The sequence below is a fragment of the Salmo trutta genome, unplaced genomic scaffold, assembly GCF_901001165.1.
Source record: "Salmo trutta unplaced genomic scaffold, fSalTru1.1, whole genome shotgun sequence".
Classification (NCBI taxonomy): Eukaryota; Metazoa; Chordata; class Actinopteri; order Salmoniformes; family Salmonidae; genus Salmo; species Salmo trutta.
Genome location: NW_021822911.1, coordinates 6,629,743 through 6,754,301, shown reverse-complemented (window position 1 = coordinate 6,754,301; position 124,559 = coordinate 6,629,743). Strand labels below are relative to the sequence as shown.

The following is a 124,559-nucleotide window of genomic DNA, read 5'->3' as shown; positions in this document are numbered from 1 at the left end:
CTAGTCATGCTGGTGTAGTCTATAGCTGAGCTGGTTAAACTGTAGTAGGGTCCACATAGATACTAGTCATGCTGGTGTAGTCTATAGCTGAGCTGGTTAAACTGTAGTAGGGTCCACATAGATACTAGTCATGCTGGTGTAGTCTATAGCTGAGCTGGTTAAACTGTAGTAGGGTCCACATAGATACTAGTCATGCTGGTGTAGTCTATAGCTGAGCTGGTTAAACTGTAGTAGGGTCCACATAGATACTAGTCATGCTGGTGTAGTCTATAGCTGAGCTGGTTAAACTGTAGTAGGGTCCACATAGATACTAGTCATGCTGGTGTAGTCTATATCTGAGCTGGTTAAACTGTAGTAGGGTCCACATAGATACTAGTCATGCTGGTGTAGTCTATAGCTGAGCTGGTTAAACTGTAGTAGGGTCCACATAGATACTAGTCATGCTGGTGTAGTCTATAGCTGAGCTGGTTAAACTGTAGTAGGGTCCACATAGATACTAGTCATGCTGGTGTAGTCTATAGCTGAGCTGGTTAAACTGTAGTAGGGTCCACATAGATACTAGTCACGCTGGTGTAGTCTATAGCTGAGCTGGTTAAACTGTAGTAGGGTCCACATAGATACTAGTCATGCTGGTGTAGTCTATAGCTGAGCTGGTTAAACTGTAGTAGGGTCCACATAGATACTAGTCATGCTGGTGTAGTCTATAGCTGAGATGGTTAAACTGTAGTAGGGTCCACATAGATACTAGTCATGCTGGTGTAGTCTATAGCTGAGCTGGTTAAACTGTAGTAGGGTCCACATAGATACTAGTCATGCTGGTGTAGTCTATAGCTGAGCTGGTTAAACTGTAGTAGGGTCCACATAGATACTAGTCATGCTGGTGTAGTCTATAGCTGAGCTGGTTAAACTGTAGTAGGGTCCACATAGATACTAGTCATGCTGGTGTAGTCTATAGCTGAGCTGGTTAAACTGTAGTAGGGTCCACATAGATACTAGTCACGCTGGTGTAGTCTATAGCTGAGCTGGTTAAACTGTAGTAGGGTCCACATAGATACTAGTCACGCTGGTGTAGTCTATAGCTGAGCTGGTTAAACTGTAGTAGGTTCCACATAGATACTAGTCACGCTGGTGTAGTCTATAGCTGAGCTGGTTAAACTGTAGTAGGGTCCACATAGATACTAGTCACGCTGGTGTAGTCTATAGCTGAGCTGGTTAAACTGTAGTAGGGTCCACATAGATACTAGTCATGCTGGTGTAGTCTATAGCTGAGCTGGTTAAACTGTAGTAGGGTCCACATAGATACTAGTCACGCTGGTGTAGTCTATAACTGAGCTGGTTAAACTGTAGTAGGGTCCACATAGATACTAGTCACGCTGGTGTAGTCTATAGCTGAGCTGGTTAAACTGTAGTAGGGTCCACATAGATACTAGTCACGCTGGTGTAGTCTATAGCTGAGCTGGTTAATTAAACTGTAGTAGGGTCCACATAGATACTAGTCACGCTGGTGTAGTCTATAGCTGAGCTGGTTAAACTGTAGTAGGGTCCACATAGATACTAGTCACGCTGGTGTAGTCTATAGCTGAGCTGGTTAAACTGTAGTAGGGTCCACATAGATACTAGTCACGCTGGTGTAGTCTATAGCTGAGCTGGTTAAACTGTAGTAGGGTCCACATAGATACTAGTCACGCTGGTGTAGTCTATAGCTGAGCTGGTTAAACTGTAGTAGGGTCCACATAGATACTAGTCATGCTGGTGTAGTCTATAGCTGAGCTGGTTAAACTGTAGTAGGGTCCACATAGATACTAGTCATGCTGGTGTAGTCTATAGCTGAGCTGGTTAATCTGTAGTAGGGTCCACATAGATACTAGTCATGCTGGTGTAGTCTGTAGCTGAGCTGGTTAAACTGTAGTAGGGTCCACATAGATACTAGTCATGCTGGTGTAGTCTATAGTTGAGCTGGTTAAACTGTAGTAGGGTCCACATATATACTAGTTATGCTGGTGGTGATGGTCCCCAGATGTGATGATTTATTCTGCTCTGTTTTATGTACAATCCTTATTTTCTGACTGATTTGAATTTGAAGAGATTTAAGGTTTTCATATTTGATCAAATACAATGTCCATTTCCATGAATCATGATGTCTGGTGTTGATGTATATTGGTTGTCATTCAGAACCATTGATATGTTTTCTCAGTTGGTTCTCTGTCTCTATGTAATTCTCCTCAGTATCATTGATCAGCTCGGCCCTAATTGATGTGTTCTCTGTCACCTGGAGCTGCATGGAAAATGGTCCAGGAACAAAAGGACAATTCAGGACTAGTCAGCCCACTACAAGCTGGAATCACTTACTTTCTACTAAAGTATATGGACTGGTTTCCCAGACACAGATTAATCCTAGTCCTGGACTAAAAATCGTGTTCAATGTAGATGTCCAGGAAACCGTCCCTAAATGTGTCATCTTTCATCCTCCCATACTGCTCAGTCCAGCAACATTAAACCTGTCCAGCAGGAGGTGCTATTGACCAAACAATAAAACCAGCAGATATCTGGACTTGCCACTCAGTATATCAGTAATGTTCAGAATAGTACTTTAATATCATTGGAGATTGATGGTCTTTTTAATCCACTATCCAGAGTCAGGAACAGATGAAGTTAGGTCTGCTACTGTTCAGTGATTAAATATGATTAATGGTGATGGGAAATAAAAAAAATCCAACACTAAACTTCATCTAGTAATAGTTTTCCTTTGTTATTTATTCCAAGGTGTGTCTTTAACTTGTAAATGGATTGTGTGGAGGTGAGCTGGTGGTGTGGCTGATAGAAGAGAATGAAAAGGGAGGAAGAGGAAGAGGGGAGGAGTGAAGGGCTGTTCAAGAAACCAGATGAGGAAGAGAAAGATATTCAGGGGAATAACTGGTCTCTGTTCCAAATGGTTCCCTATTCCCTACGTAGTGCACTACGGTGCTTCTGACCAGGTCTAAAGTAGTGTTCTACGTAGGGAATAGGGTGTAGATTTATTAGAATATCATGCTTTAGTGTTTGGCACAAAACATCTGTCATTAACCTGGTTTCAGAGTCTAATACACACCATCTGTTATTAACCTGGTTTCAGAGTCTAATACACACCATCTGTCATTAACCTGGTTTCATGAGTCTAATACACACCATTAACCTGGTTTCAGAGTCTAATACACACCATCTGTTATTAACCTGGTTTCAGAGTCTAATACACACCATTAACCTGGTTTCAGAGTCTAATACACACCATTAACCTGGTTTCAGAGTCTAATACACACCATTAACCTGGTTTCAGAGTCTAATACACACCATCTGTCATTAACCTGGTTACAGAGTCTAATACACACCATTAACCTGGTTTCAGAGTCTAATACACACCATAAACCTGGTTTCAGAGTCTAATACACACCATCTGTTATTAACCTGGTTTCAGAGTCTAATACACACCATAAACCTGGTTTCAGAGTCTAATACACACCACCTGTCATTAACCTGGTTACAGAGTCTAATACACACCATTAACCTGGTTTCAGAGTCTAATACACACCATAAACCTGGTTTCAGAGTCTAATACACACCATCTGTCATTAACCTGGTTTCAGCGTCTAATACACACCATCTGTCAATAACCTGGTTTCAGAGTCTAATACACACCATTAACCTGGTTTCAGAGTCTAATACACACCATAAACCTGGTTTCAGAGTCTAATACACACCATCTGTCATTAACCTGGTTTCAGCGTCTAATACACACCATCTGTCATTAACCTGGTTTCAGAGTCTAATACACACCATCTGTCATTAACCTGGTTTCAGAGTCTAATACACACCATCTGTTATTAACCTGGTTTCAGAGTCTAATACACACCATCTGTTATTAACCTGGTTTCAGAGTCTAATACACACCATCTGTCATTAACCTGGTTTCAGAGTCTAATACACACCATCTGCCATTAACCTGGTTTCAGAGTCTAATACACACCATCTGTTATTAACCTGGTTTCAGAGTCTAATACACACCATTAACCTGGTTTCAGAGTCTAATACACACCATTAACCTGGTTTCAGAGTCTAATACACACCATTAACCTGGTTTCAGAGTCTAATACACACCATTAACCTGGTTTCAGAGTCTAATACACACCATCTGTCATTAACCTGGTTTCAGAGTCTTATACACACCATCTGTTATTAACCTGGTTTCAGAGTCTAATACACACCATTAACCTGGTTTCAGAGTCTAATACACACCATTAACCTGGTTTCAGAGTCTAATACACACCATTAACCTGGTTTCAGAGTCTAATACACACCATTAACCTGGTTTCAGAGTCTAATACACACCATCTGTCATTAACCTGGTTTCAGAGTCTAATAGGGCTGGGCGATATATCGATATAAAAAATATATCGATATATATTTTAAATGTGATATGAAATTAGACCATTTCGCATATATCGATATAGTTTGCGCTTTGATCCTTGCTCCAAGCAAGCTGCAGACCCGGAGCTCTCTGCGCTGCTCCCCGCGCCTCCTCTTTCATGCACAGAGGGCGGAGGGGCAGGAACAGACACTTCAACAAACATGGAGGAAGCAACAGCGTCTGCGGAGCGTTTTGACGAGGAATTGGTTAGTAAAAGAAAAAGCATTGGCTCAGTCATTTGGAGATGGTTCGGATTCAAAGTATCAGATGAGCAACAAAATCACGTTATATGTAGGCAGTGCCATAAAAAAAGTTCCAGCACTACAAATCTTTTTCACCACCTAAAACAGTGGCACAAACTGCAATACGAAGAGTGTGTGAAACTGCGCGCTGCAGAAGCCCCAGCCGCAAGCCGTCGACAACCCGAAAAAGCTCCAGCCCCGAAACAAAGCTCACTGCAAACTTCATTTTCCCGCAGTGTGGTGCCTAATGAAAAGAAAATTGGCAAGTGGTGTATTAAAATATTAGTTTTTCATTATTTTCCTTTGTGTCTTGTCTGCAACTTTTTTTGTTTTATGCTGCTGTCTTGGCCAAAAATTGATTAATAAAACACAAAACATAAAGTGGTAAAAGTAAAATCACTTACAATACAGGATGGTAGATTTCAGAACAATATTTATTAGGTTATTGGATAAGAATTAGTGATGCATTGATGTGTTTACCACTTTAATGTTACAGCTGGTAAAGGTGAGGTAATTATGACTTTAAAATGCTGGTTAGCCTGTTGATATCATCAAGGTAACATATTTAGTTATTATGATAGACTATAGTTTTTTCTCTGGATTGAAAGAGCCAACTGCAAAGTAACTAGAAACTAATGTTGACACGTAGGTAGGCCTAAACATTGTGGAGTTTTTAGTGGAGTAGAAATATGAAGTAGCATTAAATACTAAGCATAACAACAAGAACGAAACATGAGTAAATGTACATACAGTATAGTCATCATTTATAAATTATACAAAAATAATAATACATAAAAATCACTTACAGGATTCAAATTCAGAAAATAAATGAATATAATATTTGATATTTATGATTAGGACTGGCGTTGATTAAAAAAATAAACTATGAAACAAGAAAATATTAATGTAGAATATTTCTAAAGCTTGATTTTGGAAAGCACTTAGTTGTATGAGTGTGTTAAAGTGAAAACAGAGTCAAATTTCTCGCATAAGCACATTTGTTTAATAGTTTTTTTATGATTCTGACAGGACATGGCAATTGTAAGCTGTTTTTCGTACAGCTGGAAGAAAAGGAGACATCTTGCTGAAGTCCAGATTCAGCTGGGTCTGCCAAGTCACCAACTCATAACCGAGTCTGCCACACGCTGGGGATCAAGGCAGCAGATGATAGAGAGAGTCCTGGAGCAGGAAGGAGCACTGGCCAAAGTCCTGTCTAATGACAAAAAGACCAGGCACCTTGTCCCTACCTGGCAGGACTTAGAGGTCCTAGAAGCAGTCCAAAAGGTCCTGAAACCTCTCCAGGACTTTACCGATGCTTTGTCAGGTGAGGAGTACGTCACTCTATCATATGTAAAACCTGTGCTGCACCTTTTTAACGACAGTCTCCTGGCATGTGAAGAGGGTGATAGCGAGCTTTGCAAATCGATCAAGACCAGCATTGTTGAGTACCTCAACCACAAGTATTCTGACCCAGCCACTACTGACCTATTGGAGATGGCTTCATTTGTGGATCCACGCTTCAGGGCCACCTATATCCCAAGTGAAAAAGTTGATGCATTGAAGCACAGAGCTGTCTTGGAGGTGGAGACGCTACTGGCTGATCAGAGCAGCTGTCAACCATCTCACCTACATGTGCCAACTGTGCCTGAGCCTGCAGATGGAGAATCAGCAGTGGCACCAAAAGCTAAGACACTGGCAAGCTTCTTCAAGCAGCGCACAGCCACCACCACTGCGCCACCAACCAAGAGGGAGGCTATTGAAAATGAACTGTCAAGTTACTTGCAGTCAGCAAGTGTGGAGAGTGACACTGATCCCCTCAAGTGGTGGAAGGATCATGAAGTTGTCTTTCCAGCTCTGAGCCACCTGGCAAAAAAGTATCTCTTGGTACCAGCTACCAGTTCACCCTCCGAAAGGGTTTTCAGCTGCAGTGGCAATATCGTGACCTGCCACAGAGCATCTCTGAAGCCGGATGTCGTTGGCAGGCTGGTGTTTCTCGCACAAAATCTTTAAACGAAGGAGGACACGCTTGTCTTCTAATCAAATCAAATCAAATGTATTTATATAGCCCTTCGTACATCAGCTGAAATCTCAAAGTGCTGTACAGAAACCCAGCCTAAAACCCCAAACAGCAAGCAATGCATGTGAAAGAAGCACGGTGGCTAGGAAAAACTCCCTAGGAAAAACTCCCTAGAAAGGCCAAAAACCTAGGAAGAAACCTAGAGAGGAACCAGGCTATGAGGGGTGGCCAGTCCTCTTCTGGCTGTGCCGGGTGGATATTATAACAGAACATGGTCAAGATGTTAAAATGTTCGTAAATGACCAGCATGGTCAAATAATAATAATAGTAGTTGTCGAGGGTGCAACAAGCACGTCCGGTGAACAGGTCAGGGTTCCGTAGCCGCAGGCAGAACAGTTGAAACTGGAGCAGCAGCTCCAGCTTCAATGACCCAGACAAGGCCCTAGTTGCTGACTACTTGGCCCATACAACTGCTACAGTTGACAAGCATTACCGCTTGAAGACAACAGTCAATGTCTGCATGGGAATGAAGCTGATCTCCAAAATAGCCATGTCCAGTGACTCTGAGTAAGTATTTACACAAATTATATCAATTACACTTTACAATGTCTTGTAAATGCTGCTACATATAGATACAAATGTTTTGCTCTTTTCTCTTTTTCAAGTAGTGAGACTGCAGGCCCCTCTTGTGCAAGCACAAGGAGAAAAGGAGCATTGTCCAGCAGCAGAAAGTTGGATGAGGCACAGACCTTGACACTCTTCTATCACCACTTCCCTGTCACGATTGATGGACAATCAATCAAGAAGAAGGACAGACGACTGATTGCAGGAACGCATGAGAGATACTGCCATGGCAAAGAGGGTGGGGTTATATACTGCCTGTCCGAGGGTATAAAATATTCTATGTTCACGCCCACTTTTTTTGCACTATGTTTGAAGGCTGTCAACTTCTTGTCAGGAGGAGAATCACTTAGCCTTTCAACTAATTTTCAAATGATAGGATGCCTATTTAAAAACACTTTCTCTACATTTCAAGATAGCAGTTAGTTAATTTTGAGCATATCAAAGACAGCTGCAACTTTATTTTATTTATTTTCAATGTTTTTTTTTTTACCCAAAATGATTCTAAGTCCACAGTCTCTGTCATTGAACTATGTTGAGCCGTGTGCCTGGTGATTGAACAGGTTACCAGGTGTGTTTTTGAATATAGTTCTTAATGGCTTCAGTGGTGTGCTGGGGTCCATTGCTTGCTAAGGGGGAACCTCCCACCCGGGTTCAGCCAACAGGGGGCGCACCCAACCCCTCTAGTAAAACTGAATGTCTCTCTCTCTCTCTCTCTCTCTCTCTCTCTCTCAGGCTATGAAAAAAGCCCCACCTCCTCTCGCTCAGCCATTCTAACAGTGGAAGCCAGGATCTGTGAGAAACTATGATAATAAACTGTGAACAATAATGAAGCCATGTTTGTCTTTGTGAGTGAGGATTTATTATTTAATTGTGTGATAACTTTAATTATGTGATCCATCCTCTGTTTCCTAACTGAATAAACATTTTAAGATAGCAGTTGGTTCAGTCTGATCATCTCATGTACTGTTGGAACTTTATTTGAATCCTTTTTCACAATTTTTATTTTTATTTTTTTTATGACAAATTCCAGAGCCTCTGTATACATTTGTACACATTTTTTCCCCACTCTCTACTTTGTACAATGACAGAGAAAGTGGGACTCTGTCGTTTTTTCTGACAAGTTCTCTCATTGATCTCAGGTTCAGCCACCAAGGGGGTCACCCACCCTCCATGAAAACTTTCATAGGCTCTCTTTCACTCAGTAATCATGTAACAAGTGGACAGGCTCCCAGAGGCAGGGCAATCAAAGGCTCCAAGTCACTGAAGTGCCCATCAGCCCAGCCATTGTTATTATTCCTGTAAAAAAACCTGGGTTTAAAGTTGTGTTAAATTGATCATTCAGGAGATGAGATTAACACCTTGCATTGATTGTCCATCCAAGGTGGTTGCCTACGTCATTGTTATGTTGAGGTCAGAGGATCATCAGGGTGATTCATTTCAGGGCTGGGCTCTCTTTCATTCAGTAATACAGAGGCAGGGCAATCAAAGGCTCCAACTCACTGAACTGCTCATCAGCCCAGCCATTGTTATTATTCATACTTTTCAGAACCTCTCAGACTAGAAAATATAAATAAAATTTACTATAGTGTTTTAAATTGTTTGCATCTGTGACAACTTTCAACTTTCTCTCTCTCTCTCTCTCTCTCTCTCTCTCTCTCTCTCTCTCTCTCTCTCTCTCTCTCTCTCTCTCTCTCTCTCTCTCTCTCTCTCTCTCTCTCTGAAAAAAGACAACAGACATGACATTGACTCCTGAGTGATGAACTGTTGCCCACTCTATAGTCACCCTGGTTATTATATTTCCATGCAAGGTTGTTGCCTAGGTGATTGAAGTTGGACACTCATCAGAGTCATTACAGTTTTTCTCAATTGCTAAAACACAATTTCTGAAACCTTGCTCCATTTCCTGAAAACATTAAACACAAAACCTCATCTTCAAGCACTATTTATATAACCTCTGACTCCTCTCCTCTCCTCATCTTCAAGCACTATTTACATAAACTCTAACTCCTCTCGCAAAATGAAACATTCACCTCAAAACAGTTTTACCTGTGTTCAAAATCAAACACTGCTCTCAAATCATAAACAAAGTGATCAAAATGATATACACTCTCAAGCAGTCAGTAAACAATACACCGAAAAATAGAAAACACATTGTTCAAAACATACAAAATTCTCAGGGAGAAGTACATTTTTAATCTAAAAAAAATTCATATTTTTCCGTCATTGTCTTTTGATGAACGAAAACATGTTCTATCATAGTAGCTCAAAATTGATCAGAAATATTGTCCCTCCTGAGGCAACGGGGGAAGAAGCCTCTTGTGTGCCCTATCCAGCCCTGACATGATTCCTCACCTATATCACCACAGGATAAATCCATGGCTTGCAGCAGATTTACTCTGGTGGAGGGTTGTCTATCATACACTGTCCATCTCCAAGAGGAGAAAAAACTCCTCAATTGGATTCAGGAAAGGCGAGTATGGAGGGAGGTACAAGTTCATAAACTGCCCATTGATGTTAAACCAATTCCCTTACCTGAGCAGCTCGCTGGAAACTGACATAGTGTGGGACAATCACATAGGTGGGGATGGGATTCTCATTTAGCTCTAGACCCTGCTGCTCTTGAACCTGCTGCTCAAATAAAATATATCTTAGATTGGCCATAAATGTTAGAAGGTGCTGGGTGTTATATGGCCCGAGTGTAACATGGTGATGTAGAACACCATGGTTGCTGATAGCAGCACAGATTGTGACATTGCCACCTCGTTGACCAGGGACTTCAACAATGGCCCCGCTGTCCAATCATGACAGATTTTGACTCATATTGAGTGATAAGACTGAGCTATTTAGAAAATCCCTTAGCCTTTCGACTAATTTTGGGTTAGTTGGACTAATTTTGGGTTAGTTCTCTCAAGAAGAACTAACCAATCTCAACATGACAGAAAGTAAGACAGGGAAACCAATCTCAACATGACAGAAAGTAAGACAGGAGAACCTATTTCAACATGACGGAGATTAAAGTCAGTCAGGAGTCCCTGACCTTATCTTCTCTCAAGAAGATGTCTGGTAGGCCCATTTAAATACCTTTTTTGGACATTTCAAGATAGCAGATGTTTGAGTTGGGTCTATTAACACAGCTGTGAGTTGTTAATTTTTTCATTTTTTCATTTTTGACAAAATGAGCACTCCTGGAAGTGACAGATTTTGACTCATATTGAGTGATAAGACTGAGCTATTTAGAAAATCCCTTAGCCTTTCGACTAATTTTGGGTTAGTTGGACTACTTTTGGGTTAGTTCTCTCAAGAAGAACTAACCAATCTCAACATGACAGAAAGTAAGACAGGGAAACCAATCTCAACATGACAGAAAGTAAGACAGGAGAACCTATTTCAACATGACAGAGAGTCAGTCAGGAGTCCCTGACCTTATCTTCTCTCAAGAAGATGTCTGGTAGGCCCATTTAAATACCTTTTTTGGACATTTCAAGATAGCAGATGTTTGAGTTGGGTCTATTAACACAGCTGTGAGTTGTTAATTTTTTCATTTTTTCATTTTTGACAAAATGAGCAGTCCTGGAAGTGACAGATTTTGACTCATATTGAGTGATAAGATTGAGCTATTTAAAAACACTTTTTCAACATTTCAAGGTAGCAGTTAGTTCAGTTTGATCTTATTCTCTTGACGTTACCCTAGGATAGGGGGCGCCACAGCGCATTTTGAAAAAAAATCGTTCCCATTTTCAACGGCCTACTAATCAAAGTCCGAAGCTAGGACATGCATATACTTATTTTATATGGATAGAAAACACCCTAAATTTTCTAAAACTGTTTGAATGGTGTCTGTGAGTATAACAGAACTCGTATGGCAGTCAAAACCCCGATACCGATTGAACCAGGAAGTGGGAATCTGAATTGTCGACTCGACTTCACAGCCTTACCTATAATTCACAACGTGAAAAAATGATAATTGAGCACTTTCCAGTGCTTCCACTAGATGTCCCCAGTCTTTACAAAGTGTTTTGAGGGTTCTGCGGTCGAAACTCAGTGAAAGAGACGATGTGGCAATTGGTCACTGTAGTAGGGCCATCAGCATTGTGACGTCGGCGGCCGTGTCTGCCCCCACCTTTGGAAACCTTTTGAAACACAATGAAATCGTCCCACTCGAATCTGATTGGCTCTCTCTCTTGTTGAAACAGGCCCTGACGAGTATTTTATACAACGTTTGACATGTTTGAACGAACCTAACTAATAGCAAACAGTCATTTTGCGTTAGCCAGGTGCCGCGCACGGATCAACATTTGATTACAGCCTTAGGACGCGCTAACAACAGGAAGCTAATGGAACATAAAGCATGGACTTTTTCGACCGAAAATACATTTGTCATGGACCTGGGATATCGGGAAGTGCTTTCTGATGAAGACAACTAAAGGTGAGGGATTATTGGCGATATTATACAATATCAGATGTGATTTGCAATTGTTCAAAGATGGCGCCGAGCTAGGCTTTCTAGCTCGTTTTCTGGGTATCGCATCCCCGTTGATCTCAAAGTGTGATTACCCTGTAAATTTCATTTAAAATCTGTTATGACAGGTGTATTCAAGAGATGTTCATCTATAAATCTTAGATTGACAATATAAAAAAAATAAATGGTTTTCGAATAGTAATTTATAAAATTGTAGCACTGTTTCCCGGGACGCATTTTATGGGAAAATAGTTAGTCAACGGCAGGTGCCGATGTAAAATGCTGTTTTTATATAGAAATATGACCTTTATTGAACAAAAGATTGCATGCTGTGTGTAACATGATGTCCTAGGTGTGTCATCTGATGAAGTTTGTAAAAGGTTAGTGCTGCATTTAGCTGTTTTTTGGTTATATGTGATGCATGTGCTTGGTTGGAAAATTCATATGATGCAATTTTTACAAAGTACTCCTCTAACATAATCTAATATTGTGCTTTTCCTGTAAAACCTTTTTGAAATCGGACAACGAGGGTCGATTCAAGAGAGGTGTATCTATAAAACGATATGAGACAGCCTTATATTTGAAAAAAAAAAATATTTAATTTCGTTATGCTAATGTCGCTAGGAGTATGCGCAAGAGGTTTTAAAGACAGCTGTATCATTTTTTTATTCATTTTGACGTATTGTTTTTTGGACCACTTTTTTTGCTATGTTTGAAGGCTGTCAGCTTCTTCTCAGGAGGAGAATCACTTAGCCTTTCAACTAATTTTCAAATGATAGGATGCCTATTTAAAAACACTTTTTCAACATTTCAAGATAGCAGTTAGTTCAGTTTGATCTTATTAAAGACAAATGAATCCACTGTGTCTGCCTTTCCACTGTGAAGACAGGTTCTACTGCCCCCTGCTGTCTGTTGATGGTACTACTACTAGACACAGCGGCAGAATAAATTAAACTAGACATTTGTTTTCATCTCAAAACCAGAGAGCAACCGCTGTCCGGTGAAGTCCACACAAAGCTTATTGCATGTAACCAAACAGTTAGGTGACCTGCAGCACGGTCAAAGCAAAATATATGTTTCAGACATTTTAGGGACGACAAAACGACTATTGCTTTAAAACGACACAGAGAGTTCAGCACCTACAGTTACGATCTGTCTTTAATTTTGCCCTTTTTTAAAACCATAAATTTGGATTAGCACAGCTAACACAGCTAGCACAGCTAACACAGCTAGCACAGCTAGCACAGCTAGCACAGCTAGCACAGCTAACGCAGCTAGCACAGCTAACACAGCTAGCACAGCTAACACAGCTAACACAGCTAGCACAGCCAACACAGCTAGCACAGCCAACACAGCTAGCACAGCCAACACAATCAAAGGAAGCCAAATGCTCACTGGCTTCCCTTGCCTTCAACGCTACGGGCAGCAACAATGTTATACTCTTTATGTCCAGACAGCATCAGACAGGACTGAGACAGACTGTTTCACTGTCTATACAGCATCAGACAGGACTGAGACAGACTGTTTCACTGACCGGACAGCATCAGACAGGACTGAGACAGACTGTTTCACTGACCGGACAGCATCAGACAGGACTGAGACAGACTGTTTCACTGGCCAGACAGCATCAGACAGGACTGAGACTACCCCAAAGACAACGTGTGTGAAGCAAGAGCTTCCTGTGACAACCGGAAGTTGTTAAAAACAGCCTAGAGCTATTGTCATATGGCCACCTGCAGATAGTGAAAATTACGCAACTCAACCATGTGTCATTCAGTCAATTATTAAGGTAGAGACTTCTTATTCAGGATTCTGTTTATGTCTACCCCAAAGACAACGTGTGTTGAGTAAGAACTTCCTGTGACAACCGGAAGTGGTTAAAAACAGCCTAGAGCTTTTGTCATATTTCAACATGACGGAGAGTAAAGTCAGTCAGGAGTCCCTGACCTTGTCTTCTCTCAAGATGTCTGGTAGGCCCATTTAAATACCTTTTTTGGACATTTCAAGATAGCAGATGTTTGAGTTGGGTCTATTAACACAGCTGTGAGCTGTTATTTTTTTCATTTTTTCATTTTTGACAAAATGAGCAGTCCTGGAAGTGACAGATTTTGACTCATATTGAGTGATAAGACTGAGCTATTTAGAAAATCCCTTAGCCTTTCGACTAATTTTGGTTTAGTTGGACTAATTTTGGGTTAGTTCTCTCAAGAAGAACTAACCAATCTCAACATGACAGAAAGTAAGACAGGGAAACCAATCTCAACATGACAGAAAGTAAGACAGGAGAACCTATTTCAACATGACAGAGAGTCAGTCAGGAGTCCCTGACCTTATCTTCTCTCAAGAAGATGTCTGGTAGGCCCATTTAAATACCTTTTTTGGACATTTCAAGATAGCAGATGTTTGAGTTGGGTCTATTAACACAGCTGTGAGTTGTTAATTTTTTAATTTTTTAATTTTTGACAAAATGAGCACTCTTGGAAGTGACAGATTTTGACTCATATTGAGTGATAAGACTGAGCTATTTAAAAACACTTTTTCAACATTTCAAGATAGCAGTTAATTCAAGTGAGATCTTATTAAAGACAGCTGTATATTATTTTATTTGACCCAAAAATATTCTATGTTCACGCCCACTTTTTTTGCACTATGTTTGAAGGCTGTCAGCTTCTTCTCAGGAGGAGAATCACTTAGCCTTTCAACAAATTTTCAAATGATAGGATGCCTATTTAAAAACACTTTTTCAACATTTCAAGATAGCAGTTAGTTCAGTTTGATCTTATTAAAGACAGCTGTATCATTTTTTTATCTTATTAAAGACAGCTGTATCATTTTTTTATTCATTTTGACATATTGTTTGGGACCACTTTTTTTGCTCTGTTTGAAGACTGTCAGCTTCTTGTCAGGAGGAGAATCACTTAGCCTTTCAACTAATTTTCAAATGATAGGATGCCTATTTTAAAACACTTTTTCAACATTTCAAGATAGCAGTTAGTTCAGTTTGATCTTATTAAAGACAGCTGTATCATTTTTTTATTCATTTTGACATATTTTTTTTTCTCTGTCATTGAACCATGTTGAGCCGTGTGCCTGGTGATTGAACAGGTTTCCAGGTGTGTTTTTGAATATAGTTATTAATGGCTTCAGTGGTGTGCTGGGGTCCATTGCTTGCTAAGGGGGAACCTCCCACCCGGGTTCAGCCAACAGGGGGCGCACCCAGCCCCTCTAGTTAAACTGAATGTCTCTCTCTCTCTCTCAGGCTATGAAAAAAGCCCCACCTCCTCTCGCTCAGCCATTCTAACAGTGGAAGCCAGGATCTGTGAGAAACTATGATAATAAACTGTGAACAATAATGAAGCCATGTTTGTCTTTGTGAGTGAGGATTTATTATTTAATTGTGTGATAACTTTAATTATGTGATCCATCCTCTGTTTCCTAACTGAATAAACATTTTAAGATAGCAGTTGGTTCAGTCTGATCATCTCATGTACTGTTGGAACTTTATTTGAATCCTTTTTCACAATTTTTATTTTTATTTTTTTTATGACAAATTCCAGAGCCTCTGTATACATTTTTACACATTTTTCCCCCACTCTCTACTTTGTACAATGACAGAGAAAGTGGGACTCTGTCGTTTTTTCTGACAAGTTCTCTCATTGATCTCAGGTTCAGCCACCAAGGGGGTCACCCACCCTCCATGAAAACTTTCATAGGCTCTCTTTCACTCAGTAATCATGTAACAAGTGGACAGGCTCCCAGAGGCAGGGCAATCAAAGGCTCCAAGTCACTGAAGTGCCCATCAGCCCAGCCATTGTTATTATTCCTACCAGCCGTTCTACAGTCCCTGAAGCGGGTTGATTAGTAGGTTGGAACCCCGTTACAACAGACACTTTACAATGACGCAACAATCAGCGTTTGAGCTGGACACACTCATTTAGAACGCTCATTTAGAACACTATTTTAGAACGCTCTTTTATAAAGCTCGTTTAGAACGCTCGTTTAGAACGCTTGTTTAGAACGCTCATTTAGAACACTGTTTTAGAACGCTCTTTTATAAAGCTCGTTTAGAACGCTCGTTTAGAACACTATTTTAGAACGCTCGTTTAGAAAGCTCGTTTAGAACGCTCGTTTAGAACCCTCTTTAAAACGGACAGTTACCAATGACGCAACAATCAGCGTTTGAGCTGGACACACTTCTTTTCAGAAACTATTTACACAAAACACACAGTCCTTACAAAGTTTATCTCCAGAATGTGAGCAGTTTATTTTTGGATGCAAATGGTTCAGATATTCACAGAAGTATATCTATATATATATATATAGCACAACACAATCATCCTAACCAGAAAAAATGTAGGCTACATTTGTCGTAGCGCTAACTGAGGAAAGATTGACTGCAGTAGGAGGGGGTTGTGGGTAGTGTAGTCCTACCTCCTCCTGGATGTACTGCAGTAGGAGGGGGTTGTGGGTAGTGTAGTCCTACCTCCTCCTGGATGTACTGCAGTAGGAGGGGGTTGTGGGTAGTGTAGTCCTACCTCCTCTTGGATGTACTGCAGTAGAAGGGGGTTGTGGGTAGTGTAGTCCTACCTCCTCCTCTGTACTGCAGTAGGAGGGGGTTGTGGGTAGTGTAGTCCTACCTCCTCCTCTGTACTGCAGTAGGAGGGGGTTGTGGGTATGTACTGCAGTAGGAAGGGAGAAGCTCTCAGGTTGTCCACTGGGATGTTGAAGAAGCCCTGAATCTCTTTCTGATGAAGATCCACGGTGATGAGATGGGTCAGACCTACACACACACACACACACACACACACACACACGTCAGACCTAACACAGTGTAGATGACCCGTTATCTCCAACCTAACACAGTGTAGATGACCTGTTATCTCCAACCTAACACAGTGTAGATGACCTGTTATCTCCAACCTAACACAGTGTAGATGACCTGTTATCTCCAACCTAACACAGTGTAGATGACCCTGTTATCTCCAACCTAACACAGTGTAGATGACCCGTTATCTCCAACCTAACACAGTGTAGATGACCCGTTATCTCCAACCTAACACAGTGTAGGTGATCCGTTACCTCCAACCTAACACAGTGTAGATGACCCGTTATCTCCAACCTAACACAGTGTAGATGACCCATTATCTCCAACCTAACACAGTGTAGATGACCCTGTTATCTCCAACCTAACACAGTGTAGATGACCCGTTATCTCCAACCTAACACAGTGTAGATGACCTGTTATCTCCAACCTAACACAGTGTAGATGACCCGTTATCTCCAACCTAACACAGTGTAGATGACCTGTTATCTCCAACCTAACACAGTGTAGATGACCTGTTATCTCCAACCTAACACAGTGTAGATGACCCGTTATCTCCAACCTAACACAGTGTAGATGACCTGTTATCTCCAACCTAACACAGTGTAGATGACCTGTTATCTCCAACCTAACACAGTGTAGATGGACCATGTTATCTCCAACCTAACACAGTGTAGATGGACCATGTTATCTCCAACCTAACACAGTGTAGATGACCCGTTATCTCCAACCTAACACAGTGTAGATGACCCGTTATCTCCAACCTAACACAGTGTAGATGACCCGTTATCTCCAACCTAACACAGTGTAGATGACCCGTTATCTCCAACCTAACACAGTGTAGATGACCCGTTATCTCCAACCTAACACAGTGTAGATGACCCATTATCTCCAACCTAACACAGTGTAGATGACCCGTTATCTCCAACCTAACACAGTGTAGATGACCCGTTATCTCCAACCTAACACAGTGTAGATGACCCGTTATCTCCAACCTAACACAGTGTAGATGACCCGTTATCTCCAACCTAACACAGTGTTGATGACCCGTTATCTCCAACCTAACACAGTGTAGATGACCCGTTATCTCCAACCTAACACAGTGTAGATGACCTGTTATCTCCAACCTAACACAGTGTAGATGACCCGTTATCTCCAACCTAACACAGTGTAGATGACCCGTTATCTCCAACCTAACACAGTGTAGATGACCCGTTATCTCCAACCTAACACAGTGTAGATGACCTGTTATCTCCAACCTAACACAGTGTAGATGACCTGTTATCTCCAACCTAACACAGTGTAGATGACCCGTTATCTCCAACCTAACACAGTGTAGAAGACCCGTTATCTCCAACCGAACACAGTGTAGATGATCTGTTATCTCCAACCTAACACAGTGTAGATGACCCGTTATCTCCAACCTAACACAGTGTAGATGAACCTGTTATCTCCAACCTAACACAGTGTAGATGACCTGTTATCTCCAACCTAACACAGTGTAGATGACCCGTTATCTCCAACCTAACACAGTGTAGATGACCCGTTATCTCCAACCTAACACAGTGTAGGTGATCCGTTATCTCCAACCTAACACAGTGTAGATGACCCGTTATCTCCAACCTAACACAGTGTAGATGACCCGTTATCTCCAACCTAACACAGTGTAGATGACCCGTTATCTCCAACCTAACACAGTGTAGATGACCCTGTTATCTCCAACCTAACACAGTGTAGATGACCCGTTATCTCCAACCTAACACAGTGTAGATGACCCGTTATCTCCAACCTAACACAGTGTAGATGACCTGTTATCTCCAACCTAACACAGTGTAGATGACCCGTTATCTCCAACCTAACACAGTGTAGAAGACCCGTTATCTCCAACCGAACACAGTGTAGATGATCTGTTATCTCCAACCTAACACAGTGTAGATGACCCGTTATCTCCAACCTAACACAGTGTAGATGAACCTGTTATCTCCAACCTAACACAGTGTAGATGACCTGTTATCTCCAACCTAACACAGTGTAGATGACCCGTTATCTCCAACCTAACACAGTGTAGATGACCCGTTATCTCCAACCTAACACAGTGTAGGTGATCCGTTATCTCCAACCTAACACAGTGTAGATGACCCGTTATCTCCAACCTAACACAGTGTAGATGACCCGTTATCTCCAACCTAACACAGTGTAGATGACCCGTTATCTCCAACCTAACACAGTGTAGATGACCCTGTTATCTCCAACCTAACACAGTGTAGATGACCCGTTATCTCCAACCTAACACAGTGTAGATGACCCGTTATCTCCAACCTAACACAGTGTAGATGACCCTTTATCTCCAACCTAACACAGTGTAGATGACCCGTTATCTCCAACCTAACACAGTGTAGATGACCTGTTATCTCCAACCTAACACAGTGTAGATGACCCGTTATCTCCAACCTAACACAGTGTAGATGACCCGTTATCTCCAACCTAACACAGTGTAGATGACCAGTTATCTCCAACCTAACACAGTGTAGATGACCTGTTATCTCCAACCTAACACAGTGTAGATGGACCATGTTATCTCCAACCTAACACAGTGTAGATGGACCATGTTATCTCCAACCTAACACAGTGTAGATGACCCGTTATCTCCAACCTAACACAGTGTAGATGACCCGTTATCTCCAACCTAACACAGTGTAGATGACCCGTTATCTCCAACCTAACACAGTGTAGATGACCCGTTATCTCCAACCTAACACAGTGTAGATGACCCGTTATCTCCAACCTAACACAGTGTAGATGACCTGTTATCTCCAACCTAACACAGTGTAGATGACCTGTTATCTCCAACCTAACACAGTGTAGATGACCCGTTATCTCCAACCTAACACAGTGTAGAAGACCCGTTATCTCCAACCGAACACAGTGTAGATGATCTGTTATCTCCAACCTAACACAGTGTAGATGACCCGTTATCTCCAACCTAACACAGTGTAGATGACCTGTTATCTCCAACCTAACACAGTGTAGATGACCTGTTATCTCCAACCTAACACAGTGTAGATGGACCATGTTATCTCCAACCTAACACAGTGTAGATGGACCATGTTATCTCCAACCTAACACAGTGTAGATGACCCGTTATCTCCAACCTAACACAGTGTAGATGACCTGTTATCTCCAACCTAACACAGTGTAGATGACCCGTTATCTCCAACCTAACACAGTGTAGATGACCCGTTATCTCCAACCTAACACAGTGTAGATGACCCGTTATCTCCAACCTAACACAGTGTAGATGACCTGTTATCTCCAACCTAACACAGTGTAGATGACCCGTTATCTCCAACCTAACACAGTGTAGAAACCCGTTATCTCCAACCGAACACAGTGTAGATGATCTGTTATCTCCAACCTAACACAGTGTAGATGACCCGTTATCTCCAACCTAACACAGTGTAGATGAACCTGTTATCTCCAACCTAACACAGTGTAGATGACCCGTTATCTCCAACCTAACACAGTGTAGATGACCCGTTATCTCCAACCTAACACAGTGTAGGTGATCCGTTATCTCCAACCTAACACAGTGTAGATGACCCGTTATCTCCAACCTAACACAGTGTAGATGACCCGTTATCTCCAACCTAACACAGTGTAGATGACCCTGTTATCTCCAACCTAACACAGTGTAGATGACCCGTTATCTCCAACCTAACACAGTGTAGATGACCCGTTATCTCCAACCTAACACAGTGTAGATGACCCGTTATCTCCAACCTAACACAGTGTAGATGACCCGTTATCTCCAACCTAACACAGTGTAGATGACCCGTTATCTCCAACCTAACACAGTGTAGATGACCCGTTATCTCCAACCTAACACAGTGTAGATGACCCGTTATCTCCAACCTAACACAGTGTAGATGATCCGTTATCTCCAACCTAACACAGTGTAGATGACCCGTTATCTCCAACCTAACACAGTGTTGATGACCCGTTATCTCCAACCTAACACAGTGTAGATGACCCGTTATCTCCAACCTAACACAGTGTAGATGACCTGTTATCTCCAACCTAACACAGTGTAGATGACCCGTTATCTCCAACCTAACACAGTGTAGATGACCCGTTATCTCCAACCTAACACAGTGTAGATGACCCGTTATCTCCAACCTAACACAGTGTAGATGACCTGTTATCTCCAACCTAACACAGTGTAGATTACCCGTTATCTCCAACCTAACACAGTGTAGAAGACCCGTTATCTCCAACCAAACACAGTGTAGATGATCTGTTATCTCCAACCTAACACAGTGTAGATGACCCGTTATCTCCAACCTAACACAGTGTAGATGAACCTGTTATCTCCAACCTAACACAGTGTAGATGACCTGTTATCTCCAACCTAACACAGTGTAGATGACCCGTTATCTCCAACCTAACACAGTGTAGATGACCCGTTATCTCCAACCTAACACAGTGTAGATGACCTGTTATCTCAGACCTAACACAGTGTAGATGACCTGTTATCTCCAACCTAACACAGTGTAGATGACCCGTTATCTCCAACCTAACACAGTGTAGATGACCTGTTATCTCCAACCTAACACAGTGTAGATGACCCGTTATCTCCAACCTAACACAGTGTAGATGACCCGTTATCTCCAACCTAACACAGTGTAGATGACCCGTTATCTCCAACCTAACACAGTGTAGATGACCCGTTATCTCCAACCTAACACAGTGTAGATGACCCGTTATCTCCAACCTAACACAGTGTAGATGACCTGTTATCTCCAACCTAACACAGTGTAGATGACCCATTATCTCCAACCTAACACAGTGTAGAGGACCCGTTATCTCCAACCTAACACAGTGTAGATGACCCGTTATCTCCAACCTAACACAGTGTAGATGACCTGTTATCTCCAACCTAACACAGTGTAGATGACCCGTTATCTCCGTTGTCTCACCTGCCCGACACATCAGAGAGGCGATCAGCTTCCAGACGACGGATCCCCGCTTCCTCATCTTCCACTGTTTACTGTAGGGTAGGAACGGCAGGACGCCGCACACACTCCTCGCACACGCCGTCACGCACCCGTACGCCATCACGCAGAACTCCATCAGGCACCGGTTCACATCCCTGGAGGGAGGGAGGGAGGGAGGGAGAGAGGGAGAGAGAGAGGGAGGGAGGGAGGGAGGGAGTTTACTGCTACTGGAAAACTAATATAAACATATAACAAATATACACAGTTTACTGTTACAGGGATACTATTACAGTCGAGGGAGAGAGGGAGGAGGGATAGAGAGACATTAATCAGATCCCAATAGAACTCTACAGTGGTGGCCAAAAAGTTTTGAGAATGACACAAATATTAATTTTCACAAAGTCCGCCGCCTCAGTTTGTATGATGGCAATTTTTTTCCAGAATGTTATGCAGAGTGGATCAGATGAATAATTCATTGCAAAGTCCCTCTTTGCCATGCAAATGAACTGAATCCCCCAAAAAACATTTCCACTGCACAGCAGCAGCAAATGGTGTACACCCGGTGTATCCAGTATAAACTAAACGGTGTACGCCCGGTGTATCCAGTATAACTAACCGTGTACACCAGGTGTATACAGTATAAACTAACAGTGTACACCCGGTGTACCCAGTATAAACTAAACGGTGTACACCCGGTGTATCCAATATAATAAACGGTGTACACCAGGTGTATCCAGTATAAACTAACAGTGTACACCCGGTGTACCCAGAATAAACTAAACGGTGTACACCCGGTGTATCCAGTATAAACTAAACAGTGTACACCCGGTGTATTCCAGTATAACTAACGGTGTACACCCGGTGTAACCAGTATAAACTAAACGGTGTACACCCGGTGTATCCAGTATAAACTAAACAGTGTACACCCGGTGTATTCCAGTATAACTAACGGTGTACACCCGGTGTATCCAGTATAAACTAAACGGTGTACATCCGGTGTATCCAGTATAAACTAAATGGTGTACATCCGGTGTATCCAGTATAAACATCTCTCCCTCTGACCGACTCCTGGATCTGGATACGCGTTTCTATGGAGACAAGTGGTCAGGTCAGGGGTCACACAGAACCATCACTACCACCATCATCATCCTCCTCCTCTTCCTCACCTCCATTAGAATCCTGGTAGACGTCAGTCTCCCCCAGATCTACTCCCAGTCTCCTACAGACAGACAGGTTAGGGTTAGGAGGTGTTACTGAACAGACAGACAGACAGACAGACAGACAGACAGACAGACAGACAGACAGACAGACAGACAGACAGACAGACAGACAGACAGACAGACAGACAGACAGACAGACAGACAGACGTAACATCCTAATTCAACTGCAGGGTTTAGCTCCGTCCCTGCTCTAACTCAACCACGGTCCCGGTGAAGAGTATCTGAACCAGGCGTGTTAAAGCAGGGCAGGAGGAGAAGCCTTCCCAGCGGGTAGTTCAGAGAACCCTGGGAGGGGGATGCGTTCAGCAGGACAAAACGTTTTAGAAACGTTCAGATATAAAATATGGAACGTAGAACAAACATGTCTATCTGAGAGGGGAATCGTGTGTTTCTATCAGGGCAACAGCCCTGGCTGTAACCTGGAACGGCCTATCGACTTCACCCTGCGATCCTATTGGCCAGCTCCATACAAGAGGGGGAGGAGTTAGCGGAGAACAGGACCAATCGGTCCGTTAGTTTGTCTACATGGGTCTTAGCCCCTCCTTCTGGGTTCGTGGCCAAACCCTGTCTGGGTTGCCACACTTCATTGAGACCGTCCTGGAAAAAAACACACAAAACATTATTACCAAACAAATCAAATTTAAATTTGTCACATGTGCCAAATACAACAGGTGACCTTACTGTCAAATGCTAACTTACAAGCTTTTAAACCAACAATACAGTTAAGAGTTAAAACAGGGTGCAGCCTTGACCTCTAAATCTCTTCCAATAGGAATACATTGCCTGCTGCCCTAATTCCAACCTTCCTAAGTCTGGCAGAACTACTAACAACATTTTTATTAACAGCAAGACAATTACAGTAATATATATATTGAATGAATAAAGAGATATCTTACCTTGAACCAGTAGCAGATGCCATCTTGCTCCAAGTAATTTCTCAACGAAATGTTTTCAGAATACAGCAAAGGTAACAATCCAAAATCAGCTCCTTGGAAGTGTGTTCTCTCTCAGTATAAAGTTCTATTGAGAATGACTTCTCTGGAGAAGGCCATTATATACACACTCAGATAGGCACAACCCTTTTCAACATTTAAATATCGAAACAAGAAAAAACCCTGTGTTTAAAGTTGTGTTAAATTGATCATTCAGGAGATGAGATTAACACCTTGCATTGATTGTCCATCCAAGGTGGTTGCCTACGTCATTGTTATGTTGAGGTTAGAAGATCATCAGGGTGATTCATTTCAGGGCTGGGCTCTCTTTCATTCAGTAATACAGAGGCAGGGCAATCAAAGGCTCCAACTCACTGAACTGCCCATCAGCCCAGCCATTGTTATTATTCATACTGTTTGGAAACAGGTTCTATTCAGAACCTCTCAGACTAGAAAATATAAATAATTTTTACTATAGTGTTTTAAATTGTTTGCATGTAGAACGGCTGGTAGGAATAATAACAATGGCTGGGCTGATGGGCACTTCAGTGACTTGGAGCCTTTGATTGCCCTGCCTCTGGGAGCCTGTCCACTTGTTACATGATTACTGAGTGAAAGAGAGCCTATGAAAGTTTTCATGGAGGGTGGGTGACCCCCTTGGTGGCTGAACCTGAGATCAATGAGAGAACTTGTCAGAAAAAACGACAGAGTCCCACTTTCTCTGTCATTGTACAAAGTAGAGAGTGGGGGAAAAATGTGTACAAATGTATACAGAGGCTCTGGAATTTGTCATAAAAAAAATAAAAATAAAAATTGTGAAAAAGGATTCAAATAAAGTTCCAACAGTACATGAGATGATCAGACTGAACCAACTGCTATCTTAAAATGTTTATTCAGTTAGGAAACAGAGGATGTATTACATAAAGTTATCACAGAATTAAATAATAAATCCTCACTCACAAAGACAAACATGGCTTCATTATTGTTCACAGTTTATTATCATAGTTTCTCACAGATCCTGGCTTCCACTGTTAGAATGGCTGAGCGAGAGGAGGTGGGGCTTTTTTCATAGCCTGAGAGAGAGAGAGAGAGAGACATTCAGTTTAACTAGAGGGGCTGGGTGCGCCCCCTGTTGGCTGAACCCGGGTGGGAGGTTCCCCCTTAGCAAGCAATGGACCCCAGCACACCACTGAAGCCATTAATAACTATATTCAAAAACACACCTGGTAACCTGTTCAATCACCAGGCACACGGCTCAACATGGTTCAATGACAGAGAAAAAAAAATATGTCAAAATGAATAAAAAAATGATACAGCTGTCTTTAATAAGATCAAACTGAACTAACTGCTATCTTGAAATGTTGAAAAAGTGTTTTTAAATAGGCATCCTATCATTTGAAAATTTGTTGAAAGGCTAAGTGATTCTCCTCCTGAGAAGAAGCTGACAGTCTTCAAACAGAGCAAAAAAAGTGGTCCCAAACAATATGTCAAAATGAATAAAAAAATGATACAGCTGTCTTTAATAAGATCAAACTGAACTAACTGCTATCTTGAAATGTTGAACAAGTGTTTTTAAATAGGCATCCTATCATTTGAAAATTTGTTGAAAGGCTAAGTGATTCTCCTCCTGAGAAGAAGCTGACAGTCTTCAAACAGAGCAAAAAAAGTGGTCCCAAACAATATGTCAAAATGAATAAAAAAATGATACAGCTGTCTTTAATAAGATCAAACTGAACTAACTGCTATCTTGAAATGTTGAAAAAGTGTTTTTAAATAGGCATCCTATCATTTGAAAATTAGTTGAAAGGCTAAGTGATTCTCCTCCTGACAAGAAGTTGACAGCCTTCAAACATAGTGCAAAAAAAGTGGGCGTGAACATAGAATATTTTTGGGTCAAAAAAAAGAATATACAGCTGTCTTTAATAAGATCAAACTGAACTAACTGCTATCTTGAAATGTTGAAAAAGTGTTTTTAAATAGCTCAGTCTTATCACTCAATATGAGTCAAAATCTGTCACTTCCAAGAGTGCTCATTTTGTCAAAAATTAAAAAATTAACAACTCACAGCTGTGTTAATAGACCCAACTCAAACATCTGCTATCTTGAAATGTCCAAAAAAGGTATTTAAATGGGCCTACCAGACATCTTCTTGAGAGAAGATAAGGTCAGGGACTCCTGACTGACTCTCTGTCATGTTGAAATAGGTTCTCCTGTCTTACTTTCTGTCATGTTGAGATTGGTTTCCCTGTCTTACTTTCTGTCATGTTGAGATTGGTTAGTTCTTCTTGAGAGAACTAACCCAAAATTAGTCCAACTAAACCAAAATTAGTCGAAAGCCTAGGGGATTTTCTAAATAGCTCAGTCTTATCACTCAATATGAGTCAAAATCTGTCACTTCCAGGACTGCTCATTTTGTCAAAAATGAAAAAATGAAAGAAATAACAGCTCACAGCTGTGTTAATAGACCCAACTCAAACATCTGCTATCTTGAAATGTCCAAAAAAGGTATTTAAATGGGCCTACCAGACATCTTGAGAGAAGACAAGGTCAGGGACTCCTGACTGACTTTACTCTCCGTCATGTTGAAATATGACAAAAGCTCTAGGCTGTTTTTAACCACTTCCGGTTGTCACAGGAAGTTCTTACTCAACACATGTTGTCTTTGGGGTAGACATAAACAGAATCCTGAATAAGAAGTCTCTACCTTAATAATTGACTGAATGACACATGGTTGAGTTGCGTAATTTTCACTATCTGCAGGTGGCCATATGACAATAGCTCTAGGCTGTTTTTAACAACTTCCGGTTGTCACAGGAAGCTCTTGCTTCACACACGTTGTCTTTGGGGTAGTCTCAGTCCTGTCTGATGCTGTCTGGCCAGTGAAACAGTCTGTCTCAGTCCTGTCTGATGCTGTCCGGTCAGTGAAACAGTCTGTCTCAGTCCTGTCTGATGCTGTCCGGTCAGTGAAACAGTCTGTCTCAGTCCTGTCTGATGCTGTCCGGTCAGTGAAACAGTCTGTCTCAGTCCTGTCTGATGCTGTCCGGTCAGTGAAACAGTCTGTCTCAGTCCTGTCTGATGCTGTCTAGACAGTGAAACAGTCTGTCTCAGTCCTGTCTGATGCTGTCTGGACATAAAGAGTATAACATTGTTGCTGCCCGTAGCGTTGAAGGCAAGGGAAGCCAGTGAGCATTTGGCTTCCTTTGATTGTGTTGGCTGTGCTAGCTGTGTTAGCAGTGTTAGCTGTGCTAGCTGTGTTAGCTGTGCTAGCTGCATTAGCTGTGCTAGCTGTGTTAGATGTGCTAATCCAAATTTATGGTTTTAAAAAAGGGCAAAATTAAAGACAGATCGTAACTGTAGGTGCTGAACTCTCTGTGTCGTTTTAAAGCAATAGTCGTTTTGTCGTCCCTAAAATGTCTGAAACATATATTTTGCTTTGACCGTGCTGCAGGTCACCTAACTGTTTGGTTACATGCAATAAGCTTTGTGTGGACTTCACCGGACAGCGGTTGCTCTCTGGTTTTGAGATGAAAACAAATGTCTAGTTTAATTTATTCTGCCACTGTGTCTAGTAGTAGTACCATCAACAGACAGCAGGGGGCAGTAGAACCTGTCTTCACAGTGGAAAGGCAGACACAGTGGATTCATTTGTCTTTAATAAGATCAAACTGAACTAACTGCTATCTTGAAATGTTGAAAAAGTGTTTTTAAATAGGCATCCTATCATTTGAAAATTAGTTGAAAGGCTAAGTGATTCTCCTCCTGACAAGAATTTGACAGCCTTCAAACATAGTGCAAAAAAAGTGGGCGTCAATCATATTTGTGAACATAATCCCTAGCTGTATATTGCCGCTTTCCATGTTGTCTGTAGCTTGTGAGGTGTGGAAACACTGTTGCTTTAATGGATTTTGTCTTGTTGCTTTTTCTTCTATGTTGCTCTGTCTGTATGCTACGTCTTGCTTGTCCTATGTTGCTCTGCGTGTGCTCACTGCTCAATGATTGTCTATTTGTAATTGTTTTTTAATAACCTGCCCAGGGACTGCGGTTGAAAATTAGCCGGCTGGCTAACTGGCTTAACTGAAACGTTGATAAATGTGCACTGTCCCTGTAAAAATAAAATAAACAGAAACCAACGTTGAGTTGAGGTGCAACCAAAAACTTGAATGATCATAGAAAAGGAAAAAGCGCAACTCTTGCTCACTATAAAAAATGCATTGCTTTATTCAAGCAAGGTTAAAAGATTAACGTTTCGGCCTAGTCTATGACGATATGCAAGTTGTGTTTGCCCAGAAAAAGGGAGACCCAGACTCACCCTGGTTCTTGAGGGTTGAAGACAGCGAAAAAGTATCATTAAGTAAATGGGACTTTTCAATTCTTGAATACAAATCTTTAATGAACATGAATTTAAATACAATTGACTTGAGGATCAGAGCATGCAGGCTGACTGGCTAGCCCTGAAGGCCCTCTGCCTCTACCTCTGTGTGGTTCATAGGCACTCACATAGGCACTCACACAAAACAATATCCCACATCGCAGGTGGGACAAAAAGGACACACTAAGTATGATCCCCAATAAGAGGTAACGATTATCAGCTGCCTCCAATTGGGAACCATATACACACACCAACATAGAAATATAATACCTAGAAACCCCCCTAGTCACGCCCTGACCTAAAACACCATAGAGAACCCCGAGGGCTCTCTATGGTCAGGGCGTGACACAAGCTGAATATTGAATATAACTGTGATTTCTGTGGAATGGAAAAGGAGACCATTTTTGCATTTGTTTTTTACCTGTATTTATAGCAGAATGTTTTGGATTGACATACAGAATTTTGTTACAAAATAAATTGGGCCGGTTGTACTATTTAATGGTTTTGATATAATGATTTATTTCAGAAATTCTGACGGATAAAGATGTAGCATATTTAATTCAACTGCTAATAATACTAGGTACATTTCATATTCACAAATGCCAATGGCCTAATTCAAAACCTAACTTTTTTCACTTTATAAATGAGTTTAAACAATATGGCATCACTAACTATAATGAAAAACAAAAAGGCAATTAAAACTTGTAGTCTTAATGAATATGATTTGTTTGTTTAGGATTCCTGGCAATGTAAATAGTTTGTTAGTACGCTTGTTTGCATGTGACTATTCCTCTTTTGTTTGATGATATTTGTTAATAAAGAAAAGTAAAAAAGAGTGCCCTGTAAAAGTTGAAGTCATATTGAACAACTACCAGAGAGAACCTTCTCTACATAGGAATTGCATACCATATTTTTTCCCATACATCAAAATAATACTTTATTGTCAATCAGCAATTACTTACTTAGATAAGGCCTCAACAAGGCCCCAGTTAATGGTTGAAAATAACTTATGTCAGTGCCAATGAGTTACACTGAGTGTTAAAATATTAAGATCACCTGCTCTTTCCATGACATATGCTGACCAGGTGAATCCAGGTTAACGCTATAATCCCTTATGGATGTCACTAGTTAAATCCACTTAAATAAGTATAGATAAAGAGGAGGAGAAAGGTTTAAAAAAATATTGTATGGCTTGAGACAATTGAGACATGGATTGTGTATGTGTGCCATTTAAAGGGTGAATGGGCAAGACAAAATATTTACATGCCTTTCAACGGGGCATGGTTGTATGTGCCAGGGGTACCAGTTTGTGTCAAGAACTGCAATGCTGCTGGGTTTTTTACGCTCAACAGTTTCCCGTGTGTATGAAGAATGGTTCACCACTCAAAAGACAATTTGACACAACTGTGGGAAGCATTGGAGTCAACATGGGCCAGCATCCCTGTGAATGTGTTGTACACTCAGTACATTAATAGTATTGGTACCGTGTTCTTGCCGTAACCTGTAAAGCTGGAGCAGCCTGCGAGCCAGGGGGAGGTGTAGGTGATGCCATTGTCTGAACACACAGGGTCCCACTCCCCAGCCAAGCAGGAGCAATCTCTGTTACACTCTGACAACAGGCTGCCATCGTACACCAGGGGACCTGGGGGACAGAGAAAATGGCTGGTAATAATGATGTTTAAATAATTGTGTCTGAACTATCATTGACATAGGCACAGTGACAAAACAGCCAGGAATCCTGGCTCAGTAACAACCATACTGTATATTCCCACAAGAGGGAGCCCAGGAAGAGGCCCATGTGTGTTTTGGTCTAACTCTCCCTCATATTCCACTGATCAAAACTTTTGTTTTTATCAACCCACACACCCCCCAACCAACCAACCAACCAATCAGATGTCATATTTACCCGTTGTAGGACACGGTCAGACCAGCCACCTTAACGTTGTCACACTTAGCGCCAGACTGCAGAAGGAGGAGGTGGTAGGCCATGAAGGAGGTGACGAAAGACAGCTGGGCTCCAGACACAACGCCAAGCTTATACCTCTTCATCAGTAGACCTCCCAGGAATATCCCCACCGCACCCACAGGCAGGTTCACCTCACCTGGAAAAGTTATACTCACAGGTCTTTAGTGCTGCCAGTGTGCTGGAGTTTCATTTCCACTCATGTTCAACAAACCTACAGGGGATGGGAGAAAACAAAAAAAATAGAATTTAATGCCATTCAACATCAATACTGACAGGATGGAACATTTCAGTTGGAGCATGTCCATGTTTCTATGGCTTCGTTAAGACAGGCAGCCCAATTCAGTAGTTTTTTGAGTAATTGGTATTTTGACCAATCAGATATGCTCTGAAAAAGAGCTGATGCGAAAATATGTAATGTGATTGGTCAAAAGATCAATTAGTGGAAAAAATATCATAATTGGGCTGCCTGTCTAAACGCATCCCTTGTCTCTCTGTCTCTGACCCAAACCTCAGTCCTTGCATCGATTACAGAGGGCTGAAAAGGATTACGATCAAGAATCGTTACCCCCTACCCGATGTCCGCCACCTTGGAGTTGGCCCTAGGAGCCCAATTCTTCACCAAACTGGACCTCCGCAACGCTTAAAATCTGGTGAGAATCAGGGAGGGAGATGAGTGGAAAACTGCCTTTAACACCCCTAGTGGTCACTGAGTATTTAGTCATGACCTTCGGAATATCGAACTCACCGGCATTTTTTCAAGCATTGATCAATGACACTCTTAGGGATATGTTGAATGGGTTCGTCTTTGTTTACCTCGACGACATCCTGATCTTCTCCAAAAACCCTTCCGGAACACATTCGGCCCTGTCCCACCTCACTCAAGCAGGTTTTTGCGGGAATCTCAAGGCTGACAGGGCATTCATAGAGCTCAAGAGACGTTTCAACTCCGGACCCATCCTCGTTCATCCTGATCCTACTCGTCCCTTTGTGGTAGAGGTGGACGCCTCGGACACCGGAGCTGGTGCGGTCCTTTCACAGCGGAACGAGGAGGACAAGAAACTGCACCCATGCGCATTCATCAATTGTCTATTTTCTTGTTAGTACTTTGAAAATATTCACATCAAACAAGTGCACATTTTAAATTACACAACATAAATGCACTTTACCTAAAGCACAACTCAAAAATGTTCCACAAATAACCCTGTCTTAGTGTATGGTTTCACATGAAAACCACAATGTATTTCACATTCATACAATAGAAACACCTATATATGAAAACATAACTGAATGTTTTTCTATATACCGCTACCTCTATAGAAAACTGACAACAATACATTCAGCTTTAAGATAGTGGCACCTCCAGAAAATCGTCTCTCTCTCACTGTATGCACTAAAAGTCACAATTTTACACAAAAAAACAATAACATGTAAAACCAAGTCAGAAATCCCTAACAAATGGATTCTTTATAAAAAAATCTCCTAGACAAAATCCAGTACAAGTAAGCTACTCAGTAAACATAGTCTCTGTGACTCGTAAATCGTTTTTTACCTCAGCTAGCATCAAGCTAACATATACTCTCACTCAATGTAAATCACGTTCTTCTCTCACTCAGTTCGACACAAAGCCAAAACAAAACCTTTCCTAACGTGATAATACCTTGACAGAGTTGTTAAATAGCATGTTATTACATATTGTGTATATATTTGAACGTTTGGAAGTTCTGTTACATACCTGTAATAGTAAAAAGAACAGACCCAGTTTAGCTCAGTAAAGTTCTGATCCTTATTCAGCAGAATGGTGAGCGCTTGGCCAGAACTTGCTGTTTCTCCTGCTACAACAGTGCAACAGCGCCATCTATTGGCCTGATGGACTGCTAACGCTAAAGTATTTAGAAAATGCAATTTAGATTAATTAAGACAAATACATAAACAAATTGGGAGGGAAATGAATAATAAAAGAGTGTCCGTTTTTAGTGACTTTGTTTTCAACCCATTACACAAGCACAATCGTACATGTGCATTTTAAAGCATTATTAAGAACCTTGAGTGTGGAACTGCAGGGCGTTTGTTGGCCTGCTTGTCAGGGACACACAGTTCCTGTTGGCTGGTCAGCTTCACTCTGTCCTCTGCTGAATCACCCATCCTATCCAGTCAGATACGCAAAAACCACATCAATTTCACATGTGAACACGGGAAGTGTTCCAAAAACATGTTTTCATGTATTCTTCACATAAAATGTAAGTTGAAATCATGTGGTTTTTCTGTCAGGGCAGGAATATAAGATGCATTTTCATGTTATGTTTGATGTTGCATGATCTTGAAAATGCAATGTTCTTTGAGGTTCTTCCATTTGCTTTTCCATGTATTTCCATGTATTTTCCATTTTACATTCCCTCAGTCCTTTTCACTTTCCTTGGCAAAATCAAATCAAATCAAATGTATTTATTTAGTCCTTCTTACATCAGCTGATATCTCAAAGTGCTGCACAGAAACCCAGCCTAAAACCCCAAACAGCATCGGTAGCCCTGCCCCCTGGTAAACAGCGTATGATCGCTGGATGATTCGTTTTAAGTCTAATACTACAGGTAATGGAGAATGGAGTCGCCAATGACTAGGGTTTTCAATTTGTCAGAGCTAATGCTGGGAGCCTTCGGCGTCTCAGACCCCGTAACGGGAGGAGTAGAGACCTGAGAAAGCTCAGACCCCGTAACGGGAGGAGTAGAGACCAGAGAAGGCTCGGCCTCAGACTCCGACTCGCTGCTTAATGGGGAGAACTGGTTGAAAGTTTCTGTCGGCTTTAATCGCTGCCAAAAGTGATTCTAACGTGTATTGTGAATACTTATGTAAATTAGATATTTCTGTATTTCATTTTCAATACATTTGAGAAAAAACCTTTTCACTTTGTCATTATGGGGTATTGTCTGTAGCTGGGTGAGATGATAAAAAAACTATAATTTAATCCATTTGGAATTCAGGCAGTAAGAAAACAAAATGCGGAATAAGTTAAGGGGTATGAACACTTTCTGAAGGCACTGTATATCTGCAAGAAAGTGATAAATGAGCAACTCTTTGAAAGGGGGTCATATAAACATTGCCTTATTTAAAAAAAAAAAATTGCTATCATGCTATAATCGGCATAGTTTCTCAGGCCAAATCTTCATTCTGTAAAATAAAGTAAAATACACGCTACAGGGAATGCAAAAAAAAATGGCTTCTGCAAAGCACATATACATTGTCCAATCAACATCCACACATTGATTTCATTCTTCAGGTCTTCATTCAAACACAAACACTCTTGGAATAACATGCTCTTTCAGTGTCTTGTTGCAGGTTGTGCAATGTTCAAAAGCGTGTGAGAGATTAGCATGAATGTGTGTGTATGTCTGAGGGGTCAAGTTTGGATGGTCGTACATATGCAAATAGACTAGATTGTATATTTCAGGACCATGGACAGCAGCGATATCGGCATAGTGATATCTGTCATCCAGCACCACATGACAGTAAACAGCGGCCATCTCATGTGAAGTTGGCACTGGGGAAATCCCATGTAATGAGAAACGAGGCCTAGGAGGCAAAAAGACTGAAGGAGAAGATTCCCACAGGAACTCTATGCTAAACTGTTCTGCCACATTCATTTCAAATGTTACATCTTTCGAATTGTAAATAATAGGGAATACATCTGCAAAAAATTGAAACTGACTATTCAAACTACACTGTACAGCTTTAGTGTGACTGTGCATCAAAGGTACATCTGTAAACAATTCCGTTCTCAGATGTCTGTTTAATGTGAGAAACAAAATGAAAAACAACTGTTAGACCATTACAATGCGGACTGTCATGCATTTTTACTATTACCAACAAGACAACGAAGTGATACGTGCCATGGACACTTATAACGGATACTTTCCCAACACCAAAAGTTCCCACGCTGAGCGATATTGTTTACTACACTATTATGCATACAATCCAAGTCATACGTTTATTGTCATTCATACTCTTATTTGTAACCGAATATCTTTGCAAAAGTGTTCATTGTGTCAATTCAGAGCTCGGAAATATTGGAATAATGTGCTTAAGGGGACTGACACTCAAGGCGCACAACAGGATAACACAACTACCACATTTTCAATTGACAATCATTTTTTTAAATGGATGTGGTCAATAGATTTTTATAGGCACATATAAACAATGTATTTAACTTGTAAACCAAGGTTGGATTGGTAGGTCTAAGCAAAAAAAGGAAGATGCCGGGTCTGCCTCTGTTTTGGGGGTGATGTCCACAATATCTAGTTGGGAAGAACCCGGGTCTGCCTCTGTGTTAACGGTGATATTCACAACCTCCAGGTGGGAACAAGCCGGGTCTGCCTCTGTTTTTGGGGTGATGTCCACAACCTCCAGGTGGGAAGATGCCAGGTCTGTGTTATGGGTGACAATAACAATCCTGATGAGCTCTACTACTACAAGGCACCAAGATGTCATCAAAACAGGCATCTGTCAGAGTGCTCTCTATCATTGCTACTCACCTGCTTGGATGTCAGCTGGTCGTGTGGTGGAGACGGCCACCAGGAGGACAGGGGGGACTGGTAGGGTGGCTGCAGGGGGCTGGAAGCAGCTCTGCACCTCGTCCGCCACAAAGGCACAGACAGAGCTCATATAAAAAGGGCTCTGCAGGTCATCCGTGGAGAAGGACTGACTGATTCTCCCGAGGATCGACCGCACAGAGTCAAAAGCAGCAGCCCGGGAGAAAGGGATGTGATGTGAAGGGTCCTTTAACATGTAGGAGAGCTTCTGCACTACGGCCGCCACCATGCCCACGGCCATCCCGCTTATTAGGATTGGGTGCTCTGAATGGCCTTCCTCTGGCTGAAGCCACAGGGCCAGGAGGAGCCTGGGCACCACCTCCACCACCACCTGAGATGGGCTGGGTTGCTACGGGCCTCATTGGACTGCTCGCCCAGAATGCTCCTCACAGCTCTCTCCACGATGCTGTGGGCTTTAGGATCGCTGAAATCAACAAAAAGGAGAAGACAAAGCTAAACGATGTGCAATGTGCTCACAGAGAACACTGTCTTAGTCTGTTTCTGCGTAGTTCCAGATGTGTAGATAAATGGATCAAGTCATATGCAGGGCAGTACATGGAACTCACATGTCAGCTGGCGAGGTGGAATGCATGGAGCGGCGGAGCTTGCAGAAAGCCTCGTGCTCTATGTCCATCATTTTTAGGCAAGTGTTTACTGCCCAGGCCTGCAGTATGAAACAGGAAGTCCCATTAGTGTAGTTTCACAACAGATCTATCCTGCTGTGCTAACTCGTTGTTGAAAGGCTAGTAAAGAGCTCACTAACTTGTAGTATGTCTCTAACTCTCATTCTCTTACCAGCCGAGCGAGGTCGTTTCCCTCCTCCAGGGTTTCCTTCCACACCCTTCAAATAAAACACAGAGCAATTCAACTTTCCTGGCTTGTGATTTTTCTGTTGTTTATTTTACCCACACCTCCTTTAGTGCTGCTGGTGGCAGGGAATGGCAGTGAAGGTGAGTGCTGGCGTGGTGCTCACCTCTCCCTAAGGGATTTTTTGCCCTGAGACACCAGCCAGTTGCTCATGTGCTCCGTGGTGACATGGGGCGGGACCTGGCCTTGACTCTGGAGCAGCAGATAATGGACCATGAGCTTCTTCTGCAAGATGAGGTAAGGTGTGAGACCATGCCACGAAATACCATATCATGTGCTTTCAGAAGGGCCTCTCGCAACATTTCACAACTACTCATGCCTGACAATTTGCAAGTGATATTAAGAACTCTTATGACCAACTTCTCTAAACTGTCTTGAAAGACAACTCTCTTTCTGTTTATGTTTTTGTGGGATGAATCTTACCTGTTTGTTGTAATATGTTTCCTCCCAGCAGGCCTGCAGAGTCTGAAAATAAAGGCTGCTTCTACAGAATTCCTTTGAAGATAATGAAAATAATGATGCTTTGTTATGCACATTATGCACAGGCATTTACACTATGCTAAAATTAATTTCTCCTAAGATTACCTTTGTGGGACCATAAGTGAACTCCGGAATGCACCAAACCCTATCCATGGTAAGATGGGGAAGAAATACAGCACTATAGATATACGGGATGCTCTAGAGATAACAAGAATGACTTAAAGTCGCGAATGATCAATGACTGTGGAGTCGTCCAATATGCTGCACTTAGAATTGAGTTGCAGGCGATGTTTTGCGCGAAATAGAATGTTTACATTCTATTGCCATGGAGAAATGGAATGTGTAGAACCTGTATAATTGGGTATGCTTCTATGTCTTTATTTCGTGAAAGATTAAGCTCTTTATTATGTCATAATGTGTATATGAGGACGTAGGAGCCCGTCCCGATTCATGACGTGATTATCCAGGTGCATGTTGCTTAGACCTACCAATCCAACCTTGGTTTACAAGTTAAATACATTGTTTATATGTGCCTATACAAATCTATTGACCACATCCATTTAAAAAAATGATTGTCAATTGAAAATGTGGTAGTTGTGTTATCCTGTTGTGCGCCTTAAGTGTCAGTCCCCTTAAGCACATTATTCCAATATTTCCGAGCTCTGAATTGACACAATGAACACTTTTGCAAAGATATTCGGTTACAAATAAGAGTATGAATGACAATAAACGTATGACTTGGATTGTATGCATAATAGTGTAGTAAACAATATCGCTCAGCGTGGGAACTTTTGGTGTTGGGAAAGTATCCGTTATAAGTGTCCATGGCATGTATCACTTCGTTGTCTTGTTGGTAATACTAAAAATGCATGACAGTCCGCATTGTAATGGTCTAACAGTTGTTTTTCATTTTGTTTCTCACATTAAACAGACATCTGAGAACGGAATTGTTTACAGATGTACCTTTGATGCACAGTCACACTAAAGCTGTACAGTGTAGTTTGAATAGTCAGTTTCAATTTTTTGCAGATGTATTCCCTATTATTTACAATTCGAAAGATGTAACATTTGAAATGAATGTGGCAGAACAGTTTAGCATAGAGTTCCTGTGGGAATCTTCTCCTTCAGTCTTTTTGCCTCCTAGGCCTCGTTTCTCATTACATGGGATTTCCCCAGTGCCAACTTCACATGAGATGGCCGCTGTTTACTGTCATGTGGTGCTGGATGACAGATATCACTATGCCGATATCGCTGCTGTCCATGGTCCTGAAATATACAATCTAGTCTATTTGCATATGTACGACCATCCAAACTTCACCCCTCAGACATACACACACATTCATGCTAATCTCTCACACGCTTTTGAACATTGCACAACCTGCAACAAGACACTGAAAGAGCATGTTATTCCAAGAGTGTTTGTGTTTGAATGAAGACCCGAAGAATGAAATCAATGTGTGGATGTTGATTGGACAATGTATATGTGCTTTGCAGAAGCCATTTTTTTTTGCATTCCCTGTAGCGTGTATTTTACTTTATTTTACAGAATGAAGATTTGGCCTGAGAAACTATGCCGATTATAGCATGATAGCAATTTTTTTTTTTAAATAAGGCAATGTTTATATGACCCCCTTTCAAAGAGTTGCTCATTTATCACTTTCTTGCAGATATACAGTGCCTTCAGAAAGTGTTCATACCCCTTAACTTATTCCGCATTTTGTTTTCTTACTGCCTGAATTCCAAATGGATTAAATTATAGTTTTTTTATCATCTCACCCAGCTACAGACAATACCCCATAATGACAAAGTGAAAAGGTTTTTTCTCAAATGTATTGAAAATGAAATACAGAAATATCTAATTTACATAAGTATTCACAATACACGTTAGAATCACTTTTGGCAGCGATTAAAGCCGACAGAAACTTTCAACCAGTTCTCCCCATTAAGCAGCGAGTCGGAGTCTGAGGCCGAGCCTTCTCTGGTCTCTACTCCTCCCGTTACGGGGTCTGAGCTTTCTCAGGTCTCTACTCCTCCCGTTACGGGGTCTGAGACGCCGAAGGCTCCCAGCATTAGCTCTGACAAATTGAAAACCCTAGTCATTGGCGACTCCATTCTCCATTACCTGTAGTATTAGACTTAAAACGAATCATCCAGCGATCATACGCTGTTTACCAGGGGGCAGGGCTACCGATGCTGTTTGGGGTTTTAGGCTGGGTTTCTGTGCAGCACTTTGAGATATCAGCTGATGTAAGAAGGACTAAATAAATACATTTGATTTGATTTGATTTTGCCAAGGAAAGTGAAAAGGACTGAGGGAATGTAAAATGGAAAATACATGGAAATACATGGAAAAGCAAATGGAAGAACCTCAAAGAACATTGCATTTTCAAGATCATGCAACATCAAACATAACATGAAAATGCATCTTATATTCCTGCCCTGACAGAAAAACCACATGATTTCAACTTACATTTTATGTGAAGAATACATGAAAACATGTTTTTGGAACACTTCCCGTGTTCACATGTGAAATTGATGTGGTTTTTGCGTATCTGACTGGATAGGATGGGTGATTCAGCAGAGGACAGAGTGAAGCTGACCAGCCAACAGGAACTGTGTGTCCCTGACAAGCAGGCCAACAAACGCCCTGCAGTTCCACACTCAAGGTTCTTAATAATGCTTTAAAATGCACATGTACGATTGTGCTTGTGTAATGGGTTGAAAACAAAGTCACTAAAAACGGACACTCTTTTATTATGCATTTCCCTCCCAATTTGTTTATGTATTTGTCTTAATTAATCTAAATTGCATTTTCTAAATACTTTAGCGTTAGCAGTCCATCAGGCCAATAGATGGCGCTGTTGCACTGTTGTAGCAGGAGAAACAGCAAGTTCTGGCCAAGCGCTCACCATTCTGCTGAATAAGGATCAGAACTTTACTGAGCTAAACTGGGTCTGTTCTTTTTACTATTACAGGTATGTAACAGAACTTCCAAACGTTCAAATATATACACAATATGTAATAACATGCTATTTAACAACTCTGTCAAGGTATTATCACGTTAGGAAAGGTTTTGTTTTGGCTTTGTGTCGAACTGAGTGAGAGAAGAACGTGATTTACATTGAGTGAGAGTATATGTTAGCTTGATGCTAGCTGAGGTAAAAAACGATTTACGAGTCACAGAGACTATGTTTACTGAGTAGCTTACTTGTACTGGATTTTGTCTAGGAGATTTTTTTATAAAGAATCCATTTGTTAGGGATTTCTGAGTTGGTTTTACATGTTATAGTTTTTTTTGTGTAAAATTGTGCTCACTAGCTGGTAAACTGGCCGAGCACGCTCAGTCTGGTGGACTTTTAGTGCATACAGTGAGAGAGAGACGATTTTCTGGAGGTGCCACTATCTTAAAGCTGAATGTATTGTTGTCAGTTTTCTATAGAGGTAGCGGTATATAGAAAAACATTCAGTTATGTTTTCATATATAGGTGTTTTTTTATTGTATGAATGTGAAATACATTGTGGTTTTCATGTGAAACCATACACTAAGACAGGGTTATTTGTGGAACATTTTTGAGTTGTGCTTTAGGTAAAGTGCATTTATGTTGTGTAATTTAAAATGTGCACTTGTTTGATGTGAATATTTTCAAAGTACTAACAAGAAAATAGACAATTGAACAAGAGGAAAAAAACATTCTTCAGAATAAAGAAAGCGCCAGAACTTTGCAGACGTAAACTTGTGTCCGTTCTTTTTACTTTTGCAGGCCACCTCAGCTACACATGCACTCTGTCTGCACACGCATCCACGCATGCACATACACACGGACAAACACACACTAATGTTCTGTCTCTTGTGTTTGTCAGCAGTTCATCGTGGCCCCGTCGTTCGCCTCCTTCACCAAAGCTCTGTCAGGGACCTACATGAAGTGTGCCATCACTCAGAGAGACACTTTGACCTGTCCAGCTCTCTCATCGGACTCATAGACTGCAGCTTTGAGATGGGTATCAACAATAACATTGAGTTGCTTGAGAATTCATGTAGTAAAAACTAGATACAGACGACAGTATGATCCGTTTTTCTTGTGGTTCAGAGTCTGCTCTCAATACTGTCCAGTTTTCTAGTTGTTCCTATTAACTGATTGATTGGCGTTTGTCCATGACTCTACTGTCAAAGCCCTAACATTGTTTTATGTGCTGCTATGTTGTTGCAGCCTAGTATCCAAACTGATATGTCATTTTTAGTCAAAATAAAAAATGCGCCTGGGTGCAGTTTCTTGTCCTCCTCGTTCCGCTGTGAAAGGACCGCACCAGCTCCGGTGTCCGAGGCGTCCACCTCTACCACAAAGGGACGAGTAGGATCAGGATGAACGAGGATGGGTCCGGAGTTGAAACGTCTCTTGAGCTCTATGAATGCCCTGTCAGCCTTGAGATTCCCGCAAAAACCTGCTTGAGTGAGGTGGGACAGGGCCGAATGTGTTCCGGAAGGGTTTTTGGAGAAGATCAGGATGTCGTCGAGGTAAACAAAGACGAACCCATTCAACATATCCCTAAGAGTGTCATTGATCAATGCTTGAAAAAATGCCGGTGAGTTCGATATTCCGAAGGTCATGACTAAATACTCAGTGACCACTAGGGGTGTTAAAGGCAGTTTTCCACTCATCTCCCTCCCTGATTCTCACCAGATTTTAAGCGTTGCGGAGGTCCAGTTTGGTGAAGAATTGGGCTCCTAGGGCCAACTCCAAGGTGGCGGACATCGGGTAGGGGGTAACGATTCTTGATCGTAATCCTTTTCAGCCCTCTGTAATCGATGCAAGGACTGAGGTTTGGGTCAGAGACAGAGAGACAAGGGATGCGTTTAGACAGGCAGCCCAATTATGATATTTTTTCCACTAATTGATCTTTTGACCAATCACATTACATATTTTCGCATCAGCTCTTTTTCAGAGCATATCTGATTGGTCAAAATACCAATTACTCAAAAAACTACTGAATTGGGCTGCCTGTCTTAACGAAGCCATAGAAACATGGACATGCTCCAACTGAAATGTTCCATCCTGTCAGTATTGATGTTGAATGGCATTAAATTCTATTTTTTTTGTTTTCTCCCATCCCCTGTAGGTTTGTTGAACATGAGTGGAAATGAAACTCCAGCACACTGGCAGCACTAAAGACGTGTGAGTATAACTTTTCCAGGTGAGGTGAACCTGCCTGTGGGTGCGGTGGGGATATTCCTGGGAGGTCTACTGATGAAGAGGTATAAGCTTGGCGTTGTGTCTGGAGCCCAGCTGTCTTTCGTCACCTCCTTCATGGCCTACCACCTCCTCCTTCTGCAGTCTGGCGCTAAGTGTGACAACGTTAAGGTGGCTGGTCTGACCGTGTCCTACAACGGGTAAATATGACATCTGATTGGTTGGTTGGTTGGTTGGGGGGTGCGTGGGTTGATAAAAACAAAAGTTTTGATCAGTGGAATATGAGGGAGAGTTAGACCAAAACACACATGGGCCTCTTCCTGGGCTCCCTCTTGTGGGAATATACAGTATGGTTGTTACTGAGCCAGGATTCCTGGCTGTTTTGTCACTGTGCCTATGTCAATGATAGTTCAGACACAATTATTTAAACATCATTATTACCAGCCATTTTCTCTGTCCCCCAGGTCCCCTGGTGTACGATGGCAGCCTGTTGTCAGAGTGTAACAGAGACTGCTCCTGCTTGGCTGGGGAGTGGGACCCTGTGTGTTCAGACAATGGCATCACCTACACCTCCCCCTGCCTCGCAGGCTGCTCCAGCTTTACAGGTTACGGCAAGAACACGGTACCAATACTATTAATGTACTGAGTGTACAACACATTCACAGGGATGCTGGCCCATGTTGACTCCAATGCTTCCCACAGTTGTGTCAAATTGTCTTTTGAGTGGTGAACCATTCTTCATACACACGGGAAACTGTTGAGCGTAAAAAACCCAGCAGCATTGCAGTTCTTGACACAAACTGGTACCCCTGGCACATACAACCATGCCCCGTTGAAAGGCATGTAAATATTTTGTCTTGCCCATTCACCCTTTAAATGGCACACATACACAATCCATGTCTCAATTGTCTCAAGCCTTACAATATTTTTTTAAACCTTTCTCCTCCTCTTTATCTATACTTATTTAAGTGGATTTAACTAGTGACATCCATAAGGGATTATAGCGTTAACCTGGATTCACCTGGTCAGCATATGTCATGGAAAGAGCAGGTGATCTTAATATTTTAACACTCAGTGTAACTCATTGGCACTGACATAAGTTATTTTCAACCATTAACTGGGGCCTTGTTGAGGCCTTATCTAAGTAAGTAATTGCTGATTGACAATAAAGTATTATTTTGATGTATGGGAAAAAATATGGTATGCAATTCCTATGTAGAGAAGGTTCTCTCTGGTAGTTGTTCAATATGATTTCAACTTATACAGGGCACTCTTTTTTACTTTTCTTTATTAACAAATATCATCAAACAAAAGAAGAATAGTCACATGCAAACAAGCGTACTAACAAACTATTTACATTGCCAGGAATCCTAAACAAACAAATCATATTCATTAAGACTACAAGTTTTAATTGCCTTTTTGTTTTTCATTATAGTTAGTGATGCCATATTGTTTAAACTCATTTATAAAGTGAAAAAAGTTAGGTTTTGAATTAGGCCATTGGCATTTGTGAATATGAAATGTACCTAGTATTATTAGCAGTTGAATTAAATATGCTACATCTTTATCCGTCAGAATTTCTGAAATAAATCATTATATCAAAACCATTAAATAGTACAACCGGCCCAATTTATTTTGTAACAAAATTCTGTATGTCAATCCAAAACATTCTGCTATAAATACAGGTAAAAAACAAATGCAAAAATGGTCTCCTTTTCCATTCCACAGAAATCACAGTTATATTCAATATTCAGCTTGTGTCACGCCCTGACCATAGAGAGCCCTCGGGGTTCTCTATGGTGTTTTAGGTCAGGGCGTGACTAGGGGGGTTTCTAGGTATTATATTTCTATGTTGGTGTGTGTATATGGTTCCCAATTGGAGGCAGCTGATAATCGTTACCTCTTATTGGGGATCATACTTAGTGTGTCCTTTTTGTCCCACCTGCGATGTGGGATATTGTTTTGTGTGAGTGCCTATGTGCGCTACGTGTTTCACGATCGTTATAGCTTTGTTGTTTTTGGAAGTTTCACTATTATTAAAATGTGGAACTGTACTCACGCTGCGCCTTGGTCTAATTATTCATACGACGGTCGTGACAGCTTGAATCTTTCCAAAACATGTTTCACAGGATAAATTCTATGTAACATTTCAAATGAAACTTCCTTTACTTTGTTACTGATACAATATTTGTTAGCAATTTTCCATGCTTTCCCCCATTGTATATCACCATAGATATCTGACCAAAAGAATCTTGCTGAGAGAATTGTAGTATCATAAACAATATTCCTAATCTGTTTATTACTACATTTATTTTACATTTACATTTTAGTCATCTTATCCAGAGCGACTTACAGTAGTGAATGCATACATTTCATTTCATACATTTTTTATTTATTTTTTCTGTGCTGGCCCCCCGTGGGAATCGAACCAACAACCCTGGTGTTGCAAACACCATGCTCTACCAATACCAATGCCAATGAATATATTTTCATGTAAATCTGTTACATCAACCACAGAGGAATTTAAAGGAGACAACCCCCCCCCCCTTGGAATCGCATCAAAAACAATTACATATTCTTTTGGGGTAATTGGAATTTTAAACTTATCAAGAAATTCCCCATATGAGAGTAGATATCCATCCTTATTCAGTAACTGACCAACTAAAATAATTGTATTCTCAAACCAGTTATAAAAAATACTTATTTTTAAATCATATATCTTTGTTCCATAAAAAGTATTTGTGTTTATACGCTAACATCCAATCTAGAATTGTCTGCTTATGGAATTTGGCCAACTTTACTGGGATTTTATCAATATCAAAATTACATCGAAGCAAAATTCGAAACCACCAACAGAGTCAAATAAATACTTAGGGAAAACATTCCAAATACTGTTCTGGTTCTTAACATACTTCAGAATCCAATTTTTTTTAACATTTATTTTAAAAGTATTATTTGGAGTATTGAAATCTAAAACCTCAAGACCTTGTTCTTGGGTATTAGTGAGAATATATTTTCGTAGATAGTGAGGCTTGTTCCTCCAAATAAAATGATAAAGAATCTTATCTAAGTCCTCTATAATTTTAGGGGGTAAGCCAAGTGATAACGAGACATAAACCAATATGGATAACCCTTCAGCTTTGGAAAATAAAACCCAACCGTATAACGAAATATCTCTCATCAACCAGAGGTTCAATTTCTTCTTTGTTTTCTCAATAATGGAGTTAAAGTTCAATTCACTCCTTTGTTTTTCATCCTTGGATATAACAATTTCAAGATAAGTAACCTTATCTTTAATTGGGATACCATATACTTCCTGTAAAACACAATCCTTGAGTGGAAATAAGACTAACTTATTGATATTAATTTTCAAACCCGAAACTAAGGAAAAGTCTTCAGTACAGGAAACTGCTTTAGAAACCTCATTCCTGTCTCTTAAAAATATGGTGGTATCATCAGCCAGCTGACATAGTTTAAATTCCTTGCCAAGTGCTGAAACACCATAAATTCCCTTTTTTGATATGAAAGGCCATAATTTGAGTAACCAATAAAAATACAAATGGACTAATTGGGCCTAATGCCACGGCCAATATCAAATCTTTGGGATCTCCCGCGAGCTAATTTTACAGAGCTTGTACAACCACTATATAAAGTTTGGACTGCTTTCAAAAAATAGTCACCAAACCCCAAAAAACATATTGCTTTGAACATAAACTCATTTTCTACAGTGTCAAAAGCTTTATAAAAATCAACAAACATAAGAAAACTATCATCAAGGATGAGGTCATTATAGTCAATCATATCTAAGATCAACCTGATGTTATTACTAATGTGTCGAGCATGCATAAAACCAGATTGTTCATCAATTATATGCTAATGGGTCGCCAGTTGTCTGTATAAAGAGTATCCTTATTAGGTTTGGGAATCAAAGTAATTACACCTTGCTTTAAGGAAGCCGGTAACTCCCCTTTTTCTATTGATTCTTGAAACATAGCAAGAATGAAAGGAATCAATTTATCATTGAATTCTTTATAAAACTTGCTTATAAACCATCATTTCCAGGGGACCTATTGTCCTTAAGGCTTTTAATACAGTCTTTTATCTCAATTTCAGATAACGCATCATCACAAAAATCCCTGAAATCATTATCTATCTTCTTAGCAATGTTTGCTACATTGTCTAAGAAAAGATCCATATTGGAAGTTGGCTGGGCTGATGTATACAGATTCTGATAAAACTGGGCAACATGCTGAGAGATTTCTTTTGGATTTTCATTGGGAGCATTATTAATCATTCATTTACATATGGAAGTCTTTTCGCCTGCCTTTTTTTCTAAATTAAAGAAATATTTTGTATTTTTCTCTCCCTTTTCCATCCATTTTCGTCTTGACCTTACAAACGTTCCCCGGGCCTTTTCCTCGTAGATACAGTCTAACTGTATTTGCAATGATGATAGCTCCAGTAATTCCTGATTAGTTAGTTAACTTTTTTTAGTATAATCCATTATTCCCTTTATGATGTCATATTCTTTCTCTCTTGGCACGAGCAATTTCTTTCCCCATTGAAATAGCCAAAAGCCTTAATCAAATTTCATTAGCTCCCAGTAACTTCCAAACGTATTCATAACACAGGCACAATTCCAGTATTTATCATTAATTCCTGCTACTTCCTTCTCTAGTAAAGTCTTGTTCATTTTCCAGTAACCTTTGCTAACTTTTTTTGTTGACAAACCATGCATATTTATCTTTATTGAGATCCCTTTGTGGTCTGTTAAAATCGATGGTTCAATCGAGACTGTTTCAACCTTGTCAGCCATATCTTCAGATATCAGCCAGAAATCAATACGGGATTGTATAGATAAATCTTTAGTACTCCATGTAAACATAATCTTATCTGGGTTCTTATGTCTCCAAATATCTAGAACACCTAACCTTAGACATATATTCCTTATCTCACAAACAGAATTGCTATCCTTAGGAGGTCATCTATCTAGATTATCATGTATTAAAATCTCCACCCCATATTACTTTGGCCAATGGGAATTTAGACATAATTTTACTTATTTTCCTCTCAATGTCTCTAAATAAAATACAGTTACTTGACTTGTTATTGGAAGCATAAGTATTTACAACAATGAATTGAACATGGTTGACATCTACCAATAGTATAATCCATCTCCCTGTATTATCTGCTTCATGACTCAATATATGACCCTTAAAGTTGCCTTTTAAAATAGCGACACCTGCTGACCGATTAGTACCCAATGAAAAGACAAGGTCAGGGACTCCTGACTGACTTTACTCTCCGTCATGTTGAAATATGACAAAAGCTCTAGGCTGTTTTTAACCACTTCCGGTTGTCACAGGAAGTTCTTACTCAACACACGTTGTCTTTGGGGTAGACATAAACAGAATCCTGACTAAGAAGTCTCTACCTTAATAATTGACTGAATGACACATGGTTGAGTTGCGTAATTTTCACTATCTGCAGGTGGCCATATGACAATAGCTCTAGGCTGTTTTTAACAACTTCCGGTTGTCACAGGAAGCTCTTGCTTCACACACGTTGTCTTTGGGGTAGTCTCAGTCCTGTCTGATGCTGTCTGGCCAGTGAAACAGTCTGTCTCAGTCCTGTCTGATGCTGTCCGGTCAGTGAAACAGTCTGTCTCAGTCCTGTCTGATGCTGTCCGGTCAGTGAAACAGTCTGTCTCAGTCCTGTCTGATGCTGTCTGGACAGTGAAACAGTCTGTCTCAGTCCTGTCTGATGCTGTCTGGACATAAAGAGTATAACATTGTTGCTGCCCGTAGCGTTGAAGACAAGGGAAGCCAGTGAGCATTTGGCTTCCTTTGATTGTGTTGGCTGTGCTAGCTGTGTTAGCTGTGTTAGCTGTGCTAGCTGTGTTAGCTGTGCTAGCTGCGTTAGCTGTGCTAGCTGTGCTAGCTGTGTTAGCTGTGCTAGCTGTGTTAGCTGTGCTAATCCAAATTTATGGTTTTAAAAAAGGGCAAAATTAAAGACAGATCGTAACTGTAGGTGCTGAACTCTCTGTGTCGTTTTAAATCAATAGTCGTTTTGTCGTCCCTAAAATGTCTGAAACATATATTTTGCTTTGACCGTGCTGCAGGTCACCTAACTGTTTGGTTACATGCAATAAGCTTTGTGTGGACTTCACCGGACAGCGGTTGCTCTCTGGTTTTGAGATGAAAACAAATGTCTAGTTTAATTTATTCTGCCGCTGTGTCTAGTGAAAGGCAGACACAGTGGATTCATTTGTCTTTAATAAGATTAATAAGATCAAACTGAACTAACTGCTATCTTGAAATGTTGAAAAAGTGTTTTTAAATAGGCATCCTATCATTTGAAAATTAGTTGAAAGGCTAAGTGATTCTCCTCCTGAGAAGAAGCTGACAGCCTTCAAACAGAGCAAAAAAAGTGGTCCCAAACAATATGTCAAAATGAATAAAAAAATGATACAGCTGTCTTTAATAAGATCAAACTGAACTAACTGCTATCTTGAAATGTGGAAAAAGTGTTTTTAAATAGGCATCCTATCATTTGAAAATTAGTTGAAAGGCTAAGTGATTCTCCTCCTGACAAGAATTTGACAGCCTTCAAACATAGTGCAAAAAAAGTGGGCGTCAATCATATTTGTGAACATAATCCCTAGCTGTATATTGCCGCTTTCCATGTTGTCTGTAGCTTGTGAGGTGTGGAAACACTGTTGCTTTAATGGATTTTGTCTTGTTGCTTTTTCTTCTATGTTGCTCTGTCTGTATGCTACGTCTTGCTTGTCCTATGTTGCTCTGCGTGTGCTCACTGCTCAATGATTGTCTATTTGTAATTGTTTTTTAATAACCTGCCCAGGGACTGCGGTTGAAAATTAGCCGGCTGGCTAACTGGCTTAACTGAAACGTTGATAAATGTGCACTGTCCCTGTAAAAATAAAATAAACAGAAACCAACGTTGAGTTGAGGTGCAACCAAAAACTTGAATGATCATAGAAAAGGAAAAAGCGCAACTCTTGCTCACTATAAAAAATGCATTGCTTTATTCAAGCAAGGTTAAAAGATTAACGTTTCGGCCTAGTCTATGACGATATGCAAGTTGTGTTTGCCCAGGAAAAGGGAGACCCAGACTCACCCTGGTTCTTGAGGGTTGAAGACAGCGAAAAAGTATCATTAAGTAAATGGGACTTTTCAATTCTTGAATACAAATCTTTAATGAACATGAATTTAAATACAATTGACTTGAGGATCAGAGCAGGCAGGCTGACTAGCTAGCCCTGAAGGCCCTCTGCCTCTACCTCTGTGTGGTTCATCTCAACCAAGAGGTTGTGTGGGTTGTCTTTCTCTCTGTGGGTGTGAATCACTATGACCTCTCCCTCTGCCTGCCATTTGGCTGATCAGAAGCCTTCTGCTCTTTCTTGCTCACATGAACAGGAGGAATGGCCTCCTCCTCTATCTAATGCCTCTTCCACCTCCTCTTTCTGGCTATGTTCGACTGAGGTCACTTGTTCTCTCTCCCTGGGTGTTGGATAGTTCCTCCTCCTCTGTGTCTTTGTGAGTTTGGAGGGAGTTATCCTGTTCCGGCTCCCTCTAAGGCTGTGCATGTTAATCTCTTTCCGTGTGTTGAGGGGTTCAGTGGTTTTGGAGGGAGTCTGAAGTTCGATCTCTAGCGATGAGTGTGGGGTCTGTCCCGGGGTGGTGTCCCCCTCCCTCCTACGGAGGAGCCACTGAGACATGTGCTGAGGCCAAGGAAGATCACTCTGCAAGGACGGGATAGGACACATCACAACACTGCTGCTCATTCATATTCAAACACACCTCAGAGTACGCACACAAATGTGGACACCCCCCCCCCCCCCACACACACACACAATGAGATTACCTGTACATATCAGAATCATATATTCGACAGCCACCTCTTCCCCCACATGTATTGGGGCCAGGGTCCGAAAGTCCAGGGCGAACTCCTGGGCGCTCCTCGTCCCCTGCCTCAAGTGGAAGAGACGTTCACCCGCCGCTCTACCCTCGGGCGGGTGGTCGAAGACTGCTCGGAAGCGGCGGGTGAACTCCTCGAAGTGGTCCAGTGCTGCATCTCCTTCTACCCACATGGCGTTAGCCCACTCCAGGGCTTTCCCCGAGAGGCACGAGACGAGGGTGGACACCCTCTCACGTCCCGAAGGAGCCGGTACAGGTCCAGCTGCAGCAGGAAACCCTGGCAGCATGCCGCCGTCCCATCATACTCCCCGGGAACAGCGAGACGAATCCCACTGGGACCAGGTACAGAAGGGGCGAGTAGTGGCGACCCCTGTTGTGCTGGTGGAGGCGCTGGAGGGACTCCCTGTCTCTCCCAGCGGTCCATCGTCTGAACGACGCGGTCCATAACGGCGCCGAGATGGTGGAGCATCGCCGTGTGCTCTCGGACGCGCTCCTCGACCCCTACATCAGGGGTACCTGCTCCTGCTGACTCCATAAGGCAGGGTGTGGTATTCTGTCAGAGTGTGCGCAACTGGTCGAAGGAAGTCAGGTGCAGGAGAGCAGAGATGAGTGAACAGGCACGCTTTATTAGGCAGAGGAAAACAGCCGGACGCAACAACACTCCGGCCCAATGAAAAAGCGAGCGCACAAATACACAAAATAGTGCAAAATACAAAAACCACGGGTTAACATAATACCCGGCGCAAAACTAGCCTGTAGCGTCACACACAAAACGAACTAACAATACCACACACAGACACGAGGGGACCTCAGGATAATATACACGTAGAGTAATGAGGGGATGTAAACCAGGTGTGTGGAAAAACAAGACAAAACAAATGGGAAATGAAAGGTGGAGCGGCGATGGCTTGAAGACCGGTGACGTCGACCACCGAACGCCGCCCGAACAAGAGGAACCGACTTCGGCAGGAGTCGTGACACCATGGGAAATAAAGAAATATAGTTTAAGTGAATTGGAAAGAGTAAGAATGAAAAACTAAAGAAAAGCTGTAAACGGCTGTCACCTGTGCTGACATGATTAAAAGTGAAGTAAACCTTACTTTTCGCGTTGTAGTTTATATGATAAGCTCATTGGAAGGGTAACAAATTTGGAGGCACCGCTGAGATTTATTTTCATATGAGCATGTTATCCTGTTTGGGCTAGGGGGCAGTATTGAGAATTTTGGAAAAAAATATGTGCCCATTTTTAACTGCCTCCTACACCAACTCAGAAGCTAGAATATGCATATTATTGTTCAGGTTTGGATAGAAAACACTCTGAATTTTCTAAAACAGTTTGAATGGTGTCTGTAAGTATAACAAAACTCATATTGCAGGCAAAAACCTGTGAAAAATAGCACTATTTAGTGTCATTGTTTTATAGATACCATAGTGAGAAAGGATTCAGTTTGCAACTCCTAAGGCTTCCACTATATGTCAACGATCTTTATAAAGTTGTTTGAAGCATCTGTGATGAATACAGACCGAATTAGAATGCTTGTAAGTTGACACGTCATCACTTCATTTTTTGCGCCTGCCCATAAATCTGAGAAGAGTGTCTTTGTCATAATCGTTTATTCTAGACACTTGATAGGTTGTGTGAAAATATTACTGATGTTTACTGATGTTTCACGTTAAAAATGGACCAAAATGCATATATCCCCAAATCGCAGACATGCATTTAGCCCCGCTTCCTGCTCTCCTCAGTGTCTCAAATGTAAAACTGATACAGGCACCCTAACACATTGTTTATGGTCATGTCCCAAAATACAAAGATATTGGTCTGGTGTTCTGCAAGAGATTGAAAAGATCCTAGGGGTCGATCTAGAATTGGACCCAGTTTCTCTACTGTTAGGTCTCCCTAGTAGGCATGTAACTTCTGTGGGTAAGAGGAGGCTTTACAACATCCTCACCTTCGCAGCGAGAAAAAACATACTTTTACAGTGGATTAGTGATAAGGTTCCCTCTATTAAAGATTGGCATAAGATACTATTTGAATGGGTCCCGCTGGAATATCTGACATGTACATTGCACTCTAAGACAGATCAGTTCTACAAAGTATGGGAACCTTACCTAAATTACCTAGAACCTGAAGTATCAGCTATTATGCTGCAAGTATTCTCTTAGAATGGTGATCTATGTATTCCAGAATTACACTGTACGGTCCGTGTGAGGAACTCAACTTCTTGGTTTAAACTGAGCATTTTATTTTATTTATTTATTATGTCTTTATTGTTATTTTTTTCTGTTTATGTTTGTTTAAAATGTATGTATTGAGGGATGCAATGGGGGGGATGGGGTGAGAGAAGCGGGGAGAGGGAAACGGTGGGTGTGTGTGTACGTGCGTGCATACATACGGATATGTGTAAGCGAGTGCTGTTTTTTTTGCCTTGTCTTTGTTGTTGTATCTCTTAATATGGGTGAAAATTGTGAAACGCCAATAAAAAATACTGTTACAAAAATGGACCAAAAGATTAATGCTAAACAACGTTTGACATGTTTGAACAAACGTAAATAGATTATTTACTAGGTTTTTTTTAGCTTTTCGGCGTGACTTTACACTGCCCACCTCATTTTATGGGAGCCTACTGAACGCTAACTATTTGGACATAAATTATGAACTTTGTCAAAAGAAACCACATTTGTTCTGGACCTGGGATCCCTGGCAGCGCCTTCTGATGGAGATAATCAAAGGTAAGGGGATATTTAGAATGTTATTATCGATATTAGATGATGCTAATGCTAACTGTATAGCTTAGCTTATAGCTTAGCTTGTTGTTGTTAGCATAGTACCCAGTTTATTGCAAAATTTGATTTACCAGTAAAGTTATTTTGAGATCTGGCCATTCGGTAGCAATTACGAGATGATAATATATTATTCTTTGAATGACAATATTATAATTTACCAATGTTTTCGAATAGTAATTCCGTGATTTGTAATGCTGGATTCACTGGGTGCATTCGAGCCGAAAAAAATTCTGAATTTCACCGCGACTGTAAATGCTGTTTTTGGATATAAATATGAACTTGATGGAACTAAAAATGCATGTATTGTATAACATAATGTCCTATGAGTGTCATCTGATGCAGATTGTCAAAGGTAAGTGCATAATTCTAGCTAGTTTTCTGTCTGTTGATGCCCTTCTTTGAATTGGCTAAACATTACACACAGCTATTGTCAATGTACTCTCCTAACATAACCTAACTTTATGCATTCTCCGTAAAGCCTCTGAAAATCGGACAGCGTGGTTAGATTTAGGAGATATATCTTTCAAATGGAGGAAAATAGTTGATTATTTGATTCTTTGAAATGATTACTCTTGCAGTTTTGAATTCCCCGCCATGGTCACATGACAATGAATCCCAATACCGGGATAAGATCCTGCCTATCCTGCCTATCCTGTCCCAAGTGAAAAGATTCCTGATGCAGGGTTGGCCTCCTGTCATAGAGGATGATGGACTAAGACCTTATGCAAAGCGCAAAACTGAGCTGAGTGTGCAGGATGGCTGCATACTCTGGGGGTCCAGAGTGGTTGTTCCACCCCCTGGCCGTGCACAAGTCATGGATGAGGTCCATGAGGCTCACCCGGGTGCCTCCCGGATGAAAAGTTTAGCCAGATCTTACATCTGGTGGTCTAACATGGATCAGGAGGTAGAAGACAAAGTTAAATCATGTTCTGAGTGCCAGATCAACCAGAAGATAGCGCCGCCCGCGCCACTACATCTGTGGGAGTGGCCTGACCACCCATGGTCCAGGCTGCATATAGATTTTGCAGGCCCTTTCATGGGTCACATGTTCCTTGTCATGGTGGACGCACACTCCAAGTGGCTGGAGGCGCACATCATGAGCAACATCACAGCGACCACAACCATCGAAAAGCTTTGGCAGGTGTTTTCAACCCATGGTCTGCCGGACTCTCTGGTGTCCGACAACGCAACAACGTTTACCTGTGATTTGTTCCAAGAATTCATGCGGAGAAACGGGATCCGCCATGTCCGCAGCGCCCCGTTTCACCCGGCCTCAAACGGCTTAGCGGAGCGGGCTGTGCAGACACTGAAAGAGGGGCTCAAAAGGATGACTGGGGGAACCATCACTACTAAGCTCTCTCGGTTCTTGTTCCAGTACCGCATCACGCCACAAACAACAACAGGACAGGCTCCAGCGGTGATGTTAATGGGCAGAAGGCCAAAAGCTCACCTGGATCTACTGCGTCCGAACATCAGAGCACGAGTGGAACGGAAGCAGGAGAAACAAAAAGAGAGACATGACCACCACGCAAGAGAGAGACAGTTAAAACCCAATGACATTGTCTACATCCGCAACTTCACAAGCAGCCAACGCTGGTTGCCAGGTATCATTCTGAGTCAGAGTGGTCCCGTCTCCTTTGTGGTCAAACTGACTGATGGTCGAGTCATGCGCAGACACCAGGACCATCTCCGCCTGCGCTATGACAAAGACAAGACCATGTTTTCAGACGGAACAGCTGTGGGTGGTAGTGTACAAGTTGAAATCCCACAGGAAACAGCATCTGAGGAACAGGGGCATTCAGTGATTCCAGCAGAGGGTGATGGACATTCTCTCACAAACACCCAACCCGCTCCTGTGCCCTCAGACCCAGCTCCACTGGGACACGCCTTACCTGTGTCTCGTAGCACACCAGGAGTACTGCGCAGATCACAGCGTAGTCACAAGCCTCCTGAAAGACTAACTCTGTAGTTGAGACTGAGAGACTCGTGGTGTTAGTGTTTGTTTGGAGCAGCAGACCTAGTTGAAAAGAAATAAGGACTGTCATTTTATTGTTGTTGTTTTGGCTACATTTACGGTTACATCAGCAGAAGTTCTACAGTGTGGTGTAGTAAAGAGAAGAAAACACTAATGTGGTTTACTTGTTAACCTTATGTTTTCCTTACAGGGGGGGATTTAAATTGAGGGGGGAGAAGTGTTATAGTGTGGACACTATATAAATAATTACATGGTTATTATTGGCATTAACCTTGACCTTTCCCCTTTGATGATGTCATCACCAAGAGTGAGTTCTGTGCAATGTGATTCTACTACCGGCTGAGTGGGCTATATAGTTCTGTTATATTTGTACCGTTTGTACCTGGCAATACACCTTTAGGTTTGGGTTGAAAGTAAAGGAAAGTAATATCGAAATGCGTGTGGGCATTCCTTGTCAAGTTACTACAGAGCACCAGCCCATATTCCTGGAACGGACAACGAGTGAGAGACATTGGGAGAGCAGCTAGCTAGCTAACGTTAGCAGGCTAACCACCTAACGGAGTGTAGCTATCTTGCCATTGCCTGCATTGTCGTTGTTGCCACATGAGCAGGACAATATGAGTCGAGAGAGGGAAATGTTGTTGGATGAAATCGAACAGAGTTTATGGACTTTAACTGAGGACAATTTACGGCACTTGTGTGTACGTTGTGGAATAGGAGGTGTAGATGACTGAAGTAAAAGGAAAGAGCCATCGCGCTTTGCGATGCAAATTGATGGAAGATTACTGTGAGAAGGAGGATTTAATGGAATCAGAGGATGAGGGAATGTCTTGGCTGCTTCAACTGAAAGGCGAAATCAAAGGAATGTCGGACTCTGAGGATACTGTGAAAGTCTGCCTACAAGTCCCAGCCAGTCGGCGACAGCGAACCCAGCGGAGAGACGGGAGCTGCGGCAGAACGAAAAGAAGAGGGAGGGGCTCCTCAGCCCAGCAGAGAAGTGGTCTCAGCTTCAGAAAGGCACCCACCACAGAGAGAGAATGGAGTGAGTATGTCCAGTTAGAAAGACTTTAAAATTCATGGACAGATCGGAGATCAAAATCAAAAAGATAAGCTCAGCTTCAGCAGCCTAGAACATCATATTGAAAATGGACGGAGAAAAGGATACCATGAATTAGAAATCATAGAAGCAGTAATCAGAGCTGTGAGCCCAGGGCTTAAGATGAGGAGTTATCTGGGGGACACATATCTTGAGGACACATTATGCAGAGAGGGATGCTACTGAACTGTATCACAAGTTGACTAAAGCAACACGGCCTTGGACTTCCTAGTCCGAGTCTTTAACCTGAGACAGAAAGTGTTATCAGCCTCAGCTCGTGCCCAAGCAGGACTGAAATATGGCACAGTTAGTCAAGAGTCAATGCCTGCAGGCCATTGTTACAGGATTAACAAATGATAATGTCAGGGCAGAGATGAGAGTGCATCTCCAGAATATTAACACTAGTGATGAACTGTTGCTTGAGAAAATGCAAATTGCCCAGGGCAATGAAAGCGAACGCATGCAAAAGGCCAGGATTTCTCGTAAGTTCACACTCACACGAGTGAACGAAGTATAGAGTGAGGATAACCGGGATAGAGGAAAGGAATGTGAAGAGGCAGAGCCCTCACAGACCACAGTCCGAAAACAAAATAAATATACTGCTCAAAAAAATAAAGGGAACACTAACACAACACAATGTAACTCCTAGTCAATCACACTTCTGTGAAATCAAACTGTCCACTTAGGAAACAACACTGATTGAAAATAAATTTCACATGCTGTTGTGCAAATGGAATAGACAACAGGTGGACATTATAGGCAATAAGCAAGACACCCCCAATAAAGGAGTGGTTCTGCAGGTGGAGACCACAGACCGCTTCTCAGTTCCTATGCTTCCTGGCTGATGTTTTGGTCACTTTTGAATGCTGGCGGTGCTTTCACTCTAGTGGTAGCATGAGACGGAGTCTACAACCCACACAAGTGGCTCAGGTAGTGCAGCTCATCCAAGATGGCACATCAATGCGAGCTGTGGCAAGAAGGTTTGCTGTGTCTATCAGCGTAGTGTCCAGAGCATGGAGGCGCTACCAGGAGACAGGCCAGTACATCAGGAGACGTGGAGGAGGCCGTAGGAGGGCAACAACCCAGCAGCAGGACCGCTACCTCCGCCTTTGTGCATAGAGGAGCACTGCCAGAGCCCTGCAAAATGACCTCCAGCAGACCCCAAATGTGCATGTGTCTGCTCAAACGATCAGAAACAGACTCCATGAGGGTGGTTCGAGGGCCCGACGTCCACAGGTGGGGGTTGTGCTTACAGCCCAACACCGTGCAGGACGTTTGGCATTTGCCAGAGAACACCAAGATTGGCAAATTCGCCACTGGCGCCCTGTGCTCTTCACAGATGAAAGCAGGTTCACACTGAGCACATGTGACAGACGTGACAGAGTCTGGAGACGCCGTGGAGAACGTTCTGCTGCCTGCAACATCCTCCAGCATGACCAGTTTGGCGGTGGGTCAGTCATGGTGTGGGGTGGCATTTCTTTGGGGGGCCGCACAGCCCTCCATGTGCTCGCCAGAGGTAGCCTGACTGCTATTAGGTACCGAGATGAGATCCTCAGACCCCTTGTGAGACCATATGCTTGTGCGGTTGGCCCTGGGTTCCTCCTAATGGAAGACAATGCTAGACCTCATGTGGCTGGAGTGTGTCAGCAGTTCCTGCAAGAGGAAGGCATTGATGCTATGAACTGGCCCGCCCGTTCCCCAGACCTGAATCCAATTGAGCACATCTGGGACATCATGTCTCACTCCATCCACCAACGCCACGTTGCACCACAGACTGTCCAGGAGTTGGCGGATGCTTTAGTCCAGGTCTGGGAGGAGATCCCTCAGGAGACCATCCGCCACCTCATCAGGAGCATGCCCAGGCGTTGTGGGGAGGTCATACAGGCACGTGGAGGCCACACACACTACTGAGCCTCATTTTGACTTGTTTTAAGGACATTACATCAAAGTTGGATCAGCCTGTAGTGTGGTTTTCCACTTTAATTTTGAGTGTGACTCCAAATCCAGACCTCCATGGGTTGATAAATTGGATTTCCATTGATTATTTTTGTGTAGTTTTGTTGTCAGTACATTCAACTATGTAAAGAAAAAAGTATTTAATAAGATTATATCATTCATTCAGATCTAGGATGTGTTATTTTAGTGTTTCTTTTATTTTTTTGAGCAGTATACTTGTCTGTAACGTAAAGCAATGCAGAAGCAATAAGCATTGTAAATGATGATAGAACACATCAAATTAATGTGAACATGAGGACACAAAGGAGAGATTTAATTAAAAGATCATGTTTTAATACATTTTTAATGCTGAAGATTATATATTACAATAATGAATACATAGACATACAAACATTTACAATAAATAGCAATATTACAATAATGGATACATAGACCTCCAAACATTTACAATGAATAGCAATATTACAATAATGGATACATAGACCTACAAACATTTACAATGAATAGCAATATTACAATAATGGATACATAGACCTACAAACATTTACAATGAATAGCAATATTACAATAATGGATACATAGACCTACAAACATTTACAATGAATAGCAATATTACAATAACGGCTACATAGACCTCCAAACATTTACAATGAATAGCAATATTACAATAACGGATACATAGACCTACAAACATTTACAATGAATAGCAATATTACAATAACGGATACATAGACCTCCAAACATTTACAATGAATAGCAATATTACAATAACGGATACATAGACCTCCAAACATTTACAATGAATAGCAATATTACAATAATGGATACATAGACCTCCAAACATTTACAATGAATAGCAATGAATAGTCTCCACCTGCAGAACCACTCCTTTATTGGGGGTGTCTTGCTTATTGCCTATAATGTCCACCTGTTGTCTATTCCATTTGCACAACAGCATGTGAAATTTATTTTCAATCAGTGTTGTTTCCTAAGTGGACAGTTTGATTTCACAGAAGTGTGATTGACTTGGAGTTACATTGTGTTGTGTTAGTGTTCCCTTTATTTTTTTGAGCAGTATATTTATTTTGTTTTCGGACTGTGGTCTGTGAGGGCTCTGCCTCTTCACATTCCTTTCCTCTATCCCGGTTATCCTCACTCTATACTTCGTTCACTCGTGTGAGTGTGAACTTACGGGAAATCCTGGCCTTTTGCATGCGTTCGCTTTCATTGCCCTGGGCAATTTGCATTTTCTCAAGCAACAGTTCATCACTAGTGTTAATATTCTGGAGATGCACTCTCATCTCTGCCCTGACATTATCATTTGTTAATCCTGTAACAATGGCCTGCAGGCATTGACTCTTGACTAACTGTGCCATATTTCAGTCCTGCTTGGGCACGAGCTGAGGCTGATAACACTTTCTGTCTCAGGTTAAAGACTCGGACTAGGAAGTCCAAGGCCGTGTTGCTTTAGTCAACTTGTGATACAGTTCAGTAGCATCCCTCTCTGCATAATGTGTCCTCAAGATATGTGTCCCCCAGATAACTCCTCATCTTAAGCCCTGGGCTCACAGCTCTGATTACTGCTTCTATGATTTCTAATTCATGGTATCCTTTTCTCCGTCCATTTTCAATATGATGTTCTAGGCTGCTGAAGCTGAGCTTATCTTTTTGATTTTGATCTCCGATCTGTCCATGAATTTTATAGTCTTTCCAACTGGACATACTCACTCCATTCTCTCTCTGTGGTGGGTGCCTTTCTGGAGCTGAGACCACTTCTCTGCTGGGCTGAGGAGCCCCTCCCTCTTCTTTTCGTTCTGCCGCAGCTCCCGTCTCTCCGCTGGGTTCGCTGTCGCCGACTGGCTGGGACTTGTAGGCAGACTTTCACAGTATCCTCAGAGTCCGACATTCCTTTGATTTCGCCTTTCAGTTGAAGCAGCCAAGACATTCCCTCATCCTCTGATTCCATTAAATCCTCCTTCTCACAGTAATCTTCCATCAATTTGCATCGCAAAGCGCGATGGCTCTTTCCTTTTACTTCAGTCATCTACACCTCCTATTCCACAACGTACACACAAGTGCCGTAAATTGTCCTCAGTTAAAGTCCATAAACTCTGTTCGATTTCATCCAACAACATTTCCCTCTCTCGACTCATATTGTCCTGCTCACGTGGCAACAACGACAATGCAGGCAATGGCAAGATAGCTACACTCCGTTAGGTGGTTAGCCTGCTAACGTTAGCTAGCTAGCTGCTCTCCCAATGTCTCTCACTCGTTGTCCGTTCCAGGAATATGGGCTGGTGCTCTGTAGTAACTTGACAAGGAATGCCCACACGCATTTCGATATTACTTTCCTTTACTTTCAACCCAAACCTAAAGGTGTATTGCCAGGTACAAACGGTACAAATATAACAGAACTATATAGCCCACTCAGCCGGTAGTAGAATCACATTGCACAGAACTCACTCTTGGTGATGACATCATCAAAGGGGAAAGGTCAAGGTTAATGCCAATAATAACCATGTAATTATTTATATAGTGTCCACACTATAACACTTCTCCCCCCTCAATTTAAATCCCCCCCTGTAAGGAAAACATAAGGTTAACAAGTAAACCACATTAGTGTTTTCTTCTCTTTACTACACCACACTGTAGAACTTCTGCTGATGTTACCGTAAATGTAGCCAAAACAACAACAATAAAATGACAGCCCTTATTTCTTTTCAACTAGGTCTGCTGCTCCAAACAAACACTAACACCACGAGTCTCTCAGTCTCAACTACAGAGTTAGTCTTTCAGGAGGCTTGTGACTACGCTGTGATCTGCGCAGTACTCCTGGTGTGCTACGAGACACAGGTAAGGCGTGTCCCAGTGGAGCTGGGTCTGAGGGCACAGGAGCGGGTTGGGTGTTTGTGAGAGAATGTCCATCACCCTCTGCTGGAACCACTGAATGCCCCTGTTCCTCAGATGCTGTTTCCTGTGGGATTTCAACTTGTACACTACCACCCACAGCTGTTCCGTCTGAAAACATGGTCTTGTCTTTGTCATAGCGCAGGCGGAGATGGTCCTGGTGTCTGCGCATGACTCGACCATCAGTCAGTTTGACCACAAAGGAGACGGGACCACTCTGACTCAGAATGATACCTGGCAACCAGCGTTGGCTGCTTGTGAAGTTGCGGATGTAGACAATGTCATTGGGTTTTAACTGTCTCTCCCTTGCGTGGTGGTCATGTCTCTCTTTTTGTTTCTCCTGCTTCCGTTCCACTCGTGCTCTGATGTTCAGACGCAGTAGATCCAGGTGAGCTTTTGGCCTTCTGCCCATTAACATCACCGCTGGAGCCTGTCCTGTTGTTGTTTGTGGCGTGATGCGGTACTGGAACAAGAACCGAGAGAGCTTAGTAGTGATGGTTCCCCCAGTCATCCTTTTGAGCCCCTCTTTCAGTGTCTGCACAGCCCGCTCCGCTAAGCCGTTTGAGGCCGGGTGAAACGGGGCGCTGCGGACATGGCGGATCCCGTTTCTCCGCATGAATTCTTGGAACAAATCACAGGTAAACGTTGTTGCGTTGTCGGACACCAGAGAGTCCGGCAGACCATGGGTTGAAAACACCTGCCAAAGCTTTTCGATGGTTGTGGTCGCTGTGATGTTGCTCATGATGTGCGCCTCCAGCCACTTGGAGTGTGCGTCCACCATGACAAGGAACATGTGACCCATGAAAGGGCCTGCAAAATCTATATGCAGCCTGGACCATGGGTGGTCAGGCCACTCCCACAGATGTAGTGGCGCGGGCGGCGCCATCTTCTGGTTGATCTGGCACTCAGAACATGATTTAACTTTGTCTTCTACCTCCTGATCCATGTTAGACCACCAGATGTAAGATCTGGCTAAACTTTTCATCCGGGAGGGACCCGGGTGAGCCTCATGGACCTCATCCATGACTTGTGCACGGCCAGGGGGTGGAACAACCACTCTGGACCCCCAGAGTATGCAGCCATCCTGCACACTCAGCTCAGTTTTGCGCTTTGCATAAGGTCTTAGTCCATCATCCTCTATGACAGGAGGCCAACCCTGCATCAGGAATCTTTTCACTTGGGACAGGATAGGATCCCGGTCTGTCCACTGTTTGATCTGTTTGGCATTCACAGGTAAGTTTGACAATCTCTCCATTAGGAAAATTGTCTCGGGAGGCACCACAGTTGTGGCAGGCATCTCTGGTAGCGGGAGACGGCTGAGCGCGTCTGCATTTGCATTGTCCTTCCCCGCTCTATACACTATCGTATACTGGTAAGCCGACAGTGTCAGGGCCCAGCGCTGTAACCTTGCTGAAGCCATGAGCGGAATGCATCTTGATTCACTAAAAAGGCTCATCAGTGGTTTGTGGTCAGTGCATATGGTGAAATGACGACCGTAGAGGTACTGATGGAAGCGTTTCACAGCAAAGACTATGGCCAGACCTTCCTTGTCTAACTGTGAATAACCCTTCTCAGCACTCGTCAGCGTACGTGATGCAAATCCAATGGGTCTCTCTGACCCGTCCTCCTTCTGATGAGAGAGTACTGCCCCGACGCCATAGGGTGAGGCGTCACATGACAGGATGATCTTTTTGTCTTGGTCAAAATGAACCAGAAGTTGTGCTGATTGTAGTAGTGCTTTCACTTCCTTGAAAGCTTTCTCTTGTGCTGGCCCCCACTTCCATTTACAGTCTTTGTGGAGCAACTGATAAAGTGGAGCCAACACTGTTGACAGCTCAGGGAGGAACTTACCATAGTAGTTCACCATGCCCAGGAACGACCTGAGCTCTGACCCATTCTTGGGGTTTGGAGCATCCTTGATTGCCCTGACTTTGTCCTCCACAGGACACAGACCCTGCTCTGTGATCTTGTGACCTAGGTATGTCACACTCTGTGCTTGGAATGTGCACTTGCTACGCTTCAGGCGCAGCCCTGCCTCAGAGAATCTCTTTAACACCTGGTCCAGATGGTGGAGGTGCTCCTCCTCCGTCTCCCCTGTAACCAGGATGTCATCCAGGTACACTGCTACATGAGGGATCCCCTGCAGCAGATTGTCCATTGTCCTCTGGAAAATGGCTGGGCTGGACGCCACTCCGAAAACCAAGCGGTTGTACCTGAACAAGCCTTTGTGCGTGTTGACTGTGACATACTCTTTTGAGTCCTCGTCCAGGAGGAGCTGTTGGTAGGCGTGACTCATGTCAAGCTTTGAGAACGTCTTGCCTCCTGCCAGTGTCGCGAACAAGTCCTCCACCCGTGGCAGCGGGTAAGCGTCTAGCTTAGAGGCCCTGTTGATGGTGAGTTTGTAGTCCCCACATATACGCACCGTGCCGTCACTTTTCAGAACGGGAACGATAGGAGCTGCCCAGCGGGAGAACTGAACAGGAGTAATGACGTTTTCTTCCTGCAGCCGCTCCAACTCTTCTTCCACTTTCTTTTTCATGGCGTAAGGCACTGTCCTGGGCTTGAAAAAGCGAGGCTCGGCCTGAGGATCCACGAACAGCTTAACTGCAGTGCCCTGCAGTTTGCCCAGTTCATCTTTGAAAATCTCTGGGTATTTTTGAATGACATCCTCAGTCACTCGGGTGTGTTTTATCTCACCCCAGCTCAGTTGTATTTTGTTTAGCCAGTCACGCCCTAGTAAACTAGGCCCATTCCCTTTCACCACCAGGAGCCGTGCTCTCGCTTCCTGGCTGTTGTATGCAATGTCCACTTCTAGAGCCCCAAGCAATGGTATGGTCTCCCCGGTGTACGTACGCAGTCTGATCCCTGCTGGTGTGAGGGCAGAAACCTGTCTTGAGCCCCATTTTTGTTTGTAGGTCTCCTCACTTATGACAGAGGCAGAGGCCCCCGTGTCAACCTCCATCCTCATCTGCTTTCCATCTACCTCCACTGTAGCATAGATAGGCTCTGCGCGCGGCTCCCTCACATTAAACATGTTGTAGGAACAATGCTCTTCCTCCTCCTCTGTGCTCTCTAGGTGGTGCGCTGCTGACTGAGGCTTTGGTGCTGTGAACTTGCCCAGCCCAGTCCGCCCACACTCTGGCTTGCTCCTAGGACCCCTGCATTTTTTTGCTAAATGTCCCTTTTTGTTGCAATTGTGACAGACAGTCTCCATGAACTTACAGTTGTTACCATAATGTGTCCCTCCACATCTGAAACATTCCACTGCTTTTCCCCTTTTTCCTGCCACCTCTTTTGTCACCTGATGCACTGCACAACTTTCACTGTTGGCCTTTTGAATATTTTTCATTTTGAATATTTTTCATTTGGCCATCTCCATCCCTTGAGATAGTTCCAATGCCCTCTTGAAAGTCAGTGTGGCTTCCCCCAGCAACCGGCGCTGTATGCTGTCCTCATTACTGCCACAGACTAATCTGTCACGGAGCAAGTCCCCTAACATAGCCCCAAACTCACAATGTTCAGAGAGTTCACGTAATTCAGCAACAAAGGTAGCAACAGACTGACCTGTTTTCCGAAAATGGCAGTTAAACTTGAACCTCTGGACAATCACTGAAGGCTTTGGATTGTGGTGAGTCTGAACGAGAGCAACTAGATCCCCAAAAGGAATTTCTCCCGGTCTCCGTGGTGTAGCCAAATTCCTCATTAGCTTGTAGGTTTTAGCCCCACACACACTCAAGAGAATAGAGCGCTGTTTAGCCTCATCTATGATTCCATTTGCCAAGAAAAAGTGTCCCAACCTTTCCACATATTCCGTCCAGTCTTCGTTCTCTTCCACAAACTCAGTGATAGTCCCAAACATTGCCATTATAACGCCAACTTGTCCTTGATCCTCGTTAGCGATTTGCACTTGCTGCTGATTGTCCCCGTCGGCGTTTCCGTCCAGTGGCACCTGCTCTCCGTCGCTCATTAAGCTAGCTAGCTAACTCGCCCTGTACAAGTTGATAAAGTTTTATCCTCGTTGCCAAAAAGGTGTAGTAACTTGACAAGGAATGCCCACACGCATTTCGATATTACTTTCCTTTACTTTCAACCCAAACCTAAAGGTGTATTGCCAGGTACAAACGGTACAAATATAACAGAACTATATAGCCCACTCAGCCGGTGGTAGAATCACATTGCACAGAACTCACTCTTGGTGATGACATCATCAAAGGGGAAAGGTCAAGGTTAATGCCAATAATAACCATGTAATTATTTATATAGTGTCCACACTATAACATGCTCATATGAAAATAAATCTCAGCGGTGCCTCCAAATTTGTTACCCTTCCAATCAGTATATACAGTATCTCTACCATATACAGACACCAACTAGTATCCCCTTTATGATCTAACCAGGTCAATACAGTATATACAGTATCTCGAACATATACAGACACCAACTAGTATCCCCTTTATGATCTAGCCAGGTCATTACAGTATATACAGTATCTCTACCATATACAGACACCAACTAGTATCCCCTTTATGATCTAGCCAGGTCATTACAGTATATACAGTATCTCTACCATATACAGACACCAACTAGTATCCCCTTTATGATCTAGCCAGGTCATTACAGTATATACAGTATCTCTACCATATACAGACACCAACTAGTATCCCCTTTATGATCTAGCCAGGTCATTACAGTATATACAGTATCTCTACCATATACAGACACCAACTAGTATCCCCTTTATGATCTAGCCAGGTCATTACAGCATATACAGTATCTCTACCATATACAGACACCAACTAGTATCCCCTTTATGATCTAGCCAGGTCATTACAGTATATACAGTAGCTCTACCATATACAGACACCAACTAGTATCCCCTTTATGATCTATCCAGGCCATTACAGTATATACAGTATCTCTACCATACACAGACACCAACTAGTATCCCCTTTATGATCTAGCCAGGTCATTACAGTATATACAGTATCTCTACCATATACAGACACCAACTAGTATCCCCTTTATGATCTAGCCAGGTCATTACAGCATATACAGTATCTCTACCATACACAGACACCAACTAGTATCCCCTTTATGATCTAGCCAGGTCATTACAGTATATACAGTATCTCTACCATATACAGACACCAACTAGTATCCCCTTTATGATCTAGCCAGGTCATTACAGTATATACAGTATCTCTACCATATACAGACACCAACTAGTATCCCCTTTATGATCTAGCCAGGTCAATACAGTATATACAGTATCTCTACCATATACAGACACCAACTAGTATCCCCTTTATGATCTAGCCAGGTCATTACAGTATATACAGTATAATCTACCATATACAGACACCAACTAGTATCCCCTTTATGATCTAGCCAGGTCATTACAGTATATACAGTATCTCTACCATATACAGACACCAACTAGTATCCCCTTTATGATCTAGCCAGGTCATTACAGTATATACAGTATCTCTACCATATACAGACACCAACTAGTATCCCCTTTATGATCTAGCCAGGTCATTACAGTATATACAGTATCTCTACCATATACAGACACCAACTAGTATCCCCTTTATGATCTAGCCAGGTCATTACAGTATATACAGTATCTCTACCATATACAGACACCAACTAGTATCCCCTTTATGATCTAGCCAGGTCATTACAGTATATACAGTATATCTACCATATACAGACACCAACTAGTATCCCCTTTATGATCTAGCCAGGTCATTACAGTATATACAGTATCTCTACCATATACAGACACCAACTAGTATCCCCTTTATGATCTAGCCAGGTCATTACAGTATATACAGTATCTCTAACATATACAGACACCAACTAGTATCCCCTTTATGATCTAGCCAGGTCATTACAGTATATACAGTATCTCTACCATATACAGACACCAACTAGTATCCCCTTTATGATCTAGCCAGGTCATTACAGTATATACAGTATCTCTACCATATACAGACACCAACTAGTATCCCCTTTATGATCTAGCCAGGTCATTACAGTATATACAGTATCTCTACCATATACAGACACCAACTAGTATCCCCTTTATGATCTAGCCAGGTCATTACAGTATATACAGTATCTCTACCATATACAGACACCAACTAGTATCCCCTTTATGATCTAGCCAGGTCATTACAGTATATACAGTATCTCTACCATATACAGACACCAACTAGTATCCCCTTTATGATCTAGCCAGGTCATTACAGTATATACAGTATCTCTACCATATACAGACACCAACTAGTATCCCCTTTATGATCTAGCCAGGTCATTACAGTATATACAGTATCTCTACCATATACAGACACCAACTAGTATCCCCTTTATGATCTAGCCAGGTCATTACAGTATATACAGTATCTCTACCATATACAGACACCAACTAGTATCCCCTTTATGATCTAGCCAGGTCATTACAGTATATACAGTATCTCTACCATATACAGACACCAACTAGTATCCCCTTTATGATCTAGCCAGGTCATTACAGTATATACAGTATCTCTACCATATACAGACACCAACTAGTATCCCCTTTATGATCTAGCCAGGTCATTACAGTATATACAGTATCTCTACCATATACAGACACCAACTAGTATCCCCTTTATGATCTAGCCAGGTCATTACAGTATATACAGTATCTCTACCATATACAGACACCAACTAGTATCCCCTTTATGATCTAGCCAGGTCATTACAGTATATACAGTATCTCTACCATATACAGACACCAACTAGTATCCCCTTTATGATCTAGCCAGGTCATTACAGTATATACAGTATCTCTACCATATACAGACACCAACTAGTATCCCCTTTATGATCTAGCCAGGTCATTACAGTATATACAGTATCTCTACCATATACAGACACCAACTAGTATCCCCTTTATGATCTAGCCAGGTCATTACAGTATATACAGTATCTCTACCATATACAGACACCAACTAGTATCCCCTTTATGATCTAGCCAGGTCATTACAGTATATACAGTATCTCTACCATATACAGACACCAACTAGTATCCCCTTTATGATCTAGCCAGGTCATTACAGTATATACAGTATCTCTACCATATACAGACACCAACTAGTATCCCCTTTATGATCTAGCCAGGTCATTACAGTATATACAGTATCTCTACCATATACAGACACCAACTAGTATCCCCTTTATGATCTAGCCAGGTCATTACAGTATATACAGTATCTCTACCATATACAGACACCAACTAGTATCCCCTTTATGATCTAGCCAGGTCATTACAGTATATACAGTATCTCTACCATATACAGACACCAACTAGTATCCCCTTTATGATCTAGCCAGGTCATTACAGTATATACAGTATCTCTACCATATACAGACACCAACTAGTATCCCCTTTATGATCTAGCCAGGTCATTACAGTATATACAGTATCTCTACCATATACAGACACCAACTAGTATCCCCTTTATGATCTAGCCAGGTCATTACAGTATATACAGTATCTCTACCATATACAGACACCAACTAGTATCCCCTTTATGATCTAGCCAGGTCATTACAGTATATACAGTATCTCTACCATATACAGACACCAACTAGTATCCCCTTTATGATCTAGCCAGGTCATTACAGTATATACAGTATCTCTACCATATACAGACACCAACTAGTATCCCCTTTATGATCTAGCCAGGTCATTACAGTATATACAGTATCTCTACCATATACAGACACCAACTAGTATCCCCTTTATGATCTAGCCAGGTCATTACAGTATATACAGTATCTCTACCATATACAGACACCAACTAGTATCCCCTTTATGATCTAGCCAGGTCATTACAGTATATACAGTATCTCTACCATATACAGACACCAACTAGTATCCCCTTTATGATCTAGCCAGGTCATTACAGTATATACAGTATCTCTACCATATACAGACACCAACTAGTATCCCCTTTATGATCTAGCCAGGTCATTACAGTATATACAGTATCTCTACCATATACAGACACCAACTAGTATCCCCTTTATGATCTAGCCAGGTCATTACAGTATATACAGTATCTCTACCATATACAGACACCAACTAGTATCCCCTTTATGATCTAGCCAGGTCATTACAGTATATACAGTATCTCTACCATATACAGACACCAACTAGTATCCCCTTTATGATCTAGCCAGGTCATTACAGTATATACAGTATCTCTACCATATACAGACACCAACTAGTATCCCCTTTATGATCTAGCCAGGTCATTACAGTATATACAGTATCTCTACCATATACAGACACCAACTAGTATCCCCTTTATGATCTAGCCAGGTCATTACAGTATATACAGTATACTCTACCATATACAGACACCAACTAGTATCCCCTTTATGATCTAGCCAGGTCATTACAGTATATACAGTATCTCTACCATATACAGACACCAACTAGTATCCCCTTTATGATCTAGCCAGGTCATTACAGTATATACAGTATCTCTACCATATACAGACACCAACTAGTATCCCCTTTATGATCTAGCCAGGTCATTACAGTATATACAGTATCTCTACCATATACAGACACCAACTAGTATCCCCTTTATGATCTAGCCAGGTCATTACAGTATATACAGTATCTCTACCATATACAGACACCAACTAGTATCCCCTTTATGATCTAGCCAGGTCATTACAGTATATACAGTATCTCTACCATATACAGACACCAACTAGTATCCCCTTTATGATCTAGCCAGGTCATTACAGTATATACAGTATCTCTACCATATACAGACACCAACTAGTATCCCCTTTATGATCTAGCCAGGTCATTACAGTATATACAGTATCTCTACCATACACAGACACCAACTAGTATCCCCTTTATGATCTAGCCAGGTCATTACAGTATATACAGTATCTCTACCATATACAGACACCAACTAGTATCCCCTTTATGATCTAGCCAGGTCATTACAGTATATACAGTATCTCTACCATATACAGACACCAACTAGTATCCCCTTTATGATCTAGCCAGGTATTACAGTATATACAGTATCTCTACCATATACAGACACCAACTAGTATCCCCTTTATGATCTAGCCAGGTCATTACAGTATATACAGTATCTCTACCATATACAGACACCAACTAGTATCCCCTTTATGATCTAGCCAGGTCATTACAGCATATACAGTATCTCTACCATATACAGACACCAACTAGTATCCCCTTTATGATCTAGCCAGGTCATTACAGTATATACAGTATCTCTACCATATACAGACACCAACTAGTATCCCCTTTATGATCTAGCCAGGTCAATACAGTATATACAGTATCTCTACCATATACAGACACCAACTAGTATCCCCTTTATGATCTAGCCAGGTCATTACAGAATATACAGTATAATCTACCATATACAGACACCAACTAGTATCCCCTTTATGATCTAGCCAGGTCATTACAGTATATACAGTATCTCTACCATATACAGACACCAACTAGTATCCCCTTTATGATCTAGCCAGGTCATTACAGTATATACAGTACCTCTACCATATACAGACACCAACTAGTATCCCCTTTATGATCTAGCCAGGTCATTACAGTATATACAGTATCTCTACCATATACAGACACCAACTAGTATCCCCTTTATGATCTAGCCAGGTCATTACAGCATATACAGTATCTCTACCATATACAGACACCAACTAGTATCCCTTTATGATCTAGCCAGGTCATTACAGTATATACAGTATCTCTAACATATACAGACACCAACTAGTATCCCTTTTATGATCTAGCCAGGTCGTTACAGCATATACAGTATCTCTACCATACACAGACACCAACTAGTATCCCCTTTATGATCTAGCCAGGTCATTACAGTATATACAGTATCTCTACCATATACAGACACCAACTAGTATCCCCTTTATGATCTAGCCAGGTCATTACAGTATATACAGTAACTCTACCATATACAGACACCAACTAGTATCCCCTTTATGATCTAGCCAGGTTTTTACAGTATATACAGTATCTCTACCATATACAGACACCAACTAGAATCCCCTTTATGATCTAGCCAGGTCATTACAGTATATACAGTATCTCTACCATATACAGACACCAACTAGTATCCCCTTTATGATCTAGCCAGGTCATTACAGCATATACAGTATCTCTACCATACACAGACACCAACTAGTATCCCCTTTATGATCTAGCCAGGTCATTACAGTATATACAGTATCTCTACCATATACAGACACCAACTAGTATCCCCTTTATGATCTAGCCAGGTCAATACAGTATATACAGTATCTCTACCATATACAGACACCAACTAGTATCCCCTTTATGATCTAGCCAGGTCATTACAGAATATACAGTATAATCTACCATATACAGACACCAACTAGTATCCCCTTTATGATCTAGCCAGGTCATTACAGTATATACAGTATCTCTACCATATACAGACACCAACTAGTATCCCCTTTATGATCTAGCCAGGTCATTACAGTATATACAGTATCTCTAACATATACAGACACCAACTAGTATCCCCTTTATGATCTAGCCAGGTCATTACAGTATATACAGTATCTCTAACATATACAGACACCAACTAGTATCCCCTTTATAATCTAGCCAGGTCATTAAAGTATATACAGTATCTCTACCATATACAGACACCAACTAGTATCCCCTTTATGATCTAACCAGGTCATTACAGTATATACAGTATCTCTAACATATACAGACACCAACTAGTATCCCCTTTATGATCTAGCCAGGTCATTACAGTATATACAGTATCTCTAACATATACAGACACCAACTAGTATCCCCTTTATGATCTAGCCAGGTCATTACAGCATATACAGTATCTCTACCATACACAGACACCAACTAGTATCCCCTTTATGATCTAGCCAGGTCATTACAGTATATACAGTATCTCTACCATATACAGACACCAACTAGTATCCCCTTTATGATCTAGCCAGGTCATTACAGTATATACAGTATCTCTACCATATACAGACACCAACTAGTATCCCCTTTATGATCTAGCCAGGTCAATACAGTATATACAGTACCTCTACCATATACAGACACCAACTAGTATCCCCTTTATGATCTAGCCAGGTCATTACAGTATATACAGTATAATCTACCATATACAGACACCAACTAGTATCCCCTTTATGATCTAGCCAGGTCATTACAGAATATACAGTATAATCTACCATATACAGACACCAACTAGTATCCCCTTTATGATCTAGCCAGGTCATTACAGTATATACAGTATCTCTACCATATACAGACACCAACTAGTATCCCCTTTATGATCTAGCCAGGTCATTACAGTATATACAGTATCTCTAACATATACAGACACCAACTAGTATCCCCTTTATGATCTAGCCAGGTCATTACAGTATATACAGTATCTCTAACATATACAGACACCAACCAGTATCCCCTTTATAATCTAGCCAGGTCATTAAAGTATATACAGTATCTCTACCATATACAGACACCAACTAGTATCCCCTTTATGATCTAACCAGGTCATTACAGTATATACAGTATCTCTAACATATACAGACACCAACTAGTATCCCCTTTATGATCTAGCCAGGTCATTACAGTATATACAGTATCTCTACCATATACAGACACCAACTAGTATCCCCTTTATGATCTATACAGGCCATTACAGTATATACAGTATCTCTACCATACACAGACACCAACTAGTATCCCTTTATGATCTAGCCAGGTCATTACAGTATATACAGTATCTCTACCATATACAGACACCAACTAGTATCCCCTTTATGATCTAGCCAGGTCATTACAGTATATACAGTATCTCTACCATATACAGACACCAACTAGTATCCCCTTTATGATCTAGCCAGGTCATTACAGTATATACAGTATCTCTACCATATACAGACACCAACTAGTATCCCCTTTATGATCTAGCCAGGTCATTACAGCATATACAGTATCTCTACCATATACAGACACCAACTAGTATCCCCTTTATGATCTAGCCAGGTCATTACAGTATATACAGTATCTCTACCATATACAGACACCAACTAGTATCCCCTTTATGATCTAGCCAGGTCATTACAGTATATACAGTATCTCTACCATATACAGACACCAACTAGTATCCCCTTTATGATCTAGCCAGGTCATTACAGTATATACAGTATCTCTACCATATACAGACACCAACTAGTATCCCCTTTATGATCTAGCCAGGTCATTACAGTATATACAGTATCTCTACCATATACAGACACCAACTAGTATCCCCTTTATGATCTAGCCAGGTCATTACAGTATATACAGTATCTCTACCATATACAGACACCAACTAGTATCCCCTTTATGATCTAGCCAGGTCATTACAGCATATACAGTATCTCTACCATACACAGACACCAACTAGTATCCCCTTTATGATCTAGCCAGGTCATTACAGTATATACAGTATCTCTACCATATACAGACACCAACTAGTATCCCCTTTATGATCTAGCCAGGTCATTACAGTATATACAGTATCTCTACCATATACAGACACCAACTAGTATCCCCTTTATGATCTAGCCAGGTCAATACAGTATATACAGTATCTCTACCATATACAGACACCAACTAGTATCCCCTTTATGATCTAGCCAGGTCATTACAGTATATACAGTATCTCTACCATATACAGACACCAACTAGTATCCCCTTTATGATCTAGCCAGGTCAATACAGTATATACAGTATCTCTACCATATACAGACACCAACTAGTATCCCCTTTATGATCTAGCCAGGTCATTACAGTATATACAGTATCTCTACCATATACAGACACCAACTAGTATCCCCTTTATGATCTAGCCAGGTCATTACAGTATATACAGTACCTCTACCATATACAGACACCAACTAGTATCCCCTTTATGATCTAGCCAGGTCATTACAGTATATACAGTATAATCTACCATATACAGACACCAACTAGTATCCCCTTTATGATCTAGCCAGGTCATTACAGAATATACAGTATAATCTACCATATACAGACACCAACTAGTATCCCCTTTATGATCTAGCCAGGTCATTACAGTATATACAGTATCTCTACCATATACAGACACCAACTAGTATCCCCTTTATGATCTAGCCAGGTCATTACAGTATATACAGTATCTCTAACATATACAGACACCAACTAGTATTCCCTTTATGATCTAGCCTGGTCATTACAGTATATACAGTATCTCTACCATATACAGACACCAACTAGTATCCCCTTTATGATCTAGCCAGGTCATTACAGCATATACAGTATCTCTACCATATACAGACACCAACTAGTATCCCTTTATGATCTAGCCAGGTCATTACAGTATATACAGTATCTCTAACATATACAGACACCAACTAGTATCCCTTTTATGATCTAGCCAGGTCGTTACAGCATATACAGTATCTCTACCATACACAGACACCAACTAGTATCCCCTTTATGATCTAGCCAGGTCATTACAGTATATACAGTATCTCTACCATATACAGACACCAACTAGTATCCCCTTTATGATCTAGCCAGGTCATTACAGTATATACAGTATCTCTACCATACACAGACACCAACTAGTATCCCCTTTATGATCTAGCCAGGTTTTTACAGTATATACAGTATCTCTACCATATACAGACACCAACTAGAATCCCCTTTATGATCTAGCCAGGTCATTACAGTATATACAGTATCTCTACCATATACAGACACCAACTAGTATCCCCTTTATGATCTAGCCAGGTCATTACAGCATATACAGTATCTCTACCATACACAGACACCAACTAGTATCCCCTTTATGATCTAGCCAGGTCATTACAGTATATACAGTATCTCTACCATATACAGACACCAACTAGTATCCCCTTTATGATCTAGCCAGGTCAATACAGTATATACAGTATCTCTACCATATACAGACACCAACTAGTATCCCCTTTATGATCTAGCCAGGTCATTACAGAATATACAGTATAATCTACCATATACAGACACCAACTAGTATCCCCTTTATGATCTAGCCAGGTCATTACAGTATATACAGTATCTCTACCATATACAGACACCAACTAGTATCCCCTTTATGATCTAGCCAGGTCATTACAGTATATACAGTATCTCTAACATATACAGACACCAACTAGTATCCCCTTTATGATCTAGCCAGGTCATTACAGTATATACAGTATCTCTACCATATACAGACACCAACTAGTATCCCCTTTATGATCTAGCCAGGTCATTACAGCATATACAGTATCTCTACCATATACAGACACCAACTAGTATCCCTTTATGATCTAGCCAGGTCATTACAGTATATACAGTATCTCTAACATATACAGACACCAACTAGTATCCCTTTTATGATCTAGCCAGGTCGTTACAGCATATACAGTATCTCTACCATACACAGACACCAACTAGTATCCCCTTTATGATCTAGCCAGGTCATTACAGTATATACAGTATCTCTACCATATACAGACACCAACTAGTATCCCCTTTATGATCTAGCCAGGTCATTACAGTATATACAGTAACTCTACCATATACAGACACCAACTAGTATCCCCTTTATGATCTAGCCAGGTTTTTACAGTATATACAGTATCTCTACCATATACAGACACCAACTAGAATCCCCTTTATGATCTAGCCAGGTCATTACAGTATATACAGTATCTCTACCATATACAGACACCAACTAGTATCCCCTTTATGATCTAGCCAGGTCATTACAGCATATACAGTATCTCTACCATACACAGACACCAACTAGTATCCCCTTTATGATCTAGCCAGGTCATTACAGTATATACAGTATCTCTACCATATACAGACACCAACTAGTATCCCCTTTATGATCTAGCCAGGTCAATACAGTATATACAGTATCTCTACCATATACAGACACCAACTAGTATCCCCTTTATGATCTAGCCAGGTCATTACAGAATATACAGTATAATCTACCATATACAGACACCAACTAGTATCCCCTTTATGATCTAGCCAGGTCATTACAGTATATACAGTATCTCTACCATATACAGACACCAACTAGTATCCCCTTTATGATCTAGCCAGGTCATTACAGTATATACAGTATCTCTAACATATACAGACACCAACTAGTATCCCCTTTATGATCTAGCCAGGTCATTACAGTATATACAGTATCTCTAACATATACAGACACCAACTAGTATCCCCTTTATAATCTAGCCAGGTCATTAAAGTATATACAGTATCTCTACCATATACAGACACCAACTAGTATCCCCTTTATGATCTAACCAGGTCATTACAGTATATACAGTATCTCTAACATATACAGACACCAACTAGTATCCCCTTTATGATCTAGCCAGGTCATTACAGTATATACAGTATCTCTACCATATACAGACACCAACTAGTATCCCCTTTATGATCTAGCCAGGTCATTACAGTATATACAGTATCTCTACCATATACAGACACCAACTAGTATCCCCTTTATGATCTAGCCAGGTCATTACAGTATATACAGTATCTCTACCATATACAGACACCAACTAGTATTCCCTTTATGATCTAGCCTGGTCATTACAGTATATACAGTATGCCTATGCCTATGTCAATGATAGTTCAGACACAATTATTTAAACATCATTATTACCAGCCATTTTCTCTGTCCCCCAGGTCCCCTGGTGTACGATGGCAGCCTGTTGTTAGAGTGTAACAGAGACTGCTCCTGCTTGGCTGGGGAGTGGGACCCTGTGTGTTCAGACAATGGCATCACCTACACCTCCCCCTGCCTCGCAGGCTGCTCCAGCTTTACAGGTTACGGCAAGAACACGGTACCAATACTATTAATGTACTGAGTGTACAACACATTCACAGGGATGCTGGCCCATGTTGACTCCAATGCTTCCCACAGTTGTGTCAAATTGTCTTTTGAGTGGTGAACCATTCTTCATACACACGGGAAACTGTTGAGCGTAAAAAACCCAGCAGCATTGCAGTTCTTGACACAAACTGGTACCCCTGGCACATACAACCATGCCCCGTTGAAAGGCATGTAAATATTTTGTCTTGCCCATTCACCCTTTAAATGGCACACATACACAATCCATGTCTCAATTGTCTCAAGCCTTACAATATTTTTTTAAACCTTTCTCCTCCTCTTTATCTATACTTATTTAAGTGGATTTAACTAGTGACATCCATAAGGGATTATAGCGTTAACCTGGATTCACCTGGTCAGCATATGTCATGGAAAGAGCAGGTGATCTTAATATTTTAACACTCAGTGTAACTCATTGGCACTGACATAAGTTATTTTCAACCATTAACTGGGGCCTTGTTGAGGCCTTATCTAAGTAAGTAATTGCTGATTGACAATAAAGTATTATTTTGATGTATGGGAAAAAATATGGTATGCAATTCCTATGTAGAGAAGGTTCTCTCTGGTAGTTGTTCAATATGACTTCAACTTTTACAGGGCACTCTTTTTTACTTTTCTTTATTAACAAATATCATCAAACAAAAGAAGAATAGTCACATGCAAACAAGCGTACTAACAAACTATTTACATTGCCAGGAATCCTAAACAAACAAATCATTCATTAAGACTACAAGTTTTAATTGCCTTTTTGTTTTTCATTATAGTTAGTGATGCCATATTGTTTAAACTCATTTATAAAGTGAAAAAAGTTAGGTTTTGAATTAGGCCATTGGCATTTGTGAATATGAAATGTACCTAGTATTATTAGCAGTTGAATTAAATATGCTACATCTTTATCCGTCAGAATTTCTGAAATAAATCATTATATCAAAACCATTAAATAGTACAACCGGCCCAATTTATTTTGTAACAAAATTCTGTATGTCAATCCAAAACATTCTGCTATAAATACAGGTAAAAAACAAATGCAAAAATGGTCTCCTTTTCCATTCCACAGAAATCACAGTTATATTCAATATTCAGCTTGTGTCACGCCCTGACCATAGAGAGCCCTCGGGGTTCTCTATGGTGTTTTAGGTCAGGGCGTGACTAGGGGGGTTTCTAGGTATTATATTTCTATGTTGGTGTGTGTATATGGTTCCCAATTGGAGGCAGCTGATAATCGTTACCTCTTATTGGGGATCATACTTAGTGTGTCCTTTTTGTCCCACCTGCGATGTGGGATATTGTTTTGTGTGAGTGCCTATGTGAGTGCCTATGAACCACACAGAGGTAGAGGCAGAGGGCCTTCAGGGCTAGCCAGTCAGCCTGCATGCTCTGATCCTCAAGTCAATTGTATTTAAATTCATGTTCATTAAAGATTTGTATTCAAGAATTGAAAAGTCCCATTTACTTAATGATACTTTTTCGCTGTCTTCAACCCTCAAGAATAGTATTATTGATATTACATGGTTACAAGATGATGCTAAGCTAATTAGGCTAGCTTATTGTTCTTAGCACAGCACCTGGTTTATTGCAACTTGTGATTTCCCAGTAAAGTTATTTTGAAATCTGGCAAGACAGTATCATTTACGAAATGTTAAACTATAATTATTTGAATGACAATATTATAATTTACCAATGTTTTCGAATAGTAATTTTGAAAATTGTAACGTTGTTCACCGGAAGCATTTCAGAGAAGAAAAAAATCAGAATTTCACCGCTACTGTAAAATGCGGTTTTTGGATATAAATATGAACTTGATGGAACAAAAAATGCATGTATTGTATAACATAATGTCCTAGGAGTGTCATCTGATGGAGATTGTCAAAGGTTGGTGCATAATTTTAGCTGGTTTCTGCTTTTGGTGACGCCTGACCTTGAATTGAAAATGGATGTTTGTACTTTTGTGGCTATGTACTGTCCTAACATAATCTAACTTTATGCTTTTGCCGTAAAGCCTCTTTGAAAATCGAACAATGTGGTTAGATTAAGGAGATGTTTATCTTTTAAATGGTGTAAAATAGTTGATTGTTTGAGAAATTGAAATTATTAGATTTTTGATGTTTTGAATTTCCAGCCTTGCTAGCAATCCCGTCTCAGGGTTCATTGCTAACCCGTGGCCTCAACAGGTTAACTGTATTGTTGGTTTAAGAGCTTGTATTCAGCATTTGACAGTAAGGTCACCTGTTGTATTTGGCACATGTGACAAATTTAAATTTGATTTGTTTGGTAATAATGTATCCATTATTGTAATATTGCTATTCATTGTAAATGTTTGGAGGTCTATGTATCCATTATTGTAATATTGCTATTCATTGTAAATGTTTGGAGGTCTATGTATCCATTATTGTAATATTGCTATTCATTGTAAATGTTTGGAGGTCTATGTAGCCGTTATTGTAATATTGCTATTCATTGTAAATGTTTGGAGGTCTATGTAGCCGTTATTGTAATATTGCTATTCATTGTAAATGTTTGGAGGTCTATGTATCCATTATTGTAATATTGCTATTCATTGTAAATGTTTGGAGGTCTATGTATCCATTATTGTAATATTGCTATTCATTGTAAATGTGTGTAGGTCTATGTATCCATTATTGTAATATTGCTATTCATTGTAAATGTTTGGAGGTCTATGTATCCATTATTGTAATATTGCTATTCATTGTAAATGTTTGGAGGTCTATGTATCCATTATTGTAATATTGCTATTCATTGTAAATGTTTGTAGGTCTATGTAGCCATTATTGTAATATTGCTATTCATTGTAAATGTTTGTAGGTCTATGTATCCATTATTGTAATATTGCTATTCATTGTAAATGTTTGGAGGTCTATGTATCCATTATTGTAATATTGCTATTCATTGTAAATGTTTGGAGGTCTATGTATCCATTATTGTAATATTGCTATTCATTGTAAATGTTTGGAGGTCTATGTATCCATTACTGTAATATTGCTATTCATTGTAAATGTTTGTAGGTCCATGTATCCATTATCGTAATATTGCTATTCATTGTAAATGTTTGTAGATCCATGTATCCATTATTGTAATATTGCTATTCATTGTAAATGTTTGTAGGTCTATGTATCCATTATTGTAATATTGCTATTCATTGTAAATGTTTGTAGGTCTATGTATCCATTATTGTAATATTGCTATTCATTGTAAATGTTTGTAGGTCTATGTATCCATTATTGTAATATTGCTATTCATTGTAAATGTTTGTAGGTCTATGTAGCCGTTATTGTAATATTGCTATTCATTGTAAATGTTTGTAGGTCTATGTATCCATTATTGTAATATTGCTATTCATTGTAAATGTTTGTAGGTCTATGTATCCATTATTGTAATATTGCTATTCATTGTAAATGTTTGTAGGTCTATGTATCCATTATTGTAATATTGCTATTCATTGTAAATGTTTGTAGGTCTATGTATCCATTATTGTAATATTGCTATTCATTGTAAATGTTTGTAGGTCTATGTATCCATTATTGTAATATTGCTATTCATTGTAAATGTTTGGAGGTCTATGTATCCATTATTGTAATATTGCTATTCATTGTAAATGTTTGGAGGTCTATGTATCCATTATTGTAATATTGCTATTCATTGTAAATGTTTGTAGGTCTATGTATCCATTATTGTAATATTGCTATTCATTGTAAATGTTTGGAGTGAGAGACATTGGGAGAGCAGCTAGCTAGCTAACGTTAGCAGGCTAACCACCTAACGGAGTGTAGCTATCTTGCCATTGCCTGCATTGTCGTTGTTGCCACATGAGCAGGACAATATGAGTCGAGAGAGGGAAATGTTGTTGGATGAAATCGAACAGAGTTTATGGACTTTAACTGAGGACAATTTACGGCACTTGTGTGTACGTTGTGGAATAGGAGGTGTAGATGACTGAAGTAAAAGGAAAGAGCCATCGCGCTTTGCGATGCAAATTGATGGAAGATTACTGTGAGAAGGAGGATTTAATGGAATCAGAGGATGAGGGAATGTCTTGGCTGCTTCAACTGAAAGGCGAAATCAAAGGAATGTCGGACTCTGAGGATACTGTGAAAGTCTGCCTACAAGTCCCAGCCAGTCGGCGACAGCGAACCCAGCGGAGAGACGGGAGCTGCGGCAGAACGAAAAGAAGAGGGAGGGGCTCCTCAGCCCAGCAGAGAAGTGGTCTCAGCTCCAGAAAGGCACCCACCACAGAGAGAGAATGGAGTGAGTATGTCCAGTTGGAAAGACTATAAAATTCATGGACAGATCGGAGATCAAAATCAAAAAGATAAGCTCAGCTTCAGCAGCCTAGAACATCATATTGAAAATGGACGGAGAAAAGGATACCATGAATTAGAAATCATAGAAGCAGTAATCAGAGCTGTGAGCCCAGGGCTTAAGATGAGGAGTTATCTGGGGGACACATATCTTGAGGACACATTATGCAGAGAGGGATGCTACTGAACTGTATCACAAGTTGACTAAAGCAACACGGCCTTGGACTTCCTAGTCCGAGTCTTTAACCTGAGACAGAAAGTGTTATCAGCCTCAGCTCGTGCCCAAGCAGGACTGAAATATGGCACAGTTAGTCAAGAGTCAATGCCTGCAGGCCATTGTTACAGGATTAACAAATGATAATGTCAGGGCAGAGATGAGAGTGCATCTCCAGAATATTAACACTAGTGATGAACTGTTGCTTGAGAAAATGCAAATTGCCCAGGGCAATGAAAGCGAACGCATGCAAAAGGCCAGGATTTCCCGTAAGTTCACACTCATACGAGTGAACGAAGTATAGAGTGAGGATAACCGGGATAGAGGAAAGGAATGTGAAGAGGCAGAGCCCTCACAGACCACAGTCCGAAAACAAAATAAATATACTGCTCAAAAAAATTAAGGGAACACTAACACAACACAATGTAACTCCAAGTCAATCACACTTCTGTGAAATCAAACTGTCCACTTAGGAAACAACACTGATTGAAAATAAATTTCACATGCTGTTGTGCAAATGGAATAGACAACAGGTGGACATTATAGGCAATAAGCAAGACACCCCCAATAAAGGAGTGGTTCTGCAGGTGGAGACTATTCATTGCTATTCATTGTAAATGTTTGGAGGTCTATGTATCCATTATTGTAATATTGCTATTCATTGTAAATGTTTGGAGGTCTATGTATCCGTTATTGTAATATTGCTATTCATTGTAAATGTTTGGAGGTCTATGTATCCGTTATTGTAATATTGCTATTCATTGTAAATGTTTGTAGGTCTATGTATCCGTTATTGTAATATTGCTATTCATTGTAAATGTTTGGAGGTCTATGTAGCCGTTATTGTAATATTGCTATTCATTGTAAATGTTTGTAGGTCTATGTATCCATTATTGTAATATTGCTATTCATTGTAAATGTTTGTAGGTCTATGTATCCATTATTGTAATATTGCTATTCATTGTAAATGTTTGTAGGTCTATGTATCCATTATTGTAATATTGCTATTCATTGTAAATGTTTGGAGGTCTATGTATCCATTATTGTAATATTGCTATTTATTGTAAATGTTTGTATGTCTATGTATTCATTATTGTAATATATAATCTTCAGCATTAAAAATGTATTAAAACATGATCTTTTAATTAAATCTCTCCTTTGTGTCCTCATGTTCACATTAATTTGATGTGTTCTATCATCATTTACAATGCTTATTGCTTCTGCATTGCTTTACGTTACAGACAAGTATACTGCTCAAAAAAATAAAAGAAACACTAAAATAACACATCCTAGATCTGAATGAATGATATAATCTTATTAAATACTTTTTTCTTTACATAGTTGAATGTACTGACAACAAAACTACACAAAAATAATCAATGGAAATCCAATTTATCAACCCATGGAGGTCTGGATTTGGAGTCACACTCAAAATTAAAGTGGAAAACCACACTACAGGCTGATCCAACTTTGATGTAATGTCCTTAAAACAAGTCAAAATGAGGCTCAGTAGTGTGTGTGGCCTCCACGTGCCTGTATGACCTCCCCACAACGCCTGGGCATGCTCCTGATGAGGTGGCGGATGGTCTCCTGAGGGATCTCCTCCCAGACCTGGACTAAAGCATCCGCCAACTCCTGGACAGTCTGTGGTGCAACGTGGCGTTGGTGGATGGAGTGAGACATGATGTCCCAGATGTGCTCAATTGGATTCAGGTCTGGGGAACGGGCGGGCCAGTTCATAGCATCAATGCCTTCCTCTTGCAGGAACTGCTGACACACTCCAGCCACATGAGGTCTAGCATTGTCTTCCATTAGGAGGAACCCAGGGCCAACCGCACAAGCATATGGTCTCACAAGGGGTCTGAGGATCTCATCTCGGTACCTAATAGCAGTCAGGCTACCTCTGGCGAGCACATGGAGGGCTGTGCGGCCCCCCAAAGAAATGCCACCCCACACCATGACTGACCCACCGCCAAACTGGTCATGCTGGAGGATGTTGCAGGCAGCAGAACGTTCTCCACGGCGTCTCCAGACTCTGTCACGTCTGTCACATGTGCTCAGTGTGAACCTGCTTTCATCTGTGAAGAGCACAGGGCGCCAGTGGCGAATTTGCCAATCTTGGTGTTCTCTGGCAAATGCCAAACGTCCTGCACGGTGTTGGGCTGTAAGCACAACCCCCACCTGTGGACGTCGGGCCCTCGAACCACCCTCATGGAGTCTGTTTCTGATCGTTTGAGCAGACACATGCACATTTGGGGTCTGCTGGAGGTCATTTTGCAGGGCTCTGGCAGTGCTCCTCTATGCACAAAGGCGGAGGTAGCGGTCCTGCTGCTGGGTTGTTGCCCTCCTACGGCCTCCTCCACGTCTCCTGATGTACTGGCCTGTCTCCTGGTAGCGCCTCCATGCTCTGGACACTACGCTGATAGACACAGCAAACCTTCTTGCCACAGCTCGCATTGATGTGCCATCTTGGATGAGCTGCACTACCTGAGCCACTTGTGTGGGTTGTAGACTCCGTCTCATGCTACCACTAGAGTGAAAGCACCGCCAGCATTCAAAAGTGACCAAAACATCAGCCAGGAAGCATAGGAACTGAGAAGCGGTCTGTGGTCTCCACCTGCAGAACCACTCCTTTATTGGGGGTGTCTTGCTTATTGCCTATAATGTCCACCTGTTGTCTATTCCATTTGCACAACAGCATGTGAAATTTATTTTCAATCAGTGTTGTTTCCTAAGTGGACAGTTTGATTTCACAGAAGTGTGATTGACTAGGAGTTACATTGTGTTGTGTTAGTGTTCCCTTTATTTTTTTGAGCAGTATATTTATTTTGTTTTCGGACTGTGGTCTGTGAGGGCTCTGCCTCTTCACATTCCTTTCCTCTATCCCGGTTATCCTCACTCTATACTTCGTTCACTCGTGTGAGTGTGAACTTACGAGAAATCCTGGCCTTTTGCATGCGTTCGCTTTCATTGCCCTGGGCAATTTGCATTTTCTCAAGCAACAGTTCATCACTAGTGTTAATATTCTGGAGATGCACTCTCATCTCTGCCCTGACATTATCATTTGTTAATCCTGTAACAATGGCCTGCAGGCATTGACTCTTGACTAACTGTGCCATATTTCAGTCCTGCTTGGGCACGAGCTGAGGCTGATAACACTTTCTGTCTCAGGTTAAAGACTCGGACTAGGAAGTCCAAGGCCGTGTTGCTTTAGTCAACTTGTGATACAGTTCAGTAGCATCCCTCTCTGCATAATGTGTCCTCAAGATATGTGTCCCCCAGATAACTCCTCATCTTAAGCCCTGGGCTCACAGCTCTGATTACTGCTTCTATGATTTCTAATTCATGGTATCCTTTTCTCCGTCCATTTTCAATATGATGTTCTAGGCTGCTGAAGCTGAGCTTATCTTTTTGATTTTGATCTCCGATCTGTCCATGAATTTTAAAGTCTTTCTAACTGGACATACTCACTCCATTCTCTCTCTGTGGTGGGTGCCTTTCTGAAGCTGAGACCACTTCTCTGCTGGGCTGAGGAGCCCCTCCCTCTTCTTTTCGTTCTGCCGCAGCTCCCGTCTCTCCGCTGGGTTCGCTGTCGCCGACTGGCTGGGACTTGTAGGCAGACTTTCACAGTATCCTCAGAGTCCGACATTCCTTTGATTTCGCCTTTCAGTTGAAGCAGCCAAGACATTCCCTCATCTTCTGATTCCATTAAATCCTCCTTCTCACAGTAATCTTCCATCAATTTGCATCGCAAAGCGCGATGGCTCTTTCCTTTTACTTCAGTCATCTACACCTCCTATTCCACAACGTACACACAAGTGCCGTAAATTGTCCTCAGTTAAAGTCCATAAACTCTGTTCGATTTCATCCAACAACATTTCCCTCTCTCGACTCATATTGTCCTGCTCACGTGGCAACAACGACAATGCAGGCAATGGCAAGATAGCTACACTCCGTTAGGTGGTTAGCCTGCTAACGTTAGCTAGCTAGCTGCTCTCCCAATGTCTCCCACTCGTTGTCCGTTCCAGGAATATGGGCTGGTGCTCTGTAGTAACTTGACAAGGAATGCCCACACGCATTTCGATATTACTTTCCTTTACTTTCAACCCAAACCTAAAGGTGTATTGCCAGGTACAAACGGTACAAATATAACAGAACTATATAGCCCACTCAGCCGGTAGTAGAATCACATTGCACAGAACTCACTCTTGGTGATGACATCATCAAAGGGGAAAGGTCAAGGTTAATGCCAATAATAACCATGTAATTATTTATATAGTGTCCACACTATAACACTTCTCCCCCCTCAATTTAAATCCCCCCCTGTAAGGAAAACATAAGGTTAACAAGTAAACCACATTAGTGTTTTCTTCTCTTTACTACACCACACTGTAGAACTTCTGCTGATGTTACCGTAAATGTAGCCAAAACAACAACAATAAAATGACAGTCCTTATTTCTTTTCAACTAGGTCTGCTGCTCCAAACAAACACTAACACCACGAGTCTCTCAGTCTCAACTACAGAGTTAGTCTTTCAGGAGGCTTGTGACTACGCTGTGATCTGCGCAGTACTCCTGGTGTGCTACGAGACACAGGTAAGGCGTGTCCCAGTGGAGCTGGGTCTGAGGGCACAGGAGCGGGTTGGGTGTTTGTGAGAGAATGTCCATCACCCTCTGCTGGAACCACTGAATGCCCCTGTTCCTCAGATGCTGTTTCCTGTGGGATTTCAACTTGTACACTACCACCCACAGCTGTTCCGTCTGAAAACATGGTCTTGTCTTTGTCATAGCGCAGGCGGAGATGGTCCTGGTGTCTGCGCATGACTCGACCATCAGTCAGTTTGACCACAAAGGAGACGGGACCACTCTGACTCAGAATGATACCTGGCAACCAGCGTTGGCTGCTTGTGAAGTTGCGGATGTAGACAATGTCATTGGGTTTTAACTGTCTCTCTCTTGCGTGGTGGTCATGTCTCTCTTTTTGTTTCTCCTGCTTCCGTTCCACTCGTGCTCTGATGTTCGGACGCAGTAGATCCAGGTGAGCTTTTGGCCTTCTGCCCATTAACATCACCGCTGGAGCCTGTCCTGTTGTTGTTTGTGGCGTGATGCGGTACTGGAACAAGAACCGAGAGAGCTTAGTAGTGATGGTTCCCCCAGTCATCCTTTTGAGCCCCTCTTTCAGTGTCTGCACAGCCCGCTCCGCTAAGCCGTTTGAGGCCGGGTGAAACGGGGCGCTGCGGACATGGCGGATCCCGTTTCTCCGCATGAATTCTTGGAACAAATCACAGGTAAACGTTGTTGCGTTGTCGGACACCAGAGAGTCCGGCAGACCATGGGTTGAAAACACCTGCCAAAGCTTTTCGATGGTTGTGGTCGCTGTGATGTTGCTCATGATGTGCGCCTCCAGCCACTTGGAGTGTGCGTCCACCATGACAAGGAACATGTGACCCATGAAAGGGCCTGCAAAATCTATATGCAGCCTGGACCATGGGTGGTCAGGCCACTCCCACAGATGTAGTGGCGCGGGCGGCGCCATCTTCTGGTTGATCTGGCACTCAGAACATGATTTAACTTTGTCTTCTACCTCCTGATCCATGTTAGACCACCAGATGTAAGATCTGGCTAAACTTTTCATCCGGGAGGCACCCGGGTGAGCCTCATGGACCTCATCCATGACTTGTGCACGGCCAGGGGGTGGAACAACCACTCTGGACCCCCAGAGTATGCAGCCATCCTGCACACTCAGCTCAGTTTTGCGCTTTGCATAAGGTCTTAGTCCATCATCCTCTATGACAGGAGGCCAACCCTGCATCAGGAATCTTTTCACTTGGGACAGGATAGGCAGGATAGGCAGGATCTTATCCCGGTATTGGGATTCATTGTCATGTGACCATGGCGGGGAATTCAAAACTGCAAGAGTAATCATTTCAAATAATCAAATAATCAACTATTTTCCTCCATTTGAAAGATATATCTCCTAAATCTAACCACGCTGTCCGATTTTCAGAGGCTTTACGGAGAATGCATAAAGTTAGGTTATGTTAGGAGAGTACATTGACAATAGCTGTGTGTAATGTTTAGCCAATTCAAAGAAGGGCATCAACAGACAGAAAACTAGCTAGAATTATGCACTTACCTTTGACAATCTGCATCAGATGACACTCATAGGACATTATGTTATACAATACATGCATTTTTAGTTCCATCAAGTTCATATTTATATCCAAAAACAGCATTTACAGTCGCGGTGAAATTCAGAATTTTTTTTGGCTCGAATGCGCCCAGTGAATCCAGCATTACAAATCACGGAATTACTATTCGAAAACATTGGTAAATTATAATATTGTCATTCAAAGAATAATATATTATCATCTCGTAATTGCTACCGAATGGCCAGATCTCAAAATAACTTTACTGGTAAATCAAATTTTGCAATAAACTGGGTACTATGCTAACAACAACAAGCTAAGCTATAAGCTAAGCTAAGCTATACAGTTAGCATTAGCATCATCTAATATCGATAATAACATTCTAAATATCCCCTTACCTTTGATTATCTCCATCAGAAGGCGCTGCCAGGGATCCCAGGTCCAGAACAAATGTGGTTTCTTTTGACAAAGTTCATAATTTATGTCCAAATAGTTAGCGTTCAGTAGGCTCCCATAAAATGAGGTGGGCAGTGTAAAGTCACGCCGAAAAGCTAAAAAAAACCTAGTAAATAATCTATTTACGTTTGTTCAAACATGTCAAACGTTGTTTAGCATTAATCTTTTGGTCCATTTTTGTAACAGTATTTTTTATTGGAGTTTCACAATTTTCACCCATATTAAGAGATACAACAACAAAGACAAGGCAAAAAAAACAGCACTCGCTTACACATATCCGTATGTATGCACGCACGTACACACACACCCACCGTTTCCCTCTCCCCGCTTCTCTCACCCCATCCCCCCCATTGCATCCCTCAATACATACATTTTAAACAAACATAAACAGAAAAAAATAACAATAAAGACATAATAAATAAATAAAATAAAATGCTCAGTTTAAACCAAGAAGTTGAGTTCCTCACACGGACCGTACAGTGTAATTCTGGAATACATAGATCACCATTCTAAGAGAATACTTGCAGCATAATAGCTGATACTTCAGGTTCTAGGTAATTTAGGTAAGGTTCCCATACTTTGTAGAACTGATCTGTCTTAGAGTGCAATGTACATGTCAGATATTCCAGCGGGACCCATTCAAATAGTATCTTATGCCAATCTTTAATAGAGGGAACCTTATCACTAATCCACTGTAAAAGTATGTTTTTTCTCGCTGCGAAGGTGAGGATGTTGTAAAGCCTCCTCTTACCCACAGAAGTTACATGCCTACTAGGGAGACCTAACAGTAGAGAAACTGGGTCCAATTCTAGATCGACCCCTAGGATCTTTTCAATCTCTTGCAGAACACCAGACCAATATCTTTGTATTTTGGGACATGACCATAAACAATGTGTTAGGGTGCCTGTATCAGTTTTACATTTGAGACACTGAGGAGAGCAGGAAGCGGGGCTAAATGCATGTCTGCGATTTGGGGATATATGCATTTTGGTCCATTTTTAACGTGAAACATCAGTAAACATCAGTAATATTTTCACACAACCTATCAAGTGTCTAGAATAAACGATTATGACAAAGACACTCTTCTCAGATTTATGCGCAGGCGCAAAAAATGAAGTGATGACGTGTCAACTTACAAGCATTCTAATTCGGTCTGTATTCATCACAGATGCTTCAAACAACTTTATAAAGATCGTTGACATATAGTGGAAGCCTTAGGAGTTGCAAACTGAATCCTTTCTCACTATGGTATCTATAAAACAATGACACTAAATAGTGCTATTTTTCACAGGTTTTTGCCTGCAATATGAGTTTTGTTATACTTACAGACACCATTCAAACTGTTTTAGAAAATTCAGAGTGTTTTCTATCCAAACCTGAACAATAATATGCATATTCTAGCTTCTGAGTTGGTGTAGGAGGCAGTTAAAAATGGGCACATATTTTTTTCCAAAATTCTCAATACTGCCCCCTAGCCCAAACAGGATAACATGCTCATATGAAAATAAATCTCAGCGGTGCCTCCAAATTTGTTACCCTTCCAATGAGCTTATCATATAAACTACAACGCGAAAAGTAAGGTTTACTTCACTTTTAATCATGTCAGCACAGGTGACAGCCGTTTACAGCTTTTCTTTAGTTTTTCATTCTTACTCTTTCCAATTCACTTAAACTATATTTCTTTATTTCCCATGGTGTCACGACTCCTGCCGAAGTCGGTTCCTCTTGTTCGGGCGGCGTTCGGTGGTCGACGTCACCGGTCTTCAAGCCATCGCCGCTCCACCTTTCATTTCCCATTTGTTTTGTCTTGTTTTTCCACACACCTGGTTTACATCCCCTCATTACTCTACGTGTATATTATCCTGAGGTCCCCTCGTGTCTGTGTGTGGTATTGTTAGTTCGTTTTGTGTGTGACGCTACAGGCTAGTTTTGCGCCGGGTATTATGTTAACCCGTGGTTTTTGTATTTTGCACTATTTTGTGTATTTGTGCGCTCGCTTTTTCATTGGGCCGGAGTGTTGTTGCGTCCGGCTGTTTTCCTCTGCCTAATAAAGCGTGCCTGTTCACTCATCTCTGCTCTCCTGCACCTGACTTCCTTCGACCAGTTGCGCACACTCTGACAGAATACCACACCCTGCCTTATGGAGTCAGCAGGAGCAGGTACCCCTGATGTAGGGGTCGAGGAGCGCGTCCGAGAGCACACGGCGATGCTCCACCATCTCGGCGCCGTTATGGACCGCGTCGTTCAGACGATGGACCGCTGGGAGAGACAGGGAGTCCCTCCAGCGCCTCCACCAGCACAACAGGGGTCGCCACTACTCGCCCCTTCTGTACCTGGTCCCAGTGGGATTCGTCTCGCTGTTCCCGGGGAGTATGATGGGACGGCGGCATGCTGCCAGGGTTTCCTGCTGCAGCTGGACCTGTACCGGCTCCTTCGGGACGTGAGAGGGTGTCCACCCTCGTCTCGTGCCTCTCGGGGAAAGCCCTGGAGTGGGCTAACGCCATGTGGGTAGAAGGAGATGCAGCACTGGACCACTTCGAGGAGTTCACCCGCCGCTTCCGAGCAGTCTTCGACCACCCGCCCGAGGGTAGAGCGGCGGGTGAACGTCTCTTCCACTTGAGGCAGGGGACGAGGAGCGCCCAGGAGTTCGCCCTGGACTTTCGGACCCTGGCCCCAATACATGTGGGGGAAGAGGTGGCTGTCGAATATATGATTCTGATATGTACAGGTAATCTCATTGTGTGTGTGTGTGGGGGGGGGTGTCCACATTTGTGTGCGTACTCTGAGGTGTGTTTGAATATGAATGAGCAGCAGTGTTGTGATGTGTCCTATCCCGTCCTTGCAGAGTGATCTTCCTTGGCCTCAGCACATGTCTCAGTGGCTCCTCCGTAGGAGGGAGGGGGACACCACCCCGGGACAGACCCCACACTCATCGCTAGAGATCGAACTTCAGACTCCCTCCAAAACCACTGAACCCCTCAACACACGGAAAGAGATTAACATGCACAGCCTTAGAGGGAGCCGGAACAGGATAACTCCCTCCAAACTCACAAAGACACAGAGGAGGAGGAACTATCCAACACCCAGGGAGAGAGAACAAGTGACCTCAGTCGAACACAGCCAGAAAGAGGAGGTGGAAGAGGCATTAGATAGAGGAGGAGGCCATTCCTCCTGTTCATGTGAGCAAGAAAGAGCAGAAGGCTTCTGATCAGCCAAATGGCAGGCAGAGGGAGAGGTCATAGTGATTCACACCCACAGAGAGAAAGACAACCCACACAACCTCTTGGTTGAGATGAACCACACAGAGGTAGAGGCAGAGGGCCTTCAGGGCTAGCTAGTCAGCCTGCCTGCTCTGATCCTCAAGTCAATTGTATTTAAATTCATGTTCATTAAAGATTTGTATTCAAGAATTGAAAAGTCCCATTTACTTAATGATACTTTTTCGCTGTCTTCAACCCTCAAGAACCAGGGTGAGTCTGGGTCTCCCTTTTCCTGGGCAAACACAACTTGCATATCGTCATAGACTAGGCCGAAACGTTAATCTTTTAACCTTGCTTGAATAAAGCAATGCATTTTTTATAGTGAGCAAGAGTTGCGCTTTTTCCTTTTCTATGATCATTCAAGTTTTTGGTTGCACCTCAACTCAACGTTGGTTTCTGTTTATTTTATTTTTACAGGGACAGTGCACATTTATCAACGTTTCAGTTAAGCCAGTTAGCCAGCCGGCTAATTTTCAACCGCAGTCCCTGGGCAGGTTATTAAAAAACAATTACAAATAGACAATCATTGAGCAGTGAGCACACGCAGAGCAACATAGGACAAGCAAGACGTAGCATACAGACAGAGCAACATAGAAGAAAAAGCAACAAGACAAAATCCATTAAAGCAACAGTGTTTCCACACCTCACAAGCTACAGACAACATGGAAAGCGGCAATATACAGCTAGGGATTATGTTCACAAATATGATTGACGCCCACTTTTTTTGCACTATGTTTGAAGGCTGTCAAATTCTTGTCAGGAGGAGAATCACTTAGCCTTTCAACTAATTTTCAAATGATAGGATGCCTATTTAAAAACACTTTTTCCACATTTCAAGATAGCAGTTAGTTCAGTTTGATCTTATTAAAGACAGCTGTATCATTTTTTTATTCATTTTGACATATTGTTTGGGACCACTTTTTTTGCTCTGTTTGAAGGCTGTCAGCTTCTTCTCAGGAGGAGAATCACTTAGCCTTTCAACTAATTTTCAAATGATAGGATGCCTATTTAAAAACACTTTTTCAACATTTCAAGATAGCAGTTAGTTCAGTTTGATCTTATTAATCTTATTAAAGACAAATGAATCCACTGTGTCTGCCTTTCACTAGACACAGCGGCAGAATAAATTAAACTAGACATTTGTTTTCATCTCAAAACCAGAGAGCAACCGCTGTCCGGTGAAGTCCACACAAAGCTTATTGCATGTAACCAAACAGTTAGGTGACCTGCAGCACGGTCAAAGCAAAATATATGTTTCAGACATTTTAGGGACGACAAAACGACTATTGATTTAAAACGACACAGAGAGTTCAGCACCTACAGTTACGATCTGTCTTTAATTTTGCCCTTTTTTAAAACCATAAATTTGGATTAGCACAGCTAACACAGCTAGCACAGCTAACACAGCTAGCACAGCTAGCACAGCTAACGCAGCTAGCACAGCTAACACAGCTAGCACAGCTAACACAGCTAACACAGCTAGCACAGCCAACACAATCAAAGGAAGCCAAATGCTCACTGGCTTCCCTTGTCTTCAACGCTACGGGCAGCAACAATGTTATACTCTTTATGTCCAGACAGCATCAGACAGGACTGAGACAGACTGTTTCACTGTCCAGACAGCATCAGACAGGACTGAGACAGACTGTTTCACTGACCGGACAGCATCAGACAGGACTGAGACAGACTGTTTCACTGACCGGACAGCATCAGACAGGACTGAGACAGACTGTTTCACTGGCCAGACAGCATCAGACAGGACTGAGACTACCCCAAAGACAACGTGTGTGAAGCAAGAGCTTCCTGTGACAACCGGAAGTTGTTAAAAACAGCCTAGAGCTATTGTCATATGGCCACCTGCAGATAGTGAAAATTACGCAACTCAACCATGTGTCATTCAGTCAATTATTAAGGTAGAGACTTCTTAGTCAGGATTCTGTTTATGTCTACCCCAAAGACAACGTGTGTTGAGTAAGAACTTCCTGTGACAACCGGAAGTGGTTAAAAACAGCCTAGAGCTTTTGTCATATTTCAACATGACGGAGAGTAAAGTCAGTCAGGAGTCCCTGACCTTGTCTTTTCATTGGGTACTAATCGGTCAGCAGGTGTCGCTATTTTAAAAGGCAACTTTAAGGGTCATATATTGAGTCATGAAGCAGATAATACAGGGAGATGGATTATACTATTGGTAGATGTCAACCATGTTCAATTCATTGTTGTAAATACTTATGCTTCCAATAACAAGTCAAGTAACTGTATTTTATTTAGAGACATTGAGAGGAAAATAAGTAAAATTATGTCTAAATTCCCATTGGCCAAAGTAATATGGGGTGGAGATTTTAATACATGATAATCTAGATAGATGACCTCCTAAGGATAGCAATTCTGTTTGTGAGATAAGGAATATATGTCTAAGGTTAGGTGTTCTAGATATTTGGAGACATAAGAACCCAGATAAGATTATGTTTACATGGAGTACTAAAGATTTATCTATACAATCCCGTATTGATTTCTGGCTGATATCTGAAGATATGGCTGACAAGGTTGAAACAGTCTCGATTGAACCATCGATTTTAACAGACCACAAAGGGATCTCAATAAAGATAAATATGCATGGTTTGTCAACAAAAAAAGTTAGCAAAGGTTACTGGAAAATGAACAAGACTTTACTAGAGAAGGCAGTAGCTGGAATTAATGATAAATACTGGAATTGTGCCTGTGTTATGAATACGTTTGGAAGTTACTGGGAGCTAATGAAATTTGATTAAGGCTTTTGGCTATTTCAATGGGGAAAGAAATTGCTCGTGCCAAGAGAGAAAGAATATGACATCATAAAGGGAATAATGGATTATACTAAAAAAAGTTAACTAACTAATCAGGAATTACTGGAGCTATCATCATTGCAAATACAGTTAGACTGTATCTACGAGGAAAAGGCCCGGGGAACGTTTATAAGGTCAAGACGAAAATGGATGGAAAAGGGAGAGAAAAATACAAAATATTTCTTTAATTTAGAAAAAAAGGCAGGCGAAAAGACTTCCATATGTAAATGAATGATTAATAATGCTCCCAATGAAAATCCAAAAGAAATCTCTCAGCATGTTGCCCAGTTTTATCAGAATCGGTATACATCAGCCCAGCCAACTTCCAATATGGATCTTTTCTTAGACAATGTAGCAAACATTGCTAAGAAGATAGATAATGATTTCAGGGATTTTTGTGATGATGCGTTATCTGAAATTGAGATAAAAGACTGTATTAAAAGCCTTAAGGACAATAGGTCCCCTGGAAATGATGGTTTATAAGCAAGTTTTATAAAGAATTCAATGATAAATTGATTCCTTTCATTCTTGCTATGTTTCAAGAATCAATAGAAAAAGGGGAGTTACCGGCTTCCTTAAAGCAAGGTGTAATTACTTTGATTCCCAAAACTAATAAGGATACTCTTTATACAGACAACTGGCGACCCATTAGCCTGTTGAATAATGATGGGAAATTATTTGCCCTTGGATTTGCTAAGAGGTTGAAACGAGGCTTGCATCATATAATTGATGAACAATCTGGTTTTATGCATGCTCGACACATTAGTAATAACATCAGGTTGATCTTAGATATGATTGACTATAATGACCTCATCCTTGATGATAGTTTTCTTATGTTTGTTGATTTTTTTAAAGCTTTTGACACTGTAGAACATGAGTTTATGTTCAAAGCAATATGTTTTTTGGGGTTTGGTGACTACTTTTTGAAAGCAGTCCAAACATTATATAGTGGTTGTACTAGCTCTGTAAAATTAGCTCGCGGGAGATCCCAAAGATTTGATATTGGCCATGGCATTAGGCAGGGCTGCCCAATTAGTCCATTTGTATTTTTATTGGTTACTCAAATTATGGCCTTTCATATCAAGAAAGGGAATTTATGGTGTTTTAGCACTTGGCAAGAATTTAACCTATGTCAACTGGCTGATGATACCACCATATTTTTAAGAGACAGGAATGAGGTTTCTAAAGCAGTTTCCTGTATTGAAGACTTTTCCTTAGTTTCAGGTTTGAAAATTATTATCAATAAGTCAGTCTTATTTCCACTCAAGGATTTTGTTTTACAGGAAGTATATTGTATCCCAATATGTTATATCCAAGGATGAAAAACAAAGGAGTGAATTGAACTTTAACCCCATTATTGAGAAAACAAATAAGAAATTGAACCTCTGGTTGATGAGAGATATTTCGTTATACGGTCGGGTTTTATTTTCCAAAGCTGAAGGGTTATCCATATCGGTTTATGTCTCGTTATCACTTGACTTACCCCCTAAAATTGTAAAGGACTTAGATAAGATTCTTTATCATTTTATTTGGAGTAACAAGCCTCACTATCTACGATAAGATATTCTCACTAATACCCAAGAAAAAGAGGTCTTGAGGTTTTAGATTTCAATACTCCAAATAATACTTTTAAAATAAATGTAAAATAAAAAATGGATTCTGAAGTATGTTAAGAACCAGAACAGTATTTGGAATGTTTTCCCTAAGTATTTATTTGACTCTGTTGGTGGTTTAGAATTTTGCTTCGATGTAATTTTGATATTGATAAAATCCCAGTAAAGTTGGCCAAATTCCATAAGCAGACAATTCTAGATTGGATGTTAGCGTATAAACACAAATACTTTTTATGGAACAAAGATATATGATTTAAAAATAAGTATTTTTTATAACTGGTTTGAGAATACAATTATTTTAGTTGGTCAGTTACTGAATAAGGATGGATATCTACTCTCATATGGGGAATTTCTTGATAAGTTTAAAATTCCAATTACCCCAAAAGAATATGCAATTGTTTTTGATGCGATTCCAAGGGGGGGTTGTCTCTTTTAAATTCCTCTGTGGTTGATGTAACAGATTTACATGAAAATATATTCATTGGCAATATTAACAAAGATAAATGTAGTAATAAACAGATTAGGAATATTGTTTGTGATACTACAATTCTCTCAGCAAGATTCTTTTGGTCAGATATCTATGGTGATATACAATGGGGGAAAGCATGGAAAATTGCTAACAAATATTGTATCAGTAACAAAGTAAAGGAAGTTTCATTTGAAATGTTACATAGAATTTATCCTGTGAAACATGTTTTGGAAAGATTCAAGCTGTCACGACCGTCGTATGAATAATTAGACCAAGGTGCAGTGTGAGTAGAGTTCCACATTTTAATAATAGTGAAACTTCCAAAAACAACAAAGCTATAACGATCGTGAAACACGTAGCGCACATAGGCACTCACACAAAACAATATCCCACATCGCAGGTGGGACAAAAAGGACACACTAAGTATGATCCCCAATGAGAGGTAACGATTATCAGCTGCCTCCAATTGGGAACCATATACACACACCAACATAGAAATATAATACCTAGAAACCCCCCTAGTCACGCGCTGACCTAAAACACCATAGAGAACCCCGAGGGCTCTCTATGGTCAGGGCGTGACACAAGCTGAATATTGAATATAACTGTGATTTCTGTGGAATGGAAAAGGAGACCATTTTGCATTTGTTTTTTACCTGTATTTATAGCAGAATGTTTTGGATTGACATACAGAATTTTGTTACAAAATAAATAGGGCCGGTTGTACTATTTAATGGTTTTGATATAATGATTTATTTCAGAAATTCTGACGTAGATAAAGATGTAGCATATTTAATTCAACTGCTAATAATACTAGGTACATTTCATATTCACAAATGCAAATGGCCTAATTCAAAACCTAACTTATTTCAATTTATAAATTAGTTTAAACAATATGGCATCACTAACTAAAATGAAAAACAAAAAGGCAATTAAAACTTGTAGTCTTAATGAATATGATTTGTTTGTTTAGGATTCCTGGCAATGTAAATAGTTTGTTAGTACGCTTGTTTGCATGTGACTATTGCTCTTTTGTTTGATGATATTTGTTAATAAAGAAAAGTAAAAAAGAGTGCCCAGTAAAAGTTGAAGTCTTATTGAACAACTACCAGAGAGAACCTTCTCTACATAGGAATTGCATACCATATTTTTTCCCCATACATCAAAATAATACTTTATTGTCAATCAGCAATTACTTACTTAGATAAGGCCTCAACAAGGCCCCAGTTAATGGTTGAAAATAACTTATGTCAGTGCCAATGAGTTACACTGAGTGTATAAAATATTAAGATCACCTGCTCTTTCCATGACATATGCTGACCAGGTGAATCCAGGTTAACGCTATAATCCCTTATGGATGTCACTAGTTAAATCCACTTAAATAAGTATAGATAAAGAGGAGGAGAAAGGTTTAAAAAAATATTGTAAGGCTTGAGACAATTGAGACATGGATTGTGTATGTGTGCCATTTAAAGGGTGAATGGGCAAGACAAAATATTTACATGCCTTTCAACGGGGCATGGTTGTATGTGCCAGGGGTACCAGTTTGTGTCAAGAACTGCAATGCTGCTGGGTTTTTTACGCTCAACAGTTTCCCGTGTGTATGAAGAATGGTTCACCACTCAAAAGACAATTTGACACAACTGTGGGAAGCATTGGAGTCAACATGGGCCAGCATCCCTGTGAATGTGTTGTACACTCAGTACATTAATAGTATTGGTACCGTGTTCTTGCCGTAACCTGTAAAGCTGGAGCAGCCTGCGAGGCAGGGGGAGGTGTAGGTGATGCCATTGTCTGAACACACAGGGTCCCACTCCCCAGCCAAGCAGGAGCAGTCTCTGTTACACTCTGACAACAGGCTGCCATCGTACACCAGGGGACCTGGGGGACAGAGAAAATGGCTGGGAATAATGATGTTTAAATAATTGTGTCTGAACTATCATTGACATAGGCACAGTGACAAAACAGCCAGGAATCCTGGCTCAGTAACAACCATACTGTATATTCCCACAAGAGGGAGCCCAGGAAGAGGCCCATGTGTGTTTTGGTCTAACTCTCCCTCATATTCCACTGATCAAAACTTTTGTTTTTATCAACCCACACACCCCCCAGCCAACCAACCAATCAGATGTCATATTTACCCGTTGTAGGACACGGTCAGACCAGCCACCTTAACGTTGTCACACTTAGTGCCAGACTGCAGAAGGAGGAGGAGGTAGGCCATGAAGGAGGTGACGAAAGACAGCTGGGCTCCAGACACAACGCCAAGCTTATACCTCTTCATCAGTAGACCTCCCAGGAATATCCCCACCGCACCCACAGGCAGGTTCACCTCACCTGGAAAAGTTATAGTTTAGTCATGACCCTAACCCTAACCCTAATATCGAACTCACCGGCATTCTTTCAAGCATTGATCAATGACACTCTTAGGGATATGTTGAATGTGTTCGTCTTTGTTTACCTCGACGACATCCTGATCTTCTCCAAAAACCCTTCCGGAACACATTCGGCCCTGTCCCACCTCACTCAAGCAGGTTTTTGCGGGAATCTCAAGGCTGACAGGGCATTCATAGAGCTCAAGGGACGTTTCAACTCCGGACCCATCCTCGTTCATCCTGATCCTACTCGTCCCTTTGTGGTAGAGGTGGACGCCTCGGACACCGGAGCTGGTGCGGTACTTTCACAGCGGAACGAGGAGGACAAGAAACTGCACCCATGCGCGTTTTAATTATTATTATTTTTACTAAAAATGGCATATAAGTTTGGATACTAGGCTGCAACAACATAGCAGCACATAAAACAATGTTAGGGGTTTGACAGTAGAGTCATGGACAAACGCCAGTCAATCAATTAATAGGAACAACTAGAAAACTGGACAATATAGAGAGCAGACTCTGAACCACAAGAAAAACGGATCATACTGTAGTCTGTATCTAGTTTTTACTACATGAATTCTCAAGCAACTCAATGTTATTGTTGATGCCCATCTCAAAGCTGCAGTCTATGAGTCCGATGAGAGAGCTGGACAGGTCAAAGTGTCTCTCTGAGTGATGGCACACTTCATGTAGGTCCCTGACAGAGCTTTGGTGAAGGAGGCGAACGACAGGGCCACGATGAACTGCTGACAAACACAAGAGACAGAACATTAGTGTGTGTTTGTCCGTGTGTATGTGCATGCGTGGATGCGTGTGCAGACAGAGTGCATGTGTAGCTGAGGTGGCCTGCAAAAGTAAAAAGAACGGACACAAGTTTATGTCTGCAAAGTTCTGGCGCTTTCTTTATTCTGAAGAATGTTTTTTTCCTCTTGTTCAATTGTCTATTTTCTTGTTAGTACTTTGAAAATATTCACATCAAACAAGTGCACACTTTAAATTACACAACATAAATGCACTTTACCTAAAGCACAACTCAAAAATGTTCCACAAATAACCCTGTCTTAGTGTATGGTTTCACATGAAAACCACAATGTATTTCACATTCATACAATAAAAAAACACCTATATATGAAAACATAACTGAATGTTTTTCTATATACCGCTACCTCTATAGAAAACTGACAACAATACATTCAGCTTTAAGATAGTGGCACCTCCAGAAAATCGTCTCTCTCTCACTGTATGCACTAAAAGTCCACCAGACTGAGCGTGCTCGGCCAGTTTACCAGCTAGTGAGCACAATTTTACACAAAAAAAACAATAACATGTAAAACCAACTCAGAAATCCCTAACAAATGGATTCTTTATAAAAAAATCTCCTAGACAAAATCCAGTACAAGTAAGCTACTCAGTAAACATAGTCTCTGTGACTCGTAAATCGTTTTTTACCTCAGCTAGCATCAAGCTAACATATACTCTCACTCAATGTAAATCACGTTCTTCTCTCACTCAGTTCGACACAAAGCCAAAACAAGACCTTTCCTAACGTGATAATACCTTGACAGAGTTGTTAAATAGCATGTTATTACATATTGTGTATATATTTGAACGTTTGGAAGTTCTGTTACATACCTGTAATAGTAAAAAGAACAGACCCAGTTTAGCTCAGTAAAGTTCTGATCCTTATTCAGCAGAATGGTGAGCGCTTGGCCTGAACTTGCTGTTTCTCCTGCTACAACAGTGCAACAGCGCCATCTATTGGCCTGATGGACTGCTAACGCTAAAGTGGGTAGAAAATGCAATTTAGATTAATTAAGACAAATACATAAACAAATTGGGAGGGAAATGCATAATAAAAGAGTGTCCGTTTTTAGTGACTTTGTTTTCAACCCATTACACATGCACAATCGTACATGTGCATTTTAAAGCATTATTAAGAACCTTGAGTGTGGAACTGCAGGGCGTTTGGTGGCCTGCTTGTCAGGGACACACAGTTCCTGTTGGCTGGTCAGCTTCGCTCTGTCCTCTGCTGAATCACCCATCCTATCCAGTCAGATACGCAAAAACCACATCAATTTCACATGTGAACACGGGAAGTGTTCCAAAAACATGTTTTCATGTAATCTTATGTGAAGATAATGTGATAACATGTAAAGCAACATGTGATTACATTAAACTACACTTGTGAAAATGGGATTTTCGCATGATTTTCACATGGTTTTCACATGATTTCACATAAAATGTCAGTTGAAATCATGTGGTTTTTCTGTAAGGGCAGGAATATAAGATGCATTTTGATGTTATGTTTGATGTTACATGGTCTTGAAAATGCAATGTTCTTTGAGGTTCTTCCATGTTCCTTTCCATGTATTTTCCATTTTACTTTCCCTCAGTCCTTTTCACTTTCCTTGGCAAAACAAGCTCTGTCTCCAGTCAAGACTTATTCAGAGCCACCATGAATTGAAAGCAGCTTCTGACAGATTTTAAACCATTGAACAAATAGTTTTATAATGAAGAGTAGACCCTACTAAACACCCTTGATTCTTTACACACACATTGAAAGCCAAAAATCTCAAATTTGGACTCATCAGACCAAAGGATAGATTTCCACCAGTCTAAGGTCCATTGCTCGTGTTTCTTGGCCCAAGCAAGTCTTCTTATTATTGGTGTCCGCCCATAAGTAGTGGTTTCAATGGAGCAATTCGACCATGAAGAACTTCATGGCTACTTCGAAGAATCTCAAATATAAAATATATTTGGATTTGTTTAACACTTTTTTGATTATTAGATGATTCCAATTGTGCTATTTCATAGTTTTGATGTCTTCACTATTATTCTAAAATATATAAAATTGTAAAAAAAAAGAAAAACCCTTAAATGAGTAGGTGTGTCCAGACGTTTGACTGGTACTGTATATAGTGTGATATTGCAAATACGGAACAATCCAGGGGTGCAAAGCTCTTGGAGACTTACCCAGAAAGACTCACAGCTTTAATCGCTGCCAAAGGTGATTCTAACATGTATTGTGAATACTTATGTAAATTAGATATTTATGTTTTTCATTTTCAATACATTTGAAAAAAATTCAAAAAACATGTTTTCACCTTGTCATTATGGGGTTTTGTCTGTAGCTGGGTGAGATGATAAAAAAAACTATAATTTAATCCATTTGGAATTCAGGCTGTAAGAAAACAAAATGAGGAATAAGTTAAGGGGTATGAACACTTTCTGAAGGCACTGTATATCTGCAAGAAAGTGATAAATGAGCGACTCTTTGAAAGGGGGTCATATAAACATTGCCTTATTTTAAAAAATAATGCTAAAATGCTATAATCGGCATAGTTTCTCAGACCAAATCTTCATTCTGTAAAATAAAGTAAAATACACGCTAGTAAAATACACGCTACAGGGAATGCAAAAAAAAAAATGGCTTCTGCAAAGCACATATACATTGTCCAATCAACATCCACACATTGATTTCATTCTTAGGGTCTTTATTCAAACACAAACACACTTGGAATAACATGCTCTTTCAGTGTCTTGTTGCAGGTTGTGCAATGTTCAAAAGCGTGTGAGGGATTAGCATGAATGTGTGTGTATGTGTGTGGGGTCAAGTTTGGACGGTCGTACATATGCAAATAGCCGAGATTGTATATATATATATATGTATAATTGAAACTGACTTATCAAACTACACTGTACAGCTTTAATGTGTCTGTGCATCATAGGTACAACTGTAAGCAATTCAGTTCTCAGATGTCTGTTTAATGTCAGAAACAAAATGAAAAGCACCTGTTAGACCATTACAATGCGGACTGTCATGCATTTTTACTATTACCAACAAGACAACGAAGTGATACGTGCCATGGAGACTTATAACGGATACTTTCCAAACACCAAAAGTTCCCACGCTGAGCGATATTGTTTACTACACTATTATGCATACAATCCAAGTCATACGTTTATTGTCATTCATACTCTTATTTGTAACCGAATATCTTTGCAAAAGTGTTCCTTGTGTCAATTCAGAGCTCGGAAATATTGGAATAATGTGCTTAAGGGGACTGACACTCAAGGCGCACAACAGGATAACACAACAACCACATTTTCAATTGACAATCATTGCTTTAAATGGATGTGGTCAATAGATTTGTAAAGGCATATATAAACAATGTATTTAACTTGCAAACCAAGGTTGGACTGGTAGGTCTATGCAACATGCACCTGGATAATCATGTCATGAATCGGGACGGGCTCCTACGTCCTCATATACACATTATGACATAATAAAGAGCTTAATCTTTCACGAAATAAAGACATAGAAGCATACCCAATTATACAGGTTCTACACATTCCATTTCTCCATGGCAATAGAATGTAAACATTCTATTTTGCGCCAAACATCGCCTGCAACTCAATTCTAAGTGCAGCATATTGGACGACAACACAGTCATTGATCATTCGCGACTTTAAGTCATTCCTGTTATCTCTAGAGCATCCCGTATATCTATAGCGCTGCATTTCTTCCCCATCTTACCATGGATAGGGTTTGGTGCATTCCGGAGTTCACTTATGGTCCCACAAAGGTAATCTTAGGATAAATTCATTTTAGCATAGTGTAAATGCCTGTGCATAATGTGCATAACAAAGCATCATTATTTTCATTATCTTCAAAGGAATTCTGTAGAAGCAGCCTTTATTTTCAGACTCTGCAGGCCTGCTGGGAGGAAACATATTACAATAAACAGGTAAGATTCATCCCACAAAAACATAAACAACAGAAAGAGAGTTGTATTTCAAGACAGTTTAGAGAAGTTGGTCATAAGAGTTCTTAATATCACTTGCAAATTGTCAGGCATGAGTAGTGGTGAAATGTTGCGAGAGGCCCTTCTGAAAGCACATGATATGGTATTTCGTGGCATGGTCTCACACCTTACCTCATCTTGCAGAAGAAGCTCATGGTCCATTATCTGCTGCTCCAGAGTCAAGGCCAGGTCCCGCCCCATGTCACCACGGAGCACATGAGCAACTGGCTGGTGTCTCAGGGCAAAAAATCCCTTAGGGAGAGGTGAGCGCCACGTCAGCACTCACCTTCACTGCCATTCCCTGCCACCAGCAGCACTAAAGGAGGTGTGGGTAAAATAAACAACAGAAAAAACACAAGCCAGGAAAGTTGAATTGCTCTGTGTTTTATTTGAAGGGTGTGGAAGGAAACCCTGGAGGAGGGAAACGACCTCGCTCGGCTGGTAAGAGAATGAGAGTTAGAGACATACTACAAGTTAGTGAGCTCTTTACTAGCCTTTCAACAACGAGTTAGCACAGCAGGATAGATCTGTTGTGAAATTACACTAATGGGACTTCCTGTTTCATACTGCAGGCCTGGGAAGTAAACACTTGCCTAAAAATGATGGACATAGAGCACGAGGCTTTCTGCAAGCTCCGCCGCTCCATGCATGCTCCAAGTCCAGGGCGAACTCCTGGGCGCTCCTCGTCCCCTGCCTCAAGTGGAAGAGACGTTCACCCGCCGCTCTACCCTCGGGCGGGTGGTCGAAGACTGCTCGGAAGCGGCGGGTGAACTCCTCGAAGTGGTCCAGCGCTGCATCTCCTTCTACCCACATGGCGTTAGCCCACTCCAGGGCTTTCCCCGAGAGGCACGAGACGAGGGTGGACACCCTCTCACGTCCCGAAGGAGCCGGTACAGGTCCAGCTGCAGCAGGAAACCCTGGCAGCATGCCGCCGTCCCATCATACTCCCCGGGAACAGCGAGACGAATCCCACTGGGACCAGGTACAGAAGGGGCGAGTAGTGGCGACCCCTGTTGTGCTGGTGGAGGCGCTGGAGGGACTCCCTGTCTCTCCCAGCGGTCCATCGTCTGAACGACGCGGTCCATAACGGCGCCGAGATGGTGGAGCATCGCCGTGTGCTCTCGGACGCGCTCCTCGACCCCTACATCAGGGGTACCTGCTCCTGCTGACTCCATAAGGCAGGGTGTGGTATTCTGTCAGAGTGTGCGCAACTGGTCGAAGGAAGTCAGGTGCAGGAGAGCAGAGATGAGTGAACAGGCACGCTTTATTAGGCAGAGGAAAACAGCCGGACGCAACAACACTCCGGCCCAATGAAAAAGCGAGCGCACAAATACACAAAATAGTGCAAAATACAAAAACCACGGGTTAACATAATACCCGGCGCAAAACTAGCCTGTAGCGTCACACACAAAACGAACTAACAATACCACACACAGACACGAGGGGACCTCAGGATAATATACACGTAGAGTAATGAGGGGATGTAAACCAGGTGTGTGGAAAAACAAGACAAAACAAATGGGAAATGAAAGGTGGAGCGGCGATGGCTTGAAGACCGGTGACGTCGACCACCGAACGCCGCCCGAACAAGAGGAACCGACTTCGGCAGGAGTCGTGACACCATGGGAAATAAAGAAATATAGTTTAAGTGAATTGGAAAGAGTAAGAATGAAAAACTAAAGAAAAGCTGTAAACGGCTGTCACCTGTGCTGACATGATTAAAAGTGAAGTAAACCTTACTTTTCGCGTTGTAGTTTATATGATAAGCTCATTGGAAGGGTAACAAATTTGGAGGCACCGCTGAGATTTATTTTCATATGAGCATGTTATCCTGTTTGGGCTAGGGGGCAGTATTGAGAATTTTGGAAAAAAATATGTGCCCATTTTTAACTGCCTCCTACACCAACTCAGAAGCTAGAATATGCATATTATTGTTCAGGTTTGGATAGAAAACACTCTGAATTTTCTAAAACAGTTTGAATGGTGTCTGTAAGTATAACAAAACTCATATTGCAGGCAAAAACCTGTGAAAAATAGCACTATTTAGTGTCATTGTTTTATAGATACCATAGTGAGAAAGGATTCAGTTTGCAACTCCTAAGGCTTCCACTATATGTCAACGATCTTTATAAAGTTGTTTGAAGCATCTGTGATGAATACAGACCGAATTAGAATGCTTGTAAGTTGACACGTCATCACTTCATTTTTTGCGCCTGCACATAAATCTGAGAAGAGTGTCTTTGTCATAATCGTTTATTCTAGACACTTGATAGGTTGTGTGAAAATATTACTGATGTTTACTGATGTTTCACGTTAAAAATGGACCAAAATGCATATATCCCCAAATCGCAGACATGCATTTAGCCCCGCTTCCTCCTCTCCTCAGTGTCTCAAATGTAAAACTGATACAGGCACCCTAACACATTGTTTATGGTCATGTCCCAAAATACAAAGATATTGGTCTGGTGTTCTGCAAGAGATTGAAAAGATCCTAGGGGTCGATCTAGAATTGGACCCAGTTTCTCTACTGTTAGGTCTCCCTAGTAGGCATGTAACTTCTGTGGGTAAGAGGAGGCTTTACAACATCCTCACCTTCGCAGCGAGAAAAAACATACTTTTACAGTGGATTAGTGATAAGGTTCCCTCTATTAAAGATTGGCATAAGATACTATTTGAATGGGTCCCGCTGGAATATCTGACATGTACATTGCACTCTAAGACAGATCAGTTCTACAAAGTATGGGAACCTTACCTAAATTACCTAGAACCTGAAGTATCAGCTATTATGCTGCAAGTATTCTCTTAGAATGGTGATCTATGTATTCCAGAATTACACTGTACGGTCCGTGTGAGGAACTCAACTTCTTGGTTTAAACTGAGCATTTTATTTTATTTATTTATTATGTCTTTATTGTTATTTTTTTCTGTTAATGTTTGTTTAAAATGTATGTATTGAGGGATGCAATGGGGGGGATGGGGTGAGAGAAGCGGGGAGAGGGAAACGGTGGGTGTGTGTGTACGTGTGTGCATACATACGGATATGTGTAAGCGAGTGCTGTTTTTTTTGCCTTGTCTTTGTTGTTGTATCTCTTAATATGGGTGAAAATTGTGAAACTCCAATAAAAAATACTGTTACAAAAATGGACCAAAAGATTAATGCTAAACAACGTTTGACATGTTTGAACAAACGTAAATAGATTATTTACTAGGTTTTTTTTAGCTTTTCGGCGTGACTTTACACTGCCCACCTCATTTTATGGGAGCCTACTGAACGCTAACTATTTGGACATAAATTATGAACTTTGTCAAAAGAAACCACATTTGTTCTGGACCTGGGATCCCTGGCAGCGCCTTCTGATGGAGATAATCAAAGGTAAGGGGATATTTAGAATGTTATTATCGATATTAGATGATGCTAATGCTAACTGTATAGCTTAGCTTAGCTTATAGCTTAGCTTGTTGTTGTTAGCATAGTACCCAGTTTATTGCAAAATTTGATTTACCAGTAAAGTTATTTTGAGATCTGGCCATTCGGTAGCAATTACGAGATGATAATATATTATTCTTTGAATGACAATATTATAATTTACCAATGTTTTCGAATAGTAATTCCGTGATTTGTAATGCTGGATTCACTGGGCGCATTCGAGCCGAAAAAAATTCTGAATTTCACCGCGACTGTAAATGCTGTTTTTGGATATAAATATGAACTTGATGGAACTAAAAATGCATGTATTGTATAACATAATGTCCTATGAGTGTCATCTGATGCAGATTGTCAAAGGTAAGTGCATAATTCTAGCTAGTTTTCTGTCTGTTGATGCCCTTCTTTGAATTGGCTAAACATTACACACAGCTATTGTCAATGTACTCTCCTAACATAACCTAACTTTATGCATTCTCCGTAAAGCCTCTGAAAATCGGACAGCGTGGTTAGATTTAGGAGATATATCTTTCAAATGGAGGAAAATAGTTGATTATTTGATTATTTGAAATGATTACTCTTGCAGTTTTGAATTCCCCGCCATGGTCACATGACAATGAATCCCAATACCGGGATAAGATCCTGCCTATCCTGCCTATCCTGTCCCAAGTGAAAAGATTCCTGATGCAGGGTTGGCCTCCTGTCATAGAGGATGATGGACTAAGAGCTTATGCAAAGCGCAAAACTGAGCTGAGTGTGCAGGATGGCTGCATACTCTGGGGGTCCAGAGTGGTTGTTCCACCCCCTGGCCGTGCACAAGTCATGGATGAGGTCCATGAGGCTCACCCGGGTGCCTCCCGGATGAAAAGTTTAGCCAGATCTTACATCTGGTGGTCTAACATGGATCAGGAGGTAGAAGACAAAGTTAAATCATGTTCTGAGTGCCAGATCAACCAGAAGATGGCGCCGCCCGCGCCACTACATCTGTGGGAGTGGCCTGACCACCCATGGTCCAGGCTGCATATAGATTTTGCAGGCCCTTTCATGGGTCACATGTTCCTTGTCATGGTGGACGCACACTCCAAGTGGCTGGAGGCGCACATCATGAGCAACATCACAGCGACCACAACCATCGAAAAGCTTTGGCAGGTGTTTTCAACCCATGGTCTGCCGGACTCTCTGGTGTCCGACAACGCAACAACGTTTACCTGTGATTTGTTCCAAGAATTCATGCGGAGAAACGGGATCCGCCATGTCCGCAGCGCCCCGTTTCACCCGGCCTCAAACGGCTTAGCGGAGCGGGCTGTGCAGACACTGAAAGAGGGGCTCAAAAGGATGACTGGGGGAACCATCACTACTAAGCTCTCTCGGTTCTTGTTCCAGTACCGCATCACGCCACAAACAACAACAGGACAGGCTCCAGCGGTGATGTTAATGGGCAGAAGGCCAAAAGCTCACCTGGATCTACTGCGTCCGAACATCAGAGCACGAGTGGAACGGAAGCAGGAGAAACAAAAAGAGAGACATGACCACCACGCAAGGGAGAGACAGTTAAAACCCAATGACATTGTCTACATCCGCAACTTCACAAGCAGCCAACGCTGGTTGCCAGGTATCATTCTGAGTCAGAGTGGTCCCGTCTCCTTTGTGGTCAAACTGACTGATGGTCGAGTCATGCGCAGACACCAGGACCATCTCCGCCTGCGCTATGACAAAGACAAGACCATGTTTTCAGACGGAACAGCTGTGGGTGGTAGTGTACAAGTTGAAATCCCACAGGAAACAGCATCTGAGGAACAGGGGCATTCAGTGATTCCAGCAGAGGGTGATGGACATTCTCTCACAAACACCCAACCCGCTCCTGTGCCCTCAGACCCAGCTCCACTGGGACACGCCTTACCTGTGTCTCGTAGCACACCAGGAGTACTGCGCAGATCACAGCGTAGTCACAAGCCTCCTGAAAGACTAACTCTGTAGTTGAGACTGAGAGACTCGTGGTGTTAGTGTTTGTTTGGAGCAGCAGACCTAGTTGAAAAGAAATAAGGACTGTCATTTTATTGTTGTTGTTTTGGCTACATTTACGGTAACATCAGCAGAAGTTCTACAGTGTGGTGTAGTAAAGAGAAGAAAACACTAATGTGGTTTACTTGTTAACCTTATGTTTTTCCTTACAGGGGGGGGATTTAAATTGAGGGGGGAGAAGTGTTATAGTGTGGACACTATATAAATAATTACATGGTTATTATTGGCATTAACCTTGACCTTTCCCCTTTGATGATGTCATCACCAAGAGTGAGTTCTGTGCAATGTGATTCTACCACCGGCTGAGTGGGCTATATAGTTCTGTTATATTTGTACCGTTTGTACCTGGCAATACACCTTTAGGTTTGGGTTGAAAGTAAAGGAAAGTAATATCGAAATGCGTGTGTGCATTCCTTGTCAAGTTACTACAGCACGTCTAGCTCGTTAGCACGTCTAGCTCGTTAGCACGTCTAGCTCGTCTAGCTCGTTAGCACGTCTAGCCCGTTAGCACGTCTAGCTCGTTAGCACGTAGGACGCACTGATTGGTGTCACCTCGTTAGTCAGTATGTGTTACACCTGTGCTGGCTTGTCCATCTCTTTAGTGGGAAGGTGTTTCACCTGAGCTGGTCCAGGTTCTATTTAAGAGTGTCTGGCCCAGTGCTCCAGTTGTACTGATACATGTGGAGAGTCAACACCTTTAGTTGCTCCACCTTTTTGGTTTGCTTCCTGTCTTTAAGTTTGGTGTGAGTTTTTCTTTTGTTTTCCTCTTCTTGGGCAGATTTAGTGGGTCTCATGGTGGGTGTCTTTTAGGTCCCAGTCATGTAGGTTAAAAGGGGTTCATCTTGGCTGTAAAAGACCTTTGTACTATTGTATCGTGGCTCTCAACGAATCATCTGTGGGTGATTTGTCGACCAGCCATCATTATCGTAGAGCACTCATTTGATTCATTTTGTATGTGTACGTTGTATTGCCCTGCTCCATTATTAAGTGATTAAAGATTTAGTTTAAGAATAACTCTGACTTGTGTGATAAGTTTGTCTCCTCAATTGATTTTAAAGAAATTAACCACCATATTTGGGGATGTGAATCTTGACTTGGTGACTGCTCCTGCCGACCTGGGTAAATGGTGCACGAGGGATCCCTCTAACTTGGGATCTCAGGGAGACCACACTGCGGGAACGGAGCAAATGGACCCACCTTTGTTCTGAGAGGCAGCCAGCCAAGTGGATACCACATCTCGAACGTAGTTTAAAAGAAAGAGGTGAGCGAAGCACTCAAAGTGGAGTTTATAGAAAAGCCTCGTAGGCTCTGAGTGTGTATTCCTGTGTGGAGGTGTAAACAGGGCCCAGTCAGGAGGCTCTGAGTGTGTATTCCTGTGTGGGGGGGGGGGGGCACCTTGGCGGTGTAAACAGGGCCGAGTCGGTGGAGGATGATCTGAGAGTCAGTCGACTCAGACACCTATCATTGGTCGGTTGCGGGCGACCTAGAGCCATCCTGACACTGAATTGATCACAGTGGGGATTGGTCTGTAGGGGTGAGGGGCCAGGGTGACTGTGGGTTCTGTGTGAAACACGGTACCTGGTTAAACTCTATTGGAAGAAGAACCTCATTCTGAAAAGTGTCTGTGTGACCCTCAGAAGTGGTGAATTCCAATTATTTTAAATGTGCTGCCAGGTATGCCCTGGGTTCGGTCATTTCGCGTTAAATATCTAGAATCTGTGTGAACGAGATGACAACTAGAATCTGTGTGAACTAGATGACAACTAGAATCTGTGTGAACTAGATGACAACTAGAATCTGTGTTTACTAGTTAAGACCATTTATGATATAGTACAAGATAATAAGATGCACCTGTAATTGTTTTAAACCTGTAATTATTTTAAACCTGGACCCCATTTCATATTTTCTGATATGAGAGTTGTGTGACTGTGGTATGAGAGTTGTGTGACTGTGGTATGAGAGTTGTGTGACTGTGGTATGAGAGTTGTGTGACTGAGTCATAATCTGATGTTTGGATAGTAACAGAGATCTATAGTTCCTCCTAGAGATCTATAGTTCCTCCTAGAGATCTATAGTTCCTCCTAGAGATCTATAGTTCCTCATAGAGATCTATAGTTCCTCCTAGAGATCTATAGTTCCTCATAGAGATAGATCTATCGTTCCTCCTAGAGATCTATAGTTCCTCCTAGAGATGTATAGTTCCTCATAGAGATCTATAGTTCCTCCTAGAGATCTATAGTTCCTCCTAGAGATCTATAGTTCCTCCTAGAGATCTATAGTTCCTCACAGAGATCTATAGTTCCTCACAGAGATCTATAGTTCCTCCTAGAGATCTATAGTTCCTCCTAGAGATCTATAGTTCCTCCTAGAGATCTATAGTTCCTCCTAGAGATCTATAGTTCCTCCTAGAGATCTATAGTTCCTCCTAGAGATCTATAGTTCCTCCTAGAGATCTATAGTTCCTCCTAGAGATCTATAGTTCCTCCTAGAGATCTATAGTTCCTCCTAGAGATCAATAGTTCCTCATAGAGATCTATAGTTCCTCCTAGAGATCTATAGTTCCTCCTAGAGATCTATAGTTCCTCCTAGAGATCTATAGCTCCTAGAGATCTATAGCTCCTAGAGATCTATAGTTCCTCCTAGAGATCTATAGTTCCTCCTAGAGATCTATAGTTCCTCATAGAGATAGATCTATAGTTCCTCATAGAGATAGATCTATCGTTCCTCCTAGAGATGTATAGTTCCTCATAGAGATCTATAGTTCCTCCTAGAGATCTATAGTTCCTCCTAGAGATCTATAGTTCCACCTAGAGATCTATAGTTCCTCCTAGAGGTCTATAGTTCCTCCTAGAGATCTATAGTTCCTCCTAGAGATCTATAGTTCCTCCTAGAGATCTATAGTTCCTCCTAGAGATCTATAGTTCCTCATATAGAAATATGCTTAATCAGATGATTGACATGTGGATAATAAGCTTTGATATAACGTTATCTTGGGGTTCCGTTCCTTCACTGCCCATCATAGAAGATCACGGGGTGGTATTGAGAGGGGGATGATATTTTAGAAAGCAGCGGAAGGTCTATAGTTCCTGGGAGGCTTGATTTTGCCGTGGTCTCTGGGAGGTTAGAGAACCGTTGAGGATCCCATGGTCATTGTCCGGGAAACAAAAGTTTATTTTTGGTTCTGCTGTGAGTAGGTTTGGAGAGCTGCTTCGTAGCTGTGGAGAGTCCTTGAAAAAGCAAATGGAATGGTTGTCGTGACTACCTGAGAATGTCTTATGTTTTATATGGATTCTGTGAATATATGAAAATATGATGAATTGTATGTGTGTATAATGATTAGTAGAGATTTGATGAAGTAATACTGGGAATATAATTAGATACAATTTAAACAACCCATATATAGACGAACGTAGGCTTTGAGTTGGTATCTTTAATGGATCATTTGATAAAGATGAGTTTTAAGCATTATTAAACTGTCTATAAAGTCTGGGCAGTTGTCTCAGAAACTGGAGTGAATCACAGGTAAACTAACAACATTGTAGACTTGATGCTAAATACAGATTTTTCAGCTTTAGTGTGTATATCGTATCCACTTAGTTATGTTAGGAAGTTCTCCATCTTTATGACCGGCCCTGGTAACTTCACCCCAACTTCTCTGATCCCCAGAACACAGTAACTTAACAACATAAGGGTTTTTCTGACATTTTTGGGAAATTAAGGGAGAATAAAAATACAGCCGTAGCAGAGCCCCAAGACCCATGGGGACGTCCTCGAGGGCCTGGATGTTCTCCCCATCAAAGGCCAGTGGGATTTCACTCTCATGGTGAAATGGATTTCTACCGATGTGCAGTAAAGGAGTGAAGAGCGGTGAAATCTGTGTCAACAAAAGTAAGAAAATATTAATATACATTTAACAAAGAACAGAACAAATGTTCAGCTGTAGTTGTATATAAGCATGTACACCTATGTTTATGAAGAAACAGATGATTGGTGCATAGACATACCTTGTCATGGACATAAAGGCCACTCGGGTCCTCATTGAAGAGGTCGGACAAGAGCAGAATCGCTGCTGTGGTCTCCAGTCCTAGTAAAGTAAAGCAATGATCTTACTACACTTGCTCATTTTATTACAAAATACATTAGAGAAAGGGAAGGAATAAGAGCTGTTGTTGGCTTTATGGAAACGATATACAATATATGGTAAAGAATATAGTTGAGGAAATAATCCAAACCTAGTTGTGCCTAGTTAGGACATAACGTTAGCTAGCTAGCTAACGGTACTGTACTGTAGCTCATACAACGCCGACGGTCAAACCCGGCTTTCTAATATTTACGTTCATTAACTATAGTAACGTTATGGAAGATATTCACAGAAAACCAGCATTGTCTTCGTTATTCATTATTAGTATGTTATATTATTATAATAAATGATTTCGAGACATATTCAGAGACAAACATCAACCCAACTTAACCTTTTTAACTGTTGTCGCATCCAAACTTGTCACCATCGTTTTCAGTTGTAATTGCGAAGTTCCCGGAAGAAGTCCAGCAACAACGGAGGTTCCTCGATGAACCCACCTTCTAACAAGTTCTTTGAAGAACCTTTTGGGGCTGTTTTTCATTGACCAAGAACCCTACGGTTCTTAGGGGATCTGAGAACAACTCCAGTTGAACCCTTCATTTTTAGAGTGTAGTCGGCTCTATTTACTCTCAGATTCAAACATGATGATTAGCATCAACGATCCAGTCAGCTGCTGCTGCTCCAATACAGTATGAGGTGAGACGGTGAACTGATGTTGAACTGGGCAGTCAGCTGCTGCTGCTCCAATACAGTATGAGGTGAGACGGTGAGAGACAGTGAACTGATGTTGAACTGGGCAGTCAGCTGCTGCTGCTCCTATACAGTATGAGGTGAGACGGTGAACTGATGTTGAACCGGGCAGTCAGCTGCTGCTGCTCCAATACAGTATGAGGTGAGACGGTGAACTGATGTTGAACTGGGCAGTCAGCTGCTGCTGCTCCAATACAGTATGAGGTGAGACGGTGAACTGATGTTGAACTGGGCAGTCAGCAGCTGCTGCTCCAATACAGTATGAGGTGAGACGGTGAACTGATGTTGAACTGGACAGTCAGCTGCTGCTGCTCCAATACAGTATGAGGTGAGACGGTGAACTGATGTTGAACTGGGCAGTCAGCTGCTGCTGCTCCAATACAGTATGAGATGAGACGGTGAACTGATGTTGAACTGGGCAGTCAGCTGCTGCTGCTCCAATACAGTATGAGATGAGACGGTGAACTGATGTTGAACCGGGCAGTCAGCTGCTGCTGCTCCAATACAGTATGAGGTGAGACGGTGAACTGATGTTGAACCGGGCAGTCAGCTGCTGCTGCTCCAATACAGTATGAGGTGAGACGGTGAACTGATGTTGAACTGGGCAGTCAGCTGCTGCTGCTCCAATACAGTATGAGGTGAGACGGTGAACTGATTGTTGAATCATAATGATTAAGTTAATTAAAATGAATTTGTGAAACTGTTAAAAAAATTGTATATTCAATATTTTAAGCTATTGTTATCATATAGAAACATCATGGAATATTGTACATCATATTAGCATCAACATACATTATTGTTTCATTCAATTTCACATAATAAGGATATTTAATATTTTCAAGTTCAGAAGTCAGAACCCATCACCTGCTATGTAAAAGAGACAGAAGAATGCACAATGGTCAATGCTATCCGGGATCCTTGGGACATCCCTACCCTAAACCCTAACCTTAACCCCTAACCTTAACCATTTAAAAGTGTCAACTTCAATGGGCTAGGGACGTCCCAAGGATGTATCTCTACCTGAAAATACATGATCTAAGTGATTGATAGTTGGTATTCAGCAGTCATAAAGCCTTATTTACTTTAATTAACTACTAAAATAGTGATTTTGTCAGACAGCATAAACAGCAGCTCTACACTTTATTGACTGACTGATCCATTCATCCTTCCATCCCTCCTCAGCCTTCCTCTCCTCTGAAGACCCAGTGAGGGTGGAGCTCAGTCAGAGAGCTGTTGAGGGACTGGTTAGGAAGAACACTTCTACAGCCAGAGAGGTGAGAGGTCACACATGATTTAGATGGTAAATATTTATGTCCCCTTAGCGGTTCATCATGTCAGCAAAAGGGAATATGTTCCATCATCTATGTTTATTTACATTAGTGCTGTCACGTCCTGGCCAGTATATAAGGTTAATTGTTTTGTAGTTTGGTCAGGGCGTGACAGAGGGTATTTGTTTTATGTGGTTCAGGGTGGTGTGTTTGATTAAGGGTGTTTGATTTAGTATTTCCGGGGTTTTGGTTTATAGTCTGTTTATGTATTTCTATGTCTAGTCTGGTGAGTGTGTTTCTATGTTGGTTAATTGGGAATGGGACTCTCAGTTGAAGGCAGGTGTTGTCTATCTGCCTTTGATTGAGAGTCTCATATATAAGGGTGTGTTTGTGTTTGTGGGTGATTGTTCTGTGTTCAGCCCTAGGCTTTACCAGACTGTTTGTTGTTCGTTCGCGGTCACGTTCGTGTTTTGTTGTTTTGGAGTGTTATTTTGAAAGTTAATAAATCTAAAAATGAGCATACACGTACCTGCTGCATTTTGGTCCTCATTCACCAACGACAACCGTGACAGAATCACCCACCACTCAAGGACCAAGCAGCAGAGGAAGGAGCAGACGGCGTTCGAGTTGGACTGGCGGGAGAAGTGGACTTGGGAAGAAGTTCTGGACGGGGCCGGACCTTGGCATCAGGCTGGGGATTATCGCCGCCCGCAGTGGGAAATAGAAGCAGCCAAGGCAGAGAGGCGTTGGTACGAGGCCAGAGTGGACGCGCTGAAGGAGATGCACGAGAGGCACCCCCAAGAAAATGTTTTGGGGGGGCACACGGGTAGTTTGGCTAGGCGAAGGAAGAGCCGGAAGCCAGCTACCCGTGGTTATATGGAGGAGCGTATGAGGTGGGGAGCGCCATGTTTCGCTGAGAAGCGCAATATCTCACCCATACGCACGCACAGTCCGGTGCGAGTTATTCCAGCCCCTCGCAGGTGCCGTGCTAGAGCGGGCATCCAGCCTGGTAGGAGGATGCCTGCGCAGCGCATCTGGTCGCCGGTACGCCTCCGAGGACCAGGCTACCCAACTCCCGCTACGCTACGCACGGCTACCATCAAGCCCCTGCACAGCCCAGTCTGCCCTGTACGAGCACTCCGCTCGTGCAGGGCTATTAGTTCCATCGAGCCAAGGCGGGTTGTGCAGGAGGTAAGATCTAGACCGGCTGTGCGCCTCCATAGCCCTGGGTTTCCAGCTCCTGTCTCTCGTGCGGACCCGGAAGTGCGTCCACCCAGTCCGACTCGTCCTGTTCCCGCTCCCCGCACTAAACGGCAAGTGCGTAAACCCAGCCTCGCCAGTCAACAGTCGTCGGAGCTGCCCGCCAGTCAACAGTCGTCGGAGCTGCCCGCCAGTCAACAGTCGTCGGAGCTGCCCGCCAGTCAACAGTCGTCGGAGCTGCCCGCCAGTCAACAGTCGTCGGAGCTGCCCGCCAGTCAACAGTCGTCGGAGCTGCCCGCCCGTCAACAGTCGTCGGAGCTGCCCGCCAGTCAACAGTCGTCGGAGCTGCCCGCCAGTCAACAGTCGTCGGAGCTGCCCGCCAGTCAACAGTCGTCGGAGCTGCCCGCCAGTCAACAGTCGTCGGAGCTGCCCGCCAGTCAACAGTCGTCGGAGCTGCCCGCCAGTCAACAGTCGTCGGAGCTGCCCGCCAGTCAACAGTCGTCGGAGCTGCCCGCCAGTCAACAGTCGTCGGAGCTGCCCGCCAGTCAACAGTCGTCGGAGCTGCCCGCCAGTCAACAGTCGCCGGAGCTGCCAGACTGCGCTGAACTGCCGGAGCTGCCAGACTGCGCTGAACTGCCGGAGCTGCCAGACTGCGCTGACCTGCCGGAGTGGCCAGACTGCGCTGACCTGCCGGAGTGGCCAGACTGCCCTGACCTGCCGGAGTGGCCAGACTGCGCCGAACTGCCGGAGTGGCCAGACTGCGCCGAACTGCCGGAGTGGCCAGACTGCGCCGACCTGCCGGAGTGGCCAGACTGCGCCGACCTGCCGGAGTGGCCAGACTGCCCCGACCTGCCGGAGTGGCCAGACTGCCCCGACCTGCCGGAGTGGCCAGACTGCCCCGACCTGCCGGAGTGGCCAGACTGCCCCGACCTGCCGGAGTGGCCAGACTGCCCCGACCTGCCGGAGTGGCCAGACTGCCCCGACCTGCCGGAGTGGCCAGACTGCCCCGACCTGCCGGAGTGGCCAGACTGCCCCGACCTGCCGGAGTGGCCAGACTGCCCCGACCTGCCGGAGTGGCCAGACTGCCCCGACCTGCCGGAGTGGCCAGACTGCCCCGACCTGCCGGAGTGGCCAGACTGCCCCGACCTGCCGGAGTGGCCAGACTGCCCCGACCTGCCGGAGTGGCCAGACTGCCCCGACCTGCCGGAGTGGCCAGACTGCCCCGACCTGCCGGAGTGGCCAGACTGCCCCGACCTGCCGGAGTGGCCAGACTGCCCCGACCTGCCGGAGTGGCCAGACTGCCCCGACCTGCCGGAGTGGCCAGACTGCCCCGACCTGCCGGAGTGGCCAGACTGCCCCGACCTGCCGGAGTGGCCAGACTGCCCCGACCTGCCGGAGTGGCCAGACTGCCCCGACCTGCCGGAGTGGCCAGACTGCCCCGACCTGCCGGAGTGGCCAGACTGCCCCGACCTGCCGGAGTGGCCAGACTGCCCCGACCTGCCGGAGTGGCCAGACTGCCCCGACCTGCCGGAGTGGCCAGACTGCCCCGACCTGCCGGAGTGGCCAGACTGCCCCGACCTGCCGGAGTGGCCAGACTGCCCCGACCTGCCGGAGTGGCCAGACTGCCCCGAGCTGACAGACTGCCCCGAGCTGACAGACTGCCCAGACTGCCCCGAGCCGCCAGACTGCCCCGAACCGCCAGACTGCCCAGACTGCCTGGAACGGCCAGAACCTGAGCCGCCTCCAATATAGGTGGGTTGGGGAGGGGGGGTGTAGCACAGTGCCGTCGTTGACGGCAGCCACCCTCCCTTCTCTCCCTTTAGAAAGGGGGAATTTTTCTTTTGGGTATTGTTTGGGAGTATTTTTTTTTTTTAAGGTGCTTCTGGGGTAGCACCTTTAAGGGGGGGGTACTGTCACGTCCTGGCCAGTATATAAGGTTAATTGTTTTGTAGTTTGGTCAGGGCGTGACAGAGGGTATTTGTTTTATGTGGTTCAGGGTGGTGTGTTTGATTAAGGGTGTTTGATTTAGTATTTCCGGGGTTTTGGTTTATAGTCTGTTTATGTATTTCTATGTCTAGTCTGGTGAGTGTGTTTCTATGTTGGTTAATTGGGAATGGGACTCTCAGTTGAAGGCAGGTGTTGTCTATCTGCCTTTGATTGAGAGTCTCATATATAAGGGTGTGTTTGTGTTTGTGATTTGTGGGTGATTGTTCTGTGTTCAGCCCTAGGCTTTACCAGACTGTTTGTTGTTCGTTCGCTTTCGTGTTTTGTTGTTTTGGAGTGTTATTTTGAAAGTTAATAAATCTAAAAATGAGCATACACGTACCTGCTGCATTTTGGTCCTCATTCACCAACGACAACCGTGACAAGTGCAAATTGTCCTCTGATATTGGAGTAATTTCTCACCCCTTCTGGCTGTATGAAAGTTAATTTCCCCTCAGGCACACACATTTGTTCTTTGTTATTACCCGAGCCACTGCCTGTTCAGCCTGCTATCATCCAGAAGGCGAGGTCAGGACAGGTGCATCAAAGCTGAGACCGAAAGACAGAAAAACAGCTTCTATCTCAAGGCCATCAGACTGTTAAACAGGCATCATGAAATTATTGGCCCTTTAATAATGTTTACATATCATTTCTCATCTCATATGTATAAACTGCATCTCAGTCTATGCTGCTCTGACATTGTTTATCCATATATTTATATATTCCTAATTCCATTCCTTACCTTAGATTTGTGTGTATTAGGTATTTGTTGTGAAATTGTTAGATAGTAATTGTTAGATATTGCTGCACTGTGGGAACTAGAAGGACAAGCATTTCGCTACACCTGCAATAACATCTGAACACCTGTATGTGACCAACAACATTTGATTTCTGAAGGTAATTTGTGTCAAATGTATTTTTCCCCACTCATTCACCCCATCTCTTTACATTGCTTATGCATAATCAGTGGCCTGACTGCGTCCAGACTATGTCAAAGGCCCAACCTGGTAGATCTGAACCTAATGCAGCTTGGAGTGATCAGATGACAGAAGTCACATTTAGGTGCCAGGTGTAACTGAGGCCATAGATGCTCCATATCCATTACTTTGAGTGTTTTATATAATATGACTAAATGTGTTTCTGTGTTGCAGGGACAGTCAATAAATGGAACAGCAAGGCCACAGAACATGACATAAGCAGAGCTGTGGGAGACCACCTCAAGCCCCTGGTAGAGCCGGGGGTGGTGTTTACCACTCCACCACGCCTTCAGCAGGCTGGAAAAGTGGGATTGATACTGGCTTTCATACTAAGAGGGACCAGGAGTCTGTTGATTGGTCAGTCATTGGGTTAATTTGTTGAAATCAAATCAAGCTTTATTTATACAGCACCTTTCAGACATGGATGCAACACAATGGTTTCACAAAAAAAATGAAAATAAACAAATATTTAGTACACAACAGAAGATTAACAACTGAAAGACTAATGAACATTCTAAGGAAATGCCATTGATTAAAATATTAATTGGATGCAATATCCAACCCAAAATATAACTTGTTTTTTAGGAGGGTCTCTGAAAGACACTATGGGGGTGTCCACTGGAAGTTGACTAGTAACAACAACTGGGACCTAAAAGACACCCACCATGAGACCCACTAAATCTGCCCAAGAAGAGGAAAACAAAAGAAAAACCCACACCAAACTTAAAGACAGGAAGCAAACCAAAAAGGTGGAGCAACTAAAGGTGTTGACTCTCCACATGTATCAAGACAACTGGAGCACTGGGCCAGACACTCTTAAATAGAACCTGGACCAGCTCAGGTGAAACACCTTCCCACTAACGAGATGGACAAGCCAGCACAGGTGTAAAACATACTGACTAACGAGGTGACACCAATCAGTGCGTCCTACGTGCTAACGAGCTAGACGTGCTAACGAGCTAGACGGGCTAACGGGCTAGACGCGCTAACGAGCTAGACGGGCTAACGAGCTAGACGTGCTAACGAGCTAGAGGTGCTAACGAGCTAGACGTGCTAACGGGCTAGACGCGCTAACGAGCTAGACGCGCTAACGAGCTAGACCTGCTAACGAGCTAGACGAGCTAGACGCGCTAACGAGCTAGACGTGCTAAAGTCCAACCTCAAAACATAAATGGAAAAACCAAAGCCTGTAACACCTTAAGACAACAAATATATCCTATATTTTTGTTGGAAAAGTTTGCTCACCACCAACAGAAAACAACTTCCATTTCACATTATAATCAACTACAATGATTCACCTTCACCAATATAAACATGGTGTCTACTGGATGTCAACAATTAAAAACAAGAAAAAAAACACGTATTTCTAAATAATAATATACAATAGGATTATTTGTTTCTCCTTTTTCTTTCTATAGAATCCTAAATCCCACTAGCTTCTAGAACACTCGTCTTCCTAAAACTCACTAGATTCTAGAACTCTCCTCTTTCTAAATCCCACTAGCTTGTAGAACTCTCCTCTTCCTAAAACTCACAAGCTTCTAGAACTCTCGTCCCCTTGGAACGAGCCCAAACAAAACTCATCTCCAATACGGAAAAACATGCAGTCAAAATAAATTGTAATGCACTGACAAAACACAAAACTATTTAACTGCCCACCCTTGAGACAATCAGAAACCAAGTTGTCCTTACCACGGACATGTCTGATTTCAAGAGGAAACTCCTGCAATATCCGTAGTAACTTTCCACCTCACTGCAGAGCTTCTCTCCCTTTTCAGGGTTCACTAGATAGGCATGTTGTTGGATCGGGGCCCAGTCCCCAATGTCATGCTCTAGTACATTTGGGTTGGCACATCTGAGAATGAACCCTGATATTTTAAAAGCAGGGCAACAATGTTAATATAATTGTACCAAAAATTGTCAGTTGGTTGCATGAATAAATATCATCAATAAATCGATTACTAAATCTGACCATGAAATGTAAATATGAAATATTTGGTTGCATAGTCATATTTTCAACGTCTTTTCAATGACATGTTGCTAGGTGGGATATCCCCAATGTCAAAACACAGTTTTAACGTGTCCAAATCAATAACCAATATGCAGAAACAGTTTGGGATATATTGAAAACCTAAACATAAAATGTGCTATATACACAAACATCTGCCACAATAATCATATTACTTATTACTTAAACAAGCACCTTATAAACTGCACAAGCACCAAAAATGCTGTTGTTTTGACAAGTAGCAATAAATCACTGATATCGATTAGGGGGGAAATCAGGTTGTACGTGATGTTGAAACTAACAACTAAACAAAAACACATGGAAATGGGAGATATCTTTTACCTCACTGATTAGAGGACAACCTGCAGAAGACAGTCAGCTACATTTTGGAGTGATGCATTTAAATTTAGGGGTCGCTAAACAAAGGAACACTTATTTGTCATCACTCATCGATATCATGCTAAAATAATTTGTGTGACAGAAGGGAGATGAGGTTGCTCGTCCTGTTAAACTAACAGCTCAAAAACACACGGAATCTGGGAATAATGTGTACATCACTGGTTAGAGGACAATTTGTAGAAAACAGCTAGCAACATTTTGAGGTGTTGCATTTTGATTGAAGTGGGTCACCAACGTGGTAAGTGTAACAGCTCTTTTTGTGTTAGTCACTTTTTGTTAAATCATAAAAATAGTAACTCATCCATTTCAGAGCCTGGATTTTCCCCCTGAGGCTAGTATCCATATCATGTTGCAATCAACTGATGAGGGGGGGCTTTAGAACTTTTAGGCTTCTACATTGTGACACTATTAAAATACTCCTACTACAATGTGTTAACATTCTACATTGAGTCATTAATTACTTGATATCATGAAACAACTCCTTCGTGTATTTTCTAATATTTGATCAGAGATCTTTTATCAGATTATCTCTAGTCACAGCTACGAGGTTTTTCTCCTGTGTGTGTTCTCTGGTGTTGTACCAGAATGTCTGACCGAGTAAAACTCTACCCACATTGACCACAGCTATAAGATTTCTCTCCTGTGTGTGATATCAGGCTGTGTGAATGAGTAAAACTCTTCCCACATTCATCACAGCTATATGGTTTCTCTCCTGTGTGTGTTCTCTGGTGTGCTATTAGGCTCCTTGACCAAGTAAAACTCTTCCCACATTGAGTACAGCTATAGGATTTCTCTCCTGTGTGTGTTCTCTGGTGAAGAGTCAGATAGCCTGAAGTAGAAAAATTCTTCCCACATTCATCACAGCTATAAGGTTTCTCTCCTGTGTGTGTTCTCTGGTGTGATATCAGGTTGCTTAGCTGAGTAAAACTCTTCCCACATTGATCACAGCTATAAGGTTTCTCTCCTGTGTGTGTTCTCTGGTGTGATATCAGGCTGTGTGAATGAGTAAAACTCTTCCCACATTCATCACAGGTATAAGATTTCTCTCCTGTGTGTGTTCTCTGGTGTGATATCAGGCTACTTTGCTGAGTAAAACTCTTCCCACATTGATCACAGCTATAAGGTTTCTCTCCTGTGTGTGTTCTCTGGTGTACTGTCAGTGCTGATGAATAAGAGAAACTCTTCCCACATTCATCACAGCTATATGGTTTCTCTCCTGTGTGTGTTCTCTGGTGTGAAATCAGGTTGCTTTGCTGAGTAAAACTCTTCCCACAATGATCACAGCTATAAGGTTTCTCTCCTGTGTGTGTTCTCTGGTGTGATATCAAGCTGTGTGAATGACTAAAACTCTTCCCACATTCATCACAGCTATAGGGTTTCTCTCCTGTGTGTATTCTCTGGTGTGACATCAGGTTGCTTAGCTGAGTAAAACTCTTCCCACATTGAGAACAGCAATAAGATTTCTCTCCTGTGTGGATTCTCTGATGAATTTTAATGCCTGCTGAGGAGGTGAATCTCTTCCCACAGTCAGAGCAGCAGAGAGTTCTCTTCCCTGTGGATCTCTGCGGGTGTTTCTTGAGGTGTTCTAATGTGGAGAGACTCTTCTCTGCCCTGTCAGCATCATGAGGTTGTTGAGGTTCCCCAGAGGACCCACGGTAGTCCTGTCTCTCTCCTGTGTGAACAACAAAGTCAGAGAGATGGTTAACCTCTCTAGGGTATGTGGGACGAAATCGTCCCACCTACGTAACAGCCAGTGTAATCCTGTGGCGCGTTATTCAATTACCTTAGAAATGCTATTACTTCAATTTCTCAAACATATGACTATTTTACACCATTTTAAAAGACAAGACTCTCGTTAATCTAACCACACTGTCCGATTTCAAAAAGGCTTTACAACGAAAGCAAAACATTAGATTATGTCAGCAGAGTACCCAGCCAGAAATAATCAGACACCCATCTTTCAAGCTAGCATATAATGTCACAAAAACCCAGAAGACAGCTAAATGCAGCACTAACCTTTGATGATCTTCATCAGATGACAACCCTAGCACATTATGTTATACAATACATGCATGTTTTGTTCAATCAAGTTCATATTTATATCAAAAACCAGCTTTTTACATTAGCATATAACGTTCAGAACTAGCATACCCCCGCAAACTTCCGGTGAATTTACTAAAAATGTACTAAATTACTCACGATAAACGTTCACAAAAAGCATAACAATTTATTTTAAGAATTATAGATACAGAACTCCTCTATGCACTCGATATGTCCGATTTTAAAATAGCTTTTCGGTGAAAGCACATTTTGCAATATTCTAAGTAGATAGCCCGGCATCACAGGGCTAGCTATTTAGACACCCAGCAAGTTTAGCCTTCACCAAACTCCGATTTACTATTAGAAAAGTTTGATTACCTTTGGTGTTCTTCGTCAGAATGCACTCCCAGGACTTCTACTTCAATAACAAATGTTGGTTTGGTCCCAAATAATCCATAGTTATATCCAAACAGCAACGTTTTGTTCGTGCGTTCAAGACACTATCCGAAAGGGTAAAGAAGGGTGACGAGCACGACGCATTTCGTGACAAAAAAAATCTAAATATTCTGTTCATTACCGTACTTCGAAGCATGTCAACCGCTGTTTAAAATCAATTTTTATGCCATTTTTCTCGTAAAAAAGCAATAATATTCTGACCAGGAATCTGCGTTTAGGTAAAAAGACGACAGAAAATAAAGCACGGGGTTGACTCGGGCACGCGCCTAAGCCCATTGTCCTCTGATCGGCCACTTGCCAAAAGCGCTAATGGGTTTCAGCCAGGGGCTGCCTCGATATAATTCAGCTTTTTCCCGGGCTCTGACAGCCTATGGGAGCCGTAGGAAGTCTCACGTTACAGCAAAGATCCTCAGTCTTCAATAAACAGAGACAAGAAGAACAAGATCTTGTCAGAGAGAGCACTTCCTGTAAGGAATCTTCTCAGGTTTTTGCCTGCCATATGAGTTCTGTTATACTCACAGACACCATTCAAACAGTTTTAGAAACTTTAGGGTGTTTTCTATCCAAAGCCAATAATTATATGCATATTCTAGTTACTGGGCAGGAGTAGTAACCAGATTAAATCGGGTACGTTTTTTATCCGGCCGTGTCAATACTGCCCCCTACCCACAACAGGTTAACCTTTTAGTGTGTTTATACTTTACTGTATTTATATTTCACTTTTCAACAGAATTTTATTTATTTTTTTATTTTTTTTAATCACTGGAGGAAGTCATTAACAATTCATACATTTCTTTTTCACCTTTATTTAACCAGGTAGGCCAGTCGAGAACAAGTTCTCATTTACAACTGCGACCTGGCCAAGATAAAGCAAAGCAGTGCGACAAAAAAACAACAGAGTTACACGTGGGAAAAACAAATGTACAGTCAATAACACAATAGAAAAATCTATATACAGTGTGTGCAAATGGAGTACGGAGGAAAGGCAATAAATAGGCCATAGTAGCGAAGTAATTACAATTTAGAAAATTAACACTGGAGTGATAGATGTGCAGATGATGTGCAAGTAGAAATACTGGTGTGCAAAAGAGCAAAAAAAGTAAATAAAAACATGGGGATCAGGTAGGCAGTTGGATGGGCTATTTACAGATGTGCTGTGCACAGCAATCGGTAAGCTGCTCAGATAGCTGATGCTTAAAGTTAGTGAGGGAGATAAGTCTCCAACTTCAGTGATTTTTGCAATTCGTTCGAGTGATTGGCAGCAGAGAACTGGAAGGAAATGCGGCCAAAGTAGGTTTTGGCTTTGGGGGTTACCAGTGAGATATACCTCCTGGAGCACGTGCTATGGGTGGGTGTTGCTATGGTGACCAGTGAGTGAAGGCGGCCTAGCAAAGACTTATAGATGACCTGGAGCCAGTGGGTTTGGCGACTAATATGTAGCGAGGGCCAGCCGACGAGAGCATACAGGTCCCAGTGGTGGGTGCTACATGGGGCTTTGGTGACAAAACGGATGTCACTGTGATAGACTGCATCCAGTTTGCTGAGTAA

At 41.9% G+C, this 124,559-nt stretch overlaps 4 protein-coding genes and 9 long non-coding RNA genes across 18 annotated transcripts; 5 read left to right on the top strand and 8 right to left on the bottom strand.

The window, feature by feature from the left end:
* The first annotated feature begins 4,625 nt into the window (after nt 1-4,625).
* Nucleotides 4,626-6,697, top strand: LOC115186707 (zinc finger BED domain-containing protein 1-like). Its single transcript, XM_029746240.1, has 2 exons — nt 4,626-4,647; nt 5,713-6,697. The coding sequence occupies exon 2, from the start codon at nt 5,716-5,718 to the stop codon at nt 6,691-6,693; it is 978 nt and encodes a 325-aa protein (XP_029602100.1). The 5' UTR covers nt 4,626-4,647; nt 5,713-5,715; the 3' UTR covers nt 6,694-6,697.
* A 9,715-nt stretch (nt 6,698-16,412) lies between these two features.
* LOC115186765 (uncharacterized) lies at nt 16,413-22,897 on the bottom strand. The gene is made up of 3 exons (XR_003875888.1): nt 22,766-22,897; nt 21,582-21,754; nt 16,413-16,563 (listed from the first exon to the last, which is right to left on the bottom strand). It is a non-coding gene; the product is annotated as an uncharacterized LOC115186765 (long non-coding RNA).
* A 6,418-nt stretch (nt 22,898-29,315) lies between these two features.
* Nucleotides 29,316-31,156, bottom strand: LOC115186550 (uncharacterized). Its single transcript, XR_003875774.1, has 3 exons — nt 30,832-31,156; nt 30,027-30,733; nt 29,316-29,762 (listed from the first exon to the last, which is right to left on the bottom strand). It is a non-coding gene; the product is annotated as an uncharacterized LOC115186550 (long non-coding RNA).
* An 8-nt stretch (nt 31,157-31,164) lies between these two features.
* On the bottom strand, nt 31,165-32,200 carry LOC115186555 (uncharacterized). The gene is made up of 2 exons (XR_003875778.1): nt 32,128-32,200; nt 31,165-31,966 (listed from the first exon to the last, which is right to left on the bottom strand). It is a non-coding gene; the product is annotated as an uncharacterized LOC115186555 (long non-coding RNA).
* Nucleotides 32,201-35,678: 3,478 nt separating this feature from the next.
* LOC115186554 (uncharacterized) lies at nt 35,679-36,960 on the top strand. Its single transcript, XR_003875777.1, has 2 exons — nt 35,679-35,770; nt 35,988-36,960. It is a non-coding gene; the product is annotated as an uncharacterized LOC115186554 (long non-coding RNA).
* A 1,653-nt stretch (nt 36,961-38,613) lies between these two features.
* Nucleotides 38,614-42,497, top strand: LOC115186549 (uncharacterized). Of its 6 annotated transcripts, none has more exons than XR_003875772.1 (4): nt 38,614-38,988; nt 39,875-40,012; nt 40,281-41,399; nt 41,664-42,497. It is a non-coding gene; the product is annotated as an uncharacterized LOC115186549 (long non-coding RNA). The 6 variants fall into 6 exon arrangements; XR_003875773.1 differs by having other exon boundaries at nt 38,615-38,988; nt 39,875-40,526; nt 40,693-41,399; XR_003875771.1 differs by having other exon boundaries at nt 38,615-38,988; nt 39,875-40,594; nt 40,693-41,399.
* A 6,194-nt stretch (nt 42,498-48,691) lies between these two features.
* On the bottom strand, nt 48,692-49,207 carry LOC115186557 (uncharacterized). The gene is made up of 2 exons (XR_003875780.1): nt 49,084-49,207; nt 48,692-48,961 (listed from the first exon to the last, which is right to left on the bottom strand). It is a non-coding gene; the product is annotated as an uncharacterized LOC115186557 (long non-coding RNA).
* A 10,792-nt stretch (nt 49,208-59,999) lies between these two features.
* Nucleotides 60,000-62,949, bottom strand: LOC115186548 (uncharacterized protein K02A2.6-like; the record flags this gene model as incomplete). The annotated part of the gene is made up of 1 exon (XM_029746153.1): nt 60,000-62,949. A coding segment is annotated over exon 1 (2,892 nt), but the record flags the coding sequence as incomplete, so codon positions are not given.
* A 20,972-nt stretch (nt 62,950-83,921) lies between these two features.
* On the bottom strand, nt 83,922-86,333 carry LOC115186437 (uncharacterized protein K02A2.6-like). The gene is made up of 2 exons (XM_029746065.1): nt 85,449-86,333; nt 83,922-84,063 (listed from the first exon to the last, which is right to left on the bottom strand). The coding sequence occupies exons 1-2, from the start codon at nt 86,264-86,266 to the stop codon at nt 83,922-83,924; spliced, it is 960 nt and encodes a 319-aa protein (XP_029601925.1). The 5' UTR covers nt 86,267-86,333.
* A 3,330-nt stretch (nt 86,334-89,663) lies between these two features.
* On the top strand, nt 89,664-90,476 carry LOC115186556 (uncharacterized). The gene is made up of 2 exons (XR_003875779.1): nt 89,664-89,787; nt 89,905-90,476. It is a non-coding gene; the product is annotated as an uncharacterized LOC115186556 (long non-coding RNA).
* A 6,537-nt stretch (nt 90,477-97,013) lies between these two features.
* Nucleotides 97,014-97,927, bottom strand: LOC115186552 (uncharacterized). Its single transcript, XR_003875775.1, has 2 exons — nt 97,365-97,927; nt 97,014-97,104 (listed from the first exon to the last, which is right to left on the bottom strand). It is a non-coding gene; the product is annotated as an uncharacterized LOC115186552 (long non-coding RNA).
* Nucleotides 97,928-97,960: 33 nt separating this feature from the next.
* LOC115186553 (uncharacterized) lies at nt 97,961-99,328 on the bottom strand. The gene is made up of 2 exons (XR_003875776.1): nt 99,231-99,328; nt 97,961-98,344 (listed from the first exon to the last, which is right to left on the bottom strand). It is a non-coding gene; the product is annotated as an uncharacterized LOC115186553 (long non-coding RNA).
* A 7,238-nt stretch (nt 99,329-106,566) lies between these two features.
* Nucleotides 106,567-108,014, top strand: LOC115186435 (uncharacterized protein K02A2.6-like). Its single transcript, XM_029746064.1, has 2 exons — nt 106,567-107,329; nt 108,002-108,014. The coding sequence occupies exons 1-2, from the start codon at nt 106,650-106,652 to the stop codon at nt 108,012-108,014; spliced, it is 693 nt and encodes a 230-aa protein (XP_029601924.1). The 5' UTR covers nt 106,567-106,649.
* Nucleotides 108,015-124,559: the final 16,545 nt, after the last annotated feature.

What these genes read in the sequence shown, in the direction of transcription:
- LOC115186707 (XM_029746240.1), top strand. Translation starts at nt 5,716, where the DNA reads ATGGCAATTGTAAGCTGTTTTTCGTACAGCTGGAAGAAAAGGAGACAT.
- LOC115186437 (XM_029746065.1), bottom strand. Translation starts at nt 86,266, where the DNA reads ATGCAGGGTTGGCCTCCTGTCATAGAGGATGATGGACTAAGACCTTAT. An exon ending in AGAGCACGAGTGGAACGGAA is followed by an intron (nt 84,064 to 85,448) that starts GCAGGAGAAACA and finishes TCTGCCTACAAG; the next exon opens with TCCCAGCCAGTCGGCGACAG.
- LOC115186435 (XM_029746064.1), top strand. Translation starts at nt 106,650, where the DNA reads ATGGATGAGGTCCATGAGGCTCACCCGGGTGCCTCCCGGATGAAAAGT.